This window comes from Chanodichthys erythropterus, chromosome 15 (genome assembly GCF_024489055.1).
Source record: "Chanodichthys erythropterus isolate Z2021 chromosome 15, ASM2448905v1, whole genome shotgun sequence".
NCBI classification, from domain to species: Eukaryota; Metazoa; Chordata; class Actinopteri; order Cypriniformes; family Xenocyprididae; genus Chanodichthys; species Chanodichthys erythropterus.
The window spans coordinates 33,263,008-33,407,186 of NC_090235.1; the positions used below are offsets into that span (position 1 = coordinate 33,263,008).

The 144,179-nt window shown below is 37.8% G+C and overlaps 1 protein-coding gene across 6 annotated transcripts; it reads right to left on the bottom strand.

The window, feature by feature from the left end:
- Window positions 1-44,014: 44,014 nt before the first annotated feature.
- epb41a (erythrocyte membrane protein band 4.1a) lies at window positions 44,015-115,800 on the bottom strand. Of its 6 annotated transcripts, XM_067361610.1 has the most exons (21): window positions 115,689-115,800; window positions 89,953-90,353; window positions 87,657-88,151; window positions 86,524-86,628; window positions 85,026-85,068; window positions 84,854-84,929; window positions 82,365-82,583; window positions 82,100-82,187; window positions 80,679-80,831; window positions 80,151-80,248; window positions 79,859-80,034; window positions 74,741-74,985; window positions 74,254-74,328; window positions 73,461-73,499; window positions 69,596-69,658; window positions 63,464-63,634; window positions 53,021-53,149; window positions 52,271-52,369; window positions 51,776-51,856; window positions 51,059-51,175; window positions 44,015-46,678 (listed from the first exon to the last, which is right to left on the bottom strand). In XM_067361610.1, exons 2-20 carry the CDS (start codon window positions 90,343-90,345, stop codon window positions 51,077-51,079), a joined length of 2,847 nt encoding a protein of 948 aa, XP_067217711.1. In that variant the 5' UTR covers window positions 90,346-90,353; window positions 115,689-115,800; the 3' UTR covers window positions 44,015-46,678; window positions 51,059-51,076. The 6 variants fall into 6 exon arrangements, 5 of the variants coding, with proteins under 5 accessions (XP_067217711.1, XP_067217707.1, XP_067217709.1 ...); XM_067361606.1 differs by lacking the exon at window positions 69,596-69,658; XR_010891766.1 differs by lacking the exons at window positions 51,776-51,856; window positions 69,596-69,658; window positions 73,461-73,499 and adding an exon at window positions 67,439-67,527 and having other exon boundaries at window positions 44,015-46,818.
- Window positions 115,801-144,179: the final 28,379 nt, after the last annotated feature.

Consider the following 144,179-nt stretch of genomic DNA (forward strand, 5'->3'; position numbering starts at 1 on the left):
GCACAATCGTGTAGTGGAATGGCCTGAGACTCAAATGAGCAGGGTGGAAGAGACAGTGAGCTTTGAAGAGAGGATAGGGAATACATTAACTGCTCAAAGATTTGGGCTGAGCCGTGCTGAAAGAAAAACAGCTTTGGAGTTTGAAAAAAAAAAAAAAGAAAGAAACAGAGTGGGATAAAAAAAAAAAAAAAAACATTTTGAAGGAATGTGTCAGGGGTTGATAAAAATGAGTCTTATCAAGGGTGCATTCCTCATCTGAGAGATAAAGGCCAGGGAAACATTAAGAAGCTGAAACAAGAATATTTGCAGCCAACAGCCAGCTGCTTTCCCTTATTATTGTAGCTCATATTGGTTCACGAGTTGTAGTTAGAGGTGTTTGCAAGGATCAGTATTACTATTCCCCAGTTTTGGATTATGGATTTAAACAATCTGCAAGCCATCCATATTAAACTTTCACCTGCAACTCATCACACAACGTTTGCGCAACAAATATGAATCATTCCTCAAATCATGTCACATTTTGGGGGGAGATACACTTTTAGTCTATTACTATCAAACATACGCATCAGGATATAATAAAAAAATCATCTAGTGCTTGGCAGGTCTTAAAATTTGGATAATAAAACCTCAGATGAACAACAACACATGACATATCACACCATGCCATTATTTATTTAGCAAAAATAAAGCCAAGATGGAAAAACCATGGGTGACAAAGTTAGGACACCCTATGATTCAATTGCCTGTAGATCCACTTGTAGCAGCAATAACTCACATAATAATAATCAGTCTCTCACATCGTTCTGGAGGAATTTTGGCCCATTCTTCTTTACAGTCTAAAGCTCCAGTTCATTGAGGTTTGTAGACATCTGTCTATGCACAGCTCTCACCACAGCTTGAGGTATGGACTTCACTGGCCAATTGCAACACCTTGATTCTTTACTTTTTCAGCCATTCTGTTGTAGATTTGCTGGTAATCTTCAGATCATTGTCCAGTTGCGTGACCCAGTTTTGGCAAAGATTTAGCTGTCAGATGGATGGTCTCACATTTGACTAGAATACTTTGGTATATAGAGGAGTTCATGGTCGACGCGATAACTGTGAGATGCCCAGGGCCTAAAATCATCAGCCCTAAACCCGCATGCTTGACTTTTGGAATGAGGTGTTTGTGCTGATATGCTCTTTCGGTTTTCACCAAAATTGGCACTTGTGCATTATGGCCAAACATCTCCAGTTTGGTCTCATCTGTCCAAAGTAATTTGTTCCAGAAGTCTTGTGGTGTGTTCAGAAGCAACTTTGCAAACCTAAGCCATGCTGCCATGTTTTTTAGAGAGAAGAGGCTTTCTCTTGGAACCCCTTCCAAACATGCCATACTTGACCCATCTTTTTCTAATTGTACTGTCTTGAACTTTATCATTTAACATGTTAACTGAGGCTTGTAGAGTCTGAGGTGTAGCTCTTTGGCTGTCTGTAGTTTCTCTGAGCATTACACGGCATGATCTTGGGGTGAATTTGCTGGGGCGTAACTCATTGGTATCTGTTTTGAATGTTTTCCACTTGTGAATAATCTTCCTCACTGTAGATGGACTTCAAATTGTTTTGAAATGGCCTTGTAACTGTTCCCAGATTGATGGCAACAACAATTGCTTCTCTAAGATCATTGCTGATGTCTTTCCTCCGTGGCTTTGTGTTAACACACATCTGAAGGCTTCAGATACTCAAACTGACAGAACTTCAGCTTTTGTAGAGGTGATGACACTTGACTAGCTTGCCTGACTGTTACTTACCCTCTTAATTCCTATGTTAAGTTTGTCACCAATGTCTTTTCCAACTTGGCTTTATTTTTGCTAAACAAATAATGACACGGTGTAATATTGTTACATGTACTGTGTCCTGTGACCTAGTTTTTCCCCAGTCTGTCTGATTAGTTCATTTGATCCACCTGTGTCTCGTTCATTATCCCATCACCTTGTTTAGTTCCTTTGTTTAGTCTCTTGTATTTATATCCTGTGTTTGCCCTTACTCTTCGTCCGTTCTCGTTTGTATCAACACGTGTGTATGCTGTCTCTCTCTGTTTGGAATTAAAGTATTGTTATATTCATCATCTTCATCATCGTTGTGCTTGTCCCTACAACCACACGTAACAGAAGAACGGACCGAAACAGTTTTTTTTGCGGCGTTTTGCTCCAGTTTTTATTTTTTGTTTATCCTTCATGGCTCTACCCGCAGTCCAGCTCCTCTGCCTGGAGCAGGGAGACCGCTCGCTGGAACAGCACACCAGTGACTTTCTCCAGCTTGCGTGCCTGACTCACATCCCGGACCGCTCGCTCTGTATTTACTATCATACCGGCCTGAGCGAGCGGTCCAAGGCACGCATTCCAGCGGGCGGTCCAACTGAGGATTTCGCCGCATACGTGGAGTGGGTGCTGATAAACAACAACTCTCCGTTCACCATCGGCCCTGCTGAGGACGACACCAGCACCACTCCACATCCAGAGACCAACCATCCGCCATCGACGTGCACGACGGAGAAACGAGAGCCCACCACAGACCGCGGAGATCAACCTGCCGGGACGATTGAGACCGAACCTGAAGAGAGGACGGAAGGAGTCGTCACCCCGGGATGTGAACCGCTAGGTGTGTCTGACCAGGTGCGTGAGTCCGCTACATCGTGTGCTGTCGAGGGAGTGTTAGTGGAGTTCGAGGGCTGGGAAGAGAGCCCCGACCACATCAACACGGCGGATGGCATCGTCATGTCTACAGGAACGTTTCTGGATTTATTGGATGTTTGAGGAGGTAAATTCCCCTTGTCTTGTTTCCCCGCTGGTCCCGTCCAGCTCAGAACTGTCTGTCTCCCCGCTGGTCCCGTCCAGCTCAGAACTGTCTGTCTCCCCGCTGGTCCCGTCCAGCTCAGAACTGTCTGTCTCCCCGCTGGTCCCGTCCAGCTCAGAACTGTCGGTCTCCCCGCTGGTCCCGTCCAGCTCAGAACTGTCTGTCTCCCCGCTGGTCCCGTCCAGCTCAGAACTGTTTGTGTCCCCGCTGGTCCCGTCCAGCTCAGAACTGTCCGTGCCCCTGCTAGTTCTGTCCAGCCCTGTGTTCCCTCCCAACCTCCCTCTCCCGCCTCCTCAAAGCATCTCATCTCTGCTTCCCCTGGTACCCTTCAGCCTCTCATCAACTCCATCACGTAAACGCATGGATCCGACTCGACGCTTCAGGCCACCAGTGTCACCGTGGACTGAGGTTCTCCTGGCTCCGCCTCCAGCCTTCAAGTCCAACTCTCCACCGCGGCCTGTCGACGCTTCGCCTTCGCCGTGGCTCCTCCCTCCCTCGGCTCCACCGGATACCTTCAGCCTCAAGACTCCACCGGGCTCCCTCGTCCCACAGGCTCCGACTTGGTCAGACGTCGTCCAGCCTGCACCTACGGTTTCGCCTGGCTCCTCCTTCCCCCCGTCTCCTCCTTCGTCCTCGGTCGCACCACCTCCATCTCAGTCTTCAGGTTCCCGGATTCCACCTCGGATGCTCGTCGTCCCGGCTCCAGCTCGGTCTCCAGATCCAGCAGTGTCGGTTGGGCTCTCCGGCATTCCAACTCCACCTGGATCACCATCATCGGTGGCTTCTCCATCGGCCGTCCCCAGGGTGGCGCCTCTCATCTCCCCACGATGGTTCTTCCTGTCCTCTTATCCACACTGGGGCCTCATCATTGTTGGTCTCTGGACCAACATCTGGCTCCTCCTGCTCCAGGCTTCCCCTTTGCTCCTCCCACCCTCCACTCCCCCTGGACTATTTTTGTTTTCTATGGACTCTTGTTTGTTTTTTTCCTTTGCCCTTCGCCCTCCTCCAGAGCCCCCCCCCCCCCCCCCCCCCCCCCCCCCCCTGGTGGTCTCCAGTCGGCCCGAGGCCGCGCCTACCCGGAGGGGGGCGATATGTTACATGTACTGTGTCCTGTGACCTAGTTTTTCCCCAGTCTGTCTGATTAGTTCATTTGATCCACCTGTGTCTCATTCATTATCCCATCACCTTGTTTAGTTCCTTTGTTTAGTCTCTTGTATTTATATCCTGTGTTTGCCCTTACTCTTCGTCCGTTCTCGTTTGTATCAACACGTGTGTATGCTGTCTCTCTCTGTTTGGAATTAAAGTATTGTTATATTCATCATCTTCATCGTCGTTGTGCTTGTCCCTACAACCACACGTAATAAATATGTCATGTGTTGTTGTTCACCTGAGGTGTTATTTTACAAATTTTAAGACCTGCCAAAGACCAGGGGCCTCATTTATAACCGTTGCGTACACACAAAACAGGCCCTGAAAGAGGCGTACACCAGTTCCTACGCATAAGTTGATTTATATTAACAAACTTGACTGAAAATTTGCGCACCTCCACGCAAACTCTGACCCATGCTTACAAACATTTTAGAGATTGGTGACACCGATGGTGAGCTGAGGGACTGACAGCAGATGAAGGAAAACCACTTTAAATCCCCATTATGAATCCTAATCATAAATACAGTGCATGTTCACAATAACAGCTTAAATAAATAAAAGAATGATTTAAACTCGCGTGGATATACACATTTACATTAGTAGCCTATTATACGTTCACTAATGATGATAAGCACTGGAATTACATTACGCAGTCATTACGCAGAAGTTAAACAAAATTGAAATTAATTTAGAAAGAGATGTGCTTAATTCGATCACTTTTCCTGTGACACGCTGTTTTAACGACAGCGAGGAGTACTAGGAGCACAATAATTCCTCTTTAAACTGCAGATGTTATGACAAAATATTTTAGCAGGAACGATGATCAGTGATGCACACTTAACTTCGATATTATGGAAGACAGTGCTGGATTCGGTGGTTGAACGATCCGTTGTCCAGTTTGAATAGGTCCAATGATAATAGAGTGCCCCAGGGATGACGCGTTTTTGTAGGCAAAACCTGGAAGCGAGTTAGCATTTTAGGACTTCCGGTTCCAATGCCGTAAAGTCTATTGGTTTTTTGAATGGGTTTTTGCTAAATCGCCTGAAATAAGGTCTGTGGTAAACAAAGCTTCTAAATACTTTCACGTTTTGATCTATGACATAAAACACGCCAGTTATAACCCACTTGTGATTTTTTAAACTTTTACTGTGTCTTAAAATCGGCGGTTGCTAACAAATTGCAACTTCCTTTGGCGGGGACTTTAGACGTCATCATGACAAACAGGGCATTTGGACAGCATTTCTCATGAAAAAGTGGATAAGTATTCATACACAGCACATATATAATCAGTGAGCATGTTTTGAAATAGAGTTGTTTTCTAAATAAAGTTTGAGGAAGCTTGGTGGTGACGACGTTGATCCGCGTCCATGGTGTGCTGTAGTCCGTTTATAGCCTACTGTTAGCCTTTTATATCTGACGACTTTATTTAGGCTTCAAAATCTATAAATGTTGTGTTAACTTGTAAAGATGATCTTGATAGACAAAACGTGTAAGTGTCATAACCCTTTGTTAAACACAGAGCTTATTTTCTGCGATTTTCCAAAAGTCTATGGGAAAAATGAATAGGCTTTCAGCCGAGGAAACCCGTGCGCTGCTAACTTCCGGGTTGGCCTACAAAAACGCGTCATCCCTGGGGCACTCTATAGCTTACTGTACAACCGCAGCTGCACGGAGGTGTTCATGTCATGTGAAGGCATCTTCAAACAATTACCAAAGTATTTGAAGGATACAATTTGAGGAAAATTATACGATTTGCACGTTTTCTTTTTAAAACATATTGTCAGTGATGCACAGAGTCAGACAATTGTATTTACACTGCAATAAATAAGTAGGCCTATCTGTTTCCACTAAAAATAGCCTATAAACATCCTAAAAGATATGTTCACCTTATCAGTAAAACTGCATAAATTTGTTTCAAATTATTTAAAACAATTACAATTCTAAAAACTCTATTCTAAAACTTTAAATTCTTTATCTATTCTAAACCTTTCAACTCTATTCTAAACTCTACTCTATTCTAAAACCTTTATATTGGATGATTTTTATCAAGGTAATGTATATCGCACAAATGGCATTTATAGTCCATATATTTTCTAATGTCTTGTACCTTTGATGGTGTTAACCACGGTGTTATGTGGATGGGAATATGCATGGAAATGACATGCAAATGAGGTTATGCATAGTAAAACTAGGCATCGTAAGCTCCATATATGGTGATTTTGGGGAGGAGATAAGGTGGAGATGCACGTACACACAATCTTCGGCTGAGTGGGATTTATAAAGGGATTTTTGCGCAGGTTCTGGCGTAGGCATGGTTTTATAAATCTGAAAAATTTTGTGCGTACGCAGAATCTAGCTTTTTTGCATACGTACACTTTTAGGATAAAATCTACTGAAAGTTTTATAAATGAGGCCCCACATGATTTTTTATTATGCCCTGATACAGATAACCATGGAATTCAAAAGGGTGTCCTAACGTTTTCACATGACTGTATATAGCTTGAACAGGATAAACAAAGGAGGGACACAAGCCATATCTTGAGACCAGAATATCCTGTGGAAAATGGGCTCTTATGACTTGGGTCAGTAAGCATCCATCTTGCAACCAATCAGAACATCCTAATAATGATCAAGCAGCCACCCAGTGGTGTGTCCCAAAAGCATCGTAATCCAACTACGGCCGCAAGTTGTGACATTATCAACATAGTTCAATGATTAAATGTTTCCCAAAATCATACTGTAGTTAAAATGAACACTCTTAGCATTGCAAACATGTGTGGTCGGAAATACAGCTCTCAACCTATGATTAGAGACATAGTTTTTTGTTAGTATGACATGTGGACTTGAATAGATCATGCTCTTCGACACAATAAGCATGCAGTACATTCTATATCTTTCATTCCATATAAATTTATAAAACAGTTAGTTATGGTCTTCAAATCTGATTGCCTTAAGCCTGGAACACACCAAGCCGACGCCGACGAACTAGTGGTGTCAAAAGCAGACTGCAGGGTTGGCTCACGTCGGCAGCGTTCTGGGTCCAAAGTTGCCCTGACACACCAAACCGACACTCGACACCTGACGGCCAAGTAGCACGTCCGTTCTGCACCTGCGTAAGAAGAAATGCCTTTCCGTACCAGCAGGTGGCAGTAGCTGAATCAGAATGATCAAATGGCCCGACAGACCGACGAGCTCCGACGCCAATTCAACATGTTGAATCGGACGAAAAAAGCAGACTAACTTGGGTCAATGGTGCAGAACACACTGAGAAAATGTCACAGCTACCACAATTTTTCTGAACTTCTGTAGTACAACTGGTACTTCCTGCTTCCTGAACTAAGAGGCTAATTGTGACTGCTTTTCAAAATTAAAGTCCTCAGAGTAGACATACATAAAATAAGGCTGCGTTCCAGGCAGGTTTTTGAGCCCATAAGTAACGATTTCTAATCACAACTTCCAGGAAAATCACGCCAAACTGCGTAAAAAGGTAAACAAACCAACATGGCGGACATATGCTCATTAACAATTATTTCTATCACCAAAGGTGCTTACTCCTTGCTTATTTGAGGGAAACGGAGGAGGAAAACGGCGCAAGAAGAAGGCAAGGCAAGAGAAGCTGTTATACCTTTTATTTTACTGTGCACTTGCATAAACACCGCATCCGTAGGGGCTGCCATTGTTGTTTCGCAGGCTATGTGACGTCAGAACCCGTAACTAGGAGTACATCGATCTAGTACGAGTTCACGGGTGGGAAGTCACGGCTTTGACTGCTGTTCCAGTGCACTTTCACGGGTAGAAGGTTGGAAAAACACGGGTTACGGGTTGCCTGGAATGCGGCATAAGTCCCATCAAAATCCAAATCAACACAGTCATGCACATCGGCCGATGAACCAAAACTGCCATTTCTCCCAGCAAACGGCAATAGAGAGCAACGGTGCTGATAAGGATTTTTAAAAAAATCTTCATTAAATCGTTATAAGCCATGAACCAAGCCAACCAGCCATGTGGTGAATCACAACATAACATTCAACTTTTATTTGAAGCAAAAAAGTATTTGAAATCTGACAAAAATACAAAGGCACAAGACTTTGTACTTAATGGATTTAGTGAGGGAAAGAACTACAATCAGATGAAGCATTGCTAACAGCAAATACATATATTATTTATTGGATGCCATGGGTTCATTCTGTCATTTGTTGTGTAGAATATGCTTGTGTTGTGATGTTCCACTCCTGAAATAAAAACATCTCTGTGTTTGCCTGTTCCATTTTATTGGAAACTGTCTATAGCTTGATTCCTGTGTGCATCTTTGTACAGTCCTCCCAAGCTTTTCCTTCCAGAAGCTCTTTTACACACAAAAGGCTAAGAGCTATCATGTGGTAACTCCCCTTCTTTCCCCAGTCATGCGAAGTTGAAACGTCTGTGCGCTCAGTAAGAGGCCAGATAAGCCTTCCCATCAGCCCTCTAACCCCCCTCACCCATGTTGGGGAAGATTTTGTTGATGCAAAGTCAAAGCTCCCCATGGCACTTCCACACTGGCACGTTTCATGCCCTGTCCTCGGGCAAAATATCAGTGACATTCTGCATTCATGCAGCGTTTGTTTTGTGGGTCCAAAACAGAAGGGCAAACTTGTTTGTATGTAACTTCTTTGTTGATGACATGTGTTTCTAAAGTTACTGTAATGTAAATTTGACATGAGACATAATTGCTCAACAGAGCTGGAGCTCAACTTATTTCTATGGAGGTATGACGCAACAGGAAATCACACATAGAGATGACTGTACTTCCTGCAAGCAATATGTGTGGCAGGATTCCAGATGACCCTCAGAACCTGCCAGCAAATAAATGCAACACATTCATATGAATATGTCCACATTCGTACTCTTACAGTACACAAGAACATTCCCATTGGGTTTATTATGGCAGTGTTTGACTGAATACTCCCTAAATCCTAAACTAAAATAATAAATAAATATTGAACTCGTAAATTGTTTTAAACTTCATGGCAGGCATGTTTTTCTCAGTAATCACATAATGATTGCAGGGGAAATCCAATGAGAGCAAACTGGTTGTTTTCTCAAGTGTTTAATAGTGGGAAACCAAGTGTGAGTGAGGAAAGATGTAGTGGGTGTGAAGTCAGATTGTTTAAAATAAAAAAGGACATAAAAATATATTTAAACAAGGAAAATAAAGTGTCTGTGGAGATGCAATAACTGCAAGGGGATGTGGCGTCCTTGCCGTGCTTGAATATTGTGAAGGACGGGGAGTGCAGGAAGGTTTTTGGTCTTTGGAATAACATGCACTAATAAATCCTGCACAATATGAGGTTTTATTAACAAAGTTTGGGAGGAGCATGTTCAGATAATTAACTTAAAAGGTTAGTTCACCCAAAAATGAAAATTATGTCATTAATGACTCACCCTCATGTCGTTCCAAACCCGTAAGACCTCCGTTCATCTTCGGAACAAAGTTTAAGATATTTTAGATTTAGTCCGAGAGCTTTCTGTCCCTCCATTGAAAGTGTATGTACGGTAGACTGCCCATGTCCAGAAAGGTAATAAAAACATCATCAAAGTAGTCCATGTGACATCAGTGGGTTAGTTAGAAGTTTTTGAAGCATCTAAAATACATTTTGGTCCAAAAATAACAAAAACTACGACTTTATTCAGCATTGTATTCTCTTCCGGGTCTGTGTATATCCGCTTTCAATCCACAGTGACGCTGCTTCTTCTTCTTCTACGGCGGTTGGCATCCAGCTTATTGGTGCATTACTGCCCCCTTCTGCTCCTCACTTCTAGTTGTATCTATACCACAACCGGGGGGAGTACTCTGGGTTTGGAGACCAAATACACAAAACTGTTACTGTTACACTGTTACATTTAATTACATATAAATGTGAACTTGTAAAATATATATAAAAAGCAAAAATGCTACAGGAGTTACTATGAGTGAGTTTGTAATTCTTAAGAATATGAAATCCTTGAGTCAGTAGTACAGTCCATTAGGCCAGTGGTTTTCATTTCTGGTCCACTGCACATTTATCTCTCTAATCTGATGCTCTCAGTTCAGTTCATGGAGCTCTTTGTTAATCTAAATCAGCTGTATTAAATAAGGAAGACTTACAAAATATGCAGTGCTGTGGGTCCTTAGAATCAAAATACTCAGAAAAAATGATTTAACCTATAATTAATTTACTTACCCATACTGCTCCTCAGGCACAATAGTAAAACAGCAAGTTGTTATTGACTCCTCTGATGATTTCTGCTGGACTGTGACACGATTTTAATAAAAAAGAAGCTCTTAACCCAAAACGCTGTAAAAGACAGGTGTAAAAAAAAAATTATCTATGGGTTTAATTTAATTTCATTGCACCTGTGGACATAAATATGCACTAAAATAAAGAAATGTCAAAATTATTAGAAGTGATTTCACACAAATGGCCCTGAGGGGTTGATAAAGTGCTTTGTAGAGCCAACTCTGACTCACAGAATTCAGGCTGTTTGTATCAGCATATTGCCAAAGGAGGTCTTATGTAATTCAAGCCAGCAAGCTCAAAGATGCAAACTGCTGTAACTTGCAAGGTAATGCTATCCTAAGGCCATGGGACCTTCAGAAAAATAAAGGCTTAGACAAATTCACTGTCCTTCCCTTCAAATTTGTAAAGTCAAAATAAATAGCTTCTTTGAAAAGTGAAAATAATTTATGTGATTGTATCAGATTCACTCTACAACATCAACCTACAGCAAATATATGAAGATGGCAAATAATTATATTTCCGCTGTTTGTCATATTTTTCATGTACATACGACTAATGAGAGTACATTAGGTAAAGTCCCACTCTGCATGTGCTATAGGTTTTTTGTTAGTCCAATGTAGGCATGTGACGGTATCAAATTTTCATGTTGCGATTAATTGCTGAAGCTTTTATCACGGTATACGGTATTATCACGATATTGGAATGAGTTGCAAAAAAAGTGTTGTCATAGTAGGCTATAACAGGTTTAAGAACTCTTTTTGTAATAACAAAAATAACTCTGAATGTTTAAATACAATAATACAATACACCAATATATATATATATATATATATATATATATATATATATATATATATATATATATATATATATATATATATATATATATATATATATATATATATATAGTCAAATTTTCAAACAGATTAAAGTGCAAAAGAATATATATATATATAGTCAAATTTTCAAACAGATTAAAGTGCAAAAGAATTAGACCATAAAGAACAACAGGTAAACACTTTACAATAAGCTCTCATTATTTAATGCATTAACTAAGATTGAGCAACAGCTACATTTGTTACAGAAAGTATTATTTTTTGTTAATGTTAGTTAAGAAACACAACTGATCATTGTTAGTTTTCTCTCAGGTCCATTAAATAAGTACTTTTGATTTTAGTAATGTTATTAAACAGTAACTAAGAAATTAACATTGACTAAGAATAATTAATGCTTTATAAGTATTTTTCATTGTCAGTTTGGTAATAATGAATTAACATGTTAACTAATGAAGCTGTATGTCTTTAAGTTTTACTGAACAATAACAGATAATCAGAACATTTCTAATCAGTAGGGCATGTTGTAGTCCAGATTAAAATATATGTTTGAGGCATTTTAAAAACTTCACCAGCGCAGTTGCTTTGTTTATGGGGTTTCCGGGGTAACCGTTGCACTCTGCTGTTCCATTAGCGCCCTCTGCTGTCAGAGAGTGAATGCGCACTTTCATCAAAGTCCCTTTAAGACAAGACATTTCACTCGGCGGCCATCTTTGAAACGCCTCTCGGGCATCCTGGGCATCATGCAATCTCTTTGAAGGGGAAACATCAAATTCTCCAAAACTGTTCACCAACCTTACGATTAAATTTCATATTTGAAATCACCATTGAAATTAAACAACAACCGGTTCATAGATTTAGTTTCTAAACGCTCGAATCATGACAAAAAAACTGTATTTTTCAGGCTGGATCAAACTAATGCGCATACGAAGACCTAAATGCGCGTCTCTTCGGAGGCGTGCGTCTGACTGTTTCTATAGAAACCGGTGATTCTAACGCCCGCTGAAGTGACGCGATGACTTTACCAGTCGGCGATTGGCTCTTATTTAGAAGGCGGGACTTATTCCGCCATATTGCGCGTTACACTTTCTCCCATTCAAAACAATACGAGTGACACATCTTGTGTTATTCTATAGTCTTTGCTTTCATTCAGCTCGTCTCCTTCACTAGTTCTGCCATGTGCTTCTCGTGCACGTTGGGCTTGTTTACATCTGAGCGCGTGTTCTTTTGACGCAGAATACAGCGGCGTTGTGCATTTTATATGGTTGATGGGGAAAGTATTCTTATATGCATTATAAAAATTGTAATAATTGGTAATAAATTATTATTTACAGTATTTCGAAATGTCCACGATAACAATACAGTGCATATTCATTATCGCGATATATCACATTACCGAATATCGGCACAAGTTTGGGGCCAATTCAAGTCCACTATAAGGAGAATAATCCTGGAATGTCTTCATCAAAAACCTTAATTTCTTTTCGACTGAAGAAAGAAAGACATTAACATCTTGGATGACATGGGGGTGAGAAAATTATCAGGAAAATTTTATTTGAAAGTGGAATAATCCTTTAAAGGGTTAGTTCACCCAAAAATGAAATTTCTGTCATAAAGTACTCACCCTCATATCGTTCCATACCTTCGTTCATCTTTGGAACACAAATAAAGATATTTTTGATGAAATTCAGATAGTATCTGATCCACACATAGGTAGCAATGTCATTGCACTTTTTGACGTCCAGAAAGGTAATTAAAAACATGGTTAAAATAGTCAACGAGACTACAGTGGTTCAACCTTAATGTTATGAAGTGACGAGAATACTTTTTGCGCCCAAAAACAATGAATGAAAAACATGAATAAAGTTGTTATTTTTGTTTTGTTTTTGCGCACAAAAGGTATTCTCATCGCTTCATAACATTGAGGTTGAACCACTGTAGTCAAGTTATCTGTAGCTACCTTTCTGGACATCAAAAAGGTGCAATGAAATTTCATTTTTGGGTGAACTAACCCTTTAAGCCCAAAGTATACAGTGCATACAGTGTGTGTGACCTAAATTTTTTATTATCTTAGTACACACATACTGTATGCACCTAACCTGATTTCTCTAACCACACATACCCTGTATAATCAGCTCAGCTCAAACACACACTTTAAATATGATTGGCCTCGTGACTCAGCCAAAACTCAAACCAGTGACCTTGTTGTTGTGAGGTGACAGTGCTACCCGTCAAGGCACCATGCTGCCCCAAAAATGAACTCCCCACAAACTATTTGATCTCATTTTTTGTTTTTTCTCATCCATATTTTTGAAGAGGCACTGCTTCCCTTGCCTCCTTGGAGAAAATGACTAAGTCTTATATGCTGAAAAGACAGTCCAGCAATTGTCTTATTGTAAGTCTCATGTCAATTCCGTTTGGTCTGCCATGATAACTGATTTTATTGAGGCACAGATGATGTAATCAAAAACAGATGGTAACAGCATTGGATATTTCAGTCCAACTTGCAAAAACAGAAGGTGCAGGCATTTATATATTTGATAGTTCCTATAGAGTGCAGTGGTTGTTTTTAGGGCATCTTTTACTGGTCATAGGGAGAGAGATAATCAGTATGGTTACCACATACTGCTATAACATCTGCAGCTTATTAAACATCCTACATCCAACAGCTTTTGGGTTTGCAAGTTTTCAAAACAAAGTTTCCTGTTAAACTTTCCAGTCATGGCAGCTCTATATTAAATATTTTTAGGGTGATTTTATATGCACAGTTGCTCTAGGTTTGTTAGGAAGATTAAGGTAAAAGACTGTGAAAAAGTATGTAGAAATTGAAAAACAGTATCACTCAGTAGAAACTCTTTATTATCCTAAAAACCCGCAGAGGTAAGTTTTATATATATATATCTCATAATACATCTTTAGGTATTGCTGTCTGGCATCATCCAAACCCACTATCCTGCACAACTGAGCTGAGTTTGGCATTTATCACCAGTCCTGAAGCTCAAAGCCATAAGTGGCGGAAGACAGACTCTGTTCCCCTCCAGAGAATCACTGACTCACCCTGTCACAAGGTGAAAAAAGCCAATTCAGCCGACACTGCTGGTGAACAGAAGCTGAAGCGCTAAGTGGGTGTTACTATGACCACATAGGCTACACACAATTGTCTGAAACCATCAGTCATCCCTGAGGAGTCAGAGCTTCAAACAGACTTTTCCTCTTATTAAAACAATAGTTTGGGGGGTTAACAACATAACCACAATATTTACTGGATTTTCACATTTATGAAGCAAATCAGCCCAGGTCCCTCCTTGAGTGTAATCAGCTGAAATGTGTTATGCATTATGTGGGTCACTGCATTTCTGGATTTGTTTTTTGAGCAGGAAAGCCTGGTTCAAGGTCTTGTGTATCTCCACCTGCTCTTTAACCACTCACTGATAGAGCCCTCATGACAGTAACACAGAGAATCACTTTGCATTTGGCTATAACAGTCGCTCTGGAGAAGATTCCATTAATTATACAGTGAAATCATGTGCTAGTACTACTGAGCAGAAAAAAAAAAAAAAAAAAAAACTGGAACTGTTGAAAGTATTTGGATTAAACACATGAGGCCATGTGTTTAGGTCTCAACAGGACAGATCGAGCATCTCTCCTCACCAGCCCTAAGGGATTTTTCATTAATGTATCAGCAGTTCTAGCTCATATGCTGCTCCAGCATGCAAGTCACGAGAGGAGAAAATGCACTATTAAATACGCTGTTAAAAAAAGCTCTGCTAAAAAGCCCAGGAGAAAAGACACTAAGAAGTCATTTAGCAGGCTCTTGTATACAAAGAAACGTACACATATAGTATTTCAGAGGCAACCATCCCTTGAGTAACCTATTTCTTGTTAAAGACCGCGATAGTTGAGTTCAACTTGTCGGTCGCCATCCCAGATCTTTAACCACTATTCCATTTGAAAAGCAGTTGGTAGGATTTGATTTTTTTCCATTGGGAATTGATTGGCTAGTTGGATTGTTGTTGTTTGCTAATTGCTATGTGTTTCTTGTAATTGGCAGGATTCTTGAGACAGTGGATTGAAAGTTGACTGGCTTTTGAGCAACATAATTGACCAGCTCTAAAGGCTCCGGTATACTTCAAACGAACTTCTTTTTCGTTCTTCGTTTAGGTGTAAAACGAAATTCGAAATGCATGACCAGCGATATACTGTAAACGAACATCTGACACCGCCCACACTGCTAAGAGCGACGTTTAGATGAATATGTAAATATGTGCCGTGCACTTTCTTCTCAGTAACAAAATAAACACAAAAATGAGAAAACAGTTAGCATTTATTATAGAAAGCATAAGAAATGGGTCTGATCATAACAGCATGGGAATGTAAGCACGAGCTCTGCAAAGTAGCACTCCAGTCACGTCACGTCTTCATATAGCACTTTATTCAATGGATTGCTTAAAATCAAGCAGCTTTACAGTGTCAAACATGAAAAACAGTGTTTTACAAGCACAACTTAATTTTGTACTATAAATCAGCTATCTAGTGTGTTCATGTTTTTACCCGCGGAGCTCTTACCTCAACAAAATCTACAGACGAAATGAGTCAGAGACGCGCCCACGCGAGTGAAGGCGGAGCCTCAGCGCACACCTCCTGTTATGTTATCGTCACTGACCAATGGTAGTACGAAGGTGTTTTGGTGCTGGAACAAACTTTTCCTGAAAGTTTGCTTTGGCAAGCCGTTTCGAACTTCCAAAAAGAACACAAAACGAACTTCGTTTTGGCCTGATTTTGTTCGAAATGACGTCACATGAGTTCTTTCTTCGATTTCATTTGAAGTATACTGGGGCCTTAAGGCTGCAACTCTTTGTCAGAATACATTAATGGCCATCAAAGGAGAAAAAGTTTTTTAGTCACATAATGGTGTAGTTTTATTAAGTTATATATTTGGGGCTTTTTGCCTTAATTTTGAGAGGACAGTTGAGTACAGACAGGAAGCAATAGGGGAGTGGGATCAGGAAAAGACCACAAGATGGGACTCAAACTCAGGTCGCCTGAAGCACTGTTGTGCTATGTGTCGGAGCACCATCCACAAGGCTGGCTTCATCATAAAGATGGAATAACAGCATCTACAAGCAGGAGCTAACCTCTAGCCAACCAGCCAAACCCTAATCTCTTAGTTGATACCACCTCATTGATTATTATACAACCCGAAATGTTGGGATGTTTTTTAAAATTTGAATAAAATAAAAACTAAAAGACTTCCAAATCACATGAGCCAATGTTTTTTTCACAATAGAACACATATAACATAACAAATGTTTAAAGGGAGAAATTTGACACTTTTATCCACTAAATGAGCTTCAAATTTGATGACTGCTACAGGTCTCAAAAAAGTTGGCGCGGGGACAACAAATGGCTGAAAAGCAAGACATTTTGAAAAGATATAGCAGGGAGAACATTTAGCAACTAATTAAGTTAATTGATATCAAATCTGTGACATGAATAGCTATAGAAAGGATGTCTTAGAGAGGCAGAGTCTCTCAGAAGTAAAGATGGGCAGAGCTGTGAAAGAGTGCGTAAAAAGATTGTGGAATACTTTAAAAACAATGTTCCTCAACGTCAAATTTCAAAGGCTTTGCAAATCTCATCATCTACAGTGCATAACATCATCAAAAGGTTCAGAGGAACTGGAAAAATCTCTGTGCGCAAGGGATGAGGCCGAAGACCTTTATTGGATGCTCTTCAGGCCCTCAGACGACACTGCATCACTCATAGGCATGACTGTGTCAATGACATTACTAAATGGGCCCAGGAATACTTCCAGAAACCACTGTTGGTAAACACAATCCAGCGTGCCATCTGCAGATGTCAACTAAAGCTCTATCATTCAAACAGAAGCCATATGTGAACATGGTCCAGAAGCCCCGTCATGTCCTTTAGGCCAAGGCTCATTTAAAATGGACTGTTTCAAAGTGTTCTATGGTCAGACGAGTCCAAATTTGTTGAAAATCACGGACGTCGTGTCCTCCTGGCTAAGGAGAAGGGAGACCTTCCAGCGTTCAGTTCAAAAGCCAGCATCTTTGATAGTATGAGGGTGCATAAGTGCATATGGTATGGGTAGCTTGCATGTTTTGGAAGGCACAATGAATGCTGAAAGGTATATAAAGGTTTTAGAGCAACATATGCTCCCCTCCAGATGACATCTATTTCAGGGAAGGCCTTGTGTATTTCAGCAGGACAATGCAAAACCACATACTGCAGCTATTACAACAGCATGAGGTGCTGAATTCGCCTGCCTGCAGTCCAGATCTTTCACCTATAGAGAACATTTGGCACATTATTAACCAAAAAATATGTCAAAGACGACCACAAACTCTTCAGCAGCTGGAAACCTTTATCAGGCAAGAATGGGACCAAATTCCAAAACTAAAACTCCAAAACTCATAAGCTTGATGCCCAGACATCTTCAAACTTTTTTAAATTGGAGAGGAGATGCTAAACCATGGTAAACATGCCCCCGTCCCAACTATTTTGAGACCTGTAGCAGGCAGAGCTCATTTTGTGAATAAAATTGTTTAAAATTTATGTTATCTATGTTCTATTGTGAATAAAATATTGGCTCATGTGATTTGAAAGTCTTTTAGTTTTCATTTTATTCAAATTTAAAAAATGTCCCAACATATCCGGAATTTGGGTTGTACCACCCATTAGAGAAAGGAAAGGAAATCCTGTGTATGTGTTAGTGGTTACATGGCGGCATGACACAGAAAAATAAAAAAGCTTGAATCACCAACCCTTCGTTACCAGCCAAACACGTCACATCAAATTGTGCCAAAGAGACAGACGGGGAGCTAGCCCTGGATTACAGAGGTGAAAGCAATGGCATTCATCACACATTTGTTAAAGCAGACTTGGCAACTGGATATTAATGGCACTCACAAACTCGAATGCAGCAGATTGGCCAATGCGCTTGCTTTCAAGGGCAGACTTGTTTTGGTGGTACCTGTACAGTTTCCTGTAGCCTACATGCACATTCTTGTAATTGGAAATGGCCATAGAATTTAATATTTTGATACAAAAAATTCTCAAAAAAAAATTCCTTGACAAACCCAATAGTCCCACAGGACAAACTAATGGAAATGATTTCCTGTCCAGATGTGATTGCGGTTCTGGCTGATAAACTGAAAGACTAATGAGTGTGTCTTGAAAAGATTATCATCATTATCCTCTGGTTGCATCTTCTCGTAATTTATACTGCCTGGTCGATGCACATAATGGAATTCTCATTCTGTATAATCCCTAATGAACTCACGCCATGAGCTCAGTGATGAACACAAGTGCCAAATGTGAAGACTTGTTAGTAAATCTAAATACATTTAATAGATCCACAACCAGGGCTGGTAGAATTTGATTGTATGCCTTTCACGCAATGTCGCCACTGAACATCTGACCTGTTTACAGAGAGAATCCTCCTGGAATCACCTACAATTAAGTGCCTTGATCAATGGCACAATGGGAATGGTTTATGGCTTATTGCAGGGATCGAGCTACCATTCTTTCAGTTATCAGACCTTAGCTTTAACCACTACACCTCACCACTTCCTATTTAATAGCGCCATCCCTCTTTTACATATAGCTCTTTTTCAGAGAGCACCTCAACATGTCTAGATGTGCATCAACCACCACATCATTTTGATATAGTTTGAAGACTTTTTGAAGGGCTGTATGACAAATTGAGCAGCAAGAGAAAAGCTAAATCTGCTATCTGGTTAAGTCTCAGTTGGTTTTGCTTAACCTGCAGCTACTGCTAATCAAAGGAATGTGGCATGCTGTAATTTTCTGCCCACTAGAGATTTCCTATGAGTCAGGAAACGGCAGAGTGCTGACAGCTAGTGAACATACTGCTGATTCAGAACACAAATCAGATTTCTATGGATTGCAAGTGTGAACGCCTGCATAATGGAACGACAGCTCTTAAATGATGGACTCTTGCATTGGTTTATTTACCTTGGTGAACTCGTTTACGCTCATGAACAATGTATGACGTTCATAAACCTTCTGTTTCGGTTCAGGTGACTTTAAGCAAACAAAGTCCTGCACAAATTTTTGAGTCACTTCACAAATCCATTCATATCCTGTCCTGTCTTCTACATTTATTTTCCATATATGCTGAAATGCATACAACATGGATGTATTGACAGAATCTAAAATGTTAACGTATTTACGAATGCACAGATTTAGAAACATTACATTTTTTGCTGGATATATGATGGATATATCATTTTTGTAATGCGTTTCTCAGGTGATATCTACAGAAACATTAAAAAAAAACAACAACAACAACAACAACAAAAAAAACTTGTCTTTACAGTTTTTTTTTTATTTATTTTTTTATTTGCTTTGGTAGTATTTCCATAAGTAAGGTGTACATTTTCAAAACTCTTAGTACAAAACTCCAAACTTGTAACACAGCAAGTCATTCTTTCAAAACCTGATCTCATGCTTTCATTCTAGTTGTACATATTTTCATTTTACATAATCACAGTTTCAAAACACAGTATTGTTGTAATATGTAATGAGAACATTTGGTTTAATCACTGAAACACAACAGTATGTTCTTCTTTCAGTTTAGTACTTTTAATAATCAGTTAATCCAATAGCAAACAATGCAAGATACGTTTCAAATCACCCTTGCTGCTGAAATAATTACACAGGTTACAGATGCCATAATTAGAAAATACACTACATTACCTTACATAATTGACATAAAATCCATAATGTTTGTAATAGTATATATTCAGTGTGTTATCAAAAGGTTTGAAATATGACACAGTCATGAGGTTTTGTGTAGAACAGTGTTTGCTGCCAGTACAGTAAATGTTCTCACTGTACCACATGACTGAATCTAAAACTGATCTTATAGACATTACGATGGTATATGTGGTTTATGGAGACTCTCCATAGGTGTAATTATTTTTATACGGTACAAACTGTATATTCTATCGCCTACACTAAACCTACCCATCACAGAAAACTTTCTGCATTTTTACATTTTATCAAATATAATTTCATATGATTATTAAGCCGTTTTCCTCATGGGGACTAAAAAAAATGGCCACATTTGGTCATTTGGTTCACAACGCAGGGTTTACCATGACCCCACACACTCACTTTGACAATTGTGGTCATCATCTAAGATAAATTGCTTATAATGTAAAAAGAATTCATTACATTTGGTTATCCATATCGGAAAATATAAACAAGTTCTATGATCTGTTGTGATATTAGTACTAAGAGTTTTGAAAATGTACCAGCTACTTGTGAAAATTGCACCAAAGCAATTAAAAAAACTGTATAAGCTGTATTCCTCATGGGGACAAAAAAAGATAAAAAAAAAAAAAAGTCCAAATGGTATGAAATTACTGCTATTACCATCTTTGTTGGGACATTTGGTTCACAACGCAGTGTTGCAGGATCACACATACACTTTGAAAATGGTCATCATCTAAGATAAATTGCGGTTACACTTTATTTTACAGTGCCGCAGTTACATTGTAATTACTCAAATAAGTACTGAGGTTTAGTAATTAACTACATGTACTTACTATAGGGTTACAGTTAGGGTTAGGTTTAGGGTTAGCTACTTGTAATTGTATTATAGTATGAGGGTGCATAAGTGCATGTGGTATGGGTAGCTTGCATGTTTTGGAAGGCACAATGAATGCTGAAAGGTATATAAAGGTTTTAGAGCAACATATGCTCCCCTCCAGATGACATCTATTTCAGGGAAGGCCTTGTGTATTTCAGCAGGACAATGCAAAACCACATACTGCAGCTATTACAACAGCATGGGGTGCTGAATTCGCCTGCCTGCAGTCCAGATCTTTCACCTATAGAGAACATTTGGCACATAATTAAACGAAAAATATGTCAAAGATGACCACAAACTCTTCAGCAGCTGGAAACCTATATCAGGCAAGTATTGGACCAAATTCCAGCACCAAAACTCCAGAAACTCATAACCTTGATGCCCAGACATCTTCAAACTGTTTTGAATTGGAGAAGAGATGCTACCATGGTAAACATGCTCCTGTCCCAACTATTTTGAGACCTGTAGCAGGCAGAGCTCATTTTGTGAATAAAATTGTTTAAAATGTATGTTATCTATGTTCTATTGTGAATAAAATATTGGCTCATGTGATTTGAAAGTCTTTTAGTTTTCATTTTATTCAAATTTAAAAAAATGCCCCAACATTTCGGAATTTGGGTTGTACCACCCATTAAAGATGATATTGAATTTTACCCATTAGAGAATGGAAAGGAAATCCTGTGTATGTGTTAGTGGTTACATGGCGGCATGACACAGAAAAATAAAAAAGCTTGAATCACCAACCCTTCGTTACCAGCCAAACACGTCACATCAAATTGTGCCAAAGAGACAGACGGGGAGCTAGCCCTGGATTACAGAGGTGAAAGCAATGGCATTCATCACACATTTGTTAAAGCAGACTTGGCAACTGAATATTAATGGCACTCACAAACTTGAATGCTGCGGATTGGCCAATGCGCTTGCTTTCAAGGGCAGACTTGTTTTGGTGGTACCTGTACAGTTTCCTGTAGCCTACATGCACATTCTTGTAATTGGAGATGGCCATAGAATTTAATATTTTGATACAAAAAATTTCTCAAAAAAAAAATGGTTACATGGTCCTTGACAAGCCCAATAGTCCCACAGGACAAGCTAATGGATTCCCTTGAAATGATTTGTAATAGTTACTTTGTAATAGTTATTTGTTACTATCGATAGGTTTAGTAATTAACTACATGTACTTTACAGTTAGGGTTAGGTTTAGGGTTAGTTGCTTGTAATCATGCATAATTTACTGTTATTACTATAGTAAGTACACGTAGTAACGTGTAACTATGGCACTGTAAAATAAAGTGTTACCTAAGTTGCTTATAATTCATTACGTTTGATTATCCATATTGGAAATTGCAAATAATTTCTATAGAAACTATGCCTATAGAATCAATATCTATAGAAATATATAAGTGTACCAAATGATTCATTGATTAACAATTAAGATCAGTTGGATTAAATAATAGACAAATGTATTAAAACTGAACGAAAAGAGATGCAAATCAAAAGTTTGATAGTAATAGCATTATGAAAGGCAGTTACTGTGAATGAAACACTTCTATAGATGAAACACTTATTTTGTGTAGTGAAAAGAATACTTTGTGATTTTTTGCATTGTACTAACACAATTGAAAATACGCTGAAATGTTTGAAAAAAGTGATCTGTTGTGATATTAGTAAGAGTTTTGAAAATTTACCAGTTGCTTGTGAAAATTGCGCCAAAATAATAAAGAAAAAAATGTAACACACCTACTTTAAACAGAAATTAGCAGTGTTTATTCTGAAAATAATGACAAAGACATTTTATAAAGGGTTAGTTCACCCCAAAATAAAAAAAAATCTGTCTTTATTTACTCACCCTCATGTCGTTCCAAACCCGAAAGACTTTTGTTCATCTTTGAAAAACAGTGAAGATCTTTTTGATGACAGAATGCTGTCAGATGTCCTTCCATAGACTGCCTTTGCAAATTCCTCTTTGACACATCAAAAACGTCATAAAGAGATCTGAAAAAGTATCCATATGAATCGAGTCCAAACTCTTTCTTTCTGAAGAGAATTGATCGCTTGTTATGATGAACAGATTTAATTTAGGCTTTTACTGGCATGTAAACTTTGATCAGCGAACATAAGCAGAAGCTCAACCTAATGTGAAAGACGCACAAGAACAAACCTCTTCCGGAAGCTCAAATGTGCTGCGTAACCAATTAGGTTCATTGTCGCCTGTTACAGAGCATGTTTGAGCTTCCAGAAGAGGTATATTCTTGTGTGTTATAGTTTGTAGTTGCAAAGTTAGTCTATGGATGATAGCATTCTGTCATCAAAAATATATTCATTTGGCTCCCGAAGATGAACAAAAGTCTCAGGGGTATGGAACAACATGAGGGTGAGTAATTAATGACAGAATTTTCATTTTGGGGTGAACTAACCCTTTAAATACGTATGGCTCACCATTAAACCAGCATTCATAGTGCCTTGTTATACTGGATTTCTGATGATTAGTGGATAAGAAAAGATGTTTTGCTCTGAAAACCATGCAGAAAATTGGCGCAACTGTTCATTAAATTCACCCCCTGCTCTGTAAGTTGTAGCCGCATGATGCAATCAGTAAGAAACGGAATAGCATACAAAGCAGAAAAAAGGTTTGGAATGAGAAGAAGGAGAGAGAGCTGAGATAAAAATAAATGCCACTACTGTTGGCTGTCTGCGTGGACGATAATACTAACAATCTGCTGCAGATCACTGCCAATGTGTACAGGAAACACAGCGGAACTGCGCAGGGAGGGGGGCGAGGTGCATATGCATGCATACACACATATACACATTCAAACAACTACTGCTCTAACATCCAAAGAAAGACCAAAGAAAAATCTGACGAAACCCAAACAAACACTCATAAACAAAAGTCAACAGAACATACTGTAAGTCATAATTCCAAAAACAAACACTCTGAAAATAGAGTTTGGAACATGAGGCTCTTAAAGACTTTTTCTGGGCTTGGCTGCTTTTCCTGCACAGCTTTCTAGGTATTCAGCATGGTGGGAGAACATATCTGGATGTCTTTAGTAACAGATGCGACAGGATGGTTTAGGGAGCGTCTGGGTCACAAATGTCACATTAAAGGGATAGTTCAGCCAAAAAATGAAAACTCAAGTTTTTCCAAACCTGTATACATTTCTTTGTTCTGCTGTACATAAAGGAAGATATTTGGATGAATGTTTGTAAGCAGATCAGTGAACAGTTCTTAAAAGAACCCTTTTTGTTCTTGGTGTGAAGAACATTTTTTAATCTAAAGAACCTTTTGTCCACTATAAAGAATCTTTTGTGTGATGGAAAGTTTCCATGGATATTAAAGGGTTAGTTCTAGACTGTCCTCCAAAAAAAAAAAAAAAAAAAAAGACCCTATAGGTCGTTTTTCATTCACCTTATTATGACCTATATTTACGTTTTAAAGTCATGAGCCCTCTAGCGTAGCCTGACTACGTAAGACTTCCTACTTCCGCTCAATTTCATTTTGCTTCTGTACTCAGTCTGAGACAGCGTCAGAGCTTTCTGTTTGCCACCGGTCTGGAAACAGCCGGGCCAATCAACGAACAGAGGGCGGGCTGAGAGCCGTGACGTAGATGCTAAGCGCCGAGTTTTACATTGTAGGTTAGAGAAATCGAAAACCGAAACGACCGCGGAAATGGGAAACGAGACACGGGATGCAATTCGCTCTGTTATGGAGAACATTCAGCTCTTTTTCAAACTGAAGCCAGAACAAGAAGAGTGTTTGATAAACATTTGTTTTATCATGTGTTTACAAAAGGTTTACAGTGGAAGTTCAATCATAGATTTGAGTTCGATGCATGATGTCTGTGCTTCGATGCGGCTGTACAGGCACATAACATACGTCATAACTAAACGTATCTGATTGGCTTACGGGTAACCAATGATTTTAAACTTCAGACAAGCGCCCCCTAGCGAGAGAGAAAACACTTCTCTATTATGCCATTCCAGACTCTGTCTACGAAGCAAAGTGAAGTAGCAGAGTCTGGTATTACCAGGCTACCTCTAGCGGGCGTAAAAAGTAAAAATAATGACAGTGTCGTGTTACGTCTGTCGTCATGAAATGATGTATGACTGTCGTTGCCAATCAAAATGTGTGTTCATTTAAATGCAATGTGTGGACTTTTTACACCATTTGTCCTATTTCCATTTAGCAAAACTCGTTTTTTTTATTAACAACTACACCCACCCCAACCCTAAACCATGATCACCTGATTGCATATTGTTATATATTGCAATGCTCTGCCAATCGAGCTACGCAAAACCCGAAATATGACGCAGATAAAAGGGAACAATGCATTAAAATTAAAGTGTCCTGTTGTCGATAGGGCCGCAACATTAGTAAACGCTCCTATGGGTCGTATTTCACCCAAAAATGAAAATTATGTAATTTATTACTCACCCTCATGTCATTCTACACCTTCGTTCATCTTCAGAACACAAATTAAGATATTTTTGGATAAAATCCGATGGCTCGGTGAGGCCTGCATTGATAGGTACTAAAAACATATTTAAAACAGTTCATGTGAGTACAGTGGTTCAAGCTTAATATTATAAAGTGACGAGAATATTTTTTGTGTGCCAACATTTAAAAAAAAAAAAAAAAAGACTTTTTAACAATATCTAGTGATGGCCGATTTCAAAACACTGCTTCGAAACTTTAAGAATCTTTTGTTTCGAATCAGTGGTTCAGATCACATATCAAATTGCCAAAGTCACGTGAACTATTGAAATTTCGAAACACTTATGACGAAGCCTCATTTACTGAAATCACATGTCTTTGGCGCTCTGAGCCACTGGTTTGAAACAAAAGATCCGTAAAGCTTCGAAGCAGTGTTTTGAAATCAGCCATCACTAGTTATTGTTGAAAAGTCGTTATTTTTTTATTTTATTTTTTTTTTTTTTTGGGGGGTGCACAAAAAGTATTCTCAGCACTTTATAATATTAAGGTTGAACCACTGTACTCTCATGAACTGTTTTAAATATGTTTTTTTTTTTTTTTTTAAATATATACCTTTCTGGGCACCTGAAAGTGTTAACTATCTCTTTGGCAATAGAGGCCTTACTGAGCCATCTGATTTCATCAAAAATATCTTAATTTGTTTTCCGAAGATGAATGAAGGTCTTACGGGTGTGAAACGACATGAGGGTGAGAAATTAATGACAGAATTTTCATTTTTGTGTGAACTAACCCTTTAAAGGTTCTTCAACCATAGATGCCAATAAAGAACCTTTACTTTTAAGAGTGTATACTGTATGTGCAGCTAGATCCAGCATATGTCTACACTCAACTGTAATCATGACTTTGCAATGTCAGAACACAGTTACATCAGTGTTAATGATGGTGATCTATCAAACCTGCAAACAATGCTGGCAGCCTCAGTGCACTTCCACCCACAGGCCACAGTTGCACCTCAATGTTATTCCACTCTTAATAACATTTTGTCTCTAGAAAAATACAGTACATTAGAAGTCACATGTCTGGAGAGAGGTTAATGACACACATGGGACTCAAGTGATGAGGTCTGTGATGTCATCTTTATGTGCCAAGAGTCAGTGTTGCTTTAGGAGAGGTCACCTTAAAGGCAGTGAGGCAGATCAAGATCCACTGAGCCTATTGAGTAATGACACACCACAAAGCCCTTCCTGCAAATCACTTGCTATAACCTTAACCAGACTGCAGTGACTCTGAGCTGTCTGTGTGTCCTTCACCACTGCTAGATGTCCGTTACAGCTCTATTACAATGTTATAGAAAGGTTATGACAAAGGAATAAGCCACATAAGACCCTGTTTTACAGTTAAAGGTGCTAAAGAGGATGTTTTGTTTTATACATTTTTGCAATATTACTTGAAACTGTCTTTACTAACTGATAAAAGACTATTTATTAGGTTCACTGAAAGTAATAATATTAATATACATCATCTGTGCACGAGGTAGGGCCTTAAAAACATCAGCCAATCATTTACGTGATCATCACGTAGACAATTGGCCCTCTGGCTTGTCAATCACTGCCATGATGTTCCTTGTGAGAGATGAGCACGGCTGCGCGCTCCAGTAACTTTCCACACTCCACAGGCGCCGCATGCAATGTTTTTGTCAGGAGACAGGAGTAACAACTGCAGATCATGAGTTACCTGCGGTGAGTCCGACATAATGAATCCACTAACACGACACAGCGAATGCCGGTGTTAAGCACTCGTGTTCCAATACTCGTGCACGAGTTTTGGGAGGCGTTCCTTTGAAATGAGCTGTGAAGGAGAGGGGTTGTTCTTACGCATGCGCTCATTTCAAAAACTCACTAACAGTCTTTGGATTCTCAGTCGACGAAAAAATCCTCTCTATCACCTTTAAAGCATTAGTTCACTTTGAAATGAAAATTAGCCCAAGCTTTACTCACCCTCAAGCCATCTCACCCTCAAGCCATCCTAGGTATATATGACTTTCTTCTTTCTGATGAACATAATTGCAGAAATATTAATAAATATCCTGACGCATGCAAGCTTTATAATGGCAGTTATAGGGTTCAATGAGTATGAGCTGAAGAAAGTGCATCCATCCACATCCATCCATCATAAATATGTGCTCCACACAGCTCCGGAGTGTTAATACAGGCCTTCTGAAGTGAAACAATGCATTTGTGTAAAAAAATATCCATATTTAACAAGTTATGAAGTCAAATATCGAGCTACAGCCAGACCGCCTTCCGTATACTGGTTACAAAAAAAGTGTAAACTGGTGTCGCGTCAATTACACTTTTTCCTCAAGTTTCGATACTTGACTTAATAACTTGTTTAAATATGGATTTTTTTTACACAAACAGAAGGCCTTTATTAATCTTCCTGAGCCAGGTGGAGCACATACTGTATTTATGATGGATGAATGTGGATTGAAGCTTTTTCTTTATCTCATACTCATTGAACCCTATCACTGCCATTATAAAGCCCGAATGCGTCAGGATATTTATTAATATTTCTTCAACTATGTTCATCAGGAACATGAAAGTCATATACACCTAGGATGGCTTGAGGGTGAGTAAAGCTTGGGCTAATTTTCATTTCAAAGTGAACTAACCCTTTAATGGGTGCTATTTGACATGATGCAAAACAAAGTACCTAAAATAACCCTAAACATGACAAAATCACTGTGTCCTAATCAGATGTTACGTGATGTTGCGTCACATGATAAAAGGTATCTTTTTCATGTTAATCAGTTTTGGCCTAACCAGCTGTGACGGTGAAATGTCATGTGTGACAGGGGATTCTATTTTTGGAATGGTTTCTATTTCTGCAACATCACGGCTGGAACTACAAACTGTGTGTCCATTGACAATGAAAATCTTAGGTACTGATTATCTGCATTGGTTTCATTTTAGTTTGAATATCATCGTGTGTCTTTAACAGCCACAAAGAAAGTGACAATGGATCATTAACCTCATATCTTGAAAATAAATTGAAGCAAACAAGCACATTCAAACTGTGAACTCTATGTGAACAAACAAGTAATAACAACAACAACAACAACAAAAATAACTGCATCAGTCACTATGTATTTTAATAATGTTAATTTATTTTTTTGATTATATACTCATCATTTAGTTTAAAGTGTGAGACATTGCTTGCAGAGAGATCATGAAACATTTGCTTTCATAAAACATTAACAACTGTAATATAATGTAACGATGCCAATACATCAATAAATAATGTATTACTTAGAAAAGTGATAGCACACTTCTATTCAGCTAGCTGTATCATTTGAGATATCATTGTCCATGGCACAAACAGTGCTAGATGAGTTTAATAAGTTCAATCTTTAGAGAATCCTAAGTATCAGCAAATGTAACAGTCATGTTTGCATTGGCAAACACCACCGATGAACTAATAAAACAAAAGTTAAAAGCTTATATCATAAGGCTTTAGAAATGACATATAGTGCAATTATACAGTATCAAATAATTAGCACTGTGCTACTGTTGTTATTACAGTGCTGGAATTAAAATTTGCGATGAATGATGAAATTCACACAGGGCTCTTATTAAAGGATTAGTTCACTTTCAAATAAAATTTTCCTGATAATTTACTCACCCCCATGTCATCCAAGATGTTCATGTCTTTCTTTCTTCATTCGAAAAGAAATGAAGGTTTTTGATGAAAACATTCCAGGATTATTATTATAACGGTTGAAGGTCAAAATTACAGTTTCAGTGCAGCTTCAAAGGGCTACGAAAGTGCAGTTTTGGCGGAAGCACTTGGAAGGCGATCATTTGTTTATATAAAGCATATACATTTACATTTTTTTTTTTTCCGAAAATGACGATCGTTTTGCTAGATAAGACCCTTATTCCTCATCTGGTATTGTTTTAAGCCCTTTTAAGCTGCACTGAAACTGTAATTTTGACCTTCAACCGTTTGGAGGCCATTGAAGTCCACTATAAGGAGAATAATCCTGGAATGTTTTTATCAAAAACCTTAATTTCTTTTCGACTGAAGAAAAGAAGACTTGAACATCTTGGATGACATGGGGGTGAGTAAATTATCAGGAAAATTTTACTTGAAAGTGAACTAATCCTTTAATATATTTTAGCAAATTGTAATTCAGTGGTTGTTATGCAGCAGCCTCTGAGAAACTAACTGTGAATGTTACAGTACTGAAATATGCAGGTGTAGCACTCCTCAAACCAGCACAAAGAACTGGGTTTCTACTAAAACGTGCAACTAAAAATCTCTATATATCAACTAAAAACTCAAACTAAAATATCTTTATGTGTCACAAAAGTCAATATTACAAAGTGTAAATATAAGCCATTAGCGGTGATTCAGAAGACTACAGGAATTTTACATTCAAGCACATTACATAAGCAAAAATGCTCCCTCACATTTTAAGCAACTGAATTTTTAAGTGTAACAAAAGTACTTGACATCTAATTAATGGCCAGGCCCACACAGAATCTGCACCCACAGAACTCCACGGAAACACTTTAATATTCATATGAAAGTTTAAAGTCACCATGAAATCAGAAATTCTTCTTCTTCTTTTTTTCTTTGCAGTATTTTTTTTTAATTTTTTATAAATGATTTATCTGTTGTTGTGGAAATTCCCAATACTAATCTGACTTCACCACTGACAATTCAAACAACCTCCAGTTGTCAATATAATATAATATAATATAATATAATATAATATAATATAATATAATATAATATAATATAATATAATATAATATAATATAATATAATATAATATAATATAATATAATATAATATAATTGTCACAGTTCCCTCGTCTCCAGAACTCCATATCCCATGATCCTCTTGTCTCCTCACCTGCACTCACTTCCCTCGGCAGCTCCTCAGCATCACGGATCACCCGCACCTGTTCCTTATCATCATCACCTCCTATATAATGGACTCACTCCCTTCACTCCTTGTCTGTCCTAAATGTTATATTGAGTATGTCTGGTGTTTCCTTGCGTTGTTCATTAAAGACCCATTGTTATTGTGGAGATCCGTATTTGCCTCGTCTTTACACCAGCTACCGTAACAATAATATAATATAATATAATATAATATAATATAATATAATATAATATAATATAATATAATATAATATAATATAATATAATATAATATAATATAATATAATATAATATAATATAATACTACAGTACCAATACACTACAGTACCTTCAGGGTAATTCCCGTCCCGACTATAATACAATATAATACTACAGTATCTCGAGTTAATTCCCTTCTTGAATACTTCCAATACATTTACAATACTTCGAGGTAATTTCCCTCCCGAAGTAAGGTGACAGCATCCCGTCAAAAAGCTACTATCACTACCTCAATCACACATGAGCACACAGGTCTTTAGCATCTATACACTCTCACTGTCCTTCTCAGGTGTACACTGGTCCAACACAGGATCATTAATACTAACTCTGAATATTACAGCCTCACCCCGAGGGTGACTCTATAGTCTTCCAACACCATCACTGTCTCTGCTGTGGTCTTTTGAGCATAGAATCTTTAGTACTTCTATTCCTTAGCTGCGCAGCATATACCTGACACGACTTCCAAGATGCTCTTTGCAGAAATGAAGTTTAATTACGGCCGGGAGGTCATTCGTCACAACAACAGAGTGAGTCTCAATGAATAAAAAGATATATGCACATTTAAGTCTTACAGTTGAGTAAAAATCAATGTCTGTTTCACTTTGATTTGTTCTGGTGATTGGTTTGTAATGATCTAAGCTAATCAGATGACTGGTCTTTGACCTGAGCATCCTTAGTCTGCATTCTCTATACATTTCATGTTGACAAAGTATTTCTATCACACTGTGCACATTGTTTGTGTTATAAACCATGTGACCTCATAATCTTTAATCGATGCTCTTGTGATGACATCTCTTCTATTCTCTGATGATGTGTTTACTGCCGCAAGGTCGGGACACCCGTCACTCACATGAGATCACAGCAACAGCAAACCACAACCATCTAACCACATCCAATCGATTCCAAAAAGACAAAATCAAGTCCCCGCCCTACATTTTTCTTGTTTACCATGTTTAAATCCATAAATCAATTGGTTCCCCCCTCACTGCCAAAGGTCCAGAATTTAAGTTTTTTTTTTTTTTTTTTTTTTTTTCTGTGATTATTGTCATCATTGTTTTAATCAATGCTTGTGACAAATATTCTGGGTTGGTGTTTCAAATTAATAAGATACATTTGTAGCTGGACGTGTGTCAAAGTCCCTTTAAGACTATATATATTATATATATATATATATATATATATATATATATATATTTTTTTTTTTTTTTTAATTAAAAGGATTTCTATATTTTATCCACTTAATAGTCTACAGTATAATAGCCATATAAACGTAGCGTAATTATAATAATAAAACATAGTGGGATATTCAGTGATATTGGCTGTGCAATATCGACTTTTGTGATTGGCCAATACCAGCAGACTGGAGCCAATGGAAATGCTTTTCCTTCGGTGCGCGTCTTATTCCTCTGAGAACTTTAAAGCAGACCGCTTGAGGTAAATTATCTGGAATGATTAGTATATTGATTTACGATGCCTATGTGAGAGTGTTATGTCTGTAGCATTAATGATCCATTCTGAGCTCATGGTTAACATAAGTGTCAAGACAAAGACAGCAACAAGCAAAGAGGCATTGACAGAGAGTCAAGAAATGATGATGAGAAGAATTATTATTAATATTTCAGTAAAGTTTATTATATCTATTCTGTTATTAGTGTGGTCTTTAAACTTATGAACTGTGTATGGACTGACAAAGGTGGTATGAGGAAGCAATTTGACAACAATGCAGTAAATATTTTAGGTGCATCAAAAAGCGTGCTCATTAAGATACCAGCAAACAAGCTAATCCAGCACAAATTAGTCTTTGAACCTCATAATTAAATACAAAAGGAGGAGAAAAACTGCAAAAAGGTCCACTTTTTGAAAAAAAAAGACCCTTTTTTAAAGCTTTCTGACAGTTTTTATGGCCTGAAGTGGAGCTGAAACATCATTAAGCCTTTGGGAACTCTGTAACAATCCTTCATTTGTTTCAGCTGTTATGCATATATAAATCCCAACCATGAAGGTGTTCAATGTGAGTTGCAATCATGGGAAAGACAAAGGAGCTTCCACAAAAGCTGAGAGAGGAGATTATTTCATCACATCTGAAGGGCCTTGGGTATAAAGAAGATTTCCAAAATATTTAAAATTCCAAGAGACACCATTGGGAGCATTATAAGTACGTTTAAAACTTATGGTACAGCTGCAAACCTTCCTGGCCGTGGAAGAAAGCCCAAAATTTCATCAAGGGCCCTTAGCAACTTAGTCAGGATAGCTAAGAAAAAACCCTGTGTGACTGCAAGAAAGCTACAGGATGATCTGATGAGAGCTGGTACAAGTGCTTCAGTGGCAACTATAAGATGTGCACTGAATAATCAAGGACTTCATGGCCGGACCGCAAGACGCACTCCACTCTTGACCTCAAGGAACATCAGGAGTCGACTAGAATATGCCAGGAGGAATTTGGATAAAACTACAGAGTTCTGGGAGACAGTTCTATGGACTGATGAAACCAAACTGGAACTTTTTGGACATATGGACCAGCGGTACATCTGCCGTGCAAAAGGTCAGGCTTATGACCAAAAGAATACCATCCCCACGGTCAAGCACGGAGGTGGGTCATTGATGATGTGGGGCTGTTTTTCTGCGGCAATCTTGATCGTGTACCTGGCATCATGGATTCCCAGAAATACCAGGTCATTTTAAAGAAGAACGTGATGCCTTCTTTTGAAAAATTAAATCTTGGTGATCATTGGATCTTCCAGCAAGACAATGATCCCAAGCACACCTCCAAATCAACTAATGCTTGGTTGGGGAAAAGATGCTGAAGCGTCCTGGAGTGGCCTTCTCAGTCACCAGATTTAAATCCAATTGAAACTCTTTGGTGGGATTTGAAGAAGGCAGTTGCAGCACGGAAGCCATCAAACATCACTGAGTTAGAGACTTTTGCATGTGAAGAATGGGCAAAGATTCCAATCGAGAGGTGTAAGACGCTTGTCAGCACTTATGGAAACCGTTTGTTAGAAGTTATAAAAAATAAAGGACACTCCACAAGGTACTGAAGCTGGGGGTTGAATAGTACTGCACATGCTCATGTGTTACAAGAGTTACAATTTTCATTTAAACTTCAAAGTTAAGTCAACTTCTGTTGTCAAACTAACTCGTATGTATCAATAAATATTTTGTTATTTCACGTTTTTTTTCATTGATTTTCATTATCTTTTATCAACATCACTATAATGTCTTTTGAGGTGAGGTGGTTCAATATTTCTGATTGCAACTGTATATGCTTTATATAAACAAATGATCGCCTTGCTCATGCTTCCGCCAAAACCGCACTTCCGTATTCTTCAAAAAGCTTACGCTGCAATTACGACCTTCAACCGTTTGGAGGCCATTGAAGTCCTCTATAAGGAGAATAATCCTGGAATGTTTTCATCAAAAACCTTAATTTCTTTTCAACTGAAGAAAGAAAGACATGAACATCTTGGATGACATGGGGGTGAGTAAATTATCAGGAAAATGTTTTTGAAAGTGAACTAATCTTTTAACTAGCAATAGCATCTTAACTTGCTAAGCATTTAATGCTCCTTCAGCAAAGTAGTTATGAATTTAGATGTATCAGTCCACAGCCTAAGCAAATGCTCCACAGTGGAAACCCACTATAGCTTAAATTGTTCTAAATAATTCCAACATAATTGAACATTAAACACTATTACACACCATCAAGTCTCTCCCTTTTCTCATCTTCTCACCTCAAAAATACATAAAATATCACTTTAATGTCAACATTTTATTCTCTTGATTTATCAATATTCAAAGCATGATGGGAACAAGCCCTGACTAGTTTGTTAATGCAACAAAAATAATTCATGTAATCCCAACACAAACGGAATCACTTCAATTTTACATTAAGCGGATTGAACACAATCAAATTAAGTTAGGACAAATATATAGCAATTGTGTTGCTTTAGCTCATTTTAATCAAGCCATTTGAACAAGCAGCAAAAAAAAAAAAAAAAAAAAAAAAAATGTTTTTCAGTGTATGAAAGATATTAAAGTTAATCAATGCACAAAACAAATTTACAGTCCCTTAATGTGAATCCACTTCAGAATTTGCCCTTGACCAATAGACTGCATAATAAAACCCAACATGGATTTATAGAAAGAAAGAAAGAAAGAAAGAAAGAAAGAAAGAAAGAAAGAAAGAAAGAAAGAAAGAAAGAAAGAAAGAAAGAAAGAAAGAAAGAAAGAAAGAAAGAAAGAAAAAGAAATTCTGTGTAAAGTGCACAGAATTAGTGAAGGAAAGAAACAAGGACTGTAAACAGCAGGGCATAAATGATATTGCAGCTGCGAGCTTCAATATGCAGCACAGTGCATCAAGGGCTCAGACTGCAGACAGAGAGAAAGATGGTATTTCTGCTCATCTTCATCATTCCAGCCAAATTGAACAGATTCCAGTGTGTTCCGTGAGTGGGAGGCAAACAAGGTGAGGTTCAGTAATGGAATTGGAAATCTATATTCTTCATACCTAGTGAGTGTAGTCAAGCTGTATTGCAAAACCTAGTGAGCTGTCTACCTATATATGCTATACCCAAAAATGTTTATATCAGGAGTGTACATAAAAATACTGTCTATAGGTAGGCAGTTCACCAAGTTTTGGAACAGATATGCTTGTATAACAATCCTTTATTTTTGTAGCTTTATTGAAGTAAACCTGAAATGACTTTGTAAGACAGTATAAAGCCTCCACACACTGTTTTATTTCTCTACAGTGCTGTTGGTTGCCATCAAACAGAATAATGTCTCTTCATGTGTCGTCTGCCCACGTTACTGCTGCAGGCTCTCACAGTGAGCAGTAACTGACATTGTACAAGGACACTTTCTTCATGGACCAAGCAGTGTCACTAGTAGTATTGGAAAGCAACTAAAAAAAAAAATTAAGTGTTGTTACTTTTAGTTAACACAAAGCTTTGATATTATGGTCACGTCTGTTTAGGTTTTGTTCATGTTTTAATGTTTAATGTTTTGTTTCATGTTTCCTGTTACATGTCATGTGATTCCCTTTTTCCCTAATGTGATCCTTTCATATGTTCCTGCCATGTGGTTCCTTAGTTCACTTTCTGATTGTTTTATAAGGCGAGTTTAACGTAATGCGGTGCCACGCAAACAAAATCATGCCGTGCAGAAGTAATGCAGACAAAATCATGTTTGTATAACAATAAAACTCTTTTCATGTAATATTAATGTTATATTGTGTCATGTTTATCAAAATAAAACTGATAAAAATATAGACCCTACTGTATGCATTTAAATATTGTTGAACTTTTTTTTTGTACATACAGATACTGTATTAAAGGGTTATAGTATATAGTGATACCCATATAGTTATGGGCCGATTTCGAAACACTGCTTCGGAGCTTTGCAAATCAAATCAGTGACTCAGAGCACCAAAGCTACACAGTCAGTTTAGCTGTTTGATAGGAGAGCCGAGATTCGATTCGCTTTACTGATTCGATTCGTAAAGCTCCGAAGCAGTGTTTTGAAATCGGCCCATCACTATATTGTTGTAAAGTTGTTACTTTGTTTTTTTTTGGCACACAAAAAGTATTCTCGTCGCTTTATAATATTAAGGTTGAACCACTGAACTCGCATGGACTGTTTTAAATATGTCTTTAGTACCTTTATGGATCTCGAGAGAGGAAGTGTCATTGCTGTGAATGCAGGCCTCACTGAGCCATCGGGTTTAATCAAAAACTTAATTTGTGTTCCGAAGATGAATGAAGGCCTTACGGGTGTGGAACGACATGAAGGTGAGTAATAAATGACATAATTTTCATTTTTGGGTGAACTAACCCTTTATGTAGTATGTTCAAGTATTGAATGAAGTGTTACTGTTGCTACATGAGAACATCTGAAATGTCTGTGTATTTGACAAAATATTGCATAATTCACTTCATCTGTGATAAAGTACGCAAACAGTGAACAAGCCTCACTATGGGAAGAAGAATCTGTCCGACTTCAAGTCTCCGTTTTCAACTTCTCCCTGTCTGCAACCAGCAGATCTCGCCCATCGGTGGAAGCCTGGTATAGTTTAACTCGAGCACACCTATTGCCTTATTACCTATTCCCTACATAGTGGGGACCAAATGTCCTAACAATGATAGTTATAATTTTTGACCTTGTGGGGATATTTTTTGGTCCCCATGAGGAAAACAATTTATAAATCATAAGAAATTGTTTTGTTTTCTGTGATGGGTAGGTTTAGTGGATATAATATACAGTTTTTACAGAATACAAAATCATTATGTGTATGGAAATTCAACGTGTGTGTGTGTGTGTGTGCGTGTGTGTGTGTGTGTGTGTGTGTGTGTGTGTGTGTGTGTTTGTGTGTGTGTGTCCGATGCAGTGCAGTCACCTGAGCTCTTGAGAGGGTCTGTCAGCATATGATGAGTAGATCATTACTGGCTGTTGAATTGTTTCTGTTGGCTGGTGAGACCCAGGGACCACTTACATGTCATTGAGACCACAACAAAATAAATTATACAGCATACATACACTCATAAGCACCTCAATAAAACATTCCGTTATTCCTTCATCGTCAAGAGAGAGAAATTAAAAGCTTCCGTTTCCTTGACCTTACAAACTGAATTGCTGTAAAAAAGTGAAAATAAAAAGCAAATCAAACTTTAAATACTAAAGCCTTAAAATGAAAAAGGTTCCACTCAATATATTGCCTGCCATATATTGATGTGGTAACACTTACAATAAAGGTCTCATTAGTTACTGTTAGTTTGTTACGAACACTGCTCTGAGACTTGGCTGAAGATCCAAATGCAGTCTTTATTAAGGGTACTCCAAAGAGTAGTCAAAAGCAGGCAAATGTCCAAACACACTGGGATCAGATAATCCAAACAGGGTAAAATGCAAACAACCAGGCTGAAGACAAGAACACAGGATCCAGGATAAGAAGACAGGAGGTCAGACAACAGTGCTAACATACTAGCAAGACTACACAAAGAATGCTTAGGAAGGCAACACTTAAGCCAGAGCAAACAAGGTACTGTAACAATACAGAGGTGTACTGAATGAAGCTATAATGAGTCCAGGCAAAGGATCATGGGAAATATAGTCATTAATAGTAATAGAGACAAAAGGAGTGCCCTCTGGAGGAGCTAATGGGCACTCCAGCTGGAGGATGTGACATAGCCCCCAAGCAGCGCTGATGGAACTGAAGATCCCCACGGTGGAGCAAAAGACCACCACAGCAGCGTAGATGAGTCTAAAAACCTCCCTGGCGAAAAAGGTGGAGCTGGTGACCATCACAACGGAGCAGGTGGGACTGGTGACCACCACAGTGGAGCTGCTGGGGCTAAAGACCACCAAGGTGTAACTGAGGACCACCACAGTGGAGCAGGCGGGACTGGTGACCACAACAGCGAAACAGACGGAGCTAGAAACCACCACAGTGGAGCAGAAACCCACCATGGCAGTGCATGGCTGGACTGTAACAGAACGGTTAGAAATGGCCTTTGTGGCCATCACAGGGAACACAGAGGGTTCAGAGAATGTCTCCGTCAATACAGGACAGATAAGGGAGTTCATTGTTGACCTCCGTGGTCAACGTAAAAGAGTTCAGTTATTGTTATGTATAACTGTATAACTGAACAGTTATTGTTCAGTTATTGTTACAAGCCTAAGAACCCTAATCTGATAACCCCTCTCTTGACTTCATGCATTGGATTAATGGGTGATTGTATTTCTACTGTACCTTTAAGAATCCAACACAAACAGTTTTTGCAGCTTATTTTCAATATTTTTCTGGACTATGGAAGAAGCTTTTATCTTACAGCTATGTCAAAGTCTTTCATTTCAAAAGATCACTGAAAAGTCTTTTTTAGTAGAAAAGTAGAATGTTTGACTCTTTTTAAGAGTCAAACATACTCAAATTTGTATTATAAATAATTGAACTGAACCAAAGGAAAGAGAAGTATATTTATGTAAGCACGCTGGCTGAGCACACACACCGTTCTCTAGCTTTAGGGCAGGACTGACTTCATTGAGCAGGAAAACAACACATAACATCCCCAAAAAGAAATGTTAATGTTTAAAGATGACGGCAATAAGAAAACCAGTCCCTTGTGGTAGCATTTCATTAAAATTTTATTTAGCATGCAATTTAGTTTCTAAAATGGGGAAAAGCAAGAGAATATATATCCTATATATATAATATCCTCTCTCTCTCTCTCTCTCTCTCTCTCTCTCTTTTTTTTTTAAATATTAACACAATTATGTCTGTAATCAGCACCTATTTTAATGATAGATCATGAAAACCTTTTACCAACATTGGAAAAAGCCTGTAAAGACAGAATAGTCTCTCTGCAATGATTTCTCCCAGACAAGATGTTTTAAATCTAGCACAGAGAAGTTTTCTTTGGCTCCTGATTTGTTTCTTGAGGTATTTAGGATCCAAATCATAATATGCAAAGACAGGGGAAAACAATTTAAAGACTATTAAACTGTTGAAGAGGACAGAACTATGGTTGACCTCTTGTTCAAATATTGTTTTTCGGCATGAAGAAACTCCACTATTTTCACAAAGGCAATTTTGACATTGACATGAATTATCAAAGATGTATGCAGTAGTTTGGTGCCGATTTAAAATGTTTTACGCATTAAGAAATGTTGATTTCATGTTTAACTTATAATAGACCTGCTTAGATTGCACACATTCTCAAAGTCAGGTCCAAAAACAGCAAAATCCAGCAAACACATGCTTTCTGTAGGAAAATAAACACCATAGAGCCATTTTATTTGAATAAGACATTCCAGCTTGTGGGAAAACAACCCCCCTTTTCATTTAAGTGTGAAAGATCCTAAAGCAGAAAAAGTAGTTACCTTTTTAAAATTCCTCTCATGAACCCTTGAATATCGCACCTCATGGGCAGATTCACATATGGCAGATCAGCTGCTGCTAATATATAATAATCATTTAACTCAGTGCACTCATGAATATGAATTCAAGACCGTGTACTGGCCTCACAGCCCATTTTGTGGCTCACACTGGAAGCTTACCTTATTTCATTAAATTATTAATCGCTGCAATGAACTTCGCCCATTCACAGCACACATTACTAACATTTTAAACATTCTGTGTAAAAAAAAGCAAAAAATTGGACATTCCTCTAACAAACCTTTGTAAAGTTTAGCCTCACATAGACAAAGCAATGTAGACTCCATCTCAATGGCAGATGCTCTGTTGACGCAGAACGCATTCAAGAGAGTTTGAATGTTTAAATGTGCCAAACATGCATACTTTATAGAACATGCTTTTTAAACAAAGTCATTCATCCTAATTTGACAGTAAATAAATTTGGATGAAGTGATTGCCCTAGTAATAAGCGCTAATATGTATATATATATATATATATACATATATATATATATATATATATATATATATATATATATATATATATATATATATATATATATATATATATATATATATATATATATATATATATAGTGTGTGTATATATACACTTGAAAGAAAAAGTATGCAAACCACTTGCAGAATCTGTGAAAATGTGAAAAATTTTAACAAAATAAGAGAGATCATACAAAATGTATGTTATTTTTTATTTAGTACTGTCCTGAGTAAGATATTTTACATAAAATTGTTTAAAAAAAAAAAAAAAAAAAAAAGCTGAATTTATTCAAATGGCCCCATTCAAAAGTATGTGAACCATTGGTTTTTAAAGGAACACTCCACTTTTTTTGAAAATAGGCTCATTTTCCAACTCCCCTAGAGTTAAACAGTTGAGTTTTACCGTTTTCGAATCCATTCAGCCGATCTCTGGTTCTGGCGGTACCACTTTTAGCATAGCTTAGCATAGTTCATCTGATTAGACCGTTAGCATCGCGCTTAAAAATGACAAAAGAGTTTTGATATTTTTCCTATTTAAAACTTGACTCTTCTGTAGTTAAATCGTGTACTAAGACCGACAGAAAATGAAAAGTTGTGATTTTCTAGGCTGATATGGCTAGGAACTATACTCTCATTCCGGCGTAATAATCAAGGAACTTTGCTGCTGTATCATGGCTGCAGCAGGCGCAATGATATGACGCAGCGTCTCTCACAAACGTCTCCATGGTTGCAAGGCACGTCGTTCCCTGTGCAAGCAGGGGCTCACAGGCGCTGCGTAATATCATTGCACTGCTGCAGCCATGGAACGGTTTAACTACAGAAGAGTCAAGTTTTAAATAGGAAAAATATCAAAACTCTTTGGTCATTTTTAAGTCCGATGCTAACGGTCTAATCAGATTCAATGAACTATGCTAAGCTATGCTAAAAGTGGTACCGCCAGAACCGGAGATCGGCTGAATGGATTCGAAAACGGTAAAACTCAACTGTTTAACTCTAGGGGAGTTGGAAAATGAGCCTATTTTCAAAAAAAAGTGGAGTGTTCCTTTAATACTGTGTGTGGTTACCTTGTTCTTGAGTCCCTTGTTTGTTCTGAGCAGTTAAACTGAGCTCTGTTCTTCAGAAAAATCCTCCAGGTCCTGTAGATTCTTCAGTTTTTAAGCATTTTTTTTGCACATTTGAACCCTTTCCAGCAGTGTCTGTATGATTTTCAGATCCATTTTATCACACTGAGGACAACTGAGGGACTCAAACACAACTATTAAAAAAGGTTCACTGATTTCCCAGAAGGACATTCACTGATGCTCCAGAAGGAAACACGATGCATTAAAGGTGCCCTAGAATCAAAAATTGAATTTACCTTGGCATAGTTGAATAACAAGAGTTCAGTATATGGAAATGACATACAGTGAGTCTCAAACACAATTTTTTCCTCCTTCTTATTTAAATCTCATTTGTTTAAAAGACCTCCGAAAAACAGGCGAATATCAACATAACACCGACTGTTACGTAACAGTTGGGATCATTATTATGTATGCCCCCAATATTTACATATGCCAGCTCATGTTCAAGGCATTACACAAGGGCAGCCAGTATTAACGTCTGGATCTGTGCACAGCTGAATCATAAGACTAGGTGAGCAAGCAAAGACAACAGCGAAAAATGGCAGATGGAGCGATAATAACTGACATGATCCATAATATCATGATATTTTTAGTGATATTTGTAAATTGTCTTTCTAAATGTTTCGTTAGCATGTTGATAATGTACTGTTAAATGTGGTAAAAGTTACCATAGTTTATTACTGTATTCACGGAGACAAGAGAACCGTCGCTATTTTCATTTTTAAACACTTGCAGTCTGTATAATGCATAAACACAACAAAATTCTTTATAAATCTCTCCAATAGTGTGTAATGTTAGCTTTAGCCATGAAGCACAGCCTCAAACTCATTCAGAATCAAATGTAAACATCCAAATAAATACTATACTCACATGATCCGACGCGTGCATGCAGTATGCATGACGAACATCTTTTAAAGACCCATTTGAGGGTTATATTAGCTGTGTGAACTTTGTAAATGCACTGTATTATAGTCGAGAGCTCGGGGGGGCAGGGAGTGCGAGATTTAAAGGGGCCGCAGCCTGAATCGGTGCACAGTTAATGATTCCCCAAAATAGGCAGTTAAAAACTTAATTAAAAAAAATCTATGGGGTATTTTGAGCTGAAACTTCACAGATACATTCAGGGGACACCTTAGACTTATATTACATCTTGTAAAAACTGGTTCTAGGGCACATTTAAGAGTTGGGGGGTGAAAACTTTTGAATTTGAATATCAAGGTAAGTGTTACTTATTTTTTTCTTCCGGGAAACATGCAAGTATCTTCTATTGCTTCCAAAGGGCAGTACTAAGTGAAAAGCAATGATATTTCAATAAAATAAGAAAAATTTGGACATCTTCATCCTGTTCAAAATGTTTCACCCCCCAACTCTTAATGCATCGTGTTCCCTTCTGGAAACACCTAGCCTCAAACTGATTGTGGAAAGAACCACACCTTAAAAGAAATGTAAATCTAACTTTTAACATTCATTATCATTTAAGGGTAATTCTAAAATTGTATTTAGGACAGGAGAGTGAGATATTGCCTGTCATCCACTTCTAACTGACACAATTTATTGCAGGTGCCACTGTTAAGCATTTAATCCATCTGCCCAGCGAGCTGATGTTAAAGAGTAAGACAGCCCTATATCCTATTGGCTGGTTTAACAAATAATGCAACAATGGTTGCGGCCCAGCACTCTCGCTGACCTTTAGAGAGATGCTAATTGGCAGCCAGAGATTAAACATTCAAAACATTCAGAGTATTCCCATAAATAACAGCTCCAGGAAAAACTAATTGCCTGGATAATTCCAACTGACTTCAACTCACGAGTTACAGGGATGGAGCCTTTCTGAAGCTCTTAAACATTCCTCCCTGATCCCTTCTGACAGACTGAAGAGAAATGCGCCAAAAAGGCTGACATGATCAGAACATGAATATGTGTGTGTGCACCATCAGCATACATATGATATAAAGAGGATAATCTCAAGTGAGACATGAGACATTAAAGTTGTGTTCCACTTTGCATTTATAATATGCACTATAAAGTATGTACTTCACTGGTGATATGAAAGTACAAAGTACAAAACTCTAAAACCAAATAATAGGAATATTGGGTTAATTTAATGGGTTAATTTTTCAGGTACACATTTTACTGAAATAAATATGCTTAAATATTACTCAATGTTAAATATTACTCAAACAGTTTTACCTGTTGAGTCTGTCAGCTCATTGACTGACTAAATGAGAAGTATTCACTGACTTCAGCTTTTTTGCTATTTTTATCACTGAAAATAATAATATATTGCATATTTTTAATAACCTTTCAAACATTAAATATTTTATGGCCAGTAAGAACCCTGAATGCATTAATGCAACAGCCACATCTCTTAGTGCCGCCCATTTTTAAGAATTTAAACCAAAGCGTATAGTGCATGATGCAAGAGTATGAAGCAAAGACAAGAAAATCTGCAGTATTCATCTTTGTTTTAACTGCAGATCATCTATACTGCTGTCATTTGTTTTCCAGATTTGTCTGTAACCTTCCTGATGAATCTTGTTTTATTCTGTAGTTTCATTCTGTTCACAATTCACACCACCTGTCTCCAGGGTTATGAGGGAATTCACTGCAGTAAAAGTCATTAACTGCAGCCTTGCTTTCATCAGGCTAAACACTAGTAATAAAACGCAGATCTTGTTTGAATAGTTAGGCCTGTTTCATGGTTTCATGATTTCTGGGTTACTATATTGAGTTTTTTTTTCTTTTCTTTAATAACAGTTATATTATAAAATGGTTATCGGGAGTATTAAAGACTTGATCACCATGAAATCTAATTTACATGAGGTAGATCACATTTCACATTCCATGTGAAATGGTGTTAAAAGTGAAAAAGTTGCACAGGACTTTTTATCTATTGGGAATTGATTAGATTGTGAAAAATGGGTGTTGGTTGGAGGCGAGGAGTTTAAATCAGGGACTGATGTCAACTGAAAAGGAAGTAATTTTAATGAAAAATTACTAAGGTACCAAGTAAACACCCATGAGAAGACCTGGAACGTGTATTAAAAAACACACAAACAACACAAGGAGACTGTAAAGAAGGTTGTGAATAACAAATACTCATGAAACCATGTGAAGAATGTGTCTAAGTTGGAGTTTATTCAGTGCATGGTGCTTTATTGTACATTTGTCTTTTTTCAGTGATGGCAAAAAATAAAGAGGTATGTGATGAGAAGAAAAAGAACCTCTGAGGACAAACGTATGATTCTTTTCTTTTCTTCACCCCAGACTAGCATAGGAAAGGAGTGCCACAATGAAGAAAACAACACACCGAACGAACTACAACACCTTGGTCTCTGTACAGGATACTATTTGAACTATAAAAGCGTAACATTTTAAAATAGACATTTAAAAACTGGACATACTGGACTTGTCGGCTTGACGCGGGGCAGTACGCTTTACCACAGGAGCCCTTATGCCACCGGCAGTGTTGATGCACATTATAAAATCCACAAAATTCCCACTTAGATTTTTTTAGAATTGAATTACTGCACTAGAATTGTCAGTCTTGACCTCTAAAGTCAATCAGCGCAGTTGAATGTCTTAATGAATGACGGAAACACATTTTAATTTGCTGTAGGATCTGTCGGATCGCTTTCAGTATCATTTAATTACCATAATTGCAAATTAACTCCATTCCTGGCTAATCAATTCCAATTCATCTAAAACCACTTCAGGTTGTGTGTGGATGATCATTTTGAAGGCTTTGCAGATCTGCTAGACTCATGGATAAGAACATACTGCCCCCTCTAGTAGAAAAGTAGAAATATACTGAAAATGAATAAAGTTATCCCTGCAAATCCCATTTAAAAACTGTCAGGAGCTGGTGTTTGGGATTCTGGATCTAATACAAAAATGCCAAAGCTGCATTTAAGAGAGCAGGGCATCTAAAATGCAAAGTACACACACAAACAAGAAAACAAAACTGATGAAAATAAATAGAAATATAATAGAATGTAGTTTCACTACAATACCCTACCCCATCTTCATCGGACCCCCAATCCATGATGACACATGATGACATTACCAATGAAACAAAAGAAAATTTATACAAGCCTTCAACAAATATGCAAAGTAACATAACCTTAAAACACAAGAAAACATCTGAAATTGCTCCAGCATTCTGAATGAAATTAACACATTATTTTTACACCAAGAACAAAATAATACTTTCACATTTAAGAGGAACATAAAATATGGGACTTTACAACACGATGGAGTTATGAATTAAGAAAAGTTTACCCAAAAATGAAAATTCTGTCATCATGTTTTTCTAAACCTGTATGACTTTCTTTCTTCTGTGTAATTCAGAAGTTTAGCAGAATGTTCATGCTGCTCTCTTCCATACAATAAAAAAGAATAGGGCATGGAACTATCTAGTTCCAAAAAATGAGAACCATAAAAGTGTCCAAAAAGTACCTAATAGTGCCTAATGCACTATAATCCAAGTCATATGATAATTTTGTGTGAGGAATTTACAAAACTACATATGTACATTGTGAATATTAAAAAAAAAACATGAATTATCATACAATATGGCCTCTACAGTACTCAAAAACCTTATTTCCGTGTTCAAACTGATGAGTTGGGTTCAGTTGCGAGACTCATGACAATGAATGGCGTTTGACATTATTGATGTTAAACCCTTTCAAATTTAAATTTGTGTGAACGAAAATAAAATTAGAGAACAATAGAGGAGGGGAAACAACTTGGCATAGTTCAGCCCCTAAATTAAATTTCTGTCATAATTTACTCATCCACATGTCATCTCAAACTTGTATGAATTTTTCTCCTATGGATCGCCACAAATAATATATTTTGAAGAATGTTGGTAACCAAACAGTTCTGGTGACTATTGACTTCTCAAAAATATATTGTTTTGTGCTCCATAGAAGAAAAGAAAGTCATACCAGTTTTGAACAATAAAGTTAATAAATGTCAGATTATTTATTTATTTGGTGAACTATCCCTAAATATTAAGTCTTTCACTTTCTTGGAAAATAATGGAAAAGAGCAGCATGAATATTCTGCTAAAGTTCTTGTTTTGTGTTCCATTAAAGAAAGAAAATTTGAATTTTTGGGTGAACCTCCCCTTTAACAAGTTTCAGATTATGACAGATGCTCCTTTGCCCTGTCTGAACAAAAAAAAATTGCTTGTAACAACATAATAAGATGTATAATCAACCAATTGCTAAAAGAAATAAATTAAGTATAAATTAAAAAAAAAAAAATAAAAAAAAATACAAATTGACACTTTAGAAAATTGTCTTTTAAATTCCCACCGCCCAGTTGTTGTTATGTAAACCAACCCTTTGGAATCCACCCTAAAAATATTGTATGAATTAGAGATAAAAAGATGCTCTTTTGCCACTTTTTTACAAAACAATATTGTAACATGGTTCAGTCCATCATGGAATGTCTTGAACGAGGTGGAGGTCAGGCAGGTTTTTTGGGAAAAGTCTGTCCAAGGTGTTGGGAATTGGATGAATCTTTGCTTTGAATTGTGTTTTAGGACGCTGGACAGGAGTAGATGCTCAGTTTTGCAGTACAAGATGCTTGAGATCTGACAGATGTTTAGGGTCTGGAATGAGGCGGTCACAGGCGGCAATGGCTGGGTTGGACGTGCTGCTACAGGAAGTGTTTTTCCGTGGGGGAACTTGGTGGGCATAGTGAGTTGATGGGAAGGGGATGTGAGGGCTCTTGCGTTGTTTTTTTCACATTCATAAACCTGACTGGTCCCGTTTTTTTTCACCCTGTGTTGATGTGAGATCAAAGTTTTGATCAACAATCATGCGAGAAAGAACATTTCTGGTCAGGCAAAAAGTAAACACATCCCAAATGGGTCACGGAGTCCATGACGGAAACCGGGAATGCCTGAGGCATGCAGACCTGACTGAAATAGAAATAATGGTGGATGGTAAATATGAAAACTGAAGCACTCTCTGGCCGAGAGAAAGTGAAGTAAACATCGATGGGGCGAATGGGGTGAAATGGGTCTCTGCACGCACAAAAAGGGCACTGTGGGAACAAACTAGCAGGGCAGCATTAACCATTATCCTCTGGGAGTTCTGTGTCTGTATACATACCACCCTGACAGCTGGTTAAACAGCACCAGATGCCCAATGCCTCACACAAACAGACTAAAAGTCCCCATTTACAGACCTAACTCTGAGAGTTCCTTCATTTTTTCATTACACAAATGTCTCAAAACTATGGACTAAAAGGAACTATACAAAAGCAGTCAAAAATCCAAATATTCTATTGATTATTTTTTTTATGTTTGACTTCGTTTTCAAAACATTGAAAAGTTGAAAGTTAGATAAAAGCTGGTCTTCTGGTGTTGGTGCTGGTGTTGTTATTGAAAACTAAATCTAAAACACAAAAAAAAGTTTCATTCATTGAAAAAAAAAAAAAACAAAAAAAAAAAACCTGAGATAAAATAAAATATAAATATCAAATGAAAAACTTAAACTTTGAAACTTATGAAAATTAAAAATGTTGCCTTGGCAACTAACAAAAAAAGTTGAAGTACTAAAATTGAAAAATGAAACTGAAAGAAATATAAATTTAAGTTACATGGAAATATTTAGAAAAACAAAACCTAATACTAAAAATGACAACAAAATTAATGAAACAAAGTAAAATTAAAATGAAAGCTGAAAATATAAAAACAAAAAGTCAAAATATTAGTAAATATTATAATAGTATATGAATAATACTAAAATAACATTGTTCTTCATCATAGTCCATAAAATAAATAATAATTTATTAAATATTGTAAAATACATTTTATACAAATTTCTATAGGTGCCATTAACAACGATTATTAATATCATCTAATGTTATCTAATTAATATTATGTATCACCTAATATTCCACAAACTCTAATATTAATATAATCTAATTAAATTCTGCATCATGTTACCTCAATTGAAATTCTTGAGCTGAACTGGAATTTAAAATCTTGAATGCCACCAACCCTGCAACCAGCATGTATAACGACTACAAATACGGCAGTATAACAGTGCTGTCCAAGGGACTGAGGTTTTTATTAGAGCACAGTTAATGCTAACAATAAATCATACAGTTTACTTGTCTGTCTAATTCTCTACGATCTTAAGGACTCCTTTCTGTTTGTATGAGGTATGCTATGGAGGGTTTCCATCGTTACCATCTTGTTATGGGATTTTTTGTTTGTTTGTAGTGGTAAGCTTGCAGTATTCTGCAATTTCCTCACCATTTTCAAAGACAAAAATCTCAGAAATGCTGTAATGGGTTTAATGTAGCATGGGAGATGGTATGGCTTTTTTTGCCCATGGGAGGGAAGATTTAAATACATGCCATAAACCCATCAAGCTAAGAGACCTGGGCCGCAGAAGGAGAGATGACACAATAATGTATTTGTAGAGCTAATGCTTTGCTTGAAACAAAGGGTACATGCAACACTGAAAGGGGAAGCATGTTATGGGATGCAAACATCAATTTGGAATGTATATCCAAAAAACAATGGTTGGTGATCTTTTTGACATTAAGTGTTGTCTTGAAATATCACAGACTGAAAGGATTTGTCTGGAAAAAGTTGTTCCCTTTCAAGGGGAACTCAACACTGCGTCATTTGCTGACGCTATGGGGATGTGTCTTGCGGAGTCCGGTGACAATAAGAGCTAAATTAAAGGTGCCCTAGAATTAAAAATTGAATTTACCGTGGCATAGTTAAATAACAAGAGTTCAGTACATGGAAATGACATACAGTGAGTCTCAAACTCCATTGTTTCCTCCTTCTTGTGTAAATCTCATTTGTTTAAAAGACCTCAGAAGAACAGGCGAACCTCAACATAACACCGACTGTTACGTAACAGTCGGGATCATTATTATGTACGCCCCCAATATTTACATATGCCAGCCCATGTTCAAGGCATTACACAAGGGCAGCCAGTATTAATGTCTGGATCTGTGCACAGCTGAATCAACAGACTAGGTAAGCAAGCAAAGACAACAGTGAAAAATGGCAGATGGAGCGATAATAACTGACATGATCCATGATATCATGACATTTTTAGCGATATTTGTAAATTGTCTTTCTAAATGTTTCGTTAGCATGTTGCTAATGTACTGTTAAATGTGGTTAAAGTTACCATCGTTTCTTACTGTATTCACGGAGACAAGAGAACCGTCGCTATTTTCATTTTTAAACACTTGCAGTCTGTATAATTCATAAACACAACTTCATTCTTTATAAATCTATCCAACAGTGTGTAATATTATCTTTAGCCATGAAGCACAGCCTCAAACTCATTCAGAATCAAATGTAAACATCCAAATAAATACAATACTAACATAATCCGATGTATGCATGCAGCATGCATGACGAACACTTTGTAAAGATACATTTTGAGGGTTATATTAGCTGTGTGAACTTTGTTTATGCAATGATTGGGAGGGGGCGGAGAGTGCGAGCAATTAAAGGGGCCGCAGCCTGAATCGGCGCATTTCTAATGATGCAGTTAAAAAAAATGTATTAAACAAAATCTATTGGGTATTTTGAGCTGAAACTTCACAGGCACATTCAAGGAAACCTTAGACTTATATTACATCTTGTAAAAAAATGTTCGATGGCACCTTTAATGCAATTCTATGCGTGTGTTGTGTGTACTAAAAGCCTGTCAATCAACATTAGCACACCACCCTCTGGCTGAATAACTCAACCTCTGCCAAAAGTGTTCTGCTTGTGTTCAGCATGTTCAGCAATTAGAATATAAAGCTTGCAAAAATGTTTATCATAATCTAGTGCTAAGACCCAGAATCTGCCCTAACTATATTTACGGCCAGGAGCTGCTACTGCACCAGGTTCCGCAGGACGTGTTCCCAGAGTGTCAGCAACTGACACAGTGTACATACATAACCCGAGACGTTTTTGTACTTTAAATAAAGCAAGAAATCCAGAATTGTAGTTTTTTGTCAGTCATATGAATAAAATAAAAGCTCTAACTAGAATTCAGAGAATTTAAAAGGATAGTTCACCCAAAAATGAAAATTTGATGTTTATCTGCTTACCCCCAGTGCATCCAAGATGTAGGTGACTTTTTTTCTTCAGTCGAACGCAAATTATGATTTTTAACTGCAACCGCTGCCGCCTGTCAGTCAAATAATAGCAGTAGATGGGAACTTCAACTATAACAGTAAATAAAACTTGCTTAGACAAATCAAAATTAAAACCTGCGGCTCGTGACGACACATTAATGTACTAAGACTAGAAACGATCGGTTTGTGCGAGAAACAGAACATTATTTATATAATTTTTACCTCTAATACACCACTATGTCCAACTTCGTTCAGCTTCCTGTTAGTGAGGTCAAAAAACGCGTTGTGATGACGGAAGTGATGTCTCGCCCATATACTTCAATGAAGTTGAACGAAGTTGGACATAGTGGTGTATTAGAGGTAAAAAATTATATAAATACTGTTCGGTTTCTCGCACAAACCAATCGTTTCGTGTCTTAGGACATCAATGTGCCATCACGAGCCGCAGGGTTTAATTTGGATTTGTCTATGGAAGTTTTTTCGACTCTTATTGTTCAAGTTCCCAATCACTGCTATTATTTGACTGACAGACGGCAGCGGTTGCAGTTAAAAATCATAATTTGCGTTCGACTGAAGAAAAAAAGTCCTCTACATCTTGGATGCACTGGGGGTAAGCAGATAAACATCAAATTTTGATTTTTGGGTGAACTATCCCTTTAAGCAATTCGTCCACAAGATCTTTAAAACATGAAAACACGTACATGCCTGCAGCAGATCTTATTTTGCAAGAAATAACTTTTCATTAACTTCAGCATTTTTTTAAATAGTTAAATTGATAATTTTTCAGGTTTTCCACCTTTCCCAAACTGCACCTTCCAGCTCAACAAGTAGCACTTTCCACTCTGCTCATTTCATTTTTTTAAAGCGTCCTATATAGATCAGAACTGAACAAAACATGCTGAGTGACGATGAGGAAGCATTACTGCAAGAGGTCGTTTGGCATACAGATCACTTCAATATTTCCAAAGAAAAAAGTAAATTAAATGCATATAATATTAATCTCTCTTCCGACCCCAGTCTTATAATCACAGGTTTTGCAGATGAATACTAACCTATGTCTCATACAGGAGTTACTCAGGGGTGATCTCTGTTTCCTGATGCACCACCACTTTAGTGACAGACATGTCAGGGTGCTGCTCCTTTGCTTCCTTTATAGCCTGAGCAAGAGCCTGGAGACCAGAGAGGACAGTATTTAAACCAAACTGCTAGGCTAAAAAATATGTAGCAACTGTTCATGTTATACAGTCAAACCAAAAATTATTCAGATATTTTTGATATATTTTTAATAGTGGGTGCAGGACACTATAGTTAATTTATGTAAGTGAAATTACATAAATAAAAATTGATAAAATTGATAAAAATTTGGAACAAAAACATTTTTCAGACACTTTGACCTGACCATGTTTTGCTTAAGTGTTATTGTTATTTTTCTGACACAGTTTAACTCTGAGATCTTGTCATATTTTATTACCATTTTTTTAAACTATAGTGAATAAACTGTAATATTGAATGAAATGTTCAAGGTGTCTGAATAAATTTTGGTTTGAGTGTACATTTAAAGGCTTTTAATCTATGCATGTTAACGTTGAGGTCAAAAGAATCAAGAAAAAAGAGATATGCATTTAGTTTTTTTAGTTTTTTTTCAGGAAATAATGATGATGACATCATCTCCGTCTTAGGGGCGTCTAATTTTTTTTGTCCAATAAAAAGTTCTCTAGAATGAGAATGTTTTTAAAAAACGAAATGTTTATTAACTATGTCCATTTCACCTTATCATGGTCAATCTCAGTGTCTCCAGTGATCACGATTCTCTTCTCGATACGGGTCTCTGAGATCCCGCCTTTCACCGTCTGAGCAGAGAAAGGGAAGAGAACGAGAGAATGAGAGAGCCAGAAACACAGTGAAGAAAATATCTCATCTGTGCAGTACGGCTATTTTTGACTAACTTGCAAAATGGAAAGATACTGTGAAATGGTGATATAAATTGTAATTAACAATGGCTTTATCTCATGTACGCAGCCTTATGGCACCATTGTGAACAATACCCTAACTTAGTATGCAGCACATGCAAATCATTTGTAACTTGGATATTGTAAAGTTTTCTTTATGTTTTGCAGCAATCCTATCATTTTGACAATTTAAATAAGTTTTACGTTGTGTTTAAATAAGATAATTTAACTACAATTAGTTCTTCAAGCAGCAGACGTGTCAGGACATTTAATGACATTGCAAGTTTAGGCATAATTTGATGTGAAAACAGGTACCTTAGTGATCTGGGTTGTGGTGGTGGTGCTCACAGTCTCTGAGGTGATGGTCTGAGCACTCAACAGCATCCCAGACTCCTTCTCTGACAGCGCATTAGGCTATTAGCAAACAAACACACGTGGTTAAAATACTCCTCCATTATAACTCTCATTATTTATTGTTTATTCCAACAGCTATTTCATAAAACTATGGAGACTCAAAGAGGGACATGGTGATGGAAAAAACATGAGATGGGAGGGAAAATTATATTTCAATGCAAACTTGCAAAACTTTTGTGTTCTGTTGCAAATGTTTTGCATTGCCGGAAAAACTTTGCGTTCACTCTGAGATCGCTAAGTTTTTCAGGGGAACAAATGTTTTGCGAGAGAATACAAAACTTTTACGAGAAAACACGAAGTCTTGCAAGGTAATAAGAGCTTCTGAATATGTTCTGAATGTTCTGTTTTGAATACAGATGTGTATCAATATATGCAACATTACCAAAATCCAATATTAGTCAATTAAATATCCAATATCGACCAATGCCTGTTATTAACAAAATCACTAATACTGTGAGATGTGGATGATACAGTACTATAGTTTGCATCCCAGTGATAAGTTTCATGAAATTCATTCCATTTGTGACATATTCAGACAAATACTGGCATAGCAAAGATGAAACAAACCCAGGACAAACAAAAATGATGACAGCGAGACAGCAACTTTCACATAAGACAATGGGGTTGATTAAAAATATTGACTCCCCTCACCTGTGCAGACTCATAGGTGATGGTCTTGGTCTCTGTGTGCACTATCGGAATGTCCTTGGTGGTGATTTCACTCCGAAGGGAGTTGGTGACATCAGAAATAGTGATTGTTTTTGTCTTCACCACAGGAGACTGTGAAAGGGGTCAAGACACAGTAGAAAGTGAGTAGAGAATTGCTTTTCTCACTACATTAACTTCACCTCCACACACCACCAATTACTGAGCACCATCTGGAACCTTTGGTCAAGTCTTCAGACTGTAAGATCGGTATTCTGTGCTGACTACCTAAAAAAAAAAAAAAAAAAAAAAAAAAAAAAAACTACTAGACAAGAAAAAATGCTTAGTCTGGTGAAACTTTGAATGGTTGGCAAAAAAACAACAACCTAGAACAGGCAGAACATATAGCCATACATAGTTACTTTATCAACCTGTACTTTTATGTTGGGTAGAGTGGTGAACTAATCTTTTCAATAATGCACATTGATAGGATTTCTCAAATGTAAATGGTATAAAATTGCCCCCAATACTCCATACTGAGCTAATACTCTACACAGAGAAAGATGTTCAAATTAGTGCTGCCCAATTAATCAAATATATCACAATTACAATTTTAATATTCCATTTCAGTATGTAAGAATTCTGTCAGCTAGAGGTTGCTAGAAGCCTATTCAAAACAAAGGCGTAGCTTGATGACGCCAAGATTGAGAGCGGAATCTTGGGACATGTGTTCTCCATCTCAACGGATGGTGCAAAAGAATAGGGATATGACTCGGGAAGAAATCATGTTCATGGATGAGATTATTAACGTTACTGTAGTATGAAGCAGAGCAGCACCGAGTGTTGTGGGAGCTGAACGAGGCCGCTGGAGCGATTGTGCATCACATGCCTCACAAGCAGCTGAAGTTTTATTATGCCACAGTCACCGGCGCTGCTTTCGCTATTCCGGTCATGAGTATGAGGTAACGCAGCTCTGTTTATCATATTAGATACATTTGAGTGTGTTGAAAATTATGTTATATAACGTTACTCTGCGCGTTCGCTCGGTGGCTGATGTGAGACACTTGTTTGAGACACAATGCAGTAAGATAGATTGATTTTAGAATATCATATTAAATGCTGGATGGCTTGTGTTGAGAAATGGCATGCAATTCATTTTAAAACGTATTGTATGATGCAGAAAATTGCTGCATTTGATTGTGCTATGTTAGCTACTTGACAAAATAGTGTTTTTCTCTGAGGTAAAGCATGGTACTCGCAAAAAAATCAAGAAAAGTAGATTTAAACAATAAGACTAAACACGTTGAGATATCTAACAACAATTATATTTCAACAATTTATTTTCTGCTCATAAATATATCAAAACAGTTGTTCCCTTGTCTATTAAAATGTGTAATATATTAAAGCGTCTTTGGCGTTTCCATGGTTTCTACAAAATATAACTGGAAATCGAGGCAGACCGAGGGTTAACGCGGGTATGACGCAATTGACAGGCAAGTCCTTACACGTCCAGGAGCCTTGGTTAAAACTGCAGTTTTCAAATAGTTGGAAACATTTGGGATATTGTAAGTACTCAAGTGAACAAAATATATAACACTGGCCTAATGGTTTTTGGATATTTTACTGCAAAAAAATTACATATTGTACCTTTAATCTATTTCAAAATATGAACAGTTTTGTTTGTCATGCTACTAGGTGGGTCAATGTGAATTTGACTTTTTAGGCACTTGATTTACTAATGTATATAACAGCAGTAAAGTAACTGAAAAACACCATTATATTTTTAGCTTGTTAGCTAATTCAGCTTTACACCGTTGTGTAGCCACAAAAAGTCTCAGTTGGAATGAAATTATGCTGCACAGAATGCTGCCCTTGAGCAGAGCCTCATCAGAAAGCTTCACAAACACTCCTCCCTTAAGGGTGAGGAGTGTTTATTCCAAAACAAAATACATCCTCTTGACTGAGAGATCCTGAATGAAGCCATCATCACTCCTAGCAGCACACCACTACCTATTATCCATAATGCTCAGCTCAGATATGCAGATTATGCATTTCAAAACTATTACAAATTACTTTAGTTTTGCTTTTTAATATTTTATCTATGGGCACTGATTCAAAAAAGCTTTTGATTTAGGAATACTTGGCACATTGTAAGTCAAATATTGTTTTCATTCAATAAAGGCCACGTCAGGCTGACAGATAACAACGGGAAATGAACGCTGTGTAAAATTCAAGGGCTCACCATGTGGTGCATAAAGAAAAGCTCGGTGTGACAAATCACATTAGGTCTGCAAGTCTCCTTTATTAGTGAATTTAAAAGGGGCCAAACAAAAGTCACTCAAAGTACTCTATCATTAGGAGCAGGAGCATGAGACGAAAGACTAAAATAAGAGTCATTTGCAGAGTAACAGAAGGTCTCAGAAACTAGAAACTTTGGTGGAAATTGCGGCACTGCCCACTGTTCTCACCTGTACTAATCCAACCCAAAACTGAGGGAGCATATCGCTACCACCTTTGTTCTGCCTGTACTTGAGAGTGGTGGCCAAAAAGGAAGTAAGGTAAGACTGCAATATTGCTCACTTTCCCTCTTTAGCCGAGCCTATAAGTAAGTGAGTACATGAACACTGAGGGTGAATCTCATTGCAGATATGGTGATAGATGAGGAAGCGGGACGCGAGTGGCGGTACTGCAACTTTCTTCTTCCATACCGGCCCGTTTATATGCTCTGAACTCCAAGTACCGGAATGGTGGAAGATGAAGAACTGGTATTGCCCACTTCCTTCATCCATACCAGCCCCTAATTGTGAATACAGAGGGAGCACATCGTTGCTACCTCTGTGCAAGGGTGACAGATGAGTGGCAGGACACAAGTGCCATTTTTGCCTGCTCTTCTCTTCTGTAATAACCCCATCTGTAACAGCCTGTCATATGCATGCTTTCTGCACCGGGAAGGGTGACCGATGAGGAGTGGGACACGAGTGGGGGTATTGCCTATTCTCCTCTCCTGTGTCCATCACCAACAGATGAAGAGGTGGGCCACAAGTGGTGATCTAACACTAATGAAAATACTTTTTTGATACTATCTTTCTTTTCTAAAACATACACACGCTAGATTCACATGCATGACACACAAACTACTTCTTGAAGACAAAAAAGCTGATAATGTTTTCAATAAGCACCATTTTATAGCTCATCGGTGCACCTGTGATGTCACCTGACTGCAGTAGTCAATCAAAATTGGCATGTATCGACACGTTCTTCAGACATGAGCTCACGTGAAATGTTCCCATAGCGTCAACTGATGACGCAGTGTAGAGTTCCACTTCTAAAGGAAACTCTAATTAGTCTAAATCTAATTATGCATTTTCCGGGGGAAATGTTTTGGATTATATCTTTACCATCCACGGAACCACAACATCAGTTGCAAAAGAGATTTTAAAAAAGTGATAACATCTTCATAAGCTATTTTCATACTGAAAACTTTACTGGAACTGTCCCAGTACTCCACCAGCCAGACAACTGAAATTTGTCAAATTAAAATATAATGTACTCTGACTGAAGTCCATAGAAGTGCAAAGTACATAGATAAATTAACCTACTTAAATATTAAATCTAACACAAACAACAACAAAACAATATAAAACAAACATAAAAAAAAACATTCTTTCCCATCTATCATTATGCATTATGCTGTCACTCATTGTGGAAAGAGGCTATAATTGTTATACCACACAAGACAAATTTAAAGCTATAGCATGACAGTAGTACTGATGTTTTGATGCATGCTGGAGTCCCAGGGAAGGAGAAACAGTATACTATTCAAAGGGTGTGTATTTAAAACCCTAATAGGCTAATATACTAAGGGCTGAAAAAACATAAATATACTCTATAAAGAAGTAGACTAGTTTTTGGCAGTATTACAGAAATTGTCCCCTTCATTATGCATTGGCTGGAAATGGAGAAGAGATTTATATCTGCTAAGAGAAGCGAAGTGCACGGTGTGCTGAAAACTTGTCTAGAGAAACTCACTGGTGACTTGGTAACGATGTGCACAGCTAGCGAAAAAAAAAAAAAAAGCTGTAACTGCATTTACTGAAGAAATTAGCAATGTTTGCGAGGCAGTATAAGAATGGTGTTAAAGCTTTTAGGCTTTTAGAATTTTGGTTGTGCATAACTGAAAGATCAATCACATCAGTATGCAAATAAATGCATAAAAAAGACCACTCACGATGTAGTATGCAAATACTATAATAACATCAGTGTAGGTCAACAGGACATTTCCAAAATTATATTTTTTTATTAAGTTGAATTTTAAATTTTAACAAAAACAACACCTAAAACTGAAATAATCTCCAAGGCAAAGTTTTATTTTGTGTAGTAAATGGTTTAACATGAATTGAGGAAAAAAAGAAGAAGAAGAAAGAAATAGAAGAGTCGGATTTCAATTCATACTCACCTTGCAAACACCAAGAGAAAAAAAAAAGGTAATTTGACTGAAATTTAATGGTTATTGTAAGCAGTGAGTTCAGAATCAAGGCAATCTGAAAAGCCAGAGAAATGTTAAGTGAATGTTTACACCCTATTAAGATAACATAGTGCACTTGCATTCAGGGGTTTTGTGTCACAGTACATAAATAGTTTAAAATTATAAGCTGTTAAGCGACATCCACTGTGAAATGGTGAAATCATTAAGAATCCAAGAAGAACAAACAGAAAAACAGGAAAGACATCATCTTCTCTCCCTCCTTATTGTCTCATAATCCAGATAAGCTCAGTCTGAGAAGCGGCTGCTGCCTCCCTCAAATCTATTTTTTTCTTCCACTTTCTCTCAAATGAAGACAAGCCACCACAGCATCAGGGTCAAGAACAGCAGAATGCTCAACAGGAAGGAGACAGAGGGGTGATGCAGTACCACTGGGTACAGCTGGCAGACTCGGGCAGCACGGCTCTCTTCCTCTTCTGTTGACAAGACTAAAGAGACTTGGACAGCATGTCCTTGTGCCTCAATGTCTTTTTCTTCATTATGGTCATCATCTTCATCCTCCTCCATATGCTGCAGTAGCGGCGGCCCTCCTGGCACGGGCACCCACCTGACTCTTACCTGCTGTTGCCTCCACATGCCTGCTGAACGCTTCCATCTCTGCGCGGGGGCAACGGGACACCAAGAGAGAGACAGCACAATGAACAGACATGTGGAATGGGGAGACATGGGGAGAGATTGATGATGGTAGTACAGATTTCTGGGTAGGTTTGATGGGTTCGGGCTTGGCATCTGACCAGAGTGCTTTAAGCAGGCCAGATGGATTGAAGCAAAGGCCTTGAGGGTTTTTATGGCGTTGGTGGCATGGTGGACATCTGATTGACATTAGGATTGGCAGCAGACATTATTTTGGCAGTGCAAATATCCATCACTGACAGAAAAAACACCATAAAAACCAGCAGGGTTTGGGTGAGTTGGACCACTAAGCGAAATCCTCAGAGGATCAGATCAGTGGATGTGTCTGTCACGGAACTACACCCTGTCATTGGCTAGATCAGAGTTTACTACGTCCACAAAGAACATTCATTGCGAACTAATGTTGGGGATCAAGAACTGGTTCTTTTTCAGAACAAGTTCCATTTTTAATGAATTTCATGATGTTTATTTCTGTTAACAGTTCTTGCTGGCTGAATACAACATCATAAAGTGCACCTAATGCAGTCTTATTTAGGAATAAATGGCTATTACAATCTGGCTCTTTTAAGTGAATTGGTCAAGAAGACTCACAAATCAGTATAAAACTCATCAATATGAATTAGTCTAATGACTCATTGTCTGTCATTGGAGAAATGAACTAGCTAGTCACAACCGTTTCCCGAAACCGTAGTGTCGCACATCCACCATTGGACCCACTTGGTTCAACAATATAGGGCTGTCATTTGTATTACCTTTAATACAAATACAACTGTTTAATTTAAACAGTTAGTAGAGTAGAAGAAGTCAGTTTTGATTGAAAGAGGGAAGCACGGGCTGCATCAGAAATCACATACTTTCCTACTATATAGTAGTCGAAAAGAAAAGTAGAATGTCCAAATTCACAGTACTCATAGAAGAGTATAGGCAAAAAGTCCCCGTATGACCTACTACTTCCGGCAAGATTCTGAAGTGCACATACAACGGACTATCCCATGAGGCCACAGAAAAGGATTTGTGAATGGCAGTGAATAAACTGACGCTGGTAGGTCACATGATAACGACAGCATGGCAAATGTAGTACGTCTGGATTACATTCATACTATATAGAATGTACTTTTTTAGAGCGGCCGTGACGTTATTTATTCAAAATAATTACCTAAAAAGAGTATGAGATTTCCGACGCGGCCATGGTCTTACCCTAGCACCTCAGCAAAGCTCATTTAGTCCTGATTGAGAAACTTTGTTTCCTGCTCAATCAAGTTTTTTTTTCTTGTGCATTATATTGTGTATTTGTATTTACTTGAGGTATATAAATTATGTATGGGCTCTCTAGCCAATGCTAGATTTATGTTCTTTTTGTAGATGTACTCTTAAAATGCTACTCTGAATGTTGTCTTCTGTATGTTGTCTGCAAAGGCTCTACTTATATGGACAGAGTGGAGTAAGGGGTTTCTTCTCAAATGACTGTTCTCACCGCGTATATTATCAAATATCCAGAGTAAGGATTTGACTCTTATTCTGTTGAATTATTTGAAGAGCACATGAAGGACTATCGCAAGTTTGTGAATGTTTGTTGGAACTATGGTTTCGGAAAACGGTAAATCATTGAACTATGTTGGTAATGCTGGAACTATGCAACCATAGTTGGCTAACAATACTTTTGGGAAATGCATTGCAGAACTGTTGTTGAATTAATCACTCAACCCATAAGTCATTACTTCTGTTATCTAAATCTTGAAATAAACTACGACGTGGATGTTAATTCATGCCGTGCAGTAACATTTTGTTTTATTGTAGGTTTTTTTTTTAAAGTGTTTGTCGTGTTTTATTGTAATAAACTTTAAAATGTTTCATATTTTTGTTTAACATATATTTAAGGCCAATTATGGCGAATGATTGCTCAAAATTGGTAAAGGAATAGTATATTGAATTAAGGAATCAGAACCATTCAGTTCCTTACAATTCCCATCTCTAGTGCTAACACTTAAACACATATTAGAGACGTGCTTTTGAAACGCTGGATAAGCATAAAATACACTAATTGGTTTTATTAAAAAGTAACTACTTAACTAGAAGAGCACACTGTCTTGAGAGAATTTGAGAGAATGAATTTAAACATTAATTTTTAAATTGAGCCTATTAATTGAGAGTGTGTCATGTGGCAGTTTATTATGTTCAGGTCTGAGACTGGTACATGATGTAATAAGCCTCAGCAGAGGAGGGGCGTGGGGAAATCGGATGTGCCCCTCTCTGAGCATTTCTAGAGACTCCTGCTTGTGGAGAGGAGGAGGATCGAGTTGGAGGTGGAGCTATGGATGAAAGTGGAGGAGGACAGGACTGTGATCCAGGACAAGACTTTGCAAGGAGAGATGGAGGAGAGTAAACAAGGGGGAGGAAAGGATGGACAACCAGTGAAGGACAGGAACAAGAGGAAAAAAAGGGAAAAGACAATGAAATGAAGAGGAGGAGGCGTCAGTTTCTTATTGTTTCCTTTTCCTATTTGCTTTTTGCTACGATTTCCTTTTATACCTACTTTGGTTGTCAATGAACTAACAGACTCATGCAGCTTATTAATGCAGTGTAATCCAGCCATGCGATTGGCAGATCAAAGCAGAGGAAAGCCGGCAGTAGCCATTCAGAGAGCAGCAGCAGTAGTAAAGGGGTGTGGCTTTGGCAGAGGGTGTGGTCAAGGGTCTATAAAAGCCGCTGGCAGTGAGCAGATTCAGAGAGAGAGGAGTTCTCCTACTCTGACTGGGCCATAACCAAAGCGTCCAGCGGCCAATTCTGCTTGTGTTGTTCTTTATCTACATAAAGAAACGTCAAGTCTTTCAGGTGCGGTTGCATCACAGCCCTGGCAGTAACGACCAAATGAGAGTACGTTTACCTCTGATATACCCCCTGCTACTCTGTATATGGGTAGGAGAGGAGGCATCTTCACCTGTGTGCACACGTGCCAACACACAAACACACTGAGAGTTTATAAATAAAATGCTTATTCAGGTGTCAGTGACCAACTAGATGCCTTCTGTATCAGTGAAAACTGTATGAAAAAGTTCATCAATGGAATCCTTCAGTAAAACCTATAATAAAAGCCAAATTATTTTTAGAAGTCTCTTATTAAGTGCCACATGATTACCATTTTTCATGTTAAAGAATTGGTTCAGCAAAAGAAATCACTATTTGCTTAGCGTCATTCCAAACCTATGACTTCCTTTTTTTCTGTGAAACACAAAAGGAGACATTTAGAAGAATAGAACTACTAATGTACGACTTTAGAAGACTTGGAATATAGCCCAAATCGGATGGAGTACTAGTTGGTGCTTTTGCATTCTTTTACAGCTTGAAAACCTCAGTTTGCATGAGGTCTAATTACATGGAAAAGGGCAACCATCACAATTAACCTTACAACAATGATTACTTAACCACACTCACTGGGTACTCTATCCGTTAAACAAAATGACACTGCAAATCAGCTCGCTCACTGATGTACCTGATGACTTTGGAATAAATTACTTCAAATGCAATTTATCGCAGTGCAAAAAAAAAAAAAAAAAAACAACAAAACAAAACAGAAAGCACAAGCTTTTGTATGAGGTTATGATTAAACACTAAATCTAACAGTAGAAGTCGAGAAGATAGTGAAACTATGGGAAATATACCCAACTGTGTCAAGAAGTCAGACAATGACATGTCATAAACATTGACATTAACACAGGAAAAATGTGCAACGGATGCTTTCTGCAGATGTAAACGGCTAAATAAATGTTTTTTTGTGTGTGTTTTTGTATTTAATGGAGAAAACAAATCACTGAAGTGTATACTGCAGTGTAATCCAACTCTTGCATTTTTCAAGATTTCGGGAACAAAACCAAAGTAGAAAACATCATTCAATAGCCTCTCTGGATACCTAAACATGTACCATAACAACACCTTTTACCATAATCAGGACTTGCCATTAAGCCATGTTATTTGCTTGTCCTTCTGGGTAAGTCAATCAGTAATTCACTTGTCTAAGTACAAAAGTTACTTATCCGGTTTGTTCAAATGGCTGATTCATTCAAGAATGAAGCAAGTGACTGTTTTTATGAATGGGTCATTGAATTATTGACTCACCCGATTTGTTTAAAAAAGCTGAATCATTCAGTGACGAAACACCACTGTTGCTCAGAGACGGCAACTGTTCTGCTGTGGATTTGTTTGGAACTATCTTTGTTGGCGAAATAGAGCAACAACAGTAAATATTGTGTTTTAAATGTAAGTCACTTAATATTAACTACCTGTTTATTGAACTATTCTATAAAATCAATGTCACATTTGCAATTGTGTTGATTTGAAAAAAATGATTGTGCGATGTTGCTTAAATATATCATGTTATATATATATTTTTTATACTGAATGTAATAAAATCAGAATCATTCTCGCCTGAAAATGTTTGGTGGTACTTCCCTAGTTATATTTTTTGTTATCGACATTTTAATCAGGCCTCTTGTCCGGTCGGTAAACCCTTTCACTTGTCCCTTCAAAAAATCCACTTGTCGTGGACAAGCTAATGTCGAGCACTGATAATGTTGGGAAACTGCCACAAAAAAGGAGGTTTGTATGTCATAGACAGTTGATTAAATGGCAGATAGCAACAAGGCTTATCGGTGCAGTGATTTGATTGGCTATTTGTGCTGTCCTTTTTCTGCCATAAGATCAATTCTCCTTTGTGTTTCATAGAAGAAAGAAATTTTGCTTGAGGTGTTTGTCTTATGATTCAGAATGATTTGAACAGGCTGTCAGAATAAGCATTCAGTTCCAAGTTCTGAACTTGTCTAATTTACTGCTTTTCACATCAAAAAACTGTGCTTTCGGGGTTGCACAATGTGCATCATAGCAACAGCATCATACTTAGGCTAAGTTATAACACATAAAGTTCCACCTAGCACATTATTCAGTGCAAAGCCAGACATTCTGAATACTGTCTGGTAGACAGGAAGAGACAGTGTGATGAAATATAAAGTGACCAACTGCTGTTTGGTTTCATTTTTACATGCCATTAAGGGAGATATTAAAAATAAGTAGAAGATAGATAGAATAGATTACAGTGTAATAATACATTTAAGTACTGAGAAATAAGAATTAACTGCATGTACTTACCATAGGTTTAGGGTTAGAGTGAGGGTTTGGTTTAGGGTTAATTGCATGTAATTATGCATAATCTCAAGGCATACAAAGACTAAATCCAACAATGAAGTGTAATCTTTAACCCCTTGCGTAACCCCAGTACTCACGTCGGGCTGCAGCTGGCCATTGATACTGGCAGTGCGGAAGGGCGAGTGGGTGGACAGACGCTTGTCCCACTCGCTGGGCCGCGGCTCAGGCACCGACTCCATGAAGCTTCGCTTGAGCTCGCTGATACTCGTGTGATGACGCATGATTTCTGTCTGTGTCTTATCCACATCCTGAGAGAGAAAGAGAGGTCCAGGCAGAAAGAAAGTATACCAAAAAGGTCAAAAGAAAAAACACAAGACGATAGATGAAGAGAAATTTAGGAACCAATAGCAAAATTAAGGTGGAACAAAAAAAAGAGAGAATTCAGGAAGATGAAGGACAGATGAAGAGATTAAGAGAGAGAAATAACCCAATAAACAAATCTCATTAGTTTGATGATCTGACATATATCACTATTTTACCTCAAACTCAAGGGATGTCACATCTAGGGATGGGAATCAAGCATTTTTTTACCAATACACTGGCACTGGATAATTTCAAGATCTTTAGTTCCATTAACGATTAAATGTCCACGATTAAATGATTAAATGTCCACGGATTCCATCTGGGGTTGGTTTTGAGCTTGTAGTCTGAATTGATGATTGAAAAAAAAAAAGAAAAAAAAAACTGTGACTTTGCATCACTCTTAAAAATAAAGGTTCCAAATGAGAATTTTGAGATGACATAGAAGAACCATTTTGGGCTCCACAATGAACCTTTCAGTGAACCATTTTTTAAAAATACTCTAAAAGAACTCTTTTCCACTATAAATAACATTTTCTACAATGGAAAGTTCCATTGTTCCAAAATGTGCCATAATAAATAACCTTTACTTTTAAGAATGTATACAAAACAATACAAAAATAAATAGACAGCACTTATATATTGTGTTGTCCTTGCTGTTTGCATGCAGCAACAAATGCACAGTGTAACCGGTGTAAGTGTGAATGACTCAACCAGTTATTTTTAATTAGTCAAAAGACTCACAAAATAGTTTTGAATGTTTGGGTTTGAACTCACCAACCAAATCATTCAGTGAATCATTATTTTACATATCTTTTTTTTTTTTTATATATATAGTTAATGGAGTCGTTAAAGAACCAAAATCATTACATTTCTTCTAATCCCCATCCCTAGTCACATCGGTTTTTAAGTCAAGCGAATGTCACACACAAAGCCATTCTACACTTCAAAAATGCAGGTTCAACCCCAAGTTGGGTTGAAAATGGACAAACCCAGCAACTGGGCTGTTTTAACCAAGCAGTTGGGTTAAATGTTTGCCCAACCTGCTGGGTAGTTTTATTTAACCCAACTATTGTTTAAAAAATGATGTATTGCTTGCTTAAAATGAACCAAAAATATGTTGGAAATTAACATTTATTAATATTAAATAAAATAATTAAACAATAAACATTTATTAAATTGCTTATTAATGATTTTTAGTTTCCAACCTATTTTGGGTTCATTTTAAGCCAGCCATATAGTAATTTTTAAAAACAGTAGTTGAGTTAAATAAAACTACCCAGCACGTTGGGCAATCATTTAAACCAACTGCTAGGTTAAAAACAACCCAGTCGCTGGGTTTGTCCATTTTCAACCCAACTTGGGTTGTTTTTAACCCAGCATTTTTTAGAGTGTACAAATCTTCCATTGGCCACCAAGACCCAAGTCTCTTTTTTCCACTTTCACTGTCTTCTAACTGCATTTTCCCCCTTTTCTCATCATCCACCGCTTGATTTGTCACCCATCATCTCTTCTCAGTGGCATCAGGTAATCAGCTATGCTCAGACACTATGACGCTATGAATATTCATGTCAGAGAGGAGTTTTTGTGATTGCCCAAAACAAACGATCCATGTGTGTACAGACAGATTGTGATTAATGAGACAGAGAGAGAAAAAGACAGTCTAAAATCTCAGCTGATCTTTATTCATTTAACTGCAGTAGACAGGAGAGACTTTGGAAATAAAATGGAGAGAACTGATCTGTGTCTCAGTGCCCAACAGAACATCTGCAAGAGTGAAACACTCTCATGAAAAACCAGCCCTCATCATCTACATTCACTGACTTCAGACAGACAGCGGCTATGTGAAAATAAACAAAGACAAGATGTTTATCGGACTCCTCCATAAATTTTGGGTAAATCCTTTTAAGCAATGTTCAAGTAACAAACTACAAAAGCTATTTTATAACAGTGTGTTATTTATTTATTTATGTTTAGCAAATGGTTATGTTCCAAAATCTAGTGAGCTGACAACCCAGAGAGTATTTTCTAGGGTTAGTTCACCCAAAAATGAAAACAATGTAATTTATTACTCACCCTCATGTCGTTCTACACATGTAAGACCATTGTTCATCTTCGGAACACAAATTAAGCTATTTTTTGTTTTTACAAATCTTTTTTGTCTCGAATCAGTTGTTTGGATTATGTATCAAACTGCTGAAATCAAGTGACTTTGGCGCTCCAAACCACTGATTCAAAACAAAAGATTCATAAAGCTTTGAAGCAGTGTTTTGAAATCGGCCATCACTAGATATTGTTGAAAAGTCATGTTTTTGTTTTTTTGGTGCACAAAAAGTATTCTTGTTGCTTTATAATATTAAAGGTGCCCTAGAACTTCTTTTTAAAATACGTAATATAAGTCTGAGGTGTCCCCTGAATGTGTCTGTGAAGTTTCAGCTCAAAATACCCCATAGATTTTTTTAACTGTCTATTTTGGGGCATCATTAACTATGCATTGATATATAGGATGCGGCCCCTTTAATTCTCGTGCTCCCCCGCCCCCGGAGCTCGCACTTGCCTTGAACAGCATAAACACAGTTTACACAGATAATATAACCCTCAAAATGGATCTTTACAAGATGTTCATCATGCATGCTACTTGCATCATACATCATGTAAGTATAGTATTTATTTGGATGTATTACATTTGATTCTGAATGAGTTTGAGGCAATGCTGCGTGGCTAAAGCTAACATTACACAATGTTGGAGAGATTTATAAAGAATGTGTTTATAAAGAAAGTGTTTCTGCATTATACAGACTGCAAGTGTTTAAAAATGAAAATAGCGATGGCTCTCTTGTCTCCATGAATACAGTAAGAGACAATGGTAACTTTAACCACATTTAACAGTACATTAGCAACATGCTAACGAAACATTTAGAAAGACAATTCACAAATATCACTAAAAATATCATGTTATCATGGATCATTTCAGTTATTATTGCTCCATCTTCCATTTTTCGCTATTGTTCTTGCTTGCTTACCTAGTCTGATGATTCAGATGTGCACATCCGGACGTTTTGCCCTTGTCTAATGGCTTGATCATGGGCTTGGGGGCGTACACCCCGACTGTTACGTAACAGTCAGTGTTATGTTGCGATTCGCCTGTTCTTCGGAGGTCAAATGAGATTTATATAAGAAGGAGGAAACAATGGAGTTTGAAACTCAGTGTATGTCTTTTCCATGTACTGAACTCTTGTTATTCAACTATGCCAAGATAAATTCAGATATTTAATTCTAGGGCACCTTTAAGGTAGAACCACTGTACTCACATGAACTGTTTTTAATATTTTTTGAGTACCTTTCTGGATCTTGAGAGGTTCGGTGACATTGCTGGCAATAGAGGCCTCACTGAGCCATTGGATTTCAACAAAAATATTAAAATTTCTGTTCCGAAGATGAACAACTGTCTTAAGGGTGTAGAATAACATGAGGGTGAGTAATAAATTACATAATTTTCATTTTGGAGTGAACTAACCCTTTAAAGTATCGTAAGTGTTGCACAAGATAGGCCCAAAGTATACTTCAGTTTTGACAGAGTGCTAGCATATGCATAGTAGATGAATGCACAATCTTACAAGGTATACTTCATTTGATGCATGAGTCGTTCAACATATGTGGACTAGAAGGTTTCATCTTTGTCAAGAATTTGCGCAATTTGATGAGCGATAAAAAATGTCTTTGCTAAAGAGCTGCGTTTATCTCTTAAACACCTCACAAAAGCACTCGTCAACATGGGCATCTGTTGTTGTTGCATCTCCAGCAGTTTGTTGTTCCATCTCATTCGGTTCGGCTTTTGCAACTGTAAAACAATGGGCTGAGCTAGTGTTTCCACCTTGTGGACAAAATGTGCATGCATGAGCTGAGTGTACAGAGCATGTGTGGTTAGAAAAATCTAGCAGCTAACATACTGTACCATGCTAATGATAAAAATGTACATCACATGCACTTTACACATAGTATAGCATACACATAAAGTGAAATATACTTTTTGTTAGCAACGTTATTCTGCCTCCAAAGAAACTTTTTTGGCAGAAATGTAAAGTAACATATGTATCCTTTACTGAAAAGATATCAAACATTTTTTTGCATGTATTAAAATATACATGCAATTAGCTTAGCTTAGCAAGATGCTAACATCAACTCTAAAAATCCTTGTGTATATCAGTATTTTGTATAGATTTGCTGGAGCATGCTTATGATACCTTAAAAGCTAGTCTGGCAGTCAGCTCACTATAGTTTGTAAAACATCTAATTTGTTGTTATATCATTACTTAAACTCTTCCAATTGCTAATTAGAGGTAGTGGTAATCATGCAAGCACTTCACCAGTTTTAACACTAGACAATTTGTTTAAGCTCCAGTGTGAACAAAGCTTGAGTTCAGACATGGGTCAAACGCTGGGTTCTGATCTCTAAACATGCTGTTTCACAAATTGGTCTATATTCCATTCTAAATCTAGTGTACTAAATAAATCATATGCTGTCATAATTCAGTGCAGCATATGATATATTTGACACATGTCTGTTAATCAGTTAATTTATGAAACAAAGCAAAGCGAAACAGTGCTTGGCTAAAACACCAAAAGCAAACTTAAAAACTTAATATATTAATAGAATATGTGATGAGACAGTGTTATACATGATGTTTGGTTAGATACAGAGGTCATGGGGTTAGAGAAGAGGTCATGGTGTGGCTGAAGGGGTTAATGTCACAGAATCCATTGTCACACTCATTATCAGACTCATCAGACCTCTCAAGGACAACAGTGACAAACAGCCTTTGTAGCTTTTTGTAGTATGTAAATATATGACTGGGACAGGCTGTGTAATCAGTATTATTAGAACACTACAAAAAACAGTAATATAATCGTGTGATCTGATAACAAATAAATGAATAAAAACATGCATTAGTAGCTAAATGTACAGTCAATGATTATACATCTGGCTAAACAGTAGACTTTTTTTCAGAAAATTTATGGGCTTGTCACACTATGTTTAACCCTGGGTCAACATTTGTTTTTAACCCAGACTAAACACCACTTTTAACTCTAAGTCATGAAATCCTGAATACCCTGATTAAATTTCCATGCGCTTTGCTCAATCATTGTGTTTAGTTTAGTTTCAGTGTCCAGGAGAAACCACTAAAAATAACAGTGACAGAAAACAGTTTAATTAGTGATGAATAGACTGTATTATTGACATTTATGTACATAACAGATTTATGAGGTGACAATTCCACAGTTTGACAGTTCTGTACACATGCTGTTCTTTTTTAATCATTACTATTGAGCTGTTTAGCCAGGACGTCAATTTGCAGGCCAGCAAGCAGGCTAATTCTAGTGTGAAATCTCAAAATCTGACTACCCAAGATTAATTTAATAATCCAGGGTGAAGTATGAAGCATATAAACAGAAAACAAGATACAGGTTTATAAACTGGCTATTAATTTAAAGTGTGAAAAGCCCATTAGAAATCTTGCTGGAACAGAGTAGGCATAGAGTCTAGTTCTAAATTAAATAAAAGGCATCTAAAGAACTACTGGCTACATTTTTGGATCAGATTAATTTTGCATGAAATTATGAAAGAAAAAAGTAAATAAATTTCATATAAAATAAACAAAACTCCCAATCATATATTTAACGAAAAAGTGCTAAAAAAAACGAAACAAAGAATAAATAGAAGCGAGTACTTGCATTACAGTTAGTGAGGTAAATAGTGCATGCCAAGCCTTTAGGGTTAAGCTACAAAACAAAACACAAAAGAGAATGTGCGGTGAGAAGAATGAAGAAAGAAACAAGATGAAACAGAATATCATGCAGTGAGACATGCAGCGGCAAAAACAAGACATTTCCAGAGTTTCCATACAAACCTCCAACATTAAATTGCTATGTCTGATATAAATAGTTTCACCCTCAATTTTCTTAGCTCTTTTCTGTAAAGAACAGGGGGGGAAAAAAGTTGGCAGTGTTTGAACGTGAGAAAGTCGTGAAATGATTCTTGGGTAATTTTTAAGGTTTGATCTGTAGTTGCATTCAATGTGTTGGGAAGTAGAGGGATGGAGACAAATCAAATATGGATGAACCACAGCAGCCACAGATAGACGGGGGGAGAGGTCAAAGGTCAGGGGTGACTGCGAGGTCAGGAATAATTGTGCAATGGGTAAAGTTATGAAAGTGTAATGAGTTTAAAATAAGCTCCTCTTGCTATAATTTTTGAAACACTGTGTATATTCACTTTGTAATTCTCTGGTGTTATCAAATTAAGCATCTTGACCACTCTGACCCAGCAACACTGGCTCAACCAGTGTAATTCTTGTCTTGAAAATGTTTTGGATAATCTTGGTTATAAGATGAATATTAGTGAGTAATGTCCATAACCACGTGATTATCTATAATATATAAAGGCACACTACTAGTCAAAAGTTTGGACACAAGTAACCACATTTTTATTTCTCGTGATCTTAAAAGCTTTTGATCTACAGGTTTACCCTTGTGAAAAAGAAGTGTATTTAATTGTGTTGAATGTGCACTTGTAGTGTACTTCAAAATCGGAACACACCAACCCGACAAGCGGCAACGAATGCCGACGGTGTTGTCGCCTCATGTCGGCTGCGTCGGGGAAAAACGTGTGCTTGAACACACCGAAAGAACTTCAGCCCACTGTCAACTAGCATGCGCGTTCTGTGCTGCCTATAAAGGAGATAACTGTCTATTTAAGCAGATATATTTGTCTATATTCGTCATGCAAAAAGGGAAAGAGAAACTAAGACTGCATGTATACAAACCATAAACAAAACTGCGCTTGCTTACCGTTTTGTATATCAGTTATGCTGATCATGTTCTTTATTCCACTCCACTCATTTTATTATGGAAATATTCGTGCATTCGAGGGCTCAGGTAAGATGACGTAAACTTGGAACAACCTTCTGTCTGTGCCGTCATGACTTATTTGCTTGCTTTCATAACTTTTGCTTATATTTTCATGAACTGACTCGTTTGCTATACTGAACAGCAATCAGCCAACCAACTTCAGCCGACGGTGCGGAACCCACTGAGGAAACTTTGTCGGCCGACGCACAAAAACTGCCCGACGGCCGACCGTCAGCTTGGTATGTTCCGTGCTTTAAAGGAACACTACACTTTTTTTTGAAAATAGGCTAATTTTCCAACTCCCCTAGAGTTAAACAGTTGTGTTTTACCGTTTTCGAATCCATTCAGCCGATCTCCGGTTCTGGCGGTACCACTTTTAGCATAGCTTAGCATAGTTCATTGAATCTGATTAGACCGTTAGCATCTCGCTCAAAAATGACCAAAGAGTTTCGATATTTTTCCTATTTAAAACTTGACTCTTCTGTAGTTACATCGTGTACTGAGACCGACAGAAAATGAAAAGTTGCATTTTTCTAGGCCGATATGGCTAGGAACTATACTCTCATTCCGGCGTAATAATAAGTAATAAGGAACTTTTGCTGTTAAACCACTACACACAGCTAGAGAATGCAGGCCGGGGTTTGAGACCGACTCAGAGCAAGGTGGTTAGGATTGGAGTGTGAATTTTGGAGGTGGAGCAATGAAGAGAGGGGTGGGTTTTTCTGGGTTGATTTCAAATATCATCAATGTCCAAAAGCGTTGTTCAAAATCTACTTACCGCACCTTTAAGTTGCAATAAGTACTTAAGTAAGTCTTTTGTATGCTAAAGTATACTTATTTTTCACAAGATTAAATAAATTAAATTAATGTAAATAATGCTCTATGCTCCACTTCAACAACCTTTCTAGATATTATACATCTGTACTTTCACTTCTAGGCCAGTTTGCTATTCATAGCAGTCAAAAGAAAATAATGCAAATCCAAATTCTGCTGACTTGAGTAGGTAGCAGTGGGTCACATTCACTAACCATGCATATGTGCATTGTTGTACATAAAACCTGTGTGTGAAGGTTTTCACACAAAAATCATAATTCATAAACAATTTGAATTATTGAGGATAACATTTAGAATCAGCTTAAGCCACACACATTAGTCCTGGTGGTCATAAAAATGTCTTGTGTGTTATAGCTTTTTCTAGAGTAGGTTCTGTTTAAAATTTAGCCAGACACGTTTAGTTAGTCTAAGCTTTTGGGCCTCTGGTTTTGAGAATGACACTGCATGTGCTGTCAGGTGAGACCACATCTTTAGAAAGCCTATGCATATTAATCAAAGAGATCCATTTCTTTGCTGTCTTCTTTTTCTGCCAATGTTGCCACTGCAAAAGCATCCAACAACACAACAAGATCAACAGTACTTCAGACACTCGCAAACTGTGGAGGCATTCACCTCTTCCCTCCCACGTCCTCCCTAATGGCTTACAACTTTGCCAATTTTCCAAAGATAAAGTAACAATCAGCAGCAGCCAATTCTCAACACAACAAACTAACAAACACCCACGACTAGCATGCAAATCTCTTCTCTCCTCTTATGGAGGCAGAGGTCTCTAAAGTTCTCCTCTCCAACCATCCTACCACCTGCCCCATTGATCCTATTCCCTCCCATCTTTTACACAGCATCTCTCCCACACCTTAAACAGCACTCACATGCATAATAAATGCATCGCTATGCACTGGAACTGTTCCCACCACATTCAAGTTGGCTTGTGTAACTAACATTAAACCTAGAGACGAGTCTGTCTTTTTCCATTCATCGTGAAAAACACTCGGGCAAGCTGTTTTCAATAAGGTTTCTCTTTTTTTTCCCCTCACAGAACAAGCTGCTGGACAGCAATCAGTGAGGATTTAACTTGAGTGACTTGATTTAAAAGCAAACATTCAACAGATTCAGCCTGGCTATCCTTGATTGAAGCCTTGAAGGTGTCTAGAGCATCTTAAAAGATAATCTGTCCTCATTCTGTTAGACTTGTCTGCAGCCTTTGACACTGTCAGCCACTTCCTCTTTCCTATCCATTCCAACTTGAGCATCACAGGAACTATTCTCTCCTCACAGTTAAATTCTTTGTGAGATCTTGGGATATTGTCGGGGTACCTAAGGGTTCGGTGTGTGGCCCCTTCCTTTTTTTCAATATATACTGCTGGAATCATCCAGGGCATTGGTTTGTTGGTATAGGTATGTCCAAACCTCTGACTGGTAGTGTATATATCACAATAATTTTGTTCCTCATTTCTGTTATACATTATTAGCATGTTTCTGTTGATAGAGCTCAAGTTGTTTTGAACATTCCACAAAATGTTCTTTCAATTGCTTCTCTAAAAAAGTTCATGAATTAAAAATACAATTAATATGTTTATAACAGTGTTTATTTCAATTATTATTTATCTCAATTGGATTTAAAGTTGGAGTAACTCAGGTTTGCAACAGTTGAACACAGTTTGGCTTTCATAAAAACCAAAGTTTTGGTCTGCATCTATGTAAAAGGCAGTGCATGACAACAGACAATGCATGCCACAATAACAATGTAAATGTCATAATGTTCATCAGTACTTCACTCTTGTGGGGTAATAAGACTCATTCGGTAAACCTCAGTATGCACTGATTCACTGGTGCTGCCTGAATATGTATCTGACAGCTACAGTGCTGTCTGGTACAGCCAAACTCACACAAGTGCAAGCAAGATACAGCCAAAGCAGATGAGAAAAAAAAATAATAAAATGATCTTTTTGTTGTAAAAATGGGCAGTGAGGAGATGATGAGTACAATGGCATCGTCCTCATGCTGTGATAACTGTATGGAACGAGCTCTGACCTTCCTCATGCGCACCATCTCTGTGTCCGCCCGTGGCGACTGTTCAGACCCCAGAGGGGAAGGAAGAGAGCATGTAAGTTTCTACAAAACAAATTACCTCTTGCTACTCACTAATTTGATCAAAAAACAAGGTTCACGATGGTTATGATTTCTTTACAGCTGTTAATTTATGTCTTATAGCATGTTTCTATAATATTGTCAGCATGCACTAATATTTTAATGCAAGTTTTTGCTGTTGATCTATCATTGAAAATAATATTACTGCTTTTGCAATTGATCCTTTACTAAGCCCCGCCTTAACATTACTGACCAATCCAACTTAAGCAACTGTTGGTATCTGCAATATTATTAGACACCCTTTATTCTACAGAACAGTCTACAGAAGTTATGTCTGTTGGGAAACTATGATATTTATTTTCATTTAGCAATTTTAAAGATATTGTCCAAAAATATAATAAAATGTTATTGCCAGGGTACTAATAGTAACACAAGGTTCTTGAGAAGTGCATGCAACTATGTGGCCACTGTCATTCTCTAATAAATATGTGTACTCTATCAGTTAGAACATTTGTTCCAAGATACATTAATGTAAATAACTTTTACATAGTTCATTTGCATTTTGATTCAGATCGTTGTTATGTAAAGTTTGTCTGAGCAAGCAAGATTAATCAAGCGAGGTGGAGCTTAGTCAAGGGTCAATTTTATAAAATGCTTTTGCATATAATAACAGCCTTAGTGAAGCCTCACTGCTGTGCATGCTCTTGTGTGATTAGCTGAAATCATGAGCACAAACCTGGCTCTTTCTCTCCCCATTGGTGGCCGTCACCACCGGGGCATCACGGTGCCTCCGTTCTCGCCGGGCTACCTTCTGCAGCAGCATAGAGAGAGTATGCATACTCTTGCGGTCTCAGATAGACCCAAATATCATGTCTGCCTTCTGTTTGTGGTCTCAAGTAAAGATGCTTTTTGTTTCTAATTTGAATGGTTTTGTTATGTCATTCTTGTTAAGAAAAGGCCTTAAGGATTCTTACAGGCTTGCTTTCTGATCAATTCATAAATCAAAGCATTTCTTTTTAAATTTTGACTAAGTTTCTGAGGCTTTAATCTATAGTAACACAAAATAGGGGAAAAAATTACATGCTAAAATTATCTAAAACAAAATATGATTTTGTTAAAATAAAAAATAATAAATAAAATAATAGTATTAATTATGATTGGAAATATATTTCGATTAATTACATATTAACAAGCTATAGTATATATTTGTGTGTGTGTCATACCTTGATTTCAGATGTGCCCTCTGCTTTGGTGCTATGTGTTTTGGAGCCATCTGTCACCTGGGCTTCTGCCTTCACCTCATTCTTCCTCTCAGAGGAACGTTGACGGCCTGTGGGCGTGGAAGTCTCTTTACGGTCAGTGCGGGCAGCAGATGCCACTGGGGAAGGAGCCACATCGCCTGGGGAGATGGGAGACATGATGGGAGCGCTGACGGGACGAGCGTTCTTATCTGGGGTCGAAACCATGGCTGTCAGAGAAAAATGAATGAGACAAAGGAAGAAAGAAAAAAGTATGTTACACTAAAGTCATGGAATATAAAAAAAACGAAATAAATTCACGTTAACATTACTGACAATTGTAGTTTTGTCTGCTGTAAAACCAGTTAAGGTGTTTGCTGCACCTCTGATGAGAAACTTAGAAGGCATACAAACAGTAATACACATTCTTGGTCTTTAGTAATAATAATTATATAACGATTCAAACTTAAATTAGTACACTAAAAAACACTTACACTTTAGCATACTTTTAAAAAGAGTACTTATTATGGAAATAACAATTTAAATGAATTCACTATAAGTGCAAAATGAAAAACTTAAAAAAATATATTATAGTTTACGTTTATAATAAATGCAATTAGCTGAACTTTAGAGTTTTTTAGCCCACGTAAGTAGGACTAGGGTTGCAAAATTCCGGGAATTTTCAAAGCTGGAAACTTTCCATGGGAATTAACGGAATATATGGGAATTATAGGGAATAAACAGGGAATTTGCAAAATTACATGTTAGCCTATGACAGGGTACTTAAATGTAGTTGAAAAGAACATCTAGCAGCATAATTTTGGTTAAAACAACCATATTTAATGCAATTTTAGTTGAATTTTTACCCTGACATTCACACAGCACACTACTTACTGCAGGGCTATTGAGGCCACACCCCCTGCATGCACTGTGCATTCTCCCAGTCCATAACATGCACATTTGATCAAAAATACAGAAAAAAGCAGTAATATTGTGAAACATAACTACAATTTTTAAAATAATGGCTTTCTATTTTGATATACATAAAAATATAATTTATTTCTGTGATGCAAGGCTGAATTTTCATTCTTTGTTTTTTTTTTTGAAGAAATTAATACTTTTATTCAGCAAGGATGTATGAAATTGTTAAATAAAAGTGATATTAAAGTGATATTGTTAGAAAAGATTTCTATTTTGAATAAATTCTATTCTTTTTAACGTTTTATTAATAAGTGAATCCAGAAAATTGTATTACAGGTTCCAAAAAATATTCAGCAGCACAACTGTTTCCAACAATGATAATAACTGAGTATCAAATCAGCATATTAGCATGATTTCTGAAGGATCATGTGACACTGAAATAAATAACACATAACAATTGTTGCAATAAAAATATATTTATTTTACATATTTACTAAATTAGAATTAACTGAATGCGAAAAATAAATAACTGTTATTTTATGGTATGACCAAAGAAAATGTTTATGTTTGTTTTTATATGATACTTTTTATGTAAATATTATACATTTATATAAATTTCCCAAAATTTCCAATTAATTCCCATAAATTCCCGTAAATTCCCATAAATTCCTGTTAAGTTTCCAAATTGGAATATTTCCAAAATTCCCCAAGTTAAGTTCCCGTTGAAAGTTTCCGGAAATTTACCGGAAACTTTCCGGCCCTTTGCAACCCTAAGTAGCACTCAAGTAGGATTCATTTCATAATTCTGTTGTCTTTAAAATACGGTTCAAGTGTACTGCTTAATTTACTAAAGCATAAAACATGCTCTAATGTCATTTCTATTAAAACTTGTATGTTGTGTGTTTAAATATATTTGTAATTACACATTTGTAATGAAGCTGGATTTAGTCAAAGTCCCTTTCAAGCAAAGTCTGTTCACTTGATGGCCATATTCGCAACATCTCCAGGGAGGCAGCTATTATGGGCATCCAAGACCAAGTCCAATCTATTTGAATGGGGGAATCATGAAATCTCAAAAACTGCTAGGTGAACTCCCAATTAAATTAAACATTTCAAATCAGCAACAAAATCTGACATGAGCCGTCCCATAAATGTTTCGTATGCTAATATAGCAATAAAATGATTCAGGCTAGATGAGCCAATGTGTATGTGCAGTCCTATGCGTGAGTCTCAAGTTTCTATGGGAACCGGAGCCTCTAATGGCTCTTTTACTTAGAAGGCAGGATGTATTCTGCCATATTGCGCAAATTCTCCCATTCAAAACGAATAGGAGTGAACCGTCTGTCTATATGTATAATCTTTGATTTAGTACATTTATTATACATGAACTTTAAATTTATTAAGTACCCTTTAAGTGCACATTCAATCGATTAAGCACACTGTTTTTCACAAGGGCAAGTTAAAGTCTTTTGAGTCATCTCAAATGTCAAACTACCTTCAAAATCATGTAAACACAGTGACAGATGCTGCTGTTTTTCGTATGAGTAGGAACTTTAGGAGGAAAGAAGAACAACAAGCTGAGGGCATTAAAGTTCCACCTCAGGAAAGAGGGGTTCTGAAAGAGTGCAGCCCAGGAGCACAAACCATGTTTCTTTCCATATATTTTTTCACTCCTCTTGAATTGATCAAGCTCCTGTTGGACTTTGAGAAATGCTCTGGGCAAAGACTGACCTGCCAATCAAAGATAACTCCAACAAAAACAATTGCTCCAGGAACTCGAAATCTCACTCTGCATAGACTAATGTCTTCACAGGTACATGCTGGGATTGTTATCCACAAGAATAAAAAATAATAAAATTCTGAGGAAGCAAATTATCAATCAAAACAGCAATCATTCTGTCTTGCTTTTTCTTTTATAAGCATTTCAGAGAGGGTTTTTTGCTTATTGCATTAACTGAACTCTTTAAGTAAGATTCACTTCATGGAATTGTTATGTATTAAATAACCAACAGTGTGCATCTCTGATGAATTCAGAAAGTAATTAAATCTGTGTCCGTATTCTACCTGAGGGCTGAATGGTTAAATTATCAGTGGGTTAACCAGGGTTGCGTTTCTGGATCACAATCTTGCTGTGATTTTTTTTTTCTCCCACAGTGAGTTCACCTGCACTGCCTAAAGCAACCACAGTTTATTTATACCACAAGAAATCTCCTCCACTTTACCTCAGAGACACATGGCTCTGTTCCAAACTCCAGCGAGCTGTCACCGTCTACACAGCCAGCTACTTTAATTGAAATGCAACCTCAAGACACTGATTTGAAACACTCTCCATAGATAGCATCTTCGAAAATGGCTGTCACTAAAATTAAGACCAGTGGATTCCAATGGAGTCTGACACAAAATATGCAAAAAGAAAATGCTTAAATGCATTAAATGTGCACTTGTAGTGTACTTTAAATCATTAAAATGTGTTTAAAAAAACTGGACTTGCAGATAATCTAACATTAAAGGATTAGTTCAGTTACAAATGAAAATTACCCCAAGCTTTACTCACCCTCAAGCCATCCTAGGTGTATAGGTGCTGGTCATATAATTAGAATATCATCAAAAAGTTGATTTATTTCACTAATTCCGTTCAAAAAGTGAAACTTGTATATTACATTCATTCATTACACACAGACTGATATATTTCAAATGTTTATTTCTTTTAATTTTGATGATTATAACTGACAACTAAGGAAAATCCCAAATTCAGTATCTCAGAAAATTAGAATATTTTGAAAAGGTTAAATATTGAAGACACCTGGTGCCACACTCTAATCAGCTAATTAACTCCAAACACCTGCAAAGGCCTTTAAATGGTCTCTCAGTCTAGTTCTGTAGGCTACACAATCATGGGGAAGACTGCTGACTTGACAGTTGTCCAAAAGACGACCATTGACATCTTGAAACAAGGAGGGCAAGACACAAAAGGTCATTGCAAAAGAGGCTGGCAGTTCACAGAGTTCTGTGTCCAAGCACATTAATAGAGAGGTGAAGGGAAGGAAAAGATGTGGTAGAAAAATGTGTACAAGCAATAGGGATAACCGCACCCTGGAGAGGATTGTGAAACAAAACCCATTCAAAAATGTGGGGAAGGTTCACAAAGAGTGGACTGCAGCTTGAGTCAGTGCTTCAAGAACCACTATGCACAGACATATGCAAGACATGGGTTTCAGCTGTCGCATTCCTTGTGTCAAGCCACTCTTGAACAACAGACAGCGTCAGAAGCGTCTCGCCTGGGCTAAAGACAAAAAGGACTGGACTGCTGCTGAGTGGCCCAAAGTTATGTTCTCTGATGAAAGTAAATTTTGCTTTTCCTTTGGAAATCAGGGTCCCAGAGTCTGGAGGAAGAGAGGAGAGGTCCAGTGAGGTCCAGTGTAAAGTTTCCACAGTCAGTGATGGTTTGGAGTGCCATGTCATCTGCTGGTCTTGGTCCACTGTGTTTTCTGAGGTCCAAGGTCAACGCAGCCTATACCAGGAAGTTTTAGAGCAATTCATGCTTCCTTCTGCTGACCAACTTTATGAAGATGCAGATTTAATTTTCCAACAGGACTTGGCAACTGCACACAGTGCCATAGCTACCAGTACCTGGTTTAAGGACCATGGTATCCCTGTTATTAATTGGCCAGCAAACTCGCCTGACCTTAACCCCATAGAAAATCTATGGGGTATTGTGAAGAGGAAGATGTGATATGCCAGACCCAACAATGCAGAAGAGCTGAAGGCCACTATCAGAGCAAGAGAGAGCAACCTGAATGTGGAATTTATCTGTCCTTCAGTCTAAAGCCAGCAGAGACAAATGACTTCTACTCACAGCTAAAATAAAAGCAGATGCTTGCAGAACACCTTACATAAAGAGTCTGAACATTCCCAAGGGAAGTACATTAGAGAACTGGCGAGTGGTTGAAAGAAGGAGAAAGATTGAAAGAGCAAATGAGATTCCAAGCAGAGCAACAGCAGGTATCAGACTTGTGATGTCAAATTCCCTGAGGTGACTAGCAGTGATTGGCCAGAATACAACAAAGTTTGCCCATCATAGGCCCTATTTTCTATATAACTTGCTGTACCCATAGGCAATCAGAATTGACTAAAGTAAATGGCAAAACGCAAGAGAAAATAATTTCATAGATGGTAACACACCTCCATCTAAGCTGCGGGATGCCCTCTTACTGGCAGAGCGCTGGAAATGGGGGGCAGGTCTGTCAATCATGGAGCTGGCTTGACGGGTCTGAGCCTGAGTACGCCCGCTGTAGCGGAACTTTGATCCCAGAGCCAGGAACTTCCTGGGAGTGGTGGCCGCCTCTGTGGACGTCAACCTGGGACAGAAGAGTTTACATCTCTTGTTAACGTACACGCACTCAAATGAATTTATCAAAACAAACAGTCACTAAGATGTGAATACCTGCTGTGATGAATTGTTTGATATTAATACCTGAAGAATGTGTGATGCTCCACACATACTTTCCACAGTTTCTTGGCGGCCTTGTAGTTGGGCAGTTTAAAGCCAATGGCGCTTTCATAATGTTCCAGCTGAAAATGTTTTAAAAAGTGTTAAAAAGAGAATGTATTACAGCAGAAGGTAACTGCACATACAGGTCTGAGAAATGCAATGCCAAACACAATTGATTCATCTCATCTTGTGACGTCAAACTAGTCAAAGCATGTCGAATGTAGCCATATTTCATAGATCTGAGAGTTACATCAGAGTGGTTTGGAAATGAAATGAGGGTGAGCAATGACAGCTCCCTTAATTTCTGGGTGGGCTGTAACTTAATGTTATTTTTGATAAACTTTTGTTTCACTTTGACATATAAAAATGTTTTTAAATTGTGGAGAAAAATAATTGATTATGTCTTAATGATCTTTACAATACAGGTGATATCAGACTTGGCTCTTAACATTCCAAAAAAAGAAAAAAAAGAAAAGATATTTCAGTATTTTTAAGTCTGTGTACACGTACATCAGATGGCCGTATCTTGATGAAGAAACTGCTGCGTTTGTAGGAGACTTTGAGAACTTTTGGCCAGGGAAATCGATTAATCCTCAACTTGTCCTTATACACCATCAGGCCACTGGAGCAAACCCCCAACATTATATCCACCCCATCCAGATCCTGACAGAAAGAGAAACAATTGAAACCCAGTGTATAAACAAGTATTTTGCAATTTACAAAGCTCTACCACAAGGAGGCGCCCCTGCTTTACTTTTAATATAGAAAATTCTATAATTTATTTAAATCCATGGCTTGATGCAACCAGATTGACCTGGTTTCAGCTACCAAATCTGAGCAGTGGCAGGACATGCAATGCTTTTATCACAAGCACTCCTGTGATACGAAGGGCATTTCAGTCTAACTGATGTTTTTATGACAGCTCAGATTGATGATTTCACATAAAGCAGGTGGTTTAATCAATAATGGGGAAAGTCACATTGTCTAACTGATACATGTAATTGAATGTATTTTAAGTCACTGCACACTGCAGTAAATGGAGGCTTATAAATTTATTTCTTATTATTATTATAACCCAATCAACAACCAAAGTTACTGTAAAAAAATACATGTTTTATTTTATTTTTTTTTTAAGTTTATCAATATCTATAAAACCAACTTCATTCAAAGTAAGCTGGTATATATTTTACATTTAATTTATTTTAAAATGTTAAACATGTTAAATGTTTTATTTATTTGATATTGATGTTTATTTTTTAAATTTGTTGATAGAAAATAACCAAATCATGGATTTCAAACAGTGCTGCAAAAATGGAAAGTCAATAAATCATCTCATATTTAGTATAATAAACCACATTTTCTGAAAGTTAACAACTGAACAATTCCATTGCAAAAAAAAGTCCATCTTTTTTTTTATTTTCAAAAATGTCACTTTTGTCAATTCATAGGTATTTAACAAATTTGACTGTCTGAAATTTGAAGTCAATTTTCGCAAAAACGTCCACATCTTTGGACAAGAGGCTTAGTAAAACATCCATTTCTGTAGGTTTTACAGCAGCAAAAGGAACACTGTCATTGCCACTGTAACGATGGACAAAAGAGCTCAGCAATTGAAAGCAGGCTCATATGCACACCGTCATTTATCTTTAAATCATATGATACGATTTACATTTTCTGATTGGTTCTTCTGTAGGCTTTTGCTGACAAAGGGAAGTGGCAGTTTCTGCCAATTAACCAGTATTTCTAAATGGGCTGATGCTGGGATTTAGCGGATTTGAAGCGAAAGTATTTGATGAACATTTACTATGTGCAGAGTATCTCATTTTTGATGGAGGTGGCATTAAGCAGCTTTTGTATCTAAACTTTTCAATTTTAAAGCCATATTTTTCATATCACATTCATGGAAAGTGCCTTCTGTCAATATACCGTACCTTTGCCTGGTGGAGATCAAGCCCATACATGGCCAGTTTTTTGGCATTCTCCAGAAACATCATATCAGCCTGAGCAGGACTCATTGATCTGAAGAAAATTCATACACACACACACACACACAAAAAAATTGTTACATATATGCTAACTAGATAGTATATTTGAAAGTGTAACATACTAAATTCTTAGCTCATTTTACTCAGGATTATAACATTACCTTCATAAATCATAATCATCACCCCACCAATAAGAAACAGTCATGATCACCTGTATGTGCGGTGAAGCTCCATGACTTTCTCCTCAAGCTCTCTGGTCTGTCCTGGGATTAGCTGGAGTTCCTTGGCATAGTCACTGGCGTGAACCTCTGGGTCATATTCGCCCAACTCAGACTGCAGGGCGTAAGAGCCCAGCAGGGCCAGGGTCACAAAAGAACAGGGTAGACGGCCGTTCTTGATGTCCTTCCGCAGCTGCAAACACAAGTAGTACCTGCGTAGCGCAAGTAATTTCATATAAGTTCAACAACTCAAAGACATTATGACACTATTTGCCAGGTTATCATGTTACAAGTTGTGACAAGTTTTTTGTAGCAGAATGTAATACACAAGAGTCCTAAACTGGTACCATGACAACAGCAGTAAAGTGACGTCAGTGTGCCGCTGTGATTATTCAGGGAGAAAGTGGTTTTGTAATTTATGAGTGTGATAATGAAACTGGCTAGAGAATTGCATGCTCACTTGGTAGAAAACAGCAGGAGGCTCTCCATTTTATTAATGATTTAATCTGGCAAGTATCGGAGATTAATTTTAAAATTAGTGAGTGAGCAAGCGAGAGAGAGGAATAGAGAGAGACAAATTACTTATATGGCTGGAACTGGATATAATTTTAGAATGTAATTATTCTGGATCTGATTCAATTCACCCCTATATTATATATTTTTATATATATTATATATATATATATATATATATATATATATATATATATATATATATATATATATATATATATATATATATATATATATATATATATATATATATAATACAATATATATATAGACCTATGATGGACTGGGGCCATCCATTCAGGGTTTATCTGCCTGTGGGCCAAGACCCTGGGATAGGCTTCAGCACACCACACCCCAGACCCTGCATGATTAATTATTAAAAGATTGCAATCTCAATTCAAACACAGATGTGATCTTATTCCTTATTGGGAACGATTCAGCTTTGTCTATTAAACCTTTGACAAGAATGATCACAGTGAACATTAAAATTTATGTTGCCGCCCAGAGTGAGCAGTTGTCATGTATAGGTACTGTATGAAACAGCTTCACAGTCTTTTCAACCACTCAGTATCATTATTTGTGTCACAATAATTCAAATTATCACAGAAGTACTGGGATAAAAGTTTATAGTTCAGATATAAACACTGATGTCTATGGTAGCAATCAAAATATGTAGAGTAAATCAACAGAAGGTGGCAATTTTTTTTTTTTTAAATGTATTTGTCAATGAATCATTCATTCAAGAGATTTGTTCAAAAACACTGATTCAGTAATTAATCAAGTTAAGTCTTTATCAATGAGTCATTGAATCATAATTAATTGAAATCAATTAAAAATTTAAATTAAAATACATCAATAAAAATAAAAAAATAAATAAAAATTAAGTAGACTGCAGCAATTTACATTTTGTCAGAACCTAAACTACATGTTATTTTGTATAGTTGTCTATTCAGAATCATGATCTCTATTTAAAAAAAAAAAAAAAAAAAAGAAAAAGAAAAAATCCTGATTCTTAATTTTTCCACAATCTTGCAGCTCTAATAAGGATAAAGCAGTTGTTTGGTAGGACGGACGGATATTTTTTATATATATTGCTGTGGCACTTATACATGTAGTCACAGTTTCTGAATACATTGTTAGACACTGTTAAGCAAAGTTATTCTATTGTAGCACAGTGTTCTATCGGTATATTAATAAATTATAATAAAAAAGCTCAAATTATTTTTATATTCTGAAGACTTTAAGTGTGAACCATCCTTTTAGGGCTGAATGAGTTATACACTCATTTTAATCTGTGGAATATCTTCTTTCATTTGTACACTCAGAGTAAAAACAAAGTTTTCTGTTTCTGACCCATTTAATATGAATATAAAATGATGATAACTATTATAATTTTATTGTGATTATTATTAAATAAAATATTAAACAAAATATTGTACAATACAAAATTGATATTTAATAAAAGTTATTTTTATAATACAACTGAAAAATGACAATACTAATATTTACATCTTAATAATTTCATTTTTTAAACATTAAACCACAAGCTTTTATTTTGGCGGATTGCTGACAAATAAATATACGCGCTATGTGTTTCAGAGTGACGTATGGCACTGTGTTCATTTACACACGTGCAGCTCATGGTACGGTGCTTCAACGTCTCAAAGCGGCTTGGTTTACAGTAAGTGAACATAATGCAGTGCTTCACTCTGAAACCCGTAGCGAATATATTTTATTAGATCACAGCCTTTGTGATTTGATAATCACACTAAGCCATGTCGCCAAACTGCTTTTATTTATATGGCTATAATCCTAGAAATCAGGGACAGGAAACGTTAAGGAGAGAAAGAAAATGGATGGGTGAATGCAAAGGTCAATGAAAAGGTCAAATCGTCTAGCCAGAGCTGCAAAGAGATGTGTGAGTGGTTAGTCTGCACATTTTATATAGAATAAAGAAAGTGCTGCTCACCTTGTGATGTCTTCTGATAGCTGGGCAGGATCAGGTGGGTAAAACTTCACATTGAATGTGAAATCATAGTTGGAGCCTAGATATATGCAAAAATGATTTAAAATAGGAACAACAGAAAAATTTACCAATAAATATTACATGTCAAAGAGCTGAACAGCATGATGCTACTCACCTTGTACTTGCCGTCTGATCTCCTTGGTAAAGTCCAGCCATGTCTGAAAGAAAAAGGGAGCTTTGACTAAAGGCCTGTTTACACCAATAACTATAACTATATTAGTGCCCAGACTGTCACAAGCATGTAAGCATGTTCTGCATTTGGGTCATTTGCCACTTTAAATTCTTTAAAGTTGGATGGATTATGATTGGCTGGTCAATTTTTTTTAAGTTAATCATTTTCTTTAAGTGATTCAGATGATATTGTTCCTCTTTATAGTTACTGTTATAGCTGTGGACTTATTTATTCTAATAGAAATAGATTGATTATAAAAACTTGAAAGTTATAGTTTACTTTAAGTTGGTCACATTCAACGTCTTGTCGGAACATAAGTTGCTATATACATGACATCTCCGTTCCCTCCTTCAGGGAATGAGGGTTACATATGTAACCGAGACGTTATTGTCCTTGATCTGATCAGGCCTTTACTGCTTTAAAAACTCTAACTTTGCTTTAAAAAAGCAAATCTAGTTTTAAAAGACATTAAACAAAACAGCCATCATAAAAAAAAAAAAATTAATTAATTAAAAGAAATTAACACTCCAAACTAGGGATGCACCGATACCATTTTTTAAGGACCAAGTACGAGTACCGATACTTTTTTTCTGGTACTTGCCAATACCAATGCCTATATACATTTATTAATTTCCTTTTTTCTTTTTTTTTTCTTGTTTGATGTGGCAGTTTTCCAAGCACAACACAGTGAGACTAATGAATGTAGGACAGCTTCTTTATTATTATTCCAATGAAAAAAGTATTAAATTTGGAATACAGGATGAGTTGACAGTATGACCATGACATGAATATATATATTATATACATTTATTTAACATCTTTTGTTGTTTTATTAACATTAATGACGGACAAATATTTAATTAGGCTACTATCCTTTAAGACCGAATTCATGGATGTAATATACTCTGACATATATCCTGTTTTCAACCATCTGTTTACATCCACTTAAGCCATAATAACCGACTGTATTTACGTGAGATACTCCACACGATGAACATTTTGACAACTACAGTATGTGTTCATTTGACCATTCAGGCGCAAGGAGAACTGATCACGTGCTGTCTGAGAGAACTGATATCGCACGCAAGAAAGAGAGAGAGTGCTTTTGGACTGTGTCGTTCAGCGCGATTCCGCCTATCCCGCCTTTACATGCAGTTTGCAATGTGTGGGTTGTCATCATTAATTTTGAAGTATTTCCACATCCCTGAGGCTGACATTTTTTTCTGCTGCTGCCGTCGGTGCCTCTGTGCATGGAAAATTCTGTCAGTTACATCACATGAGGTATCGGGGTATTTTTACAAGTACGAGTACAAGTAGCCTACATGAGCTTGGTATCGGTATCGGTGCATCCCTACTCAAACCTGAAGAAAACATGCTTTGTCAAGAAAAAATATCTGTGAACATTCTAATAGTGTGAGTGAGTGCTAACAGATTGAGGTACCTTTACAGTTGGCGTCTCCCATATGGCCAGACCGTAATAGTCCTTCTCTAACAGATTCAAGTGGTCACACACCTTTGCAAACAGTTCCTGGCCTTTGGCATGTTTCTGGAAACAAAGAGATGTAGTTAAAACCTAAAAGCCCATGTTTGGAACATTACTATTTTAGTATTTTAAGCAGGTAACAACTGTAGTCCTTATATAGCAACATGTTTTTAAAGCTAATGTTTTTTTTTTTTTTATTATTATTAATTACTATTACGGGACTGCCAAAGTTTAAGATATTTTTACAAGATAAATAGATCACATGCAAAGAGAGGAAGTCATGTGACAATGATGTAGCACATTTCAGTTTGAAACATTATGCTGACTGTTTTCGCTTGCTATTTTTGAAGCATACAGTGTATGTTCTACATAAATAGATGACTTTGGATCCACCTTATTTTTCAATGTGGAAGTAACCTATTTTCTTTGAATGTGTGGAGACTTCAATTCATAGGTAATAGGTAAATAACCGAAAAAAAAAAAAACATAATGCTGTAAATGGTAAAATAATTTGCACTATGGTATTTATTATGGTAATAAATTAAAATAATATGATAACAAGTAACAGTTTGCAATATCAAGCAGCATAAACAGACAGTTTTTCTACAGCTAATATAACTGGAAGGGCATGAGACTGGAAGCCTCAACACATTCAAGTTACAACGTTAAATATAGGGTAGATTCGATTTTGATAGAGACTCTTGTGTGGGTCATAAATGTAATTTTTAGCTTAGCAGGCTACATGCTAATGTCACAAATAGCTGTGAATGTAAAGTGAGACTAGCAGGTCAAGTTGCTTCTAATAAAAGATGTTTTGTTTCCCATAGAATGCTTTCTCTGTAGACGGTAGTCTTCAAGTCAGCTCAGTCGGTTTTTAAGTCACACAGTACGATGGCAACAAAAGCAGGCCAAAGTGTCACATCAGCAGAAACAGTCTCTTGGTAGTCTGAGAGTCAATTAGCAAAGGAAGTAAAAGCCCTTGAGCAACACTTGAGTTTCAGAGTCACTCTCCTGGGACTAGAAAATGATACACTACACTCGATAAGCATTAAAAGCGGCGGTTGTCTGCTTTGTGTGTGTATGTCGCTTACTTCCAGCTCACACTCGAAGAGGGTGTCATCCAGCAACTTGACTTTGCAGTGCATGATCCTGGGGCGGCGAGATGCTTTCTGCTTCTTCCCCTCCTCCTCCTCCTCCCCCTCCACTGCGTTCTCTTCCTCTTTCTCTTCTTCTTTTTCTCCTTCCTCTTTTACTTCTGTTTCTGCCGCACCTGTGTCTTCCGGCTTTGGCTCTTCCTCCACTTTTTCTTTTTCCTTCTCACGCTCCTTGTCTTTCTCTCCCTCCTCTCCTTTGGCCTTGTCCTCATTTTTCTTCTCCTTCTTCTCTTTTTTCTCCTTCTTCTCTTTCTTCTCCACTTTCTCTTTTTTCTCTGGCTTCTCCTTCTTTTCTGACTTTTCCTTGTCTGCTTTCTCCTTCTTCTCCTTTTTCTCCTTCTTGTCCTTCTTCTCCTTCATCTCCCCCTTCTCCCCTTTTTCTCCCTTGCCTGACTCCAGCTCGGCGTCTTCTTTCTGATCTGCTACAATTTGCTGGAGGAAGACAGAATTAATTAATTAAATTAATTCACAATCAACAACATCTAGACAATGAGTTTTTCAACAGACAGCATTTAACTGGTCTGGAATTCTAAACAATAAACTTTTTTTCCCCCAGAAAGACGTTTTTGTTTAAACAAACATAAACTAAAAGCCTTTTTTTTCTCAACTTTTGTGTGCAAGTCCCACATCCAATCAACAAATGATGCATAGAACCGTTAAAGCTACTTAAAGCACTTTAAAAGACTATAAAGGGATAATTCACCCAAAAATGAAAATTCTCTCATGATTTACTCACCCTCAAGCCATCCTAGGTGTATATATCTTCTTTCAGACGAACACAATCAGAGTTATATTAAAAATATATCCTTACTCTTCCAAGCTTTATAATGGTAGTGAATGGCGCTCCTGATTTTAAAGTCTAAAAATAGTGCATCCATCCATCATAAAAGATATCCACATGGCTCCAGGGGGTTAATAAAAACCTTCTGAAGCGAAGAGATGGGTTTTTGTAAGAAAAATAATATTTAAAATGTTTTAAACTAAAATAACAGTATTGTAAGCTTAGATGTCTCTCGCGGTTCAAACAAATAGTGCTGGGCAACAAATTCAAGCTCCTCTTCTCTTCAATCAAAATCCTCCGATATTTCTTTTTAAAATTTCTCGTATTAGACTTTAATTCGTGACCGCTGTTTTGTTTTGCTCTATCCTCTGGCGTCAATCTATTTGCGTAGGCCGTCTGTCGGAAGCTAGTTATTTTAGTTTATAAAGATTTTGGTCTTACAAAAACCCTTCGCTTCGCTTCAGAAGGTCGCTATTAACCCCCTGGAGGTGTGTGGATATCTTTTATGATGGATGGATTCACTTTTTTGGACTTCAAAATCAGGAGCGCCATTCACTTGGAAAAGCTGGGAAATGTTATAATGTAACTTCTATTGTGTTCATCTGAAAGAAGTTATATATACACCTGGGATGGCTTGATGGTGAGTAAATCATGGGATGATTTTAATTTTTGGGTGAACTATCCCTTAAAGTTCAAATTTACAATTTCGCAAAAATATCAAATGATGTCTTAAAAAGCTTTGCGACCAGATCACTTGGTTTGATGTATCTATTCAAGAGAAAAGAGAGCAGAATAAATAATAAAAAGCTAGCAGTGAGGAAAAAGCTGAGGCATGTTGACAGTAGTTAGCAGTGCCTGTTCAGTATGAACAGCCTCTCAAAAAGCTTTTAGTGCTGCTGGAACAGATGAGAGCTGCACAGAGAAGGTTTTAACACGCAACCTTTGACTGTAACACAAACGTGTGAATGTGAAATGTGTGAAGCTCCACAGTCCAGTTAGCCTTTGGACAGACATCCCTTGTTACATGCAAACATTTTGAACAAACTGTTGTCACCCTGAGGTCATATCTGACATGTAGGTTAAGCCCACACACCAGTAGGATAAGCGTTACTCTGACTTTTTGCTAAAAAATTGGCCAAAATGACATTTTACAAACAAAGAATGTTGAACCACAAAAGGCAATTACTAAAAGCATTACTGTTATTATAAATAACAGAAAAAATTACATACTGTTTCTTCAAAGGACTTGGAATTTAGTCATATGGACCACTTTTATGAAACTTTTATGTAGTGTTGCACCAAACTTGGCAACCGAAAATATTCAGCCAAAAATAAATTTTTAGATGGTGCAAATGGTACATTTTGATGTCAATTAAAACCACATACTGTTCATACTATTTTTCCAATATCTCTCTATGGCAAAAATCTTCAAAAAAATATTATTTTTCTCACCTGGTTTTCAGCACTGCTGATTGAGTGCTGGTCTAGAGCAACATCGCCCTCTATGCGCAGTTCTGGCTCGGGATCCGCTATAGGAGCTTTGGGTTCTTCCTGGCTATCCTTCTCTCGGGCCCTCTCCGTCTCTACCCCCTCACCCTCCGAGCACTGCGAGCGGCGCTTCAGGAAGGAGGAGAAGAGGCGGGAGAGGCCACGGCCAGCGGAGGTGCGCTGCCGCGGCTTTAGCTGCTGTTCCTCCTCCGATCCCCCAGGGGGCAGCGAGGTGCCGGAGGGACTGTCCTGAGCTGTATCAGTGGGGCCTGGCTCCTGTGCAGTGGGGTCCTCTTCTTCCTGCTGCTGCTCACACACCTGTTTCTTATGAACGCTCTCCGCCTCGTCTGTCGTCATGGCAGTCACTGGAGGAAGAGAAGTTTCAGTATCTAATTTATAGCATTTTATGCTGACTGCATACAAATTCACATAATTTTCCTCTTAAATATAATGAGAGATTAAGATTAGAGCTTGAAAATAGTATTTTAAAAGTATCCGGATAGTATACTATTTAATGGATTTTCACAATATGGGCTTGTCCCAATACCCAGACTTGTGCTCTTGGCCACAAAGCCAGTGCATGTGATAGGAAGTAAATGCACAGGCCAAAGTCAGTGCCCTTAAAGGGACAGTTCACCCAAAAATGAAAATTATCCCATGATAGCGCGTAGTACGTCATACTAGTGTTGCACGATATACAGGTACTAGAAAGGTATCGCGATACCCTGCTTTTAAAAACGGTCCGGTTCTTCATTTTATTAGTACCGGTACTTTGAATGCCAGCTGTATTTCCTAAATTGCGACAGCAGGGGGCAGTGTGCGTGCAGTGCGCTACTTCTATTAAGTGCGTGTTTAATCCTCTCAACTGCGCAACGGCTTTTATGGTGAAGAAACGAGAGGTATGGTTGCATATACAGGTGCTCTTGCAAACCGTCCACAAATAGTTTAGAAAGCAGATGCACGAAGCAAAATATGGTATTATTTTGCTTACATTGCCGACAGTCAGGGCAAGCTCACGGACACCACAAAGCCCGTCTGCAAAAGATGTTACAAAATAATGCAAGCGAAGAGAGTCAAGAGCATCTTGTCATCAAACATCCCGATTTGTACAAAGAATTTAAAGAGCGGCAGGTTAGTGAATGTGATACCAGCATTATCTTTATGCTCTCAAACATTTGTTTTTTATTTATTTTACTCGTCTAAGCAGAACTGAGGTGTATTATTGAGTCTAAGTTTAATAAGTGATATCTGGTTGCAAAAATAAAATTAATTTAAAAATACATAAATATGTGAAGGGTATATACAGTTATTTTAAACCAATTTATGCTTTAATATCATTGCTCTAAGTATTTACAGTAATCTAATTTTTACGATAATCTTACGGTCAAAAACATGTATAAAAAACAGCAAAAAAGCATAACAGCAAATAAGACTAATTTACAATTTTATTGAGCATGAAAATAATAAACATTAAAAATTATATTAAATCTAACTTCAAAGCAATGAAGCTCAAATCCAGATTTATCAGCCTGCACACTGGTGAAGAAGGAAGTTCTGTCATATGTGTTATTTATTTACTTTTCCTGCCGTTTTAGGTTTTTGCCATAGTATCGTTTAAGTATCGGTATCGTGATATTTAAGTTGGGTATCGTATCGAAGTCAAAATTTTAGTATCGTGACAACACTACGTCATACCATTGTGTACTCCGCCGTGGAAGTTAACTCTTTTTCGACGTACATCGAATGCATATGACTGTCATACCGGAAGCTTTTCAGTGAAATTTTCAGTGAAAATTTTCAGTGAAATTGTGGAGATCTCTAGCATTAATTCTGATCATGGCTTGTCTTGAAAAGAAAAATGTAAAAAAAAAAAAAAAAAAAAAAAAAATTGATGATGTGTGTGGAAGAAGTGGTGGTTTGTTGTCGTCGCACTAATTGTGTCATCAGGTTCTGTGCCCTTATTGGTTTTTGATTTGACGGATGTCGTAGGAGAAGCCACACTGCAGGACTGTGCTCCAAAACCTCTGACACTGGTAGAATTTCATTAGAGGTAAAAATTATCATTATCATTAACGGTTGCAATCTGTCAGTGAACATGTCAAACTAGTAATCAAAGACTACAGATATTGGCCTAGGATCAGTGGAATATTTTAGGACTTGCAAAATTTCTCTCAGACGGCCAAATCATGGCCAAAATCATACAGTGTGCACCCAGCTTAAGAGCCTGTGTTGGTGCCTCTTCAGGACATGATGCCACATGGCCATGTGCCCAATTGCCCATATGGTTAATTAGATTCTTTCGTTGGCATGTTCATGACAGTTCATCAGAGACATATTGATGTCCGAGTAATGAGCAACTCAAAGTATCAGTTGATCCTCTTCACAAAACCAGTCTGAATGATATGTTCATGAGAACAAATTCAATAATTCAGTCAGGGCAGTTAGTAGCCCAGTGGACATAAAGATTATCTATGAACACTGTTCTTTCAAAGCAACAAAGCTATTAGTTAACTAAAACTGTAATATAGCATATTTTGGTGTATGGACTACTATTATGATACTTTGCGATGCTCTGTGTTATGTCGAAGCCTAAAAGCTTGAAATGCATGTAATTTTATGTCTTCAGAATTTCTTGTTTTGTGCTACACAGAAGAAAGAAAAATCATACAGGTTTGGCACAACAGAGTAAATGAGGAAAAAATGATGAGAAACTATCCCATTAATAATAATTTAAAATGATTATTTTTATTTATTTACTTATTAAACTTAAGAAATTTAATCTTAATAATTTTTTAGAAAAAAATTTAATTTGATTCAAAATTGTTATGAATTATGCAGAATCGTTTAAGAATGAATCACAATGCCGATCGATTTTTTCAGACAAGCTCAGAACTGCTACACAACTACAGCTCTCTATACATCGCCACTGAACCCTGAAGAGTGTGAATAAACAAAATAACAACTGATTGGATCTCTCGCGCTCTTTCACACACATACACAGCAAACACATGACCAAGTGCTCTTTTAAAATGCATCCGTCTATTTTGAAATAATCAGCGAAGCCATATCCAATTATGACAGGATCACACTTTTCAGTGTTAAATCTAATCCAATGAGTGCACATGAACCACTTTAGTCCTTGAAGGTGTTACGTCAGCCTTCCATCCCCAGACCTAATGACATCACAGAAGATTTACACACTAAAGCATAATGGGTAGTTGGTCTAAGGAAGCTGTTACAAAACCTGAAGCAGCTTGACCTGCATTGCCCAGGCAACAGTGGATTCATTGAGGTCGACTGTGTCAGCGTGCACTCAAACATTTCACACAGTGACGAGGCTTAAGTTTGTCCCAAACATGAGTCAAGAATTATACTTTAGTATGTAACAGAGATGTTACAGGTCAGTTCAGCTCATTAGTTGACTTGTTTATCTAGAACTGTCCAAGTTTTGTGTTAGCTTTAATAAGTACTAATTTAAACTTTTAATTTAGCAGCACAATTACATTCTCTTTCATACTGTTGCACTACAAAGCCGCAAAGAGGAAATTGTGATTGAGAAAAAACTTTTGTGTTCACTTGCAAAACTGTTGTGTTGCCAGAGATGGAAATAATATGCGATGGGAGGAAAAACTCAATTTCATTATGCAAAGTTTCTCAAGGGAACGTTAACATTTTGGTGAGTGAAAGCAAAGTTTTTATAACAAATGCAAAAATTTTGCAAAAGAACTCAAAGGGGAACGCAAAGTGTGCAGAACAATGGCCATTCAGGGCTGGATTTGAGGAATGGTTCTGTGGCATTCAAATGTCAGTTTTTTGTTCTTTAACATCCAAAAGGATATATCACAAACATTAGTCTACTGAAACTTGACAGTTGGCATAAAGCTTGGTGCATGTTAGGGGTGTAACAATATTCAAAACCGAACTGAAAAAAACACAATACACCACCCACGGTACGAAATGCAGTACTCTCATGGCGTACTGAATGCCCCCCACCCCCTGCTGCCCCGGCCCAGCCTTGGCCCATTGTTGAGGATGACCTCACTTTACCTTACCTCACAAAACAATGTTTTCTTTCTTGGCATTTTATTAAACAGTAATTAAGGGCGTAACAGCAGGTAAACATATTCGTCCCGCAAATTTTCGGTACGTGTCTAATGTGTACACGACAAATACAGTGTTGTAGCCTATCCACCATTATCCACCAATAACCACAATAAGCTCCATGTTTTGTTACTTTCGATAAGAACAAAGTGTCATCTTTCAAATTCTGCCCACTTTATCACAAAATTCAAACAAAAAATTATGTTTTGGTGCTCTTTAATGTGCCGCGACTAATACAGGCACCTCAGTTCAAGCGGCAGAGCGTATCATCTCTTCCTCTTTAATACTAGTTACAGAATGAACATGAATGAACATCTGAAGGTATGTTGAACAGTACAACTAACTGAAACATATTATGTGTAATTGCTCAATCAGTGTTTCAATGGTGGAAAGATATCAATAAAACAGCTTGTAAACAATGTCACGTAGGATTACATTTACCTCTAAAACAAAACACCAACAGAAATGTCCCTGGCCTGGTCCTCTCTCATCCTTCACTGTCATCACTCCTTTTATCCTTCTGGAGCTCCTCCATGAGTCTCGAGACCTTTGTGGCATGCAGGTGACACTTATCAGCAATCGTGCCACCGGCCTCACTAGGGCAGGACGATTAATCGAAAAGTAATCGAAACCGAAATTCAGAACCTCTAACCGACATAATTTTCCCATGTCGGTTATTTCGTTTTTTTATTCCTGTTAATACTTCCCCCTTAAAAACATACTACAGCGTGTGTAGGCACATGACTCTGCCCCGTCCAGTCAGTGGCATAAAAGCAACACAGAGGTGAACGCCGGCATGATGGCGCGCGAGCGGTGAGCCTTGCGTCTTCACTAAACTTTGTCAGTTGTATTTGTTTTATTTGTTTTACATTCAAGTGATTAGACGACGTGTATTACTATATCAAGCTACCGCGCTCGCGCAGCTGCATTGTGACACGAACACTCATACGAACAGTAGCTGCACAAAATGGAGGAACGCAGAAACTAGTTGTCAGCGCTGTCCTATGATTAATCACTAAAGTAGCTTAGAAAGTCAAAACTTATTATAGCATATATTTTTCTACTTTTGAAGGACCTATTTACAACCCACAGCTTCACAATTAATAGAGAGACGGTATAACAAATCACTCGTACTGGTACTGTGCTAAATTTATCTTTATCTGGTTTACAACGAGTAGAAATCTGTAAGAAATGTTATGAACCATAGATAAAATAACTGCTGAAAGTGAGCTATAATGTCAGATCGCCCTTTCAATAGGAAAAAATATCCCACCTTTAATAGTCAAAACAAACCTTGTCAGTGAACTATGAGGGCAAAAAAACCCCCCAAAAAAACAGAAACAAAATAATCTTTCATTAATCGTAATCGAGGTAAAATGTTCAATTAATCGAGGTTTTGATTTTAGGCCATAATCGTCCAGCCCTAGGCCTCGCTCTGTTCCCATGGTTCGCAGCCCTGCCCTGCTTGCCAAAATAGGCCTATAATTTTTGGCAATCAGGGAGCTGCTATCAATATGTGGGGTATTGAAATCGCTTTTGAATGCAAGTTCATCTTTTACTTACACTTTTGAATTTGTGATTATGTGTACTCTATGTATAAGGAGCGACGGTACTGACCGCACATTTTACAAGATAAGATATTTGTCAATGACGCTCAGGATCTGATGCGCACTAAATCCTCTGGCATCGTCCTGTCAGCTATCTCTCCTACTCGTCATGTAATAAGTGAAATCTACAGTGGCCGAGAGATCTCAACACGCTGCAACTGAAGAAAACACATGCAAATAGAAAAAAAAACAGCAAATTAAGAAACATCTTCATCAGTTGGACAACACGTGTGTTGCAAATAGCACAGACCACAGTGGAAAAGTTTCAAGGCGGGGACCCCAACAAGCGGCAAACCTGGCTGGGACATGCTTATTGTTCAATGTCTATCCATCAGTGGTGTTGTCGATAACGTTTGTCGTTTTTTTTATTTTATTTTTTTTTATTTTAACATCCTGATCGTATGTACTGTACAGTATCTGCAGTGCGTTTCTGTATTTGGTTGAACTTCGAGCATTTGCAGCACATATGTTGTCAAACTGATGAAGATGTTTTTTTGTTTTTTTTGTTTTTTGCATGTGTTTTCTTCAGTTGCAGTGTATTGAGCTCTCTCGGCCACCGTAGAAATCTGACTCCTGCTGCACTGTGCTGCGACTCTGCAGCTCGTGCTGTATATGGAGCAGAGCAAACGCTTCCAGTTTAAAATTGCCACATCCATTTTCCAACTGAACTAAATGTTTTTTATTTCTCAAAAAAAAAAAAAAAAAAATTCAGTGGGGTGGTGTCTTATTCAAAGATCTCAGAGTAAATATCGTGCTGCTGTGTCCTCTGTACCTGTCAGAGTAGTCCTGGATAACCACAAGCAGGTCATATAGCTGCTGGAAACCAGCTGCACCTGAATTACATCAAAGGAGAATCGCTGAGACTACAAAAACATGATCTAACCAAACAAGCACTCTCGCTGTTCTGCTGTCCCATAAAGATTCAGACTGAACTGTCTGAGTGCTCTTCCAGCGCAAGCAACCTTAAAAACGACTCAAGGATGTTACTCCCCTCACCGATTCCCAACTATACACAATTCCTTCCATCCTCCGTCTGGACCACGCAACTCTCTCCTTTGTTCTCTATCCCCCCTCCTGTACAAACACGTAAAGTCTCCCTCTGGTGTAGTATTGCATTGAAATTTAGGTCTTTGACTCATTGAATGCACCACATTATAAAAAAGCCTATTTTTATTTTATTTTTGCTAGCAGTGATAACAATTAATAAAGCACAGCACACAGACAAGTAAATAAACAGACTCAAATAGTTCCCTTTTGAGTACACACACACACATACATGTCTGCCATTCAGTCATCATTCTTTCCCATTCATTAGTAAAATAATTACAAAGCCTCATTATGAGGGTTCAAGTTTAAGCACAGGCAGTCTCTTGAGGACAGAGAGCAAACACAGTGGACTAAAGAAGACTGTGCCATTCATGCAGAATGGCTGTTTGTTTGAGTGAGTGTTTAATCAACTAATCTGGCACCAAGATGCATTTGACCTCCCTGGATCTTTTATTTTACTTTATTCTAAAGAAATCAACATAATGACATAAGGAACTTGTCATTAAATGAGTGTGAATCAGGTTTTAAGGGTTTGTGTAAGGGTCAGTTTTTATAGGGAAAAAAATAAATTTAAGAAAAACAACATAATTGAATGTACAAAAAGACAAGTGTGTATTTTTCCTCAGTCTCTTCAATAAATAATTACAAACGTACGTACTGACTGCACAATAAGATACTTCTTATTAGGAGAGTGCACGTGTCTGTGACTGCCAAAAGCAAATTGTTACACCTCCCATTCTAAAATGAACCCAAAGAGGAAGTGAACTTCTGAACTTCTCAATTTATCTACTTAAAGCCATCAACAAATAAATTACACACCCACCACCTGCTCAACTAGGACTCAACCATCCAGCTGCTCAAAAACAAGATGTTTTACTACAAAGAGTGTGTCTTGCAGTGCCTTTCTACTTTGCCAAACAAAGATTCTCACAAATCTTCTCTCCTCTCATCTGTACAAGAGCAGATACTGACTCTAATGCCAATACACACACATGGTGCTCTGCTGGGGAATCTGAAAAACTCTTTTAGATCCGGTCCATGTTTCCACTGACCTGAAAGCCAAATGATAATACATACAGTACAGCAACCTGCCCAGTGCCCACAAACAAACAGTACATGCTGGTCTCTGTTTCTGAGAGCTCTCTGACTCCTCCACAAACAGAAATTTATTTACCACTGTCAAGGTCCAGAAAGGTATTAACCTTTTGAGTGGTACGGTCCCACATATGGGATTTTTATTTCTGTGCCTCTGAGAGTACGGTCCCACATATGGGATTTAGAACGTTCAGTGATGTCACATAACTGCCAGATTCAAACTGTGCTTTCGCGCTTTGGCTGTGAGACGGATGCGCTCAGCAGCGCTTGTACAACTATGCAGTGTTTTTTTAGCCACATAACATTTTTTTTTTACGTTTCAGACATTTAAATACACATAAGCACCAGTAAAAAACTACATTTAGAGTTTGTAAAATACCCACTGATGTTAGATATCAGTGGAAGCAGCAATAGCAGTCCCTTCAAATATAATTTGCTAACGTTTATTCATATCAGACAAACATAATGGGCCTAATTGACTATAAAGTTTATTCTATTATTCTTCCAGTTCACCAGCCACTTAATTGCATGTATTTCAGGAGAAATGCCATAAATCCGACTGACAGGACTCTGCGAGTGTGTGAATATTTTAAATAATAAAAGGAAAAACAAAATAACAGCGATACATCTGTCATACAGTGGTATTGTGGCTGCGGTGTGTTACGTGACAAGCATGGAAACAATAAGGGCAAATGTTCTAAAATAACGGTCGCCTTAAAAAACTCACTCTGGGGGTCAACTAGAATATTTTAAACTCACACTTGAAAGGGTTAAAGACACCGTTAAAATAGTCCATGTGACTACAGTGGTTCAACCTTAATTTTATGAAGCTACGAGAATAATTTTTGTGCGCAAAAACAAAACAAAAAGAATGACTTTATTAGGGCTACCTACCTAATCTCAGATTACATAATCTGAGAATAGTTATTTTCCATTTGAATTGGTTCATTTAAAAGTAGATATTTCAAGCTTCCTATAGATATTTCTCATGTCCGTGAGGCAAGTATATGCTGAGTTTCAGTTAATTTTTAACTCAAGTTCACTGAGACCGAGACGGCAGTAAGCGCATCCTGATTGTTTTCATTATTTTATAAATGCACGTTTTGCTGTTATTGTGAGTTTACAGAAATAAAAGTAGACACTTTACAGTTTGCATTCATCTTTATCTGTATGACTAAAATGATGGAGTATTTTAAGTTAAAAATGCAAGTGATCGCACCGGCGCCTCCATGTCATGCAGTAAGCGCATTCTCCACACAAACACTTGGATATATACGCCAAATAATAGCACACATTTATCTAGGACTAGGCTAACATTAGAACGAGCGGACTTGTAAAGTTGCTAGTGCTACTACTTACATGTTTCAAGTTATAAGCCATATTTGAGGTCGATGAATGATATGCGGATGTTTGGATTTCCTGCCGTTCACCATCTGTCCCTCACGGACTGTGTGACTGCCACTGTGGAGATTTTTTTTTTTTATGCGACTAACCAACTAATAAAATCTTGCTCGACCAAGCCTCTTCTAATCAACTAATGGTTAGTCGACTATTAGGGGGCAGCCCTAGGCTTTATTCAACAATTTCCTCTCTCCTGTGTCATTCTCTTATGCTGTTTACATTCAGCGCTTCCAGTTTCTCCGTCAGAACGCGGCTCAGTATTGGCAGACGCTGTGAGAAAGCGCGAGTAGCATGACACATGCGTGTGATGCTGACGCAGAAGCCGGCAAATAATGACTCGGCGCTCTGAAGTAAACACAGAAGCGCTGCACTGCATTCACTACGTAAACTGCGTAGGAAACTGTCAGGGAAGAGATTGCTAAATAAAGTCGCTATTTTTGTTTTGTTTTTGCACACAAAAAGTATTCTCATCACTTCATAAAATTAAGGTTGAACCACTGTAGTCATGTGGACAATTTTATTATCTTCTTTAGTACCTTTCTGGATCTTGACAGTGGTAATTAAATTGCTGTCTATGTCAGAGAGCTCTCGGATTTCATCAAAAATATCTTAATTTGTGTTCCGAAGATGAACAAAGGTCTTACGGGTGTGGAACGACATGAGGGTGAGTAAATAATGACATAATTTTCACTTTTGGGTGAAGTAACCCTTTAACTGCACTGACATTATTGGGTGAGGATAAAATTTGAACTGAATTGAGTTGGATAATTACAATAACTTTGCAACTTGAACTGAACTGAATCAACATTGAACTAACTTGAGCTGAATAATGGCACTATAGTCTTCTGTAGAGCTGACTATAGCTGAATTGATCACGTTTCATAATTGATAAACTTTGCAATATTGACAGTTATTGAACTGAACTGAATTGAATCACTGAACTAAATTTAGCAGATTTTTAGCTAATTTTAACAATTTTGCTTTACAGCTAAAATGGAATTTCATTTCATAATTTACGACTTTTACATTAACTCTGTAATTTTCCTGTTTATTAATGTGATGCTGCTTTGAAACAATTTGTTTTTTATAAAGTGTTATGTAAATTAATGTGTAATCAGGGTAAGAATCGCACACTTTCTGAGGTACTTCTTTTAAATAATTTTTAAAAAAGTATGTTCTACGTAGAATGAGTATATGAATGTATTCTGTACGTAAAACATTCATCATGTCGACATTGTTTTGTAACCTACCAGCACTATTTGCCTCACTTCCCTGCCATCTCTCCCGTGGCCTCATGGGATAGTAAAGTGTCCATTGCATGTGCATTTCAGAATATCAACGGAAGAAGTAGGTCATCTGGGGTTCTATTTGCCTACTGTTTTATGTACAGTCGTCAAGATTTGAAGTGGATCAAAAAAGTTCATCAAAGTTGTCAAAAGAACTAAGTTGTCCTAAGAAGAAGGATTTAGGACAACTTTGATGAAAGGTTTTGATTCACTTCAATTGTTGACTACTATATTTTCGCCTACTATATAGTAGGGAAATACAGTGGCGGCTGGTGCAAAAAATGTTGGTGGGGCACAATTAAGAAATAGAATTAATAGAAATGCAGGAATTAATAGGCTAATTGTTAAATAATCATTAAACAAGTGATATAATAATGTATCATTACTAATCTAAAACATGGAAAATTCTGTATTTAAGGCATAGGACTGGGATCTAAAAAAAAAAAAAAAAATCTGTATTTAATAAAAAAAAAAAAATGTATTTCATATCCTGCCCAATATTGTCCTAGAAACAATGTTCATATTGAAGGCTATAAAAACAAACATGAACTGTGTAGTATGGATCAAATAACATTAGGCCTAGGCTATATTCTAAAATTGTAACTTTACAATGTAAAATCAAAATGTTTTTTAAAGCAGAAGTTAAATACACTCAACTAAAAAATGAAAATAAATAAAAACAAAAGAACAGACCAATTATTATTATTTTGAATACCCTACAACAGTCACTTTACACAGTTACTGCTATAGTACAAATACACTTAGTTGTATTTTCGAAATTGTACATATGGCATAATTATGTTCGCCAACAAAAACAAATTTTCAACTACAAATATTTTTAGCAAAATGTATTTTACTCAGATTGAACTCCATCTGTTTGGCGCGCATGCGCGCGGCGGCGCTCGTTCACGGAAGTTTGTGCTTGCTGAAGACTCGTCCACGCCTGACTGCAAAATGGAAATATTTTCTCGACTTTCTAACATTTGCAGATGGAGAATATATCTGTGAAATGTAAATAATGGACTGAGAAAATTATTGGATGTCACTTCATCTTAAAGGAAAATATTAATGGAGGTATGTTTGTTTTCACCAATCGCTACACAAGTTAAGGTTACGTATGATGACGAAAGCACGTTAGTGCGAGCCCTCCCGGAACCCATAGAGATTGCATTGCAGTGCCTGCAGTTCGAAAAAAAAGTTCTTTGAATGGAAGTCTATGGGAGTAGTCGGGGCAAATCTCAGCCAGACTGAAATTGCCCAAAAAGAGGCGGTACTCCACAGAGCTTGACTCGATGCTGATTGGACTATATCCAGAAGCAGAACAAACAGCCTAGCAGTGACAGCTAGCGTAACTTTGGTTGATGTGATTGAAAAATTCGTCCCTTTCTCACTTTGGTGGTGCGTTGCCCTATTGCCCTAATGAAGAAACCGCCCCTGGGGAAATATGAGATTTCGGTTGCAGCCTTTGTGTAACTAAAATAGTATAGGGTGTATATTAGCTGAATGTATGTTGCAACGCTCCACATCGGGTGCTTGCAATATGAATAACTTAGTTGATAATGATGGAAGTGATCTGGTTTTGTTTTGCGTCAGCTCCTGATTTGAGACCAGCAGGTGCAGAGCCCATTTTACAACCTAGAACTGTCTTGTATTCAGCGCTGTGTCTGTGGAAAGAGGTATGATTCTACAGAACCCATCTCATTTTCCTGGCCTGAAGGAACAGGTGAGCAGGGTGTGTAGATGTCTGGAAGCTTCCAGTGACATAATTTGGCCTGTCTGCCATAACAGCAAACAAACACATGCCTCTTTTTCCTGCAGGCCATCCAATATCTCCTCCAAATCAACGTCATCCTTTCTACAGACCCTGTCACTCCACTAATATCCTGTCCACCGCCAGTATGAGGCCTGTCTACATGCATTTGTGTTACAATGCTTTTGTACGGCCGCTATTAATCTGCGGGGTGGAGGAAGGAGGGGCCGGGGGCGTGACGGAATAGATTTACTGAGACAACAATGACAGAAACAAACACACTGAACTGAGACAGAGACACATTAGACACGCTGAAGTCCTGAACCCTCTCTGAACAACAGACAACAACACCAACGCTGAGTTTATCAGGACGTCAGTGAATGACACAAAAAAACAAAAAACAAAAAACAAAATCAACAATCAGGAAAAGAAAAGCCAAAGTTCAAAATAAGATATCAGTAGACATACTAGCACATGTAATGTAGTAGTAACTGTAATAATAAATAAAAGGTATTAATGAAGAATGAATGAATAAATAAACGCTACTAATCAAATAAATATTAATGTATTTAAATTAACATTTAATAAGTAACATTTTATAATTATTAAATACTAAACATGATTAATTATTATTAAATGTTATGAATTAATAAATAGTAAATACATATTAAATACTCCACTGTACAAACTCCTTCTCTGAAATAAATAAATGCTAGTAATAGTGGTAAAAAATAAATAAATATTTTATTTATTTATTTTGTAGTAAAAATAAATAAATAGTTTTGTAAATATTTAATAGTATATATTTAAGTAATATTAAATATATTTAAATAAATATTTTATAAAATAATGTTAAAAATACTCCATTATACAAACTCTCTCTCTCTCTCCCTCTCTCTCTCGCTCACTCTTTTGTTTGGATCCTCTGACCACTAACACCACTGCACTGACACTAATCCACTCTTTAACATTCCCTCCCCCCTCTCACACACACATTGGGTTTTCATGTTTCATGGGGACTTTCCATAGACATAATGATATTTATACTGCACAAATTGTATATTCTATCCCATAACCCTACCCCTAAACACATACCTCAGAAAACTTTTTTACATTTTCAAAAAGCACAATTTTGTATGATTTATAAAAGGTTTTCCTCATAGGGACCAAAAATGAGGACATTTTTCCCCATAATGTAGGGTTTACCAGGATCACACACACACACACACACACACACACGTCCCTCTTCTTGCTGCATCTGCCATCCATCAATACACCACACACCTCTCATATGCAAATATCATCACTTATAACACTTTCAAAAATAGACATGCGAGTGCCCTGTGAACCAAAACACACTTCTATCCCATTATTGCTATTGGACACACAACTTTATCTAATTACAGCTCTCTAAATTATCCACACATCACAACATCATCCTCAAAATCAACACAGGCCTGCCCACGCACAACATCATCCCTTTACACTGTTCCCCAAAACACACAAGTACACACACACAAACACACACATACAGCCCATCATCCTCTTATGTATCAAGTGCGGATATACATGCACTCATCCAATTATATCTCACTGCAACACTTACAGTGTATTACAGTTCACTGCACTCAGATCCTGTAAAAAAATATTTTTCAAAGTTGTAAATAAAGATTATTGGTGTATTTTTTACAAGAAAAAAATATTTGAGACTTTCCACATCAAAATGTAATGTTTAAAGTGTTAGTTCACCCAAAAATTAAAATTCTGTTATTTATTACTCAACCTCCTGTCGTTCCACAGCTGTAAGACCTTTGTTCACCTTCGGAACACAAATTAAGTAGCTTAAAGTAGCTTAAACTCATAAAATTGAGTTTAAGCTACTGGAGTCACATGGAGTACTTTAATGATGTCTTTTTCCTACCTTTCTGGACCATGGAGGTGTAGTTGCATTGGATCTCTATAGAGAGACAGAAACCTCTCAGACTTAATCAAAAAGATCTTAGTTTGTGTTCCAAAGATGAATGAAGGTCTTACAGGTGTGGAACGACACAAGGGTGAGTAATAAATAACAGAATTTTAATTTTTGGGTGAACTAACCCTTTAATTCAATTAGCTACTTGCCGTTTGTAATTATTTGTTAAAGGTGCCGTAGAACGTCTTTTTAAAAGATGTAATATAAGTCTAATAGGGGTGTGCACAAATAGTCAAATATTCGACCTGTAATTAATATTCGAAAAATAAAAATACTATTCGAATTTTACTATGTTGCTTTGCTGGCCGTAAATGCAGTGAATCCATGATAAATCCTGAGCACTAAAACTCGCAGTTAAAACTAAATGCACCGGGTGGCACTGTGGAGCGTGTTTAACAAATTAATTTTATTTGATCGTCATGACAATGAAATCTAAACACCCGTCGAATGAGGAAAGACAGCTGTTCATTAACTTTCTGCATTCACGACAGGTAAGTGCAGCTGTAACCCGAATGAGCCGACAAGAACTTATCTGATAGCAAAATGATTTTGAGACATATGCTTTCTTTAAGTTTTGTCTAGGAAGATATATTTACTAACAGAAATCACAAAGTTTTGCTGTTAGAAACTTAGCTTAGCATACCGTTATGTATTTTCGTTATCTTTGTGTTTCTGCAATGTCTGTTGCGGCTCGTTTTCTCATGTGGATATTATTGTTTTTCTCAACATGAACATGTGAAACAATATGAAAACGATAACCATACCATATAACGTTACTGACTCGAGTGTATTATAAACGTTTTGTACGATAACTGGTGCTGTCTGCTTTATAAGCATTTTTCCCGTTCGCGCTGCTTGAGCTTAAAATGTATTTGTTCTTTATATATAGTATATATTTTTTTTGTTTGCACATACTGTTTAAAGCTTTGAACTAAAAGAAAAGCTTAAGATATAACATAAACTTGTTGTACATAATTCCTAATCGTAAGCTTGTTCAGAAATAGTTATAAAATCTTGATGAATTTTTAAAAAAATAACATCCTTCTCATTTAACCTCAATATTAAATATTATTTTTTTACGAGCCCAAATATTCAAATACAGTATTTTGGAAAAATGCCCATCCCTAAAGTCTAAGGTGTCTCCTTTAATTGAGCACGCTCCCTGCCCACGGAGTTCAAGCTTGCCTTAAACAGCATAAACAAAGTTTACACAGCTAATGTAACCCTCAAAATGGATCTTTACAAAGTGTTCGTCATGCAACATGTCTAATCGCGTAAGTATGGTTGTAACACGGTTAGTAGATATGGGAAGAAGGAGGCGGGAACCGGCGAACGTTCAACAAAACTTTAATGTAAAATAAACAAAGAACAAAACGAAAGTAATGCCGGCAGACCCTCGCGGACGTCTGCCGGCCACACAAACATAATAAACCATAAAATAAAGTCCAGGCCTGGTCCTCTCTCGTCCTTCGTTGTAGTCGCTCCTCCTTTTATGCCTCCGGAGCTCCTCCGTGAGAGACTCGAGGCCGGCACGCCTCGCAGGTGACGCTCATTATCACTCGCGTCACCGGCCTCGCGCCGTTCCCTCACGGCTCTCGCCCGCCCTGCTCGTCACATACCCCCAACGCCCCTCGCAGGCCGGGGGGGTACCTCCGAGACTGCGCTCTACTCCCCCCCGGGGCCTGTCTCGGCGGCCGCAGCACCTGTGGGTAAGGACAGACGAGACGAGGGAAAGGAGACGGAAGCAAGGGGAGCGACAGGACGAGAGGGGAGAGAGGAAAAAGAGAAAAAAAAAAAATCTTGGTCCGGTTCCCCGACACACTGCCGCTCGGTCCTCAGCCTGCCAAGAGGCTCTTCTTCGCGGTGCCATGCGGTGGCACTGGACGCTCGGTGGACGGCCCGATCCTCGACCGCCTCCTGGCGGCCGGCGATGGCTCCTCCGACTGAGGGCAGCCGGCAGCGAGTCCCCCGTTCCCTGCTCCTCCCCTTTATGGCGGACGGCAGCAGGCTCCGGCCCACGGCGAACGGCGGCGACTCCTCCGCTCCCTCTTGGACGGCAGCCACCCCACCTCGTCCCAGGGGCACGGCCTCGAGCTCTCCGTCCCACCTTTCACTAGGCTCCAGTACCACCGCCTCGGGCAGCCTCTCGCGGTCTTCACTCCCGCGCTGCCCGAACTCCGCAGCACCGCGATCCCCCTCAGCAGCGAGGGCTCTCCGACAGCATGTCCCTCCTTCCTCCCGGGTTTCGGCACCAATGTAACACGGTTAGTAGATATGGGAAGAAGGAGGCGGGAACCGGCGAACGTTCAACAAAACTTTAATGTAAAATAAACAAAGAACAAAACGAAAGTAATGCCGGCAGACCCTCGCGGACGTCTGCCGGCCACACAAACATAATAAACCATAAAATAAAGTCCAGGCCTGGTCCTCTCTCGTCCTTCGTTGTAGTCGCTCCTCCTTTTATGCCTCCGGAGCTCCTCCGTGAGAGACTCGAGGCCGGCACGCCTCGCAGGTGACGCTCATTATCACTCGCGTCACCGGCCTCGCGCCGTTCCCTCACGGCTCTCGCCCGCCCTGCTCGTCACAATGGTATTTATTTGGATGTTTACATTTGATTCTGATTGAGTTTGATAGTGCTCCGTGGCTAAAGCTAACATTACACACTGTTGGAGAGATTTATAAAGAATGAAGTTGTGTTTATGCATTATACAGACTGTAAGCGTTTAAAAATGAAAATAGCGATGGCTTGTCTCCGTGAATACAGTAAGAAACGATGGTAAGTTTAACTACATTTAACAGTACATTAGCAACATGTAAACATTTAGAAAGACAATTTACAAATATCACTAAAAATATCATGATATCAATGATCATGTTATTATCGCTCCATCTGCCATTTTTCGCTATTGTTCTTGCTTGCCTACCTAGTCTGATGATTCACGTGTGCACAGATCCAGACGTTAATACTGGCTGCCCTTGTGTAATGCCTCAATCATGGGCTGGCATATGCAAATATTGGGGTGTACACCCCGACTGTTACGTAACAGCCAGTGTTATGTTGAGATTCGCCTGTTCTTCTGAGGTCTTTTAAACAAATGAGATTTATATAAGAAGGAGGAAACAATGGAGTTTGAGACTCACTGTATGTCATTTCCATGTACTGAACTCTTGTTATTCAACTATGCCAAGGTAAATTAAATTTTTGATTCGATGGCACCTTTAAATTTGCTAGCAATTTCTAAGTGAAAAATGTTTCAACACCAAAATTGCAGAAGGAAGCACTGAGATCGACCACAACACATCTGCGTATAGTTGCTGCAGTCATCTTCCTTATCTTTCACACACACACACACACACACACATCAGATGGTGCAGTGGTGACAGATGGTGTGTGGGGTGTTTTGGCCTCTTAGAGACCGTGAAAAGTGGACATATGTGAGACCCTTCGCCTCTGACCTGACCTAACCTCTATAGAGGAATACACACACTTATTGACTCGAAACAATCCTTATCTTCATCACTCTCACAAGCACCAAAGATCAGATTTCATTTGACACATCATGACTGTTTAACTGCACACATTTATCTTCACACTACTCCTTCTCTTTTCTGAAAAAGTAAAGGGTTGGGCTATATAGCTAAAATAAAATACTTCAATATTCATCAATCTTTGGATGATATTTGATATATATTCAATAACTATTGTATTAATCAACCAAGTAAGCACAGTTCAAGTTTTCTATCAATGCAATCATCTCAAAACTGCCAAATATTGGCAGAATAATTAATCTGGCCTTTATATCATCCTATCAATGCTCAGACCAAATGCTGATAATAGACAAAGCATTGTTTCAGTGATCACCAAGTACAGCATGTGTGGTTAATTAAGTAATTAATTAAAACAGAACAACATTAAACTTCTAGACTATACTTGTTTTTATTTACAAATATTAAGCTTTGCCGATTCAAATGAAAAAATTCCAGCAAACACAGATTGGTCTTTCAAAAAACAAACATTTGAATATATTCATAGAAAAGTACTATATATACAGAGAACATATTTGGGCATCTCAAGACTGACTGATGCTCTCTGCCAAGGTTCAATAATAAGTATGGCCTGATGGCCAGCTCGAGTGCAAGGGCTTCTGGCCAACTGACCAAACTGTCACTTACCCTATTGGGCAAGTTCTGTGCAGTGACAAGACTATACCTTGCCTTGCAAATTTTAAAATTGGATTTTCTCTGATGTACTGAACATTGATGTGAAATCTGCTCAATTTGAAACCACGAGAATTGTGATAGCCTTGGAAGCATCAGTTGAAATGGATAGAAAAACAGTCATCTTAAATTTTCCAGCAACAAAACTACTGTTCATAAGGGACTTCTTTAAAAAAAAAAATAATAATAATAATAATAATGTGTTTTTGAATTTATATCTGTCATGGAGTTATATTGTAGCTGCATACTTTTTGAAAATAAGAAAAAAAAAAATTTAATGAGAAATATCAAATGTTTATTTCTAAAGATGCCAATTTTTTGTCTGGACACTTCAACACACTCTGTGGTGCCTTTTTTAAAAACATAAATTCAACATATAACAAATAATAATACTCTTTCAATTCTGCTAAGAGGTCACCGCATGATATATCGGTGGTATATGAATTCACAGGTCAGAGCTCACCAAACTTGAATTTTAGAATGCCAAACTTGAATTTTGGAATATCATGTGTAACAACATTACACATGATAGTTGAGTAGTTTTTAAGGCTTGATTTATTTAATCGAATCTACCTGAATAAATCATGTACAATCTCCTAAATTATTTAGTCTATGACACAATGAATGTAATATTTTTAGAGAAATGTGCTTTTTTTATTTTAAGTTGATTCTCAAAAGTGTGTGATTTTAAATGTGAACGAAAATTACCTGTTTGTAGCTATCTGATGTTGAGTCATGTTGTACAATTAAAAGACTATATGCTAATGGTATTAGTAGGAACAAACTTGTTACTGCATTTGCATAAGCATATCTGCACAAACGTGCATCATAGTATTAGTACTTAAAGTTATCCACAACCATACCATAAGCTCAACTCTTTTGCACAATGGCAACCATCAAAACTTCAAAATAGGCCTAACATAAACTCTTCAAATGTCAAATATATAAGAACATTAAACATTAACAGGTGTTTCCCTTCAGTCACAAACACATGAAACAACACTTAATTTCAATATTTACTCTCCATTTCCCAGCCATATGCAAAGCATGCAGGGAACTAACAACAACCACCAAATGGTGTCTCTAAATAAAACCACATAATTGAGCTATTACTCTTAAAATAAATAGATAGCCTTCTTTCCTTAATTTTATCAGCTTAATCGGTTCCTCAATTCAAGCCTCAAAACTGATTAAGTTTCCTTTAAAAAATGAGTTATGTATCTCTTGATTTTATTAGTGAAATGTTCTCAATATTGTCTACAACACTGAAAAACTATTTGCTTAATAAAATATACACACTATTTTTAATTATCAGCTTAATTTTTTGAATGAAAAATATATACATTTATGGTGAGATCAGTAAAATAGCAAACTGTAAAAAGTGAAAATGTGTAGATGTTATATTAAGGGGATATGAAGTACATTTTTAGATATGGCAAAACATGTTTGCTTTGCAAGCACATATTGTACTCATTCTTTCACTGTGGTCTAAGTTACATGTTTTGTTTCAAAACTTTAGCTGAGACAATGGCTGAAATTAGAGCATAATTGCACTATCCAAGGTAAGCTTGTGGCCATTGTGGAGTGAGCCAGTATGTTAATATGCAAATTGTGCTTGTAGTAAGTGTGTAAATCTGTGCACACTGTCAGACTGACCTTTAGTACGAATAGAAGAGTGCACTTTAATACTTTAGAGCTCTGGAATGAGCTTTAGGTTTTATCTGTAAAAAGAGAAGGCATATACATATGTCTAACACAAAAACATTAAAACCACAGCTTTGTACAACACTCAGCTGTCAGTAGATAACTGTGTGTTCCTAAATGTACGCTATGACAGAGCTTTTAGGCTTAACTTAAACATGTGTTTATGACATATTTATTACTGGTTAATTATAATCTTCATAATCCACATTCCACATCTTTCAGGAATTTTAAGTATTTTATATGGATTGTTCTCAACAATAGTAATTTCTAGCTGATTAGGAAAATGTATATTCACTATTAAAATACCCATGATTTTTTTAAGATTGCTAAAAAAGGTTTAAAGGCAAGATCACACCAAGAACGGTAACTATAAATATATAACGATAACTATATTAGCGTCCACACCAATGCATGCTTTCATTCTGTTTATTCTATTCATTGCTGTCAACGTTTTTATCGTTCATCAGCTGGGGGGGGAAAAAAAAAATCGTTCTGAAAATGATTCCATTCAGTTATCGTTGTGGACTCTGCCATTCTTTATTTAGAATGATTTTTAGAACTCTTTTTCTTTGTCATTATAGTTATCGTCCTTTGTGCAAACAGGCCTTAAGGGAGTGTGAGACTGAGCGAATATGATGAGTGCTGGAAATCTCAGGTTAAATCCCCAGCAATAACAGCTCCAGCACTGGAATGCTGCTCTGTGATTGGCTGGCAGGGTCAGAAGCTGCTGATTGGGCATAAAAACTGGAAGTGGGAAGCCCACAGGAGCAGATGTACACAACTCTAATGCTGACAGTTACATTAGACCGATTTATACACATACACACACACAAATACATTCACACCTGCAGTGGCACAAAGCTGCCACTTTCACTTCAGAGGTCAGTTGTATGGCCAAAATCAAAAATATAGACAGTTGCAGTTATATTGTATATATATATATATATATATATATATTATACATTATATATATATATATATATATATATATATATATATATATATATATATATATATATATATATATATATATATATATATATATATATATATATATATATATACACATATACATATATATATACACATATACATATACATATACATATATGTGAGTGTGTGTGACACATACAAAGCTATGACTTGTGTGATAGATTATTTGGAATTTTGTGAACGACAGCCCCCACCCACTTTCATTGTATGGAAAAGAGCAACACAAACATTCTGCAAAACATCTGTTTTCATGTTCCACTGAAGAAAAAGTAATACAGGTTTAGAAAGTTCTTTCTTAGAAGTTGAGATGAGGGTCGTGAACTGTGCATAACTTTCATTTTTAAAGGAACTATTCCTTTAAGTCACATATGCACACTATTTTGGCTCTTGATGGGATGTGCAACAAAACTTTCTTCCTCTGGGTGCATCATCTCATACAGTAATTGCTTCTTCCCCTGTGCTCACTGATGCCACATTAACAGAGGCACTTTGGGGCTATGGTGACAGTAAACAATAGGAAGACAGAGTAAACAGTGTAGTAGAATGTCTAAGTGCTATGCGCTTTTGTAACTGGATGCAGAAAGTGAGCTTAAGACTGGAAAGCGGCTTTAAAATTAATCGGGGTCCTGTGCGGGATTAGAGAGAATCTCTCTCTCTCTCTCTCTCTTTCTCTTTAGATGTATAAATGTAGGGGGAGCAAGCATCTGGATCTCACTGTCAGTTGTTCTTGCTCTCACTGTCATGTTGGTCTCCATCTTTAGACACCTGGTTTCTGCTCACCCTGGGCTCAAAGGACAGGAGCCAGCTGTGAATGACCCAGAAAACCCTAGCCTGAGCAAACCCGATTTACATGTGCTACAGACACAGAAATTAGAAACATGGTGACGGTTTATGATTTTTTGCCCATTTAAAGCTTAAGTGTGTATTTTTACTGACTTTTAATATGCTGAGACTGTAAGTAAGCTATTAGGCTGACTTTCTGAATACGTTTACATACACTTTAAAAGTTTCAGTCGGACAAAATATATAATTTGTCTTTTTAAAATGTCATGTAAATGCTTTAGTACAAATGAAATAAAGTCAAACTACCAAACCTAGATAATGTGATTGTAGCTTGGCATTATTTGAACGTTGTGACTGATATGAATGACATGCAAGAAAAAAATTTTTATTGTGCGCACAATTTACTATTTCGTTCTCTCGATTTACTAATTTGTACGCACAATTTACTAATTCATTCCCTCAATTTACTAAATCGTACGCACGATTTACTAAAACATGCACAATTTACTAATTCATTCCCTCAATTTACTAAATCGTACGCACGATTTACTAAAACGCGCACAATTTACTAATTCATTCCCTCAATTTACTAAATCGTGTGCTACACGCACGTGATTTATAAATTGAGGGAACGAATTAGTAAATTGTGCGCATATTTTAGTAAATCATGCGCACGTTTTAGTAAATCGTGCGCACAATTTAGCCTACTATTTTTTTCCTGCACGTCATGTCCGGGGCTCCGTAAAGAGGTGACATAAAAAGAGCTGTATTTATTCCCATATGTTTTTTTTTTTTTTTTCTGGCCAAAATAGATTTTAAATATATGCTAATAATACATGTTGTAAAACAGTGATGCTTATGGAAATATTTAAAAAAAATTATAATATTTCAAATCAAATGGCAAAATATATTACAAAATATATATATAAATGGACAAAAAAAATAGATTTCCAACCATAAAATACATTTTAGGTAAATGCAAAATATATTTTTAATATATTTTAGACAATGTAAATATATTTATATTTTAAAAATATTTTATTATTTTTAATAAATATATTAAAAATAGGAAATAGAGAATCTATTTTAGTAGTATATGTTTGGCCATTTTTGTATATTTTGGAAATGTTTTGTATATTTATATGAAAATATGTTATTTATTTATTGCCACATGGGATATTTCAAATGTTTGATTACACTTGTGTTATGTGTTTACATCATGTTGCAACTTGGAAGTAAGCTAACATCCAATTCATTTGCTGCTTTAGGCAAATAATGGGAAGAATAACAAAATAAATGGTCAAATAATTTGTGCTACAAATTAAAATAATAAGATAACAACTAAAAGTTTGAAATATCAAGCCACATAACAGACAGTTTTTGTACACCTAAAATAAATGGAAGTGGATGAGACCGGAAAGCCTCACAATCAAGTTACAACAGCTACTCCCGCTCTTACATTAAGAAATAAGTTAAATAAAGAATAAAGAATAAGTTAAATACTTGAAGACTGTAGCTCTACACACAAAAAACGCTACAGCCTTATTATACTTGCATGTATGTAAACCTATGTAACCAGCAACCACGCAGTACATTTTAACAACCTAGCAACACCCTCGCAACCATCAAGAACAACCTAACATTCTGAATTTTGTAAGCACAACTCATTTTCTTAAGAGTAAAAAACTACTTGTTTTTGTAATCCAATTTGGTGCCATTAATGGTGCCAAAATTACACACTTTACCTTTAAAGACCCTCTAGATTTAAATACACACAAGATTGCAGTAAGACAAAGATTTGATAAACCAAATTAAGAGGCTAATTTTCATCCAAACTCCTATAGACAGACCAAATGTGACCAAATTAACAAGATTGAGAGGATCCTCTTGGGACCACCGAAGGGCAAGTGGCTGTAGAGGAGGCCCTAAATGTGCACACACACTGGGGCTCAGGAGGATGAACTCAGAACAATCAAACCAATCAATGACCACATGGTCGCACAGGCCGCCACAGTGCACCTGATCTCCATGGACACAAAACGGATGGGGGCGGTCGCTCGAGACAGCGAGAATAAAACAGACATATAGAAGCAGAAAGACACAATGGAGGAGCATAAAGATAGGAAAAAGAAGAACTTTAAAAAAAAAAAAAAAAATACTCAAAATATATTATGTAACTTGATTTAGGAAAATAAAATGTTGGTTGCAACTTAGCAGAGCTGCTTTTCTCAAAAGCATTGTGAGCTAAGTTGGGCCCCAAACAATAACACTTCAACTATTAACACTACAGGTGTGCATAAGCTCCATGAACACACACAAGAACATATACTGTAATTCTGCTAAGAATGTCTAATTCAGCATAACCAGCAGCGTCTACAAACACACACACCCTAATGTTGTGTTAAACTTCCATCTGAACTGAACTGCATAATGTGCATAAGTTGTTGGGCCATCAAGAACACACAAATGTCAGGAAAGACCTCAAGGAACGATAACTGTAGTCCATTGCAGTGACTAAGAGTGTCTACTTCACATTCACTTGTGCTATAGACACAGATATTCCTGAGTGCTTTTGCAGAACAATAACAAAGACCATGCAAAGAACATGTGCGTTCAGAAAATCACATCAGAGAGAACATTGTTCAGTCAAAAGGAAAAGGCGCTTTTTATTACACATCTCTGTCATTTTTTCATACAAATACATGGGAAGGCTTACAGCACATCAATTTATAAATGAGGTTTGATTGCATAACATTTCTGAATGGGCAGAGGCTGAAGCCAAAGCCTCAGAAACAATAAAGTGAAGGAAGCTATTACAATAACATGGCCTCTGGGTTAGAAATGCAATGCAGAGTCTCCAAAACTCACAGCATGTGATTTGTTGACTTCAAGACTGTGCTTTATGGCACATCCAGTGTCACAGGGCCTCTAATAAATATCATAATACCAGCTTTGCAGTTCTCACACAGACTGATAATGCAAAAGGACAGGTAAACGTAGCTCATATTTCCTTTTTGCACTGTTTAAAGCGAAACATGAATTTTGCTGGTGTAATGCAGCCAGGGTTATTCTGTCATATTGAATAATATTGCTGACTCAATCAATAAAACACGTTTATATGACCTGACAAATCATTTTACAGTGAAGAAAGAAAGAAAGCTAACTTGAGCGCCTTTTAACCTGAGGATATATGATTTAATTATCCTAACGTTACCCCTATCAACCGCATTGTGCACAACAAGCTTTGGTATTAAACAATGACATAGCAAACATTGTTTACAGTAAATATACCTGCATGAAGTACACATGCGCTTAATTCTGATACAGCCTCACGGGACAATTTCCCACGACACGACACGACCGAACGAACATAAACTACACAGAAATGAACCCTTTTCGAGACGCAAGCTCTTGTATACTAAATCAAAGCGCATAAAATGAAAACATTTGCCATGAGTGTCTTAAACTATACAACATATGTGAGATACAGAGAGCCAACCAGCAGTGCACCGAAACAATACAATAAATCAGAGCGCTCAACAAACGACTATAACTTTACAGCGTTTGTAGTTTTTTGACAGCTGTCGCTCAAAATGCTTTGATATTGAGTATCATAGTGCGTGAGCAGGTGCGCGTGAATGGAATGTCTGAAAATGGCGCCGAATGTGAAAAAAATGTCAACAGATTCCCGTCCTCGCGAGCATCACACAATACATAATCCAGCAGAAAGATTTCCCTCTTACCTTTCCCTTTAATTCATCAACGGGTAGAATTAATCCACAACAAAACAGCCTGAAACCGCTTTTCCACAGATATCACACAAACAAACCCATGTACAAATTATCCAACCTTTTTTAAAACGGTGTTTAGATTCTAGTAAAAAGGGGGAGCTATCTATGCAATGAGCCAAGCGTATTTGTAAAAGCGACAAATGGGAGACGAGCAGAGGTAGAAATGAGCCAATCAGATGCGAGATCACTGAGCTTCGGTCCCTGGCGCTAAGGCTGCAGCAGCAGCATCGTAACCAAGGAGACTCTGAAACGGGATCAATTGGATTCGTTTTGTAACTGTTTCATTTCAGCTGCTACTTTGTTTCCATGACTGACTGAAAAATGAACAACATTTTATCAGTTTTTAGCTCATTACAGTTTATCTTCCAAATAAAATATGTGCCGCAAATTTCAGGTGAAAAAAAGTGTTCGACTCAACTGGATTCATTTAATCTCAGAAATGTACATAATACGTTCTGCTGTTTTTGTGATAGTGCAAGCAACTTGTTCTACCAGTGGGGGAAAAAAATAATAGTAATAAAATTTTTTGATCCTTCTCAGGCTATAAAATTAATTTCAACAAGTCTAAAGCATTGCCCCTTGGTGAATTTGGCAATATTAATGCCTTGCCCAGTTTCCCATTTAGGTGGTCAGTTGAGGGGGTTCTGTTATTTGGGAATTCATGTCCCTGCAAACTTAAATAGGCTACTACATATTAACAACACCTCTGTGGTAATAAATAAATTAATAAATAATAAATAAATAAGATAAGGAAAAGTGTGGAGCTACATATCATGGCTGGGTCGGATAGGGTTAATTAAAATTAACATCCTTCCCAGACTACTATACCCATTACAAATGACTCTGCTTTACATTGGCAGGAATATGAATTGTGATCTGGAAAAACATTTCTCAAGGTTTATCTGGCATAAAAAGAAACCAAGTCTGAAAATCTCCAAACTGCAATTACCAATCATGATGGTGTTCTTGCCCTCCCTATTCATTTCAATGCTAGAATCCTTCTAAACTAGTGTCAGGACATGCACTCAACTACACATATTGATTTATTTTATTTACCTTGCCTTATTCTCCGGTTACTGGGGCACTAAGTAAAATTATTTTAAGTAGGCCTGAAAAGAAATGTCTGCAAGAAATATTTTGGTAACATCCCTGAGAACAAAGAGTGGGAGAAGGTCTTGGGTACATATGGGTAGTATATTTATTTGCAATAACACAAGAGAAACACAGTATAAAATTGTCCATCGCTTGCATTGCACCCCTTACATACTAAATTAATCTGCAAAAGTCATCAATTTGCCCAAAGTGTAAGAGTAATGTTACACACCGCCATATTCATTATGTTCATTAGTCTCACGATTTTGGAGCAAGGTCCAATGGAGATTAGAGAACATATTTGGATATACTATGTGTAAAGACCCATGGTTCTTCTTCATCCTCTAGGTCTGGTATGCAATTAATTGACACTTGCACAGAAGTTGCTTTATATTTATACAAAATTGTATTTTACTTCATTGGATTAAAGAAAAACCACCATCAATTCACCAGTGGTTTCAAGAGATTTACAGTATACTTCCATCTGAAAGAATTCAGTCAGGCAGACATAACTTGGAAAATGTAGTAATTTCAAATTTATTGCTGTCTAATGATTCAGTCACATAACCCATATATGAAGATGAATTGAATGAAAGAACATGACGGATGGACAGATGGATGGATAAATGGATGTTTTGGATGAATGAATCAATGAACCTCACAAAATTCACTTTGAGACTATCTGATTGGGTCACTTAAAAATTACTTAATTTCATCATGTTGAAGTTACATTAACAAATGATATTTGTGTAACTTAATTGATTTTTGTGTGACCGATGTACACTATTAAATCATGTAAATTCAACACACTTTTTTCAGTGTGTTGTCATGTATGCACAATAGTGGTTATGTATGTTTCTATCCTCTCTCCTATGAAAGCTGCAGTTTAACATGTAACTGTTTTTTTAAAAAATATATAAAATTTTGATGTGTTATATTGTATTATTTCCTTTTAAAAACCAATAAACATTTAATTTAGAGGAAAAAAATACCTACATGTAATTACAGTTATTAATTTCTCTATAATAATCTATAATTACACTGTTAACCCTTCCCTTACACCTTAACCCTAGCCATACCACGAAACCTGCCCTAACCTTAATTGTATTCCAACAAAATTATTTTGCAATACATCATGAACACAATAAGTCCATACCTAGCAATTATTTGCCACAAATCTCAGATAAAAGCTATCTGGTGTAGTTCAGGTTCAGCTATATGAGGTTTCTCCTGCTATTAATGAGCATATAATGTCTTCATAGGATTGTAAATCTCAGCATTTTGTCTAACCACACAATAATCATGACTGGAGGGTTGGGTGTGTTCCCTCTGCCCTCAAAATACACCATCATCCATCACTACTAGTAAATAATGCATAAAGGTGCCGCCCTAGAAACTGCACAAACAAAAAGTGCATGTGCACCCTTATTTGTTTTGTAAGCATTTAGCCAAGAAAAAAAAAAAAAATGTCACAAATTTGTATTATTGTTTTGTTAAAACCTAAGAGGGACCTATAGCACTGGCCCTTCCCTTGGATAATGTAAAGGGCAGGTGCTTTGCAATACATCTGCTAAAACAAAGTGACAGCACCAACCAGACAGTCAAAGTCCCCAGAGATGGGTGCGACAGAAAGGAGACACTCACACCCCACCCCACCCTGCCCCGTCCCTCCAGAACCTTCTGCATCTCCTCCCCACCCCCAGACCTTCTCCATTAACATCTGTGATAGTAGGCACCAGCTGGGCACGAAACCCCTAATTACTGCTCTGTCAACCACCACAGCATTAGTCAAATATCTCTAACCTGACAGGCCATAGGAGACCTCCTACTAGAGAATGAATGATGTCATGTCAGACATGCTAACACCAATATGGCCTAGAGATTTTGGGGATCGTTAGTGCAGCCAAAAATTCTCAACACACTGGCTGTGTTTCAAACACAACCAATTACACCCATAACCCATAACAGGGATGTCTGGTCTTTAGTCATACTATTACATTTACATATAGTAATGAAGTTAACATTTTGTAATAATTATCATTAATAACATGAAAGTAAAGAAAGTAGGAAGAAAAGAAGAAAAATATTATCAGTATTACGCACAACAAAAGCATTGATGGCATGATTGCAGATACACTCAAACCAAAATTTATTCAGACACCTTGAACATTTTTATCTCTGAAATATGTGATGCAATGCATTATGAACTGTATCTGCTGTAATTTCTCTTGTCAGTTGGTTGTTAAAAAATAACTTTTCCAAACCTTCTAGAGGAGCTCATTGCTCAGAGGTAAGATAGAGCTAGTCATAGTTGTAAGGCAATAACTATAAAATATAAATCTTAACAGTTGGGCTTCATAAAAAATTTTAATCTAAAATATATATATATATATATATATTTTTTTTTTTTTAAATAATAATAATAATAATAATTTGTTTTTGGAAAACAAAAAAAGGCTGATGTGATGAAAACATCCACAATAAATGCTCTCTTCCTCTGGGTGTTTTTGAGTTTTACTGTGTCCTGCTGGGATGAGGAATTTTCCTTTTGGTTTTTTTTGGTTTTTTTGCATGTTGTTAATCCAGAGCTCAAGCCAGTGACCACCTGTTCCTCCATTTCCTAATCTGACTCTCTGCTGCCATCTGCCGACAGTAATATGTAAAATTTCATGGGAGCTAATACTTTAAAGGGTTAGTTCATCCAAAAATGACATTTCTGTCATTAATTACTCACCCTCATGTCGTTCCAAACCCGTAAGTCATTTGTTCATCTTCGTAACACAAATCAAAATATTTTTTTATGAAATTCAAGAGGTTTTTTATCTCCCATAGAAAGCAACGAAATGACCACATTCAAGGTCCAGAGAAGTAGCAAAGACATCGCTAAAATAGTCAATGTGACTACAGTGGTTCAATGATTAAAGTTATTAAGCATCGAGAATACTCTGTGCACGAAAAAACAAAACAAAAATAACAAATTTATTCAACATTTTTTCATCTTCCCTGTTTGTCGCCAACTCTGTATTGGCTGGCTCCTGTGTCAGCATCACACGTATGCGTTGTGGTGCACACGTGAACAGCGTCGGCCAATACTGAGCCATGTGTCCAGATGTAAAAATGGAAGCTCTGCACTGCGTTCACTGCGCCAACTGCATTAATTTGTGTTCCGAAGATGAACAAAGGTCTTGCGTATTTGAAACGGCATGAGGGTGAGTAATAAATTACATAATTTTCATTTTTCGATGAACCTTTAATGTCAGTTTTTTAATCTCTAGGCACGTGCCTATGCTGGCATGTCCAGAGGGGCCAATTACAATGAGGAGAAACAATATATATTTTTATATATTATTATTATTATTATTATTATTATTATTATTATTATTATTATTATTATTTCAATCTAATACTAAAACTCAGTAAATTAATAAAAATTAAAATATTTTCACTGGTGAAATCTTTGAAAATTTATATCTCCATATTTTGACATTTTATTTTTTCTTCATAAATCATTGGCTGGTCACCCATTAAGTCTGTGGGTTTTTCAAATATTTAACAAATGAAAAGTATTAAAAAGAGCTGTGAATGAATCTTGTGTGTCCATTGGCTCCTCAAACTGTCAGTCAAACCTAACTCCACCCACCTCAATCTTGAATGAAGAACAGCACACATTTTGGACATAACTGTTTGTTTACAAAGCAAAGCTAAATAAAGAACTGTTTATTCAAGAAACATAATAAAAAAAAATCCTAGTAAAAAGATGCATTTCTTAGAAAATGTAGAGAAGAATTAATAAAGGAGTGTGTTTGATATATCAAGGAAAACCTTTTTCTCGTTGCTATATTAAAACTATTTTCACCCTCTATTTGCACTATTTCCAGTTTTTCAAAGTCAGAAATTCTACATGAATTATACAGTCAATGAGCAATTAACATATATAACATAAAATGAATGGCATTGACCCAAATATTCATATAGCTTCCTAATGACCGGCAATACGCATTCACCTGTAAAATAAAGCTTATTGTGTAGTAATGCTTTGAAGAAAAAATGTATACAGTAAATGCTAAAAGATAAAAAAAAATGCATTGCAAAGGTAGTTAAATGTTGACACGTTGAATCTCTTGTATATAATTACTTTGACTGCGTGTTTAGCCATGAAACAGACACATATTTACAGATGACTCAATCATCAAACCCTCGTCCCTTGTCCTGTTAAAGTCATGGAAAACATAAATTCAAAAAAGGAATGTAATTTAATCTTTAATGCCTTATTTTAATAAAAAAAAAATAAAATAATCAATTTAATAGGCATTTCTGAAATTGCAAACCCTTTTTCTTATAAGCAGTGTGCACTCCTTGCACCCTTTTTATCGATCAGTTGTTCCCAGTTCCCACCATCTGTCAGTCTGAACAGTGTGAAAAGCTTTTATAGGGCTGTGGTGATAACCTGTTCAGCCTAAGGTTTTGTGTTTCAGGCCTCATCACCGACAGCACAGATAAGACTGATCTAATTCTCAGTACAGTATCATCTGTCTGATATTGGTACTTCCTGAATCCCTGTAAAAGCAATTTAAAAGCAATTTCCTCACTTTAACCAAATATAACTCTTAAAAAACAAGTATTATGAAATCAATGCATAAGTGAGCTTACATTTTTGATTTCTTGGTCTTGTTTACACAGTCAGTATTTCGCACTGGGATGACGGATACCACACTGCATTAAAGTGATAGTTTGCCCAAAAATAAAAATTCTATTATTAATTACTCACCCTCATGTTGTTCAAAACCCACAAGACTTCCGTTCATCTTCTGAACACAAATGAAGATCTTTTTAAAGAAATCTGAGAGCTTTCTGTCCCTCCATAGACAGCTACGAGACTACTCCACTTTGATGCTTCAAAAAGTTCATAAACAGATCGTAAAACTAATCCATATAAACTAAGTGGTTTAGTCAAAATTTTCTGATCACTTGATCACTTTATATGATGAACAAATTTCATTTAGGCTTTTATTCACATATAAACACTGATCAGCGAACATATAGGTGCATCCCAATAAATCAGAATATCATGATTTTTTTTTTTTTCTGTAATTTAATTAAAAAAGTAAAACTTAAATATATTGTAGATTTATTAGACAAAGTAAAATATTCCCAGACTTTTTTGTTCTCATTTTGATGATTACAGCTTGCTGCTCATCAAAATAAAAAAATCGGTATCAATTAGAATATTTAATTTCAAGTTCTATTAAATTACCATTCTCAGGGTATAAATACTGGGTTTAGGTCAGTAATCCCAGCAGAAGACATGGGGAAGAATGTTGACTTGACAGTTGTCCAGAAGATGATCATCAAGACCCTCTACAATGAGTGTAAGCCACAGAGGGTCATTGCTGAAAGAGCTGGCTGTTCGCAGAGTGCTGTGCCAAAGCATCTTCATGCAAAGTTGACTGGAAGGAAAAAGTGTGGTAGGAAAAGGTGTGCAAGTGAAAGGAATGACTGCAGGCTTGAGAAGATTGTCAGGCGAAGCTGATTTAAGAACTTGAGAGAGCTTCAAAAGGAGTGGACTGAAGCTGGAGTCAGTGCATCAAGAGCCACCACACACAGACGTCTTCAGGAAATGGGCCACAACTGTCACATTCCACTTACCAAGCCACTTCTGAATCAAAGACAACGCCAGAAGCATCTTACCTGGGCTAAGGAGAAAAAAAAAGTCCTCTTTTCAGATGAAAGTAAATTTTGCATTTCATTTGGAAATCAAGGTCCCAGAGTCTGGAGGAAGAGTGGAGAGGCACTGAAACCATGTTGCTTGAAGTCTAGTGTGAAGTTTCCACAGTCATTGATGAATTGGGATGCCATGTCATCTGCTGGTGTTGGTCCACTGTGTTTTCTGAAGTCCACAGTCAACGCAGCCATCTACCAGGAAATTTTAGAGCACTTCATGCTTCCTTCTGCTGACAAGCTTTATGGAGATGCTGATTTCATTTTTCAGCAGCATTTGGCACCTGCCCACACTGCCGAAGGTACCAAAAGCTGGTTCAATGAATGGTTTCAATGTACTGTCAAGAGGAAGATGAGAGACCCCAACAATGCAGATGACCTGACGGCCACTACCAAAGCAACCTGGGCTTCCATTACACCTGAGCTGTGCCACAGGCTGATTGCCTCCATGCCACTATGCTGCATTGATGCAGTAATTCATGCAAAAGGAGGCCCAACCAAGTATTGAGTGCATAAAAATTAACATACTTTTCAGAAGCCTGACATTTCTGTTTAAAATATCTGTAAAAATATATTTTTTATTGATCTTATGAAGTATTCTAATTTATTGAGAAAGCGAATCGGTGGGTTTTTGTTAAATGTGAGCCAAAATCATCACAATTTAAAGAACCAAAGACTTAAAGTACTTCAGTCTGTGTGCATAGAATTTATTTAATACACTAGTTCCACAATTTGAGTTGAATTACTGAAATAAATGAACTTTTCCACAACATTCTAATTTATTGAGATGCACCTGTACACAGAAGCTCAACCAAACCTGAATGTAGTGTGAGAACAAACCTCTTCCGGAAGATCAAACACTCAAACGTGCTGCTTAACACACAAGAATTAACTTAATTGGTCTTTGCAAGCGTCAGCTTCCGTTTACCAGAACGTGTTTGAGTTGATGAATGTTTATATGTGAATAAAAGCCTAAATTCAATCTTTTCATTATATAAAGCGATCGTGTCTCTTTAGAAAATTTTGACTAAACCACTCAATTCATATGCATTAGTTTTATGATTTCTTTAAAACGCTTTGAAGCGTCAAAGTGGTAGACGTGTAGCTGTCTATGGAGGGACAGAAAGCTCTCAGATTTTATCAAAAAGATCTTCATTTGTGTTCTGAAGATTAATGAAAGTCTTACAGGTTTGGAACGACATGAGGGTGAGTAATTAATGACAGAATTTTCATTTTTTGGATGAACTATCCCTTTAGGCAGATCTGGAGTTCATTGAGGGGACCATGATGTGACGTGTAACAATGAATGGCCTGTCTTTGTTCAGCTGAGCTTTGCAAATCTCAATATAAAGAAAGGAAGTAATATGGCAAACTCACCACAAATCACAGCGAGTCATTTCCAGCAAAATCAGCAGCCAATGAAGGATAATCCAGTCCAGGATGCGAAAGATAAAAAAGAGAGAAAGAGAAAATGTATCAGCAATACATATACAGCCAGACATAAAAGTATATTTTGTAAACTTTTTTTAGTCCAAGCTAATTCATCTGTCATTTAGAATGTACTCATGTACTCATTCAAAAAACTAAAGAACCATGAACAAAATTACTAAAGGTAAAAGAAAACATGACACAAACTAAATGGTTCGTTTGCAAAGAGTACAACAATTTTTGTGCACTGAATTACTGGCTACAGACAGCACAAATCTATTGAAATTTGAAAGACATTTTATTTTTTGAACATTGAACCTTTTCAAGGTAATATATTATTAAAATATTAATTTTGATTTCAAAGACATTTTCATTCAGTTTTATACTAAGAATCATTGACTTCAAGGCCGCACATTGTCCACAATGACATTCAAAGGCCACATGACTTTTCCTGTCGTTAATAATTTACTGAAAAAGGATTTTTTTTAATATATTTTCCTTACAATTTCTACACCATAACAACTCCACCTCAGCAGAATGAAAAAATTGAAGTCAGAAGAGAGAGTGAAAATATGAGCTCGCTCTCTATAAATACTTTCTCTTGCTCTTATCACTCACTAGTAAGGTTCAATATTTAATGATGCCAAAAATGAAACCAAACTCCCATTAAGCTGAAGACAGGTGGCTTGTGTGTCATTATCACGATGCTGCTTTTCTCTGCGGCCTTTCTTGTTCCCCTGAAATCCATTTCCAGAACATAATGAAGAACATGACTTGATCCACAAGAGCATGATATGAATGACAAACCAAGTGATAGATTTATAGAGAAAAATATCTCAACCTAAACTCTGTTCACAACACAAAGCTATTGTTTGACTTTAGTGGACTTTGAATATAGTACACAAAACATAGACTATTATTATGATCCTTATATGCCACTTTTTCTATCCTTTTTAGAGCTTAACAGCTACCTGTCACTATATGCTTTTGTTATATGGAATATACTGCTAAACACTTTTAAATGTGAAGTGGGGATTACAGAGAAACCTTTAATACACAGGTACAAAAAGCTCCATGCTTAGACAACATGAGAACTACAGTTTACCACCTACTAAAGAGTATTAACAAGCCATTACAGTAAGATTTCACCACAAAGGCTACTTTTCATCATAATAAAAATTGTTGACAGAAAACTTGGATACAATGCAAGTCTATGTATTACATCGACAACAATTTCATAAAATAATGGTGTATGACGTGTGGAACGAGCTGTTGTTGTTGTGAATGAAGTGTCATAAATGACTGTCATGTTATTCCAAAGTTCTCCTACCACTCATCGTTTGTGAATTGCAGCAAGAGAGTGTTGCCCCACTAGTCCTCACTCCAAAGTTTTCAATAGGCCTATTGCTTACAGTATTATAAAGGGCTAATAACCTTTGTAAAAAAGAAGTGTACTTAATTGTACTGAATGTGCTTGTAGTGTACTTCAAATCTTAAAAGTATATTTAAAAAACTGTACTTGCAAATGATATAATATTAATTAAATAAAAGGCACTTAAGTGAACTTAAAGGATTAGTTCACCCCAAAATGAAAATTATGTCATTAATTACTCACCCTCATGTCGTTCCATACACGTAAGACTTTTGTTCTTCTTCGGAATGCAAATTAATGATATATTTTAGATGACAGGATGCTGTCAGATTTCCTTCCATTGACTGCCTTTGCAAGTTCCACTTTGATGCTTCAAAAACTTCATAAAGAGATCGGAAAACTAATCCATATGAATCAAGTGGTTAAGTCCAAATTTTCTGAAGAAAATCGATTGCTTGTTATGATGAACAAATTTAATTTAGGCTTTTAATTTTTGAATAATTTTGAATAATATCAAAATAAAAATGTTATATTAAAGTTCATTTTAAATCATGTTTTAATAATATTTTGTCATGATCTAAAGTACACCTTTTTGATGTGCTGACTAGCATACTAAAGCACATATAAAGTGAAGTACTGTGTAATTTGATATTGCAGTTAAAGTTAATATATTTTAAATGTACTAATTCATCAAAATGTGCAAATTCATCATTACAAATGTATTATTTAAAGACATGGTGTGCAAGATTCAATAGAAATGAAAGTATATTTTAGTTTACCATAAATGCTTGTCAATACATTCCATAGTACACTTTGAACCATTTTTAAAGACAAAAGTAGAACACAGTAGAACTTGGAAGATGAGAGATGAGATGGACTAAGACACAGGAAGTTAAAATTTAATGAAATGGGGAGAGCGATAGATAAGAGAATGGGCTGCTTCCTGCGGCTTAGTCCACGGTAGCTCTATACCAGTAAATATGTTCATCAAGGAGCATAAGCCCTGCTTTACACCGCAATCTGATAATTGGGGGATGAAAGAGGGTGCCACTATCTGTGACTTGGTCCATGCCAGCTCTCACCTGCCAAGCTTTAGATGTGTAGGATGTTCACAAGGAAGTATATCCCTTTAATCGCTTTAATCCCCAATGCCAATGTAATGAATTGAGGAGGGTGACAGATGAGGGAGTGGGCCACTTTCTGCAACTTACTCCATCTCAACTCTCATCTTCTAAGCTCTACTGTGAAAAAAGAGTATACTAGAACCAACCCATTCAGAGCCATGCTTTAAAATCCAATTTGATAAATCGTGGTGGGCGACAGATGACAGAATGGACCTGCTACTTGCGACTTAGTCCACTTAAAGGTGCTCTAAGCGATGTCACGCATTTTTAGGCCAAAACATTTTTTGTCACATACAGCAAACATCTCCTCACTATCCGCTAGCTGCCTATCCCCTGAACACACTGTAAAAAAACGCTGTCTCTGTAGTCGCCACAAGCTCTGAAAATGGCAATAAAAACAAACTGGTGCAGCCTGGACCACTTAACCTAATAAACATGCTCCAGCCAATAACCGACAAGAATGATTTTAAATGCGCGTTCATGACTGTTTCAGGAAGCACGGAGGGGAGAGGGAAGAGGAGGAGGAGGAGGGAGGGCTAGCTAGCCTACTAGCTAGCCCCTGTTTTGTTTGACAACACTTCGAACGTCAACAGGAAGTTACTCCGCCCAGGATCGCTTAGAGCATCTTTAAACTCTCAGCCACCAAGATCTACACCCATATATTGATTCCTTTAGTGCGAGGAAGCATACTGAAGTCACAGGTCACCAAGCAACTTAAAAGCTTAAAAGGGGTTGGAAATAACAAAATGAACATACGCTCAGTGACTTTAGGGAGCGTGCTAACATAGCTTAGAATATGTTTGCACTGCACTTTCCCTAAAATCACCCAACCTCACAGGGGGTGTGTTAACATTGTTTTAGCAATGTCACCTCCAGAAATACTGGAGGGAGGGCAATCAACATAAAAATGGGTTGCAATATTGTACCGCGACTAGCCATTTCCCCATCGAAAACTCACCCTCAAGCATCACCTTGCATAAGGGCATGCTACTCCAGTAAGAGAGTACTTTTCACTGCGGCCATTACTGGCTACTTTTACATGGACACTTTTTGTTTTATTCATAATGAATTCATTCTGATTGATGAATCCAAATGTAGTGTTTACATGAACGCTAAATAAAGTGATTGGGTTTATGTGCGTGTTTATATGTAACAAGCTTCAAATCGGATTTGATTTTATTGACATGTACATACTGCACGAATATACAGAGTTTCCCAATGTTTGCACATACTATTCTTCTACATTGCTTCTTTGTTTTAAAGAGCAGACTTAATATTTATCTATTTCGGGTCCTAATTGGGATACGACGAGAACATGACCCGTTGTTCTGTACTGTTATATTTATCAAGCAGTAAAAACGCAATTCCTACACCTAAAACAAGCCGTCTGTGAGGATGAGAGTGTAAAGTGAACACAGGTGGGACAACGCTCTCTTACTGCAATTCACAGATGATAACATGACAGTCATTTATGACACTTCATCACAACAACAACAGCTTGTTCAACGATTCATACATCATTACGCCATTTCTACTTCATTGCACATGCACAGTACTTTCTAGTTTTGTTTTTTAATGCGATCAAGTGCCTTTCGATTGGATTAGAAAAGGTCTACACCACCCCTTTCAATCCGATTGAAATTTCATTTGGATCGAGCTCAATCGGATTGATTGAGGTGTTTACATGGAGGCTTTTCAGTTCGATTCAGATGTCAATCCGATTACTAACAGATTATCTGGTTGCATTTAAACGCAGCCACTAACTGCTTTGAGTGGCAGTGAGGAGGAGGGGATGAGAGCCTAAGCACAGTCACCCAGCTTCAATCGCCCGACTTCTGCCTCTTAGTCAAAATCATGGCCGTCAGGATGGGTTTCAGCTTCCTCCTAGCATAACGCCTCTGACCCCTACTCCAAACTCTTCTTCTGACCCTCCATCAGGAATTTTTCCTCAGCAAAGGGTCAGAGGGGTCAGAAAGAGCCTGGACCTGGCAAGGAATACATTTACTGAATGCAGCGGACTGCGTTCTTACCTCTCTAAACTTCTCCACCATCGTCTCAACTGCAGTTCCGAAGAGTCCAGAGGGCAAGACCAGAGCATCAAGGAGAAAATTCTTATCCTTCTCCCCAGTGCCCGATAAGTTTAGCCACAATTGCCTCTCCATTGCCACCACAGAAGCCATAGAGCGGCCAATGGCATGGGCTGTCTGCTTAGTGGTGCCAAGGGCTAGATCTGTGGCTGCCTCAATCCTTTGCCCTGGTCCAAGTCTTTTAAAGGTCTGTTTGGTAGGCCTAAAAAACTGACATCACATGCAGATTTAACACAGCTTAGAAGGCAAGACGGGAGCCTTCAGTGAGAATGCCAACCAAGGGGAGAGATAGCAGGCGATCGTCTCTTCTACCGGAGGCATCCTCACATATTCCTGCTCACAAAGACCCTCCACATTCAAATAAATTTGAATGTTCGGCAATAACTACATACGCAAGCAGAATATGGAGTTCTCCGCAATCTTGACACCATTTATGAGCCAACAGGAATCACTCGTCTAAATGTGCATGGTTGACTTCCTAATTAAGGCTAGACCAGTTAGACCAAGCTCCAGTAACTCATCGTGGGCAGGGCTAACAGAGGAGGAGGCGGACTCACTAGCAGTATCCGCCTCAACTCCCTCCATGTCTAGTTCTAAGGAACAACATGCACTCAGACAAGCTGGAAGAGGCTGCAGAGCAGGCTTCTGGATCAGGCATGAGAGCCACGGAGCTAGTGGTAGAAGCTCAAGAAAGAGGAATTCCTCCATCACCTCCACCTGTGATCCACACGATCAGCAGATACAGGCCAGAACCATGAGATGCAGATGCTTGGCTCCCATCACTCGCAAAGACATCCAAGCAGGAGTGAAGAATACAGATCGACACAGATATATCCTCACAATTGTGTGTTTATTGTCTGCAGGTTTCATCAGTCAAAATGTCTCTATCTGCAATTTATCCTTTTAGCTGTAGCAACATCTGATGTCCATACAAGGGATTTTTTGTAATGTCCAAAGTTTAATACTTCTATGAATCTTACTTGTGGACTTTCTGCGTGAGGGCACCCTCTTTCTTCCAGTATGAATGAAACAGAAAAATTACATGAGAGTGTTTGAGTTCATTTGCCCATATAATCTTTAAAGGTGCAGTGTGTGTAAATTTTAGCGGCATCTAGTGATGAGGTTGCGAACTGCAACTAACGCACACCTCTCGCACCCCTACCTTTCAGAGAAGCTACAGTGGCTGTCTGGCCGAAACATCATCATCTGAGAGAGCAGAGAGGCTTCTTCTTACTTCTAACAAAGAACGGTCTCTGCTTCCAATAGACCAGACGACTACTACTACTAGTACTTTGTTCGTATTCAACGTAGTGACGATGCAAGCTGCCTCTAAAAACACAAACGATTTAGAAGAACAACATAGTGACGAAACTCACTCTATAGAGTGTTTGTCTGTTTAGGGCTGTTGTAGAAACATGCAGGCACATAATGGCGACTTGACATGGAGGGGGACCTGCGGTGTATGAGATAGAAATGGCTCATTTTTAAGGTAATAAAAACATAATGGTTTGTTATGTTAGGTCTTTATGTACCACTGAAAACATAGTTATGTATATGTATTTACATAAATATACATAGTTATGTATATGTATATTTCAATGTTGATTGAAAGATTAGATGGGCTCGCTCCTCCCTAAATTACATTTAGAAACTCCACTTATGGAAGAGCGAGCCCATCTAATCTTTCAATCAACAGCATATAACAGTATATAAGCAGCTGGGCTAACACAGAGAGTGTTGATCACTCCTGTGATCATTAAGCCAGGGCCTCTCCATGCCTCTGACCGGTTGAGGTGAGAACACGGGAGGAGACCGGCTCGACATAAAGGCTATAGAATCTAGCGAACGTGTTATTTGTAGAGCTGCGGGCTGGGCGACACCTATCTGTAAGCAAGGCTCCACGTGTCAGCACCCAGGAGGATGCAACACCTCTCGTATAGTGAGCATGCAACCTGAGACAGCCTTTCCCTTCTGCTGGCCTCCGTCACAGACAAAGAGCTGGTCTGAGATCCTGAGGCTTTCAGTTCTGTCTATGTACAGTCGTAAAGTGCGGACTGGACAGAGCAAAGCCAGGGCTGGGTCTCCCTCCTCTAGAAGCGGTGCTTGCATGCTCACTACCTGGTCCCTGAAGGGAGTGGTAGGGACCTTGGGCACATAGCCAGGCCAGGGTCTCAGTGGCCATCGCCCAGCCCGAACTCTAAGTATGATTCATCGACCGAAAATGCCTGCAGGTCCCCTACCCTCCTGATGGAGGCCAATGCAACCAGCAGCAAAGTCAGAATCTTAAAGTCTACTGACTGCAAGGGCACAAAGGGAGCATTCTGGAGTGCTCGAAACACCAGAGCCGAACTCTCGCCAAATCAGCTGGACCACCTAGGGGTAGAGGTACCACTCTCCTGACAGCGCAGCTCGTGAGAGCTCGTCGGCCACACGGTTGAGCACACCGGGGACATGAATGGCGCAAAGCAACCTCAGATGCTTCTGACTCCAAAGGAGGAGATGGTGGGCAAGTTATGACATGCAACGGGATCATAGACCACCCTGACGGTTGATGTACGGTTGCAGTGTTGTCCATAAAGTCCAGCACATGCTTGCCTTGTAACGGCCCTTTCAGGTGGCCCAGGGCAAGGCGTACTGCTAGCAACTCGAGGCATTGGACGTGCCAATGCAGCTGGGGGCCCATCCACACCCTTGATACTGCATGCCCGTTGTACGTGGCACCCCAGCCAGTGGTAGAGGCACCTGTGAAAACCACAGCATGCTGGGACACCTGCTCTAGGGAAACTCCTGCCCGAAGAAACAAGGGGTCTGACCAAGGGTTGAAGGCTTGGTGGCATTCCGGAGCGACTCGGTATGTGCCGCATGCCATGCCCATCTCGGGACTCAGCCATGGAGCCAGTGCTGAAGCGGTCTCATATGAAGCAAACTAAGCGGGTTACTGCCGTTGCCATATGCCCCAGGAGCCTCTGAAAGAATTTGTCCTGCTGTCCTGCTTTTGAACGTATTAAAGCAACACCAACTGAGCACGTTCCTCTGTGAGGCATGCTGTCTGTAAGACTGAATCCAACTCCATACCAAAAAAAGAGATCCTCTGCACAGGAGAGGGTTTGCTCTCCCCAACTGGCTGAGGTGACTGAGCACCAAGTCCCTGTGTTCACACAACTGATCCTGAGCTGGAATGAGCCAGTCATCAAGATAGTTGAGGATGCGAACAACCTGTTCTCTCATGGGAACAAGGGCTCCCTCCACGACTTTCGCGAAGACGCGGCGAGACAGGGCCAGCCTGAAGGGTAGGACCTTGTACTGATATGCTCGACCCTCGAACGCAAAGCGCAGGAATGGCCTGTGTCGAGGGAGAATCGAGACATGAAATTACACGTCCTTCAGGTCGATCGCTGCAAACCAATCTTGGGGACGGATGCACTCGAAAATGCGTTTCTGCATGAGCATTTTCAGTGGTAGCTTGTGGAGGCTCTGATTCAAAACTCGCAGGTCCAAGATCGGTCGTAACCCACCACTTTTCTTGGGTACAACAATGAAGTATGGACTGTAGAACCCTGACCTCATATCGGCTGGAGGGACCGGCTCTTTAGCGTCTTTCGCCAGTTGGACGGTGATCTCTGCACGTAAGAAATGGGCATCTACAGCTTTCTCCTGAAAAGCAGCCACATCCATCTCCGGGTCGCCCGTCCTAGGGCCTCTTGCTCTTGGCTTTACCGCCCTTCTTGGTGGGGGCCTGGACGGGCTGGGCATCCTGCTTGCGACTGGCTCCACGGGGCCCCTTGGTTGGAGGCTGCTGCTGCGGCAGCCACAGGGGAGCACCCTCAGCGACAAGCAGGCTGAGGTGCTGTCGGCTGTGGCTGATGACCTCAGACTGCTTCTGTACAGCCGATAACTGCTGGGCAAAGTTCTCAACCGCGTCACCAAAGAGGCCGGTCTGGGACACGGGGGAATTAAGAAACCATGACTTTGTTGGTATCCCTCATGTCAGCCAGACACAGCCAGAGTTCCTGGACCACCATAGTGGACAATGCGCGACCCACCAACCACGCCATAACCTTCATCTGCAGAAGTTCCACAAGAACCTCCTGCAGGTCCTACAGTGCCTTGGCCTGATGGACCTGCAACAATGCCATAGCGTTTAGGGCAGAAGCAGCTTCCCCACAGACCTGGTAAGCCTTGCCGGTAAGATCCGATGAGTGTTTACAGGCCCGCGAAGGGAGAGATGGCTCCCCCCGCCAGGTGGAGTAAGGGCACAGTTGCATAGCAACATCCCGCTCCACAGGGGGGGATGCACATATAACCCTTCCCCGCATCGCCATCAAGGGTGCTGGGGGAGGTGGACCCACCAGAATGGTTTCAGGCAGTAAAAGGTGCCGTCCACTAGGGGTGCAATGGTTCAGATTACTCACAGTTTCTGTACGGTTCAGTATGTCAAATAAAAATAAAGAAAATAAGAACAAATAATCAAACAGCACAAATAAATTCAGTAAAGCAAAGATACAAATAAATGAAGCTTTTCAGGTTTTTCATGTATCCAGTTTTAAGGTACAGAAATTGATTAAAGTAGCTAATAAAATGTAAAAACACTGCATGTAATCTTCACTGTATAAATTAAATAAAGATCAATCATTATTAATTATTAAATTACTTTTCAGTCATGAGCAATGAGGGATTTCCTTGTCTTTTGTTGTTTGATAAACATTATAAAACACATTCAGACAGCAGGAATGCAAGGGCTGCTATCTCTTTAAGACATAATACAGTAATCAGTAGACTAATACTGAACACATGCGTTCTTTCTCGAGTGTACAAGTTAACTTAAGACATAATCGACAATGCTTGCTAGCATACTTGCCAAGACGGGAATGTTGACATAATTGAATTAAATTGAATTGAATTTGTCCGTTCAAACACAAGACTTGAAAGAGACCTCAATATTTGTGCGCTGTACACGCACTTCCGTGTGCAAGCTTCGGATGAGTGCACAAATCTTCTCACAGCACGCGCTTAAGTTTTCGAGCTTGCACCCGAATGTTTAAATTAGCAAGGCTTAAATGAGTTTAGTTTAAACGCAGATAGCAACGCGCGCTGTTCAGGTCTCACCTGCGCTCACGCGCAATCAACACTCAGGTAATGATGCCGTAAATGACTGGTCATATAAAGCATACGGCACTCGCATTTAACAAAGTTTAGGGGAAGCCAGAATGCATATCCATCGACAGAAACATACATTAGCCTAACTCTGTTTTTCTGTTTTATTTATTTTCTACAAACCATATAATAGATGCGTATGCGTCATCGGATATGAGATGAACCGCGGTGTAAGTGCGTGCCAAACCGAGTGTGCAAAACGGTATGGTTCGATTTTTTCCCGAAAACCATTTCACCCCTACCGTCCACGTACCAGTGAGTTCTTCATGCAACTCTGGGAAGAAAGGAACCAGGGTGGGTGGCTGAGAACCAGCATGCCCCCCCCCGAGATACCAATCGTCCAACCGCGAGGGCTCGGGACACAGTGGAGGATTTCACACAAGCCCGACCCTGTTGGCGGCCCGGGGAAAGCATAGCCATCATCTCCGGATCCAAATTGGGCACCATTACCATTCCCGAAGGAGGCAACTGCACCGACTCGTCATCTTCAGAAAACTAAGGCTCACCCTCCGATGCAGCTATTGACATCCCTTCATCGGGGGGATCTCCGAAGGATATGTATGGTGCACACCTTTGAGATGGCCCACCGCGCTCTACTGGCTGCAGAGTGCAAGAGGAGTGAGGGTTCCCAAAGGGTTGGTTCACCGAAGGAAGCGCGCTCACTGTAATCCTTAGATCACCAGTACCACTGCCCGAAGCAACTCTCTGAGGAGCATTGGATCGAGGCAGCGGCACTGGGACTCCGCCCCTTTGAAGGAACTGGAGTCTCGATCGCAACTCCGAGAGGTCAACTTCCCACAATGGGTACATGAATCATCCATGAACGCTGCCTCAGCGTGCTTTAAGCCCAGACATGTGACGCAGCGATCGTGACCATCCCTCGGTGCCAGGTAACGACCGCATCCAGAAACACACGAGTAGAAGATCAACTTTAGGGCTGCCCCCGACTAAAGATTTTTCATTCATTTAGGCCATTAGTCGACTAATTGCATGTTTACATTAATAAGCCATAAATCATAATAACCAGCTTTTAACTGCCTATATATGTATGTATATATATATATATATATATATATATATATATATATATATATATATACAGCTATGGAAAAAATTAAGAGACCACTCCTAGTTCAGAAATCAATGTTAAGTGGTCTCTTAATTTTTTCCATAGCTGTATATATATAGCCTAATCATAGCCTAATATAACATAGCCTAATCAGCACTCAAGCACAAGCATAAAGCTTTCCACAGTACACCAGCAAAAGTAATGATTATGAGTGTGTCGTGAAAAAAAACAGAAGATGGTTGTCTAAAGATGTTAATAATTTATTGTTTTCTGTGTTTTCGGCTGCACAACGATGCTGACTCCTCATCTCTTCAGTAGTAGATGCTCCTATATGCATGTTTCATATGGTTGACAATCTAAGAATAGTTATTTTCCATTTGAATTGGTTTGTTAAAAAGTAGACATGTCAAGCTTTCTATTGATACATTTCTCGTATTTGTGAAGCAAGTATACGCTGAGTTTCAGTTCATTTTGTGCTCAAATTCACTGAGGCCGAGACGACAGAAAGCGCATCCTGATTGTTTTCATAATTTTTCAAATGCTCAACCTTTTTGCTGTTATTGTGAGTTTACAGAAATAAAAGTAGACCATTTACAGTTTGCATTACTCTTATCTGTATGACTAAAATGGAGTATTTTAAAATGCAAAAGTGATCGCACTGGCGCCTCCATATCATGCAAAAAGAGTGCTCTCAACACAAACTCCTGGATATGCACCTAAGAATAGAGCACATTTAACTAGGACTAGGCTAACATTAGAGCGAGTGACTTGTAAAGTTGCTACTACTTGCAATTTTCAAGTGATAAGCCATATTTGAGGTCGATGAAAGATGTGCAAATGTTTGGATTTCCTGACGTTAACAATAGGCTTGTTTGAGATGCGCCTAGCATCGCCTGAAGTTCAGCCGAGAGTAGGCGGCTGCAGTGAGGGGAGGAGTGAAAAAAGTGCAGGCAAGACGGACAATTCTCCGTTCTCGTAGTGCATCAGACACCTGCGAGATCAAAGGCGGATATCGCTGGATTCACACTTGTGCGTTGTGTTGCTGATAAACTGGATGTAATTTACGTTCTGTTGCTTTTAAATGAAAATAAACATAATGAACAATACACCCAAAGTACTTGTTATTTTTTCCATTCGAAGGATGTGTGTATCAATCATTTTTATTTTAATTACAGACATGTTTTTATATATTTTTATAAATATGATAACAATCACATAACCCATAGAGAGATCGCACTGTCAGAGACTTTTGGAATATTCATATTTATATGCATAAAATCATGGTATTAGTGTTTTAAAAATCAAACATTTTAAAAGAGATCAATACATCACGGTTGTTTAAACCAATAAGCTTTAAGCTGTGTCGTCATCAAGTCGTTTCCCATCACGCTTTTGGTCAGCGCAGTCTGTGGAGAGGAACTGCGCTCGACTGCAGAATCCGATGAGGCCGCCTCGCCCTCGCGAGAGGTTTTTGACACGCGTCAGCATGACATCAGAGCAAGGGGGACCACCCTCGGACACATTTCTAACCGGCATGCATCTCACTGTGTTCACCGGTGATCGGTTCTGCGCAGAATTTGCTCATCTCAAACAAGCCTAATCTGCCTTGTCTGAAGCTTGTGTTGACGTGACCGTTATAGTGATAACAGCCAATCACATTACTTTCCAGTGTTGCACGAATGCAATTGGACGGAACCCACAATTCAGTTTGGCAATGCATGACGTCACCCATTCAAGGTAAATGAGAAGCAATAACTCCGAAGCCCCTTGTGAATGCTATGTTACCAGCCATCAGAATGGCTTTTTAGCACTCAAAAGCACACCATTACCGGCTGTGAGAACAGCCTTTTTTAAGCTGAAAGAACAGCTTTTTACTCAAAGGGCAAAAACAAACACAAACACAAAGAGAGAAAAAAAAGAGGACTTCGACCCAGCCCGCTGCTGTGCTGTACACCCGCACTGAAGAAGAGGCTTGCCATAAGACAGGAACATAACCGTTCGGCTCCGAAGTGAAAAGCTGAAGATGCAACGCACTGGCTGCTCATTAAATACCCGCACTGCGAGGCAAGCAGCTGCTGCATATGATTGCATGCCAATGTGTATTGGCTCGTTTTAGTTACACTCGAAGCTGATTAGCCGCTCTAGCGACATTCCTATTCATCGGTCTGTCGAACATGACCGACTGAATGGGAACATGTTTTTACTCCAAACTCACTTCATAACTTCAGTCGGGTGTTTGAAATAACTTCCTTTTGTGATCCATTGTGGCTTTTTATCATTGAATAAGGCAGACAATATATTATTTTATAGTTTTCTATACAGTGATAAAGGCTGTCGATTAGCTTTGCATTATAAATATACTTTATATTATTTTTTATATATTATTATATATATTTATTATTATGAAAATACAAGAGAAGGCTTGAAGAAGATAAACCATATATTGTTGCAGTCGTGTTTATTGTCTTCATGTTTAATTAGTCTTGCTTTTCTATCTTCTTTTTTTTAGCTTCAGTGATAGCTTGATGCCTTAATCCACAGAGACGGTCCATAAAAAAAAATAAAAACCCCAAAAAAAAAACACAAAGAAAACATCCATGAAAACACCATAACAAAAGCAGTAACAAACCAGGTATAAATAGACTGACACTAATGAACAAACACAAAACAGCTGGGTGCAATGAACGGGATAATGAGTCCGGGAAGTGGGTTATGGGAATTGTAGTTAAAAAGTGTGGTGAGAAGTAGTCTGTGTTGGAGTGCCCTCAGGTGGCTAAATAGGGCACTCCAACTGGTGACCATGACAATGTTATATTACTTCTGTTTTGGCGTTTCTGCATGAGGGCACCCTCTGGCTTCCCTCTAGCGCTCAGTAATGATCACTCCATACATTTTTTTGTTTTGTTTTGTTTTGTTTTTTCCACAGTGGATGCATAAGAAGCTCATATTTCATATTAAAGACATGGTTTTTTATTTTTTTTTAACTAGAAAAAATGCAATTCGATTTTTTTCCCCAAATCATGCAGCCCTACTTCATATTAGCCCCAAAACATATTTGGACACTTAAATCATGCTTAAAATGTAGGAATGGTACTAAATAACTAATTCAAAAACTTAAATAAAAAACACAAATCTTGCTTTTCTGTGTCATTTTTTCCCTCAAGTTCACACAGGTATCCTAAGTAAACTAACCACAGGTGTATTTCATCAGGGATAGTTCACCCAAAAATGAAAATTCTGTCATCATTTATTCATCCTCATGTTATTCCAAATCTGTATGACTTTCTTGAAGGAAGAAATTCTTAGATACTTCATTTTCATAATTTATTTTGTAAAATAAATGCCTCTTGGTCTAATGCAATACACTTGTATGCATGGCTTAATTGTCCAAAAATGTATTCAAACCATTCTGTTAAAGAGCATAAAACTGTCACAGAAATATTAATATGTTAAACTTAACAAGTTCAAGATAAACCCATATATCATTATGCGCTAAACGACTAAAAAGAATGGGTATAAAATCAGACATGAAAGGACAGAAAAAATAACTGTATATGATTACAATTTCAAGCCTTGAAAAATGGTGACAATCAGCAAATGGTGAAAATATGACAATCAGCAGTCAGCCTTAAGAACTTAACATTAATCTCAGTTGTTTTGTCTCTAGACAAACCACTTCACATCACATTACAGCTCACAAAAAATCTTCAGATATGCAAACGACACAGCTATTATTGGACTCATAAATACCAATGCTGTGGGAACATCATTAAAGCAGCACAAAGATAACATTCAAAAACACTATAAAGCACATTGTTTATTTTAAGCTTACTCTCAAATCTCTTGTAACACCAAAATCCCACTAAAAGATCAACCATAAAGACTTACTCCAGCTACTCTGCACTTTATGAAACAATGTACACATGAGCATCTCTCTTTAAAAGCAGCTTTACCCCACAACAATTTCTACTTTGAAAGCAATAAACCTCCAGGCTAGTGTATGCCCAGACCCTAATGCACCTGCACTTTAATACATTACATAACATGTTCATACAACCTGAACTCTTGCACTCTCCAAAAAAAATGTCCTTTAGGGGTACAACAGCTTGTCACTGGGGCTGGGGCAGTACCCTTAAAGGGACATCTTTGTGCCTTATTTACCCAAAAAAGTTCATAGTAGTGCTTTAAGGGAACATAGCTACTTGAGGTGCAAAGTTTAAAGTCCCCATGAAATCAAAATTTAAGTTTTTTAGCTTTTAGTATGAATGTGGTAGCCTTAAGGTTATCTATAATCTAGTGTGCTCCAAAGCAATGACAAAATTCACATTTAGAAGATATATATATGCTTTAGGGCTGGGCGATATATCGAATGCTTTTGTCATGCGCATTTCGTCAGTAAAGCCGGTTTCCTGATCGCAATATCGCGTTCAATATCGACGGCGATTCATATCAATATTGAACGCGATATTGCGTGGCTTATCAGTGAACTAGGGCTCTGTCTATTAAATGCCACTTCATTTGAAAGCAGGTGATGGCGATTTAGCGGCAATCAGGAAACCGGCTTTACTGACGAAATGCACGTGACAAAAGCATTCGATATATCGCCCAGCCCTAATATGCTTATAAGCATGCAAAGCATACAGTCTCTCACTTCTGCCACTATGAATCAACGATTTTGATGACATCAAGCTGCACTTCAGCTTCTCATCAGATTTTCTGTCCAATCAAATGCTCTCAAGGATCTGATTCTGAAGTGTTGTGGAACTTGCAGCGCGTTTCACTATTTGTAAGTGTTGTGACTTTTGCAGCATGTTTGTCTATTTGTAAGTGTTGTGACTTTTGCAGCATGTTTCACTATTTGTAAGTGTTGTGACTTTTGCAGCGCGTTTCACTATTTGTAAGTGTTGTGGAATTTGCAGCGCATGTGTTGTCAAACTGATGAAGATGTTTTCTTTATTTGCTGGTGTTTTTTCTATTTGCATGTGTTTTCTTGTGTTTTGGTTATGTGTTTTGCTATAGTAACAGTTTTATATTAAATCTAAAAGGGGAATCTATTACACTGTGGCTGTCATAAGCTTTCAAATGCCGCTTTGCCGAGCACAACGGCTTTGGCTAGCTGTGATATAAATGAATCACTATTGGCCATTTTTAAAAAGGGGAGGACCTGCTCAATATGTCCTGCCCTGTCTTCCTGTTTCAGAGGAAATTACGTCAACACATTGAATAACGCTGTGCGCTTTAAGGCACTTCAGTGGGCCTTTAAGGGTACTGTCCCAGTGATAAGCTCTATAGCCCTAAATGTACACATTTTGCACATTGTGCAATAAACCAAGCATATTGTACTTGATATGCAATTCTCTATGTATGTATCTGTTTGATTGGAACTGAGCCATTTGCTATGGTGTAGCCTAAAGCAAAGCAAAAACTCTCTGGTCCTTAATAATACATTTTGCCCAGTTCCGGCCCACATCTGGTGGATTACACACAGAGCAGATGTGGGCCAGATCTGGGCCGACACTATGGCCACGTTCACACAGTCATTTTTTGGGATTGACAACCGCATTTACTTACAGGTGTCTTGAAATGTCTTGAAATGTCTCGTTCACACAGCAACTTTCAGTAGCGTTTGGAACACTGTCTGTACGAACGTGCAGCGAGAGTCAAGCCTGTATTCTCTTACTAGTAACCATGATGACAGTGATCAAAGTAAAATTAAAGATGGCAACATCCATAAAACTGAAAAGTATTATCACTTTTCACTTGACAAGAGACTTACTGAACCGCGGGTTCATCCATCAAAACTTCATTAACAAACAGCAGCATGTAAACATACGCTGTTTAACTGCTGCAGTGTACACGTGTGTCACGTCCTTTACGACATCTTGCGCATACACAGCATTTGAAAAGAAACACAAAACTGACATGAGCTGCTCCGATGGAGAACAGTGACTGGATCTAACACCTTAAGATAACGCACAGCTCACATCTCTGTCGCAGTAAGTTACTGAAAGCGAAACCACACACAAAACACCAGCTCTCTCGCTCTGTATGACGTGACAGACAGCTAGTTGTCCAGTCCTGTTCCATTCATTCAGTGCGAATATTCCAGGAATGCGGTTGTGAGTCCTGAAAATTTACAGGTTTGAGTTCGGTTATAGAATGCGGTTGTCACTCCCGTAAATAACCGTACTGCGTGTGAATGCAACCGTATTAAGGACTCAAATACAGACTGACAACCGTATTCTGCTGCTGTGTGAACGTGGCCTATGTTGCTGTCAGGGTCATTATGTTTCAAAGGGTTATGGGCATTTAAAAAGTTGTTGTATAGTAGGCCTACATTAATCCATGTGTGTTCTGTAAAGGCTTCTATGTCCAGGGTTTTGCTGAGCCAGTTAGTGCCATTGCAGTTTGGGGTTCCATTTCAAACACCCTTTGTCAACCACAATGCTACCATAATTCATATCCACAAGTTTCCTACGCCCCATGAGGCCTTGCGTCAAACGTGGGAGCGTCTTCCGGTTCGAAGTAAACAAGCTGGACGTGACACTCATTCATTCAACAGTTGACAGTGATTCAAGATTTAACGATCCAAACTTGCGAACGTTTGTTTTTTACTTAAAGATTTAAGATTCAGGCATCAATATTTGAACAATGTTTTACAATAAAAAATTTTTTTACAGTAATAGTAATGTATTAATTTATGTCAGGAGTGCACATCAATCATGCTAAATCTAACTGATATTTATATTGACATAAAAAGAAAACACAGACCTATTCAGTTAGGCCTGCTTCCATTTATTTGCGATCACAAGAATGCAAAAAACAATTCCATTAAGGCTTTTAAATCTAAAGGCTTACACATTTAGAAATATATTGATAACTATGTTTACGTCACTCTTCTGAGACTTTCTATTTATTTTCCTCTAAATTATGCGATGATTGATATCCGAGGATGTTTGCGCAATCTCTCCGTCTATCCTGATCCTTTCAGCCAGAGCAACAGAGGGAGCTCATGAGAAGACAACAAGAGTTATGAGTTAAACGAGTTAACCGGAGTGTGAATCTGTTAAATATGCATTTGTCAGGAATCAACAGGCACAGGGAAGAGACAGATAAAACATTAAACCAAATAAATACACGATTATAATCACATAAGAACTGTCTTCATTCCTCAAGCAGTCTCTGATATTTTCCATAAGTGTATTATCGCAGTGGTTAACATAAGTAGCCTTTAGCATCGCATACAGTGGAAACGCGACTGGCTCTGGCACGCACGTTAGGAGTCAATAACATCATAAGGCTTTGGTGCTAGCATCAGTGACGGGAAGTAGCTACAGACAGCGGGTTGTTCATGTATTGCAGATGCTATAGTCATGCAGCAGCACTTTTGTGGAAGGTCAGTAAAGTAAAGAGCAATTAAGGGCACGAAAACTGTTTATTGTATTGTGATATTAATGTAGTAAACTGAGATGTTGTCCCTGAGCACCGTAACTACATCTCTCATAAAGATTTGAAACTTTACAAAGTAAACAATGATCCAAAAAACACTTAGCCTCTTCGCTAATTAGAACACAAAATACCATTGGTATGCTACTTCCGCCGCCTCACCGGAAGTTGTACCCACGTTCTCTTTTACAGTAGCGCCCCGCGGAAACAGGTGGATACCATTAAAGGTTCAATATGTAATATTTTCTGTCCGCTAGAGCTCACTAGAGGCCTATTCAAAACAAAGGCGTAGCTTGATGACGCCACGTTTGAGCGCGGAATCTTGGGACATGTGGTCTTAAACTCAATGGCCGGTGGAAAAGAATAGGAATTGTACTCGGGAAGAAATCATGTTCATGGATGCGATTATTAAAGTTACTGTAGTATGAAGCAGAGAAGGACTGAGTGTTGTGGGAGCTGAACAAGACCGCTGGAGCGATTGCGCAACACACGCCTCACAAGCAGCAGAACTTTTATTATGCCACAGTCGCCAGCGCCACTGTATGAGGTAACACAGCTCTGTTTATCATATTAGATACATTTAAGAGTGTTTAAAATGATTAACGTTACTTTGTGCGTTCACTTTGTGGCTGCTGTGAGACACTGTTGCACACTGCAGTAAGATAGATCGATTTTAGAATATCATATTAAATGCTGGATGGCTTGTGTTGATAAATGGAATGCAATTAATTTTAAAACGTATTGTATGATGGAGAAAATGTTGTATTACTGTTACTAAAAAATAAAGCTGCATCTGATTATGCTATGTTAGCTACTTGACAAAATAGTGTTTTTCTCTGAGGCATGGTAAAGCATGGTACTCACAAAAAATCAAGAAAATTAGATTTAAACAATAAGACTAAACGTGTTGAGCTATATAACAATAATTTGTTTTTTGTCTATAAATGTATCAAAACAGTTGTTCCATTGTCTATTAAAAACATGTAATATATTAAAGCGTCTTTGGTGTTTCCATGGTTTCTACAAAATAAATCCGGAAACCGAGGGTAACGCGGGTATGCCGCAATTAACCGGCGACTCCTCACACGTCCCGGAGCCTTGGTTAAAGTCCCCGTGAACCGGAAGTTGCAAACGACTTTTCTCCAGTGTTGTGACGTATTTCGAAATGAAACGGAATATTGAATAGAGGGCAGAGTTTTACTTTAGCGCTCCTCCTCTCCATCACCAGCTCATAGCAGACTAACGGTCGGAGGGGAGTGGTTTAAGCGTTTTCAAGATTTTGATTAAATATTACGAAGCCAAACAATTTTTTTGTGTGGATTGACTTGCATGGATGAATTGTTCACCACAAAACTAGCAATTTTAGCTAACAAAATAAATAAGGTTAATTTTGATTTCATGTGTACTTTAATATTGCAATTTTCTCACGATTTACAAATAGTTGAAAACATTTGAGATATTGTAAGTACTCAAGTGAACAAAATATATAACACTGGCCTAGTGGGTTTTGGATATTTTACTGCAAAAATATTACATATTTCACCTTTAAGGAGACTAAATCAGGGAGTCTTGTGACCTGTCATGTGAGAATTATGCTTCAACCAATTATTTTCACCATAAACAGTAGTTCCATGCACATGAGACTGTATCCATGCACAAATGCCCAAAGTTGCGGTAAAACAAAATCAATCTAATGAACAATAACTGTTTTGTTTTGTTTTGTTTTTTCCCTCCCTTGAGCACGTTTAAATACAGACGACATTTAATCGAGGGGAAGATGGGCGAGAGATTGCTCATTTCTCTGCAGTACGATAAATAACACCATGATAATAATGTATATTACATAACTCACAAATGCTGACATGGGTGGATATGGAGCCATATGCCTCAATTTGTGTTTTTTACACGACAGAAACTAACTGAAAGTGGTCGGATATTACAAAATAAAACATA

Coding starts and splice junctions, on each gene's coding strand:
- epb41a (XM_067361610.1), bottom strand. CDS start 90,345: ATGACGACAGACGAGGCGGAGAGCGTTCATAAGAAACAGGTGTGTGAG. Junction 80,035..80,150: donor GAGCATCACACATTCTTCAG/GTATTAATATCA, acceptor CTTCTGTCCCAG/GTTGACGTCCACAGAGGCGG. Junction 73,500..74,253: donor ATGGGGAGAGAAAGAGCCAG/GTTTGTGCTCAT, acceptor GGGTCTGAACAG/TCGCCACGGGCGGACACAGA.